Source organism: Neomonachus schauinslandi, chromosome 5 (assembly GCF_002201575.2).
Source record: "Neomonachus schauinslandi chromosome 5, ASM220157v2, whole genome shotgun sequence".
In the NCBI taxonomy this organism is placed as follows: domain Eukaryota; kingdom Metazoa; phylum Chordata; class Mammalia; order Carnivora; family Phocidae; genus Neomonachus; species Neomonachus schauinslandi.
In genome coordinates, this window is record NC_058407.1 from 147,293,919 (window position 1) to 147,438,097 (window position 144,179).

The window sequence follows — 144,179 nt, forward strand, 5'->3', positions numbered from 1 at the left end:
CCACAATATGGGGCCTGTCCCGCCAGAGCGGGCAGAACATAATCTCTCGTCCCACATCTCATGATCTTAGGTGGCACCGCCACGTGAGATGAGATAATATCCTCACTTACTGAGATAACTTCCTTCATCTCAGATTCTTTTTCAGTCCTTCTGCTCACACCCAGGTTGTGGTATGTCGTTAACCCCGAACACATGGGGGAGTAATCAGGACCAGTAAGACTAGCTGCTGTAACAACTCCAAAATCTTTCTGTCTTACATCCGGATGGCCAACAGACACGATACGATGCTCGGCATCGCTCATTGTCAGGGAAATGCAAATCAAAACCACCTGTCAGAGTGGCTAAAATCAACTTAGGAAACAACAGATGTTGATAAGGATGTGGCGAAAAAGGAACCCTCATGCACTGCTGGTGGGAAGGCAAGCTGGTGCAGCCGCTCTGGAGAACAGTATGGAGGTTCCTCTAAAAGTTGAAAATAGAATTACTTTAAGATCTAGCAACCAGACTACTGCGTATTTACCCCCTAAAATACAAAAACACTCATTCAAAGGGATACGTGAACCCCTATGTTTAAAGCAGCAACATAGCAGCAGGCTATGTTTACAATAGCCAAGTATGGAAACAGCCCAAGTGTGTCATGGCTAGATGAATGGATAAAGAAGAGGTGATGTATATATACAATGGAATATTAGTCATAAAAAATAATGAAATCTTTATGTTTGCAACAACATGGATGGAGCTAGAGGGTATAATGCTAAGTGAAATAGGTCAGAGAAAAGACAAATACCATATGATCTCACTCATATGTGGAATTTAAGAAACAACACAAACGAGCAAAGGGAAAAGAGAGAGAAAAACCAAGACAGAGACTCTGAACTGTAGAGAACACACTGAGGGTCACCAGAGCGGAGGTGGGTGGGGGATGGGGGGAAATAGGTGATGGGGATGAAGGAGTGCACCTGTTGTGATGAGGACCGGGTATCGTAAGCAAGTGAGGAATCACTATATTGCACACCTGAAACTAATATTACACTATATTAACTCTACTGGAATTTATATTAAAACTTGAAAAAGAAGAGAAAACAAAATCTTACTGTCTTAACACAATACGGGCTTATTTCTTGCTCCTTTTTCACTCCACCCAGTCATTCAGGAGCCAACCTCCATCCAAACTACTGGCGCCATCAAACCCCAGGCTTCTTACTTACACCTCTGCTTCCAGAGGTATCTTACTCCAGCTAGCAGGCGGAGGAAGAAAGGTAGCGTGAGCAGAGGATTGCTTGAGGGTTTCAGAGCTGCACCAGGAAATGGCAAGTGTTGCTTCTTCCCACTTTCTATTGGCCAAAACTGCCACAGGACCTCACTGAGAAGCAAGAGGACTAGGGGGGAGGGCCTAACAGTGAACACTGATACTGCTGAATCATTAGCAAGTCACTGCCATACTCGTCTTTAGGACCAGAGCATTCTGGAAGCAACAGTATCTCAGCACTATGAAGTTACATTGTTTGGCTTTCAGAGTGATTCTGTCTACTGTGAGCTTCTCTTTATGGTAAACAATGCTGGCTTTCCATTTCAGTTGGTAACATAAAATTTCCATATTAAATATCTTTTTATTATTTATTTATTTTAAAGACTTATTTATTTATTAGAGAGTGCAGGGTGCAGAGGCAGAGGGAGAGGAAGAGAGGAATCAGACTCCCTGCGTGAGTGCGGAACCCGCTGTAGGCGTCCATCTCATGACCCTGAGATCATGACTCGAGCTGAAACCAACAGTAGTTTGCTTAACTGACTATACCACCCAGGTACCCCTAAATAAATACCTTTTTAAAAAGTGAGTCAGTGTGGCAAAAAGTGTAAAGGTATGTGAATGCCTGTCACTTGGGAAACAGTGATCCAGGGCAGTGTTGTCCAATGGAACTTTCCGCAATGATTGAAATGTTGTATTCTGTGCTGTCCAGTATGGTAGCCACTAGCCACATGCAGCTATGGAGCACTTGACATGTGACTAGTGTGACTGAGAACTGTATTTTTAATTTAATTTTAAATTTTACCACATGAGACAATGCAGATCTAGGGTGACAACCAAGATTGACAATGAATGCCTGGAACATGTCTCAGGGGCGATTCAGAGGGCAAGAGTGCTGTGATTGATTATTGATGTCTGGTACAGGTGTGAGAGGAAGGTGATGGTGAGCATGCCGCTATACTTGATTTTCTTAGAGGGTCTTTCTAGCTCTAACATTCCAGAATTATATATTCTTCCCTAAACCTTCAGTAGAATTTAGTACCCGCTTAATGATCTGCCTAACCCAGGATGTAATGGAAATATTTCTCTCTGGTCTCTGTGTTCCTTTTAAAACCTCCTACCATCTGTTCCTTTCCCGATAAATGTAGAGACTATTGATTAGAGGGATTAACTTGAAAGTACTTACCCATATCTACATGCATTTGCCTCGAAATTAATGATTTCAGGCTTCTGAGATGTGAGTCACCTTCTCTTTTTCTCAAGAAAGACATCGAAAAGCCACCTCTTTAGAGGCAAGGGGTCATTACCAATGGAAAAGGGAAGGACCCCTTCTGCTTAATATGTGGCTAAAAGTGGGATGCTGGAAATAACCTTTTACCATGTGACCGCAGAGGTGGGACAGGCTGTCAACAGGCTTCGGTTGTCTTGGAGAGAAATCCACAGGTTCTGCTGCAGGGGAAGGAGGGAGGGGTGTGGAGCAGACGCTGAGTGTCGGGAAGACTGGCGGCTTTTCTAGAGCCCTCCCCAGCATCCCTGGCAGGCATGGAGGGATGGGTCACGGGGCTGACCCTGACGGGCATTTCAGACAGCTTTATAATTACACTATTCTTCAACTTACCAGTAACCTTTTGATCTTGTTGGAACACGTGTGTGTTTTAGATGTGTCTTTTGTCTTAGCCTGATATTCTAATCATCATTTTCTTTTCCTTTCCTCTCTTTTTTTTTAAATAAAGATTTTATTTATTTATTTTAGAGATGGGGCGAGAGAGAGAGTGCATGAACGAGGGGAGGAGCAGAGGGAGAGGGAGAGAGAGAACCTCAAGCAGACTCTCAAGTGGAGCCCGACGGGGGGCTTGATCTCACGACCCCAGGATCATGACCTGAGCTGATACCAAGAGTTGAATGCTTAACCAGCTGAGCCACCCAGGCGCCCCCTCTCTGGCCTTCTTTATCATTTAGACCACAACCCTGGGTTGTTAGGGGCAACTCGGTTCTCCTTCCTTCTGCTTTTCTCCTAGGATTGAATTACCTTGAACAAGGTTTCCCGTTTGTGAAATAAAATATTTTGATGGCATCCTAAGAACTGGTGACATACAGCTCTTGACCTGGCTTGCCACGGTTCTGTCACCTGCTGCTGTCAGTGCCTCAGTCCAAGCCCTCATCCTCTGTCAAAGTTAAGACCGTGGTCCTAACACAGTTCAGGGGCATCCCCACAGGCATTTGGGCTTCCCCCCAAGCCCCGCAAAGAAAACATTCTCCAACCTGAGCCGGAGTTATCTTTTCAACGTGTAAACTGGGAGGTATGAATGGGACAAGTGCCCTTATAAAGAGACAGGAGAAAGCTTGCTGCCTCTCTGTTCTCTGCCACGAGAGACACCAGAAGGCGGCCGACGGCAAACCAGGAACGGGACCCTCAGCAGACACCAGATCTGACAGTCCCTCGACCTCGGACCTCCTGGCCTCCAGAAATGTCAGAAATAAATCATTTGTTAAGTCCTCCAGCCTACGGTGACAGCAGCTCAAGCTGAGACAGCGGGGCACCCGGTACTCCACGGCGGGAGAGCAGAGTGGGGAGAAAACTGGACTTTGGGGTTTAAATTCTCACTCTGACATATGCCATCTGTGGACTCTGGACCCACTATCACCTAAAGCCTGTTTCTGCCCCTGTGCACGGAGTATAAAACAACGAGTGCATAGCATTCTAGGGAAAATGAAATAAGATCTGTATGTAAAGTTCAGAGAACAGAACCTGATGTTCCATACGTGTCTACTGATGGCTGATAAGTTTCTTAATTGGGGTGAAAGTGATTGTTAAATTCTGATAGCTTTCTCCTAATATTTTTATTTTTTAAAATTTATCTATTTATTTGAGAGTGAGAGAGAGAGAGAGCATGCACGAGTGAGGGAAAAGGGCAGAGGGAGAGGGAGAAACAGGCTCCCCACTGAGTAGAGGACCCTGGGATCATGACCTGAACTGAAGGCAGATGCTTAACCGACTGAGCCACCCAGGCACCCCTTCCTAATATTTGTAAATGACAAATTGCAAATATAATGAAAGGTTGTAAACATACCCACCACCTAGATTCTACCAGAACTTTTTGCTGTATTTGCTATCACCCTTCCGTCCACCCATCTGTTCCTTTATCCATTCATTGACACATCTTATCTTTGTTTTAATTCAAAGTAAATTTTGGGCATTACCTACTTCATATACTTGACCCCTAAATACTTTGGCATGCATATCATTAACTAGAGTCCAATGTCTGTCTTTATCTCTTTCGATGTATGATCTACATACAGTGAAATGCATAGATCTTGACTGTACCTTCACTGAGTTCTGACAAATGGCATACACCTGTGTGATCTAAACCCCTATCAAGACACGGAACATTATTATCCACAGAAATTCTCTCATGCCCCATCCCAGTCAATTCGTGGCCCCACCCCCAGAAACTACTGTTCTGATATTCTTCATTCTAGATTAGTTTTGCCTGTTCTCCAATTTCATACACATGGGATAATGCAGTATATGTAGAGCACATACTCCTTTGTGCAAGGCTTATTCTCTTGACATAATGTTTTTGGGATTCGAATCAATAAGTTTCTATCACAGCATCTATTGATCAGCTTGGGCTGCCTTACAAAATACCGTGGAGTGAGTGACTCAGACAACAAATTTAGTTCCTCAGAGTTCTGGAGGCTGGAAGTCTGAGATCAGGGTGCCGGTGTGGCTGGTTTGCTGGTGAGGGCTCTCTTCTTACTGACTCGGAGATGACTGTTCTCATTGTGTCCCGATCACCTACCAAAGGCCCCACCTCCTAATGCTACCACATTGGGCAATGGAGCGTCAACATGTGAATTTTGGGGAGATACGTTCAGTCTGTAGCACAATCGCTAAGGTTTTTCTTTCCATATCTAGACATCTCTTGAAACTCAGCTGCCAGGCTAATCCATCTGGCTCTCCTCAGATGGAAGATGTCAATAGCTATCAAATAGCTTATTATGAACCAGGGCAACAACAACTCATAAGCTGTAAATGGCGTAGATTTTGAGAAATACAAGAGTGCCTATTATATTTGGCAGAATAAAGACTACCCAAGGGGCAACCTCATGGCATAATTAAAGTACCTGGGGATTTTTATCTTTCTTTAATGCTTGAGTAGGGCAGGGAGGCTCTTTGGCAACTGTTACATGACATGAGGCTTTTGGTCCGACATACAAGCCAGTGGACTTGACTTAACAGACATTCAGGACAGGGATTCCACCTTACTTTTCCTCTGCTATGTCCTGGACCTGGAAGTGGGCCTGGAGAGTAGTGGGTGATCAATAAATATTTGCAGAATTAATTGAGCATCACAAATGTGCATCTATGAAGTGCTGGCTCATCCTCCCAAATAGGTTCATCCCGAATTTTTGGTAACTCTCCTATGAGTCTGTGCTGCCTTCTGACCGGTCAAGATGCATTACTCCCTTGCCATGCTTATAATCCCATCCTTCAGCCTCCAGCTCTGGTTTATGGGAATAAGCTACAGAGTTAGAATGGAGAACACAATGGGAGTTGAGGTCAATATGAGGAATGGTATCTTAGGTCTCTTTTGATTTGTAAACAACAGAAAACTGACTTAAGCAAAGAAGGGAGATGCTGGCTCATTTAATTGAGCAGCTAGGCATTGACTGGCACCAGGCATTGAGTGGCTTCAGGCATGGCTGGACCCAGGAGCTCATTTTGGTTTCTTAGGTCTTCTTTCTTGTTCTCTCTACCCTTCCCCCCCATTTCTGTGCCCTAGTTTCCATTATGATGTTTCGTTCCTGGTAGGTTCTGTTACAGGTGAAGCCTCCAGCAGAAAGAGAGCGCCTCCCCCAGTAATTCCAGCAACAGTCCTGGGATTATAGCTCCTTGATCTCCTTGATCTGATCTGGATCATGTGGCCTTGTCTAGCACCCTGGCACCAGAACCTCGTGGCACTCTGATTTGTCACAGGCACTCCTGCTTCCACCATGGGCAAAGTCCAGGAATGGGACCAACCCCACCTGATCAACACAAACTAAAGTGGGGGAGAGGAGGCTCCTGCAGAGTAAAATCAGAAGGGGCAGTGGATGCTGCACAGGGTAAGTGACAGATGCTAGTGGCATGTGGGTGGTTCACACGGCCACGAAGTCACCCTGGATGAAGGTTACACTTGGGGTGGACAGGAAGACCTGTTAAGAAGGTCCCAAAGCTTTCCATAAAAGAGGGATGAGTTACCAGAAGATTGGTAGATGATTTCAATGACAATGAGCCATGAGGTGTATCCCCAGCACAGAGCATGTAGCCAAGAATTCGTGCAATGAATACATAAAGGAGGGAAAGGCCATGTAGGAGAAGGGGTTTGGAATACAAAGTGGGTAACTGGGAGCACACCAGTCTTGCCTGTGGGAAATTGTGGCCTCTGGAACTGGAGAGGAGGGACAGCGTACCCTCAGAGAGATCTGCCGGCAAAGCAAGGTCCTGCTTGGTCAGCCACAGCCAAGGGGAGATGGGGGGTCCGAGCCCAGACTAGTGGTTGAAAATGTAGAGATTTATTTAAGAGAAATGGGAGCACCAGGGGCTTCGACGAAAAATGTTGACAGAGAGAGGGGGAGACAATGAGGGAGAGGGGGAGGAGGTACAGAGAATGACAGCAGGGATGGGCTAAGGAGTGGCAAAGACGAGAGTCAAAAAGGCAACAACATTACAGCAATTAAGAAAACTTGTAACGAGCCTCCTTGGTCCTCTGATGGTGCATGGCTTCTCTCTTACAGACTTCTGGAACTGGGTAATGTGCAGCAGGAAGACAGCATTGTTGCCAGACTGACGTTTTCAGACTGTAATTAATTTTGTTAAAAATCTTTACTTCTCCAAAGCTCAGTGGAATCCTGCCACTGGGGAGATCAAATTATTCTCCTACTCTTTTTCCTTTTGAAACAAAAGCACATGGTGAAATTTATCAGAATCAATTAATATTTGTAACTGCTCTAATCCTTTACGTATTGAACCGTTTTTCTTTCTGCTGGGTTTGATTTCATGACAGTAAATTGTGCCCAGGGGCATGATGATTGCACTAGCGATTTAATCAGAATTTCTGATCCTTGGCAAAATTCATCCCAATGCAAACAATTAGCCTTAGAGCCCATGAAGAACCCAACGGAAGCCAAGAATGGCAAGGTGTCCAGGACAGAGAGAAGCAGAGCTGAGTTCCAAATTTCTAGTTCCCTAGGATCTAGTGTTACCACCTTCAGAAATGCCCACCATGCACCAAAAGGGTGTTACAATTATCAGCCCTGTTGGGAAGATGTTGCTGAACTGTCCACACAACATCAGAAAGCTTGTTTTCTTGAATGATAATTAGAACATCTCCATGGGGGGGCTAGTTCATAAAGATGCTCCCTATGAAATGGCTCCATCCATATAAACAAGCCAGACGGGGGTACAGCGACCAGGAGGGCAGAGGCCGCCGCTAATTAGACATGACATCAGCATTTACACTCCACTGGCCAATTATGTCAGGAGAAGTAAATAAAGCTAATGAAACTTTCTTTTCATCTGTGACAGGAGCTAGAGTCTCTGTGGGTGAGGCTGGCCCAGAAACCCCTCTGCTGGAGATCTTGCAGGAGATGTGTGACTTTATTGCCAGAATTCCTTGGAGACAGAAAAACTTGATTGAATAATTAAATAGATAAACTGCATTCCATTTGTCCGAGGAGACGTAATTTGGGGATGGAGAGAATTTGCTTTCCAGTCTGTGACTCTGAGAGGAGAAGAGGGGCCTCCACGTTGGATGGAGGACAGGCTGGGGTCCTGTTTGGTGACACGGTCGACCCTGTGCAGCTGAGGGGCCACGCGTGTTGCTTTCAGCCCTTTCAGCACAGGGGGCTGGGGCCTGCCCCCGTGTCAGAGCCCTGGCAGGACACTTGGAGGCTGGGTACAGTGTAGGGGTTCTGGGCTCTGATCACACGGCTTGGGTTAGACTTAGCTCTGCCACTCTCCAGCTGTGTGATCCTGGGTGAGTTCCTTAATGTCTCTGGGCTTCAGTCTCCTCCTCTGTAAAATGGGGATAATAACAGTACTCACCTTGGGGGGGCTGTTGGCAGAGTTCAGTGAGCTCACGCACGAGGGGTGGCCGGCTGTGTAGCTGATGTCCCCCGTGCCTCAGCTACCTGCCCTCCACCCCCACAGCTGACCAGAGGGCAGTTTCTTGTTTCCTTTTGAGGATGAGTCATAAAAACATCAACTGCCACTCTGCTCTTCGTGACACCTGCCTTCCTTCTTCCCTGCTCCCACTGCCAGACCCGTTCTCACCACCTGTTGTAATTATCAGCAACCATGTTATCCCAGAAATTTGGGAATATAAATCTATTTCTTAAAATATTTTATTTATTTATTTGAGAGAGAGAGTGAGAGAGAGAGAGCATGAGCCGGGGGAGGGGAGAGGGAGAAGCAGGCTCCTCCCTGAGCAAAAGGACGTAAATCCACAAATTGGCCTGGAATACTTTTATATTTCAACAGGGGGCGGTGCACAGCTGGGTACTGATGCTTGCCAAGGACAGAAGGGAGTAGAGCAGGCTGTCTGGGACGCAAGGAACGTCAATGTTTAAATTGTCTCGCTGAAGTTGAAGGCTGCTTTCTGTTCAGGGGTGCTTGGCGCAGGGTGTGGTCCCTACTTGGCAAACGTCTTTGGGATGGATGAATAGTTGGAGGGAGGGTTCCTGGTACGGAGGGTTGCTGAGTGGAGTATGCCAACACATATGTACAACGGGTACCAGGCCCTGGGCCAGGTGATGAGAACACAGTGGCCAACGAGACACTGTTCGTGTCCTCAGGAGCTTGTGATCTTGTCTGACAAGCACTGGAGATCGGGAAAGTACAGGGCTGCATGATCAGTACAGTACAATTTCATTTAAATGGCTTTTCAAAATCTGTGACAGCTAAAATAGGTGCTTAAGGGACACAATGTTCCAGTTTGGTAGCTTTAAAAAAAAAAAGCAAATCCAGGGAGTCTTTCAAGATGTTATATGAGATGAAATCATCTAATTTCTTCGGGAAAGCTGGGAAAGAAGAGTCTCAAAACCCAAGGAGAGACTTTTCTCCAGCACGGTTGTAAGCCACACCCTGCATTGCTCTCCTTCGACGTCTAAAACCCATCCCATATGGCCCACCTGGAGGCAGAGAGTCAGGGATAGCCAGATGGCGACCAGATGGTGGCTCTCGCCTGACAAGACGAAGGTGCACTGTGCATTAGTCCAGAGAGTCTCCCTTGCTTCTCAGTGAAGCACAAACTGGGAGCCCCTCTGAGAAACGCATCGGCGGGAAGTGGGATATGCCTGCCCGTCAAGTCGCCCCATGGCTCCATCCACGCTCCCAGCCGTATCACCTGTTCCGTCCTCCCCATTCTTCTCTCGTGGCCAAGGCTATGCTCCCAAGCCCATTTCTTCCCCCCTCCAATGTCCTTTTCCGTGTCCACATGCAGCCCTGTTCTCGCTCCAGATGGCTCGACCCACACAACTTTCTCCACTTGTTCTCAGTCTACTCCCCTCCCGAGTTCCCTGGAAAGACGGGTCTCTGCTGATGCCCGTCTCCTTCTCACTACTCATTTCTTTAGCAGCTTGTAGAGTGGCTTTCACGTACACAGCGAGGTGCTCTTTCACAATTACTGGGGTGGGCCTGAACCCTCATCCTAGGGTCTTTTTTGGTGACTGCAGTGGCTGTTGGTTTGTATTGTTGGTATTTCTGGTTCTGGCCAATGGGACTTAGGATGGAGATCTGTTGGGGGCCTCTGGGTGATAATTTCCCTCTTGATAGAAAAAGTGACTCTGGAGGTAGAGACCCACTCCACCAGCCCTTTCTTCACATCGTGGAACACATTTCCATGTGGAGGTGATGCTTGGAGCTGGGCCGTCATCTTGTCAGTAGGTAGGAATCAAGGAGCTGTCGACACAGAGCTGACCCACTGAGCTGCTCGAACATCCCAGAACCACCAACATCAGGACTCAGGACTTACGTTGTATGGGAAAAATAACCCCCTTACTTATCAAGCCCTTTCTGATCTGATATTGTTACCACTGGCTAGAAGCGTTCCATCTGATGGAGCGTGTGCTTTTACTGATGAGGAAACTGAGATATAGGAGGTTAGCAAGTCTTGTGAGAGAACCCATGTTCACGGTAAAACCTGAGAGCCTGGATTCAAACCTGGGTCTGTCTTTAGAGGCACAGGAGCTCTGGAAACAAGCATCTCACACGACAAAATGCCTCAGCTTTATTGAGAAACAGTTTTTGTAAAATAAACTACTAAGCTGCACACATTTAAAATCTTCAATGAGCTTTGGCAGATTATACACCTGTGTCACAAAAACACAAAAGGATACAGAACACTTCCATCCCCCGCAAAACTTTCCTTTTGCCCCCTTTACCGGCCATCCCTTGCTCCGCCCCCGTTTCCAGGCAACCACTGATCTGCTTTCTGTCACTATAGGTTAGTCTGCATTTTCTAGACTTTGCTGTAGGTGGAACTGACTTAAATGTATGGAAAAAGTGCGACTTCTTCTACTCAGCATGGTAATTTTGAGATTCACCCCTGTTACTGCATCTATCGATAATTCCTTCCTTTTTGTGCTGGGTAGTATCCCATTGTATGAATGTACCACATTTTGCTTGTTCATTTGGTTACTGATGGGCATTTGGGTTGTTTCTAGTTTTGGGTTATTATTACGAGTAAGCTGTTAGGCTCAAGTTTCTATGTGGAAATATGTTTACATTTTCCTTGGGAAATCCCCAGGAGTGGAACGGCAGCATCACAGGTGAAACTGAATTTTTTAAGAAATTGCCAAACTATATTCTAACATGGTTGTACCATTTAATATTCTCAACAAGAATGTATATGAGCAGGTGCAGGAGACACTCTTCCTTTATTCACTACTCTCCTGACACTTCTGTTACCAAGTGTGTGGGTCCCCACCTCCCTCCTCTGCCCCCCCCCCAACTCGCCCATGACCAAGCAATTCCACCCCAGCTGGGTGTCCCACAAGTTACCTCAATTCTGACACTCTCTACCTGGAGATGGTGTCAGGTTCCACAGCCTAGGGCTCAGTCCCACAAGACTGTCCCCTTCCCCACTTCAGCTGCAAGTCCAGGTTGACCCCTGTGCTTCTGACTGGTCAGTTATAAACTAGAAGTTCGCACACCCCCTCGTCGGGTTTGGTTAATTTGCTAAAGTGGCTCATAGAACTCAGAGAAATATTTCACTTACTAGATTACCAGTTTATTAGAAGAGGATGTAACTCAGGAACAGGCAGGTGGGAGAGATGCATAGGGCAAGATACGTGGAAGGGGGAGTGGGCTGCCATGCCCTCTCTGGGTGCATCACCCTCTCAGCACCTCCATGTGTAATATCTGCAAGCGATCCGAACCCCATCTCTTCGGTTTTTTATGGAGGCTTCATTATATAAGCACAATGGATTAAATCATAGGCCATTTGGTGATTAATTCAAACTCCAGCCAATCTGCACTCCCCCGAGGGACACTCCAATCAAATGGTTCGTTCTCTGCACAACCAGCCCCCATCCTTAGGAGCTTTCCAAAAGTCACCTCATTAACATAAACTCAGGTGACATTGGGAGGGGCTTGTGAACAATAGCAAAAGGCACCTTCATCTTTCTTAACACTTAGGAGATTCCAAGAGTTTTAGGAACTCTCTGCCAGAGACAAGGATGAAAAAACCTAGTATGTACTTCTTATTGTAAATCCCGATATGGCAGTTGGAGTTGTACCCAATCCTTGCCATCACTGAGTATTGTTTGTCTTTGCCATTTCAGCTGTTCTAGTGAGAGCCAGATGGTGTCTCACTGCAGTTTTAATTTTCACTTCCATGCAGGCTGTGATGTTGAGCATTTGTCATGTGCTTATTGGCCATTCATCATATATTTTCTTTTGTTAAGTATCTGTGCAACTATTTTTCCCACTTTTTTTATTAACTATTTTTTAAATTGAATTGTGAGAGCTTTACACATTCTGGATACAAGTCTTTTATTTGATAAATGTGTTGCAAATATATTTTTCAGCCCGTGGCTTCCATTCCATTTTCTTAGTGGTGTCTTTTGAAAAGCGGAGTCTTTATAAAATCCAGTTGGGTGATATTTTGTTTTATGGCTCATGTTTTCTGTGTTTATTGAACAGCTGGAATTTTTGTCTTTTACCAAGTAAGGGAAGTGGTTGCCTTTAATTTCTTCAAATATTTTTCTGCTCCATTCTTTCTTTCCTTCCTGGGACACATATAACCTGTACATTAGACCTTCTGACATTGTCCCACAGGTCCCGAGTTTTTTTTTTTTCCCCCAACTCTATTTCTCTTTGCCTTTAAATTAGTTAATTTCTATTCATCTATCTTCATGTTTGCTCATCCCTGTTCTGATATTAAGCCCATCCAGGGAATTTTAAAGTTTCAGATACTGTATTTTTTCAGTTCTGAAATTTCCATTTGATTATTTTTATACGTTCTATTTTTCAGAAGAGATAGACTTCCTTGTCATTCAACATTTTTCCATTTGCTTTGGAAATGTCAGCATACGTTCCATTTCCAATTGAGCATTACCATAGCTGCTTCCTGTTCCGGTGCGGCAATTTCAGCATCTGGGGCATCGCGGGGTTGGTTGTCTTTTCCTTTGAGAGTAACTCATAGATTCTTGTTGTTTTTGTTTATTTTGCACAAGTGATTTTGGATTGCATTCTGGGCATCATGCATGTTATGTTGTAGAGAACTGGGATTCTTTTATATTCCTCTGAAGATTGTTGAGGTTTTATTTTTGCATCAGCAGGCAGTTAACTTGATTAGACTTCCGTGGTACGTTCTCTGCTCAGGGCAGCTGTCTAAATCACATTCAATTCTTTGGGCTTTTGCTGTCCTGTTTGTTCTGCTTGTGCATACTTAGGGGTAAACCAGAGATTTGTGTGAGCTCATATACAAAACTAGGAGGTTCCTAACCAGCTGTATCCCCTCTGGGATTCCTCCCTCTCCAGTGACCCGGGATTCTCTCCCTGGTTTCTCTGGTAAGTAGATGGTGGATTTTTCAGTAATGTTATCCATCCCTAATGTGATGCTCCACAAAGGCAAAGTGTGGGGTGGAGGAGAGAGGGGAAGGTTTGAGTTCTAGTTTTGTTCACTCTCCAAATTACCAGGTAGTTTTTTTAGAGACTGTACTTATGTGCAAGAACACTGGTCTGGGGAGGGGAGGGCACTTAAAGCATTAAACTGCAAGTGGAGCCAATTCCTTTCCCTGTTTGTTCAGTGTGCACCAGTCTGAACTTTTCAGCAAGGTTCCCCTTCACTCCTTGTTGGCTTCCATCTTTTGCTTTTTTTGCAGGAAACAAAAATGTTCCCTAAAAGTCTGCTTTAGGGTACTGTCCTTAGGTCTCCTCCTGTGCTGCCAAATTTTGTCAGGAACGTCATTCATAGAACATAACCTCTTCCGGCAGCACTTCCAAGATGCACTTTTCACTTCTGAGTCCCAGACTTATATTTCCGGCCATCTCTTTTACACATTCCCATATATCCTTTAAACTAGAATCAGACCCTTCTCTGGGCTGACTTGTTTTGATTACTGGCAGAGTATTCATTCAGTGAGCTGGGTTTAGAATTACTAAGAGTCAAGGACACTTGATCATTACCCCAATTCCTTCACCGTGAGTGGGGAACCAAAGAGAACAGTGATGCTGCCAGTTATTTGCTGGCCTGTTGACAATCCCTGATGTTGAGGACAATCCCAACAGAACTACCACAGGCTTAGGGATGTGGCCTCCTCTCCCTCCTTCCTCCCCTGTTGAGTGTTGATGTGGATAATTAAGTATTACTATATGTCCTTGCTTACCTTATTATTCCACATTCACGGCCAAGTATTCACTGAGCAGCCCCACCCCCACCCCGTGCCCCTGGTATGGTTCTAGGCATTGGGGGGAGAATGGCCAATGAGTCAGACCAGGTCCCTGCTGCTCTGAAGCTTGCATGCTGGTAGGGAATACACACGAGGATCAGGAAGCCAGCAAATCTCTTAATGGTGTGCTATGAAGAAAATAAACAGGGCCACACCTGAGGATGAGCAGCATAGCAACAGAGAAGGTGGTGAGAGGCCATTGTGGGGAGTGACCGTTGAGCTAAGGTCAAAATGTGATGGAGGCCAGTTCCCATCAGAGGAAACAGCAGTACAAAGGGTGGTGGTATATTCTACAAGGAGAGGACATACAGACAAGGCTGAGAGGAGGTCTGGGGCAGAGTGGATGGGCCCTGGGCAGTCCTAGGAGGGAGTCTGAACTTTATTCTACAGGAGGTGCAAAGTTCCTTTTGTGAAGAAAATGACTTCTTAAAGACAAATATCAGAACAGATAATGAAAGGTACCTTCTGATTATTCATGTTCAGTCAACTTTATTTATCTAGGGTTTTAAAAAAAATCTACACGGGTCCTTTAGGTTTTATTTAAAAGAAAAATCCAATGTGTATATATCTGTTTATGTGTAATGTCTAATAGTAAAGAAATAATGGCAATAAAAATCCATTGAAGGAAAAACAGAATTTAGTCAGTAAAATCTTTTCTAGAAAGGTGTTAGAAGTCATTATTATTATTATTATTCCAAGAATCCCTAAGAACTCTCCAATGACATAAGACAGTATTTTATGAAGTTATAAAAAAAAATCAATATTACCTGTCAAGTACTATCTCTTGCAGGTGCAACCAAAACTGCTAAGGTTATGTGAACAAGAAATCCCTGCTGTCTATTACAGAAAGCTTTTAATAGAACTTGCCTTGACAACTGATTCCTAAATCTTCCTTTTCCCCCCAGCTCAATACAATATTGCTACTTAATTTCACAACTGTGCAGAGCTGTTTTTAGGCACTACTTGGGGAATAAGTATTAAGAGTTCAAGTAAATGCAAATAATGTTTTTGGTACTTTTTCTCAAAAGATTTCAATGAGAATACAGACTATAATATTAAGCTGTATTATGTGTATATAGTTTCTACAGTTATCTGTAACTCGGTATCTTTTGCAGTACATAAGGGAAATGGTCCTAGTGTTATTCAGGCTTAAAACTAGGGTTTGCCTTGTAACTCTATCAGGGACTGACAACCTTGTAATGCTGGAAATCACAAGATACTATGAAACATTCTCTCTGTTTGCTCAGTTCCATAAAGTTTACTAAAGACTCTTCCCCCCTATTCTCCAACCTCAGGGGAAACATGACTGAATTCTAGAGATAAACTTACTTATTGTAAAAGGTGAATGCAATTAGGTGTCTCCCCACCTCTCTCCACAAACCTACTTGAGTCTTGACAACTCAATTTTAGATTTCCTTAAATAACCTTTTCCTTTTAGTAGCCCCCCTATTAACACCCCCAATTAAAATGATGAGTTAGATGGGGAGCACTGGGTGGCACTGCTTGCCTTGGGAGATGCAGGTGTCCTACCCCCAGGGAAGGGACCTGTAAGCAAGGAGTGAGCATCATGTGATGAAGCGTTTACTGATGTGGGCAAAGCTGTGTCCCGTGGTCCATTATGGGTCCACCTCAGTCATCCAGTCTCCTCTGGTGAACATTCTCTGACTCGAACAATCTGGACAGGCTTTGTCACCCTGGACCTGGGTGTGTCTGGGCTTTGCAAACCCTGGGATCAAGTCCCAGGGCTTCCAGCTCACATTGGGTTGCTGTCCAGTAAAGGTGGTTAATGGTGCTGAATACGGTAGTGTTGCCACTGAGCTGGTACAAAGCTCTCATCCATGAAAAATGTTTTCTAGGAAAGAGAGGATCGTGTTAAGGAGCCTGGGCTGGACAGTTGGACTGCCTGCATCTCAATCCTTGCTTCCCCACTGATGAGCGGTGTGATCTCAGCCAAGTGGCCCCACCTCTCTGAGCCAAAGCACTTAAAATGTACTTAGCACATAAGAAACATTCAACACCATAGCGCTTAGGATCATGGAGGATTTTATTGTTTTCTACAGCATAAGGCACTTATTTTTTAATGTGCTTTTTCTTTTTTAAAGAAAAGGCAATCATAGTGAATGCATTGGTAAATAGCTATTATCAGAACAATACACACTTATCTACAAAATCATTTCTTTCTGAACCAACCAGCATCAGGGAATACCGCTGGTTACCTAAAAAATGGTGAGAATTTCGTACGGTTCCCTATTCTTCGCGTATCTTTGCTGTGTTTTGAATCATTTCTTTTACATATTAGGTTTGTGGGGAAGGAGATTTAGAAATTTCATTTCCGTTACTTTGAATTATCTCCACTCCCCATCCCATTCCAGGTGCCCCAGCCTACTGAGCATCTTGCACACGTCATACAACAGAGAAGGCTCCGGCGGTCCATTAGGATTCCTGTTCCCTGTGCTCCCAGTAGCCCCACACCTGCATTTATGACCCTGCCATCTGATTCTGAAAGTCAGCACATAATAAGCGTTGCTTATTACTTTTTACTGACCTCCTGTTCCTGACCTCTTCAAGCCACACCTGTTGTTGAGAAAAATGAACACAGAGCAACTCTGCGGCAAAATGCTAAAACAGGAGCATTCTAATTTTGAAAGATTTTAATTTTCTTGTGCCACAACACAATGAGCTACAGTGCATCACCGATCTGTAGCATAATTAACTTCTCTTTTGTGCCTTATGAATTTACACACGCAATTATCCTTCTCTTTAATTTTTCACGGTTTTGCTACATTGACTAAAACTTTTTAACAAGAAAGTCTTTTGATTTAATAGACTTTGCAGTTCATTTGTAACTGCTGGTTTGGGTCTGACGGATGCCACCACCTGGTACCGTGAGGTTGTTCGGGCGGGACGGAGTGCCGGGGCTCCCCATCGGACGGGGCAACAGACATGATCTTGCGCAGTCGGCAGCCGCACGGAAGCAGCGGCAAAAGAGCTCACATAAAAACGGTGTTGATTTTAAACCACCCGCGCTCCTTTGCCAGTGGATCCTGCCCCCTGTTCATTTCATCCAAGTCAGCGCCGATTTAGATCACAGGGCTGAATGTACCGTTTTTGTGCCCGCCAGGGTTCCTGCTTTGTTTCTTTTCAGAACTCAGCATTGACTCCTGCTTGCTCTGTCCAAGGAGACACAGCGAAGAGGCTCATAAATGGAGGGCCATCCCCATCACACAAGAACACCAATCTGTGGAGCTCCTGTGCCCTCAGAGGGGACCGTGAAGAAACTCAAAACAGACAGAGAGGCGGCGCTTTGGGGCTTCAGTTCTAGTCCTGGGTGGGCGGGCGGGGGGGAGGGAGGTTTATAGAGATGGCCAATTTGTGTGCCAAGGAGGCTTTTCTCATCACCCAGAAGGCAAATTCAACTTTGACTAGCATCGAATGCATCGTCGACAATAGTAGGAGCCTCAAAATTTAATAGCAAGTGTTGTCTACTCAGTTCCGTGCAAAAAAAAAAAAAAAAAAAAAAAAAAAAAAAAAAGAAGCCCACGCAGCTCTGCTAATGGGATATAATGATTTGCCTTGTTAGGAAGGAAAGGCGATGACCTTTGTTTCTGCCTAGCATTTTGGGAGTCGTGAACACAATCTAAGACAATCAGATGCGGTTTGTTCACGGAATTATCAAAGACCGCACTTGGATATCAAGGTGGGATGGAGGGTGACAGGTAGACTTTTACCATCCGCTACTGGGAAGCAATCGATTTCACAGGCAGAGCTGAGAAACCTATCATTAGGAGAACTGACTCAAACACTGAGGCAGCAAGATTCTAATATCATTTATTCCTTTGTTTTCAGGCTTTCCCCACCCCCCTCTTTATTAAGGGGAGGGCAGCTCTCTATTTTGAATATAACTTAGGATAGGAGGATAGGACCCAGCTCTCTGATTTATGCAAAATGACATAAATCCACAAATCGGCCTGGAATACTTTTATATTTCAACAGGGGGCAGTGCACAGCTGCACTTTCTGGCAAAGTAAGAAACCAGTGGAAGTGAACCGTGGACTTGGAGCAATCTATGGGTCTAGGAATGAAGGACAGACACAGGCTCAAGGGGCAGTCACTTTTCCTCCATCAGGCCCATGAGATCGTCGTCTATCCCCTTCTCACTCAGCTCATCCAAACTGTAGTATCGATGAACGATTTTCTCGGCGGTGACCACCACGACTCGGAGCCCGTGGGTGTCTTCGCCCAACTGGCACCCGATGGCTGATGACACTACCATGTCCAGGTTCTGGTAGATGCCCCCGGCATTCCGGTGGTAGTGGCCTGAGAACACAGCTGTGACACCTGCAGGGGAGGGAACAAAACATTAGGGGGCCAAGGATCTTCATTTAGGGAACTGGGGGCTCCACGGCTTCCTTCTGGGAGCAATAGAGTATGTTATGAAATTAAAGCGCTAATATTACTCAGTGCATAATAAACGAGAAGACTGCATATGTGACATCCAGAATCCTTACAAGGATAATTCATCGATACAACATATTAACACATTTGTCATAAGTGGTACAAGAAAGTGCTAGGGAACAAGAAGAGAGAAGATGGAGTGACTGACTTTGGGAGAGATACAGGAAGCGGAAGGAAATATTTTGAGGCCTATATAAACAGCCATATGATAGAAGTTAAATGTCTAGAAAAAAGAATGTTTATGGAGTTTTATTCAAGACAGCACAGCATGCTCAACATTTAATGTACCTCCTCCACTCCACACTCAAGAGCCATGATGGATAAAATCTAAAAAAGAAAACCAAAGGACAGAAGTAGCTTCAAAATCAAAACAAATAGCTCCGTGGATGAGAAACAAGGCAGAAAGGCAGAGTAATGAGCGGGGTTACAGTGCTGCTGGGAGTGAAGCTCCTGGAGGGTGACAGAGACTGCAAGCAGTTTCTGTGATAGGAGGAAATAAAGCCCGGCCCCCATTTGAAAGAGGGTTGGCGTGGGAACCTCTGTTTATGGAAAGAGGATGCAAAAAACCATTGTAGCGTGCTGCCTGGGGCTAGGGTCGTGGTATGCAGGTGCTTCTAACAAGTCCTCCAGAAAATAAAAGAGAACCAATCTGTAATGTTTACTAATTTCCATGGGGTGAACACTCTGATGGTGGCTGATTTCACATTACCGACGACGTGACGTCACTGCCCAGACGTGGGAAGAGATGCCTGGTAGCATCGTTATATAGTGCTTCTACCACACAGGCACAGAAGCTGTGAGCTACCTTGCCAGCATGGTAATAGCAACATGTAGCAAGATAGTTAGAAAATAATCAGTTTTGAGTATTTATTACCTTTGCTTTTTATTATAATTTATTTAATGGCGAGTTTGTAGAATTTAATGTTTAGTAATGGTTGTTTAACAAGGAGCTCACAAAATTCCTTAAAATTTAATAACTGGTTTTCATGAACTCGGTAGGAGCTGACTGCAGCACAGCACTGGGCTAGGGCTTGTAGCAATCTATGGGTCTAGGAATAAAGGACAGACACAGGCTCAAGTCTAGGAAATGAGACATGTTTTCTCAGTGTGACTGTGGGCAAGGGCCCTCAAGCTCTACTATAAGACCTGACCCTGGGTAGGGGCTGGGGTGGAGGTGACCCAAACCACTAGACAAGGAGAAGCTATTCAAGAGAGAAAGTGAAGGAAAAACCAAAGCTGAAATTACCTCTTAATCAATTGAATCTGAAACAAATCCCACTGCCCGTGAAGAAATTTCATGCTAACTAAGACAGTCTACAGACTCCTCAATCAGGAATATGAATTCACTCCAGGTGAAATGAGTGATATAAAACTGCCTGAAAAATATTTAAAATGAGTATGTTTAGGGCATCAAAAAGTCCTTAATAAAGGAAAAGAACCAGATGTTATGAAACAAAACAGACATGAATTCAATGAGAATAACTGGTAATGAAAGCTTAGAAACATGGCCATTAAAGACAGCCATTAAAACAGAACACGAAGACAGCTCTCAATAAATGGGATAAATTCTAAACTGGACACTAATCAGAGAGGAAATCAGTGAATTAAGAGACAGAATGGAGGCACTGAACCAACCAAAAGACAACACAGAGACTCAGACACAAGCAATAAGAACATGTAGTTCAAAGAACCCAAAGAATGGATAAAGGGGTATCTATGGATGCTTAAGAGGAGGTGCAACAGGAGAAAGGAGGAAATAATAGTAAGAATAACTTGAAGAAACAATTGTTGGGGATTTTCCAAAATGAAGGAATATATGGGTCTTCATATATAAAGTACTAAGTAGGATAAATAAAAATCAATTTGTATCATGGGGATATTGTGGAGCATCCAACAAAAAAAAACCTAAAAATATATCATGGCAAAAATACTATAAAGGAATGACAATTAGATAGCAGGCACCCCAGCAATAACAGAACCAAAGAGTAATGCCTTCCAGAGCTGAGGGGAAGCAACTATGAACCTCAAATTTTATACCCAGCTAAACCATCATTCAAGTTAAAGGGCAAAAGAAATACATGCTGGGGCATACGAAGACGAAGAGTTTACCACTTACAAACCTTCACTGAAAGAATTATTAGGAGATATGTTTCAGCAAGGAAGGGATGAAATATTAAAAAACAATGATGAGCTAACACGGATAAAAGTATTTTGGTAAATTTAATTAACTACTGATTTTCTTTGAAAACCTCTTTTTTAAAATGTAAAAGTAAAACTAAAGCTCAAGAATGTCAAGACGGATAATTAAAGCTATTGTCATGTTTGGAAGGAAGAAGAAAATAATTATATTTTGCTAGAAAAAGTGCATAATTTTTTTTTTTTTAAGATTTTTGTTTATTTTTTAACAGCGAGAGAGGGAACACAAGCAGGGAGAATGGGAGAGGGAGAAGCAGGCTTCCCACCAAGCAGGGAGCCCGATGTGGGACTCGATCCCAGGACCCTGGGATCATGACCTGAGCCGAAGGCAGACGCTTAACGACTGAGCCACCTAGGCGCCCCGAAAAAATGCATAATTAACATGCTTCTTAAAAATGTTTGGGCACAAGCAACCAAATTAAAAATAGGCAAACTGTACTTCATCAAAATTTTAAACTTTTGTGCATCAAAGAACACCATCAACAATATGAAAAGATAACTCATGGAATGGGAGTGAATATTTGCAAATCATCTATCTGATAAAGGTCTAACATCCAGAAAATATAGAGATGGATATGAAAAATACGAAAAAATGTTCAATGTCACTAATCATCAGTGCAATGAAAATCAAAACCATAATGAGATTTCACTTCACATCCACTAGGATGGCTATCATCAAAAAGATGGAAAATAACAAGTGTTCACAGGGATCTGGAGACACTGGAACCCTTGCAGAGTGCTGGTGGAAATATAAAATGGTGCAGCCTTTCTGGAAAACACTTTGGCAGTTCCAGAAAATGTTAAACATACAGCCACCACGTGACCCAGCAGTTCCACTCCTAGGTATCTACTCAGGAGAAAGGAAAACACACAGCCATGTAAAAACTTGTTCATGAAGGTTCACAACAGCATTATTCATAGTAGCCAAAAGAGCAGAAACAACCTAAATGTCCATTTGAACTGATGAATAAACAAAATGTGGCACATCCATTTGATGGAAGATTGTCCGGCTGTCAAAAGGACTGAAGAGTACTGACACATGCTCCAACATGGACTGACCTTGAAAACACCATGCTCAGTCAGTGAAAGAAGTCAGATGCAAAAGGCCTCGCACTGTATGATTCCATGTATATGAAATGTCCAGAATAGGCAACTCCAGAGACAGAAAGAAGATTATTGTTTGTCGAGGGCTGGGGGTGGGGAGGGACAAGGGGAAGTGGGAGTGATTGCTAATGGGCACAGTGTTTCTTTGTGGAATGGTGACGGTATGGAATCAGACAGTGGTGATGGCTGCACAACCTCATGACTATATTAAAGCCACTGAATTTGGGGCGCCTGGGTGGCTTAGTCATTGAGAGTCTGCCTTCGGCTCAGGTCATGATCCCGGGGTCCTGGGATCGAGCCCCACATCAGGCTCCCTGCTCGGCGGGAAGCCTGCTTCTCCCTCTCCCACTCCCCCTGCTTGTGTTCCCTCTCTCGCTGTGTCTCTCTCTGTCAAGTAAATATATAAAACCTTTAAAAAAAAAAAAAAACCACTGAACTTTTTCATGTTAAAAGTGTGAATTTTATGGTATAGCTCAATAAAAAAAAAAAAATGCAAAAAAAATATAGGGGAAGGGAAGGAGGCCAGAATGACCCGTGTGGCAGTGATGGGAGGCGGAGACATCAGTATGAACTCATGTTTACCTTAATACCATGTTGAAAACAGAGAATGACACAGAGAGACATTGACAGATGTGTGCGGACACAGGTTAGTATAAAGACACGTATTTCCTTGCTCCGTTGGCTGTCAGTGCCTAGAAACAGGGGCACATACTGGCCATGAGCACACCTGGCGTCCAGATCTTGGTTTCTAATACCATTCTCGAATAAAAGGATCCTCGGAGGCTTGGCTGACTGTGGGGCTGGGGCAGGAAATATACAAGATGAGCCTGGAGCATCTTGTTGGGCCAGAAAGGAAGGAAGTGCTCAAAAGCTCGAGCTGATGGGGGGTGTGACAGAGGGACACAGGAATCAACAGAAAGAGCTCCCCACAGCCAAACCTTAACAACTTAAGCAACAAAATAAACTCGTGCCAAAGTATAAAAAATAAATCCACTAGTCCAAATTAATATAAATAAATGTGGGAAAAAGAGACAAAATCTCCCATACAGAAGAACAAATAATTTATGTCGATCTTCTGCCCTTAGGAAGGTGGAGCTCCCTATATGTGTGGACTATGCATACGGACTTCCTTCCCAGAGTCACTTAACAGTGGAGACATGGGCCAAACATCAACAGGGATGGGAAGTCAGGTTGTTAGTCTGCACCCCTGATGCACCTTGATGACTGTGATAAAAACGGCACACCTGTGTGGTCTTCCTCCTCCCAATCCAGGACTCCAGCATGAGAAAACCATCAGACCAATCCCCATAGAGAGACATTCTACAAACACCTGACCAGTACTTCTCGAGAAACTGTCAAGGTCATCAAAAACAAGGGCAGTCTGAGAAACTGTCACAGCACAGAGGAGACTAAGGAGGTGTGATGCCTAAGCGAGGTGTGCTATGCTAGATGGGATCCTGGAGCAGAAAGAGGACATTAGGTAAAAAAGTAAGGGGGGCACCTGGGTGGCTCAGTTGGTTAAGCGACTGCCTTCAGCTCAGGTCATGATCCTGGAGTCCCTGGATCGAGTCCCGCATCGGGCTCCCTGCTTGGCAGGGAGCCTGCTTCTGCCTCTGACCCTCCCCCCTCTCATGTGCTCTCTCTCTCTCTCATTCTTTCTGTCTCAAATAAATAAATTAAAAAAAAAAAAAAGTAAGGGAACCTGATTATGGGCTTTCATTAATAAAAGTGCATCAATATCACTTCATTAATTATAGCAAATGTACCGTATTAGTGTAAGATACTAATAACGGGAAACTAGAGGCAGGTGTACATGGGAAGTGTCTGTATTATCCCTGCGGTTTTTATGTGGATTTGAAATTGTTCTAAAATTAAAAAGTTTATTTAAAAAAAAAACTATCCGGATAATTTCCAAAAGAACCGAATGGAATATGCAGCTTTCAATCAGCAAAGAGGCAGGGGGAAAAAATCAGAATGACTACAAAAAACAAAACAAAAAAAGAATCAAACACGAAATTTTAAAATGTTCCTGACACCAAATGCTGGGTCTGGTGCAGAGAAACTGGATCGTGCCTGCAGTGCTGGTGGGAAGGTAAACAGTCTGGTTGGTAAACAGTCTGGTAATAGTTGAGATTGCATTTACTGTATGACCCAGCAACAGAACTCCTGGACATTTTTCCCAGTTTCCCAAAACTTATGTTCAAATATCTGTACATGGATGTATACAGTAGCTTTATTTGTAATAGCCAGGAATGGGAGGCAACGTAAATGTCCTTCCGCGGGGTCTATGGTTACACTGTACCACAGTGTTCCACGCTACGGAAGATCGATACGCACAACAACTGGAATAGATATCAAGGAAATTATACTCATTAAAAAAAGCCAAACCCGGGCGCCTGGGTGGCTCAGTCGTTAAGCGTCTGCCTTCGGCTCAGGTCATGATCCCAGGGTCCTGGGATCGAGTCCCACATCGGGCTCCCTGCTCGGCAGGAAGCCCGCTTCTCCCTCTCCCACTCCTCCTGCTTGTGTTCCTGCTCTCGCTATCTCTCTGTCAAATAAATAAATAAATAAAATCTTTAAAAAAAAAAAAGCGCCAAACCCCAAAGGTTCCATCCTGTATGATTCCATTTATGCAGCATTCCTGAAATGACAAAATTATAGATATGGCTGCTAGGAGTGAGGCGCAGAGGTGGAGGGAATCGGGGGCACATGCGGCTATAGGAGGACGGCAGGAGAGATCCTTGTGGTGATGGAACTGTTTGCATTTGACAAGGATTCAGAAAGGTCTGAAGGGAATGTGCTCAAAATGTTTACAGCAACTGCTTCTGCGAGACTCTGAACACAGCATTGTGACTACAGCTGTCAGGGCTCGAAGCGGGCACAGGGACACACCTGCGGGCAGGTGTGGCCATCTGCTGGCTGAGGTCCACACCCAGGGATGGGAAGGAAGGACACCCAGGTTTGTCTACGTGGAGCATCCAACGGTGGCGGGAAACAGCTATTTCCATTTACTGTTATTAGGATATAAACAGACACAACTCATTTCAGAGGGTAATCTGGTGCTATTCTCTCACGTTTCATTGCGCGTTCCCCTTGACCCAACACCACCACTTTGGTAGAAATTTATCCTTCAGAAATACCCAGTACAGTGTTCACCGAGGCACTGTGTGTGATGTTCATTTATGGGAGGACTGGATAAATTACAGTAGGTGTATTTTTAAAAAGAGGTAGATTTACATGTGCTGGCATTGAAAGATACCAAATACATTATTAAATATGAATAAGATGTTAAAATAAGTATTATGTGATCCTGGCTTTGTAAAACATAGACAGCGTATGCATAAGAGGGTGTGCACGTATGTTTGTAGCCCCCAACTGAGCTGGGATACATTCGCACTGCTCACACTGGTGATTTCATGGGGAGGCTGGGGGCTGGGATTTAGCGAGGGGACATCGTTTTCTACTCTTTCGTACCGTGGTATAATGTTATCAGTGATCATGAACACGAACATCAAGGTGCTGTGAAGAGCGTGGGGGTGATGTGCCAGACGGACCGAGTGGGGGGGGGAGGGGAGGAGAGATGGAATGGAGGTGCCCCCACACCAGGGACCGAGCTGTTCAGGTCAGACGCTTGCAGCTGAAGCCCCGGGCTTGGCGCCCAGAGGGTCCTCGCCACAGCTGGAGAATTGAACAGTCCTGACCACACTGACCGGAGGACCACAGAAGTGACTGCTTCCTTCATGGCCTCCCTGGGGTTTCAAAGCTTCATGGCCTGTGCCGTCGGAGGCCCACTGCAAGTCTGTGCCATCAGACTGGCCTCGGGGAGTTCCTCTTGGCCAGACAGAAGCCACTTAGTGTTGTTATTATTTTGTTGTGTACTAGATTATGGGCACTGAATTTGGCTCTTCATGCCTAATTCATAGTTGCAAACTAATATTCTGGAAGTAATGCTTGGCAATTTTGAAAATGGCTCGCATTAGCCGTAATTAGCCGTAAAAACTCATTTATGTTCAAGTTTCACGCCATATTTATTGGCATCCACAGAGACAGAAGCATTAATGGGGCTGTTCAAGTGACCTGCAGAACTTTCCGAGCAGATCTCAGCGGACCCTGGACAGCTGCGCTGGTTGGCCGTGTGCGTGCTATCCATCTTCCCACTGCAAACCCCTCAGGGCTCACCGTTTATTGTTAATGTCCCAAGTCACAGCAAGTGTGACCAAATGAGGAGTGTGGCATTAGCAAGGATACCTAAGAGGACTAACAATAAAGATGAAAGAGACTGTCAGTGAGCAGGGCCACGGTGTTGAGAATGGCCTCCCCTCTAGCAAGGAGAGCCCCCCCCCCCCCAGCAAGGAGAGCCCCCCACTGCCGCCACCCACGAGTACAATCAGGAACTTCACATCTTGGAGTCCTGAATAAGACACCGTGGAATGGCCATGAAATAAGTGCACAAAGGGTTGGTCAGGCAGGAGGCTGAAGTCTGTGTCAAATGGAGGAGGGTACGAGTAACTCTCCATTCTGCCGGGTTCTGGTGTGGAGTTCAGGGCTCTGGGCTATTCCTGGCTGGAATAGGGAGGAGGAGGCACGTGAGTCTCTTCCTGGGCTGGAACCAGGGCCAGAAGCAGCCTGGTGGATGATAGAGGGAACTTCTATCTCCCACCTCCTGGGAAGTCTAGCAGTTCTGAACCCGGTTATGTTCTCCAAGTCCTCCCATGAGTAAGGGCAGTATTGAGGCAAAGCGGAATGGGGATGGCTTGGAAGGAGGATAGCAGCAGGACCCTAAGGACTTTCCAAGTATCATCTCACTGAATCCTCCCAACGGAGACTTGAATCACCTCCGTTTTACAGATGAGAAAACCGAGGCCGGGAGAAAAAACAAAGTTATGCAGCTGGAAAACTCATGTTAGAGCCCAAGTGCTGAACCGGCCTTGCAGACTCTGGCTTTGTTCTTTGGGGACCCTGGGCAGGCCGCTGCCCTTTCCGGGCCTCCACTCCCTCCCTTGTGAGATGAATAATGATTAACACCTGTCTCACGGATGGCAGAGAGGTTTGAAGGAGAGCATGGAACCGGGCAGCAAGCACCTAGCACACGGCGGGTGCTTATCAGCCCTCGGGGCTCCCTCCCGAGCAGGGCCGGCAGCTCACTGCTGGAGTGGGACACAGACACCACGTGCTGGCCTGCGATGCACAGTCTCCTGCCCGAGTTACAATCCTGCCCTTTTATGCCGACAGGCTACGAGGACCCATCTCTGCTTTTTATTAGCTTCTGATGGGGACGCATCGATTCGCAACTCAGTGCAGGTAAGGAATGCATTAATAAATCGTGGTTTCCCGGACGGGGGATTGATTTTAGTGGTGTTTTCACGAGTCGTGCCAAATTTCCATTCTGGCTGTTCATTAGTCATCTGGGGCCGACATGCCTCTATGGTTCCTTAATTGAGTATTACGTATAGATTGTTTCTGAATTATGAACTGCTGTAAGGAGATGACAAACATCTTCTTAAATTACCGCCAGAAGAATTCCCCGGCACAAGACAGCCCCTGCGCATCAACAGAGGACAGCTTCTGTGGTGTGAGTTTCGTATTTATTTCTCCATGGTATCAAGTCATAAAGATGCTATAAAAGCTATTTTTAAGCTGTCTTGATTCAAATTCATTTCAAATCAATCAGAGGATGGGAATGCAATCTCCAGATAATTTGATATTCTAATACTGGAAGCTTGCCTCAAATCAATCAGGAAATCGGGATGTACCCCAGTGCAATTTTAATATTAAAAACTGGCTTCCTTAATGTGCTAGTGTTACTTAAGCCTGGAAAGTACAAACATGTTTGAATTGGGCTGCTTTTGTTTGTATCCTGAGTATACGTTTATGACAATGGTGTGCATCTTTACGTCGTCAGCTGTGACAGGGAAAACTGTGTTGTAAATCATTAGTCACTCACATTATTCTGCCTCAGTGGTAAGGAAAAAAACATGACTCACTGGGAAAAAAAAATTGGTGTGAATGGAGAGGAAACAGGTACAAATAACCTGTGCTGCAGGTAAAGAATTTCGTAGGCAGGTCGCTGAGAGGCGGGCCCTGAGATGGTGGTCCCTGCCAACAGCCAGCAGCTGCTAATCCAAAATCAGGGTACAGCCCACCTGACTCAATTAAGTAAGAGGTTCTTAACTATTGGGTTAGGGTTTTGAGTTGCCACAGAGAGGTTAAGGGACTTGCCTGGGGTCACCCAGCCAGGATTTGTACCTGGATCAGGCTGACTCAGAAGCAGATGCTCTCTGTCCATTACCTTAGAGGTACGAAGTGCCAAGGATCACACACTGCAGGCCCAGTAAGGCGTGCCCTGTAGGGGGCAGCTTTGACCTAAGTGACACCCTCCACTTCTGTCAGTTCTTTGTTCACATCTGCCCTGGGACTTGAAGTAGGATAGTGATTCTTGTGGTAATAATCATGATAGTAAGTGGTATTTACAGAGTGCTCACTATCAGACATTGTTCTGAAGAAGAGCACTTCACATGTTTTTAAATCGTGTGAGCCCCACAATTTCCCTGTGAAGGAGGCATAGTTATTACCCCAGTTTGGCAAATGAGGAAAACAGACGTAGACACATTCCATGTTTGCCCCGCTCGGCCTGTCTCTGGCAGGGCTGCGATCAGAGCCCAGGGGTCTGGCCCCCGAGTCGGTGCTCTTAACCAAACTCCTGCCAAGTGGAGGGAAACTGAAAGCACATGAGAGACGGGCCGCGTGAGTGAAGAAAGAAGAACAGGAGTCAGGGGTGTTGAGGAGGCAGGAGCTAAGTAACCACCATGGAGCTTCTGTGACCTACCACCACCCACGGGCACCCCCTAGTCCTTCTCTGTGCTTTTGTGTGACATGGGAAAAATTCCTATGTGAGTTTTCCAGGGGAGTGCCTGGTAGTACCAGGATTCCAGATCGGAGTCTGGCTGCGCTGGAGGGCAGGGCAGCTGGACGGACCACTGGCTGGAATGGAGACAAGTGAGGTGCCAGGCTCAAGTCTGCATCCTCCTCCTTCTCGTGGGGAGAGCATCAAAGCATCCCATCACTGCCAGTGTCAGCCTTTCACGAATTCAAACCTTCCCATCCCCAAATTCCCATTAACTTAAGTGGGGTCTTAAAGACATTTTCATGGAACTTCTTTCGAGGATTGCTCATAACTTAATTGACCTGGGGTCTACAAACATTTTCTGTAAGAGGTCAGAAAGTAATTATTTTAAGGCCATGCAATCTCTGTGGAACTACTCAACTCTGCTTTCCTTCACAGCATGGGAACAACCACCATTCACAGTTATGTAAACATGTGGGCATGGCTGCGATCCAATAAAACTCTATTAACAAAAATGAGAGGAGGGCCACCCCCAGTAAATGGAGGGAAAAAAAAAGCATATCATCTTTTAAAAAAATACATTTGGGTGATCCAAGTTCAGCCACAATTTCTCAATCCTTCAAAAATTAGGAAGTTTCTTTCTGTACTTCTCACAAATAAAGAAAACAACAAAGAAAACAGTAATTTGTAGTTTGTAAAACTATGAATGCCATCCTGACCAGGGGAGACAAGTGTATTTGCCCAACAGAGAACACTGCTTTAATGAACACAAAATTATTCTATAAACAATTATTCAATTATATAAAAATTCAGAGCATTTGTACTAATGGTCAGAATGAGACTTCTGTATTTACTTGAAATGAAGAGTGTCCACATCCTTCCATCTAAAAAAGTAACTCAGATCTAAAACATTAAAAAAAAATTGTGTGCTGACAATTTTTGCTTGAAATTAAATGTCTAATGGGCTTATAGTTTATAATCTCTCTTACAGTGTACCCATAAGAGAGATTATAAAAGTCAACCAGCTTGAAGTTTACACTCAATAAATATAAATCTATGCTGCTGAATTAACATTCTAGTTGTCCTTTATACAGACAATGTGAGGTGGAAAGGGCTCTGAAGTGGTCCTGCTCAAGAGAAACATAATGTGAGCCTCTTGTGTAATTTTATATTTTCTAATAGCTGCCTTTTAAAAAGTAAACAGTAACGGGTGAAATTAATTTTAGTTATGTGTTTTAACCCAATATTTAAAATACTATTTCAATATGTAATCAATAAATAAAATATTACCATTTTTACATTATTTTCATACCAAGTCTGGAAAATCCAGTGTGTATTTTATACTTAGATCCCACCTCCATTTGGACCAGCTACATGTGGCTACTATACTGAGCAGAGCCATTTTTTTTTTTTAAGATTTTATTTATTTATTTGACAGAGAGAGACACAGCGAGAGAGGGAACACAAGCGGGGGGAGTGGGAGAGGGAGAAGCAGGCTTCCCGCCGAGTAGGGAGCCTGATGCGGGCCTGAGCCAAAGGCAGACGCTTAACAACTGAGCCACCCAGGCGCCCCAGCAGCGCCATTTTGGACTGGGGCAGATGTGCAAATCCAATCCCAGCGTTGGCTCTTTTTTAACTGAATGGCCTTAGTTTCACTATCTGAAAAATGGAGATAATCACAGATAACCTTGCGAGGCTGCTGCTATGAGAAACAGCTATACTGTGCCTAGCACACAGTAGGCTCCTCATGAATGAAAGCCATTATAATATCAATTATTAAATCACTGAATATTTCTTTAACAGAAGCACTGAATTATCAATATCATACGACAAACACAAAGGCCCTTTGGCAGAGCAAAAATAACCATACCACATGTACAAATAGACAAAGAAGGTAGCTCTAGGATCAACATTTTCCACATTTTACAAGGAAGCTTAACTATTGGATCAAAGAATACCTCCACTTTTTTGGTACAGTGTCAAGTATAACTGAAGAACCATAAACTTCATATATTTTGATCAATTTTAACACATGTACACACCTGGAAACCATCACCAAGATCAAGATCATGAACACATCCCACCACTCCCAAAAGTTTCCTTGTGCTCCTTGGGAGTCACTCTCTCCCTCTATCCTGGCCCAGGCAACATCTGACCTGTTTGCTGTTTCTACAGATTGATAGGATTTCATATAATGGAATCATTTGGTATGCAATCTTTTTTGGTCTGGCTTCTTTCACGTAGCATGATTTTGAAATATTTCATGAAAGAATCATGCAGGCATGATTTTGAAAGATTCCTCCATATTACTGTATGTATCAAGAGTTCATCCTTTTTATTGCTAAGTAATATTTCATTGTATGGATATCCTATAATTTGTTTACCCATTCAACTGCTAATGGGCCCTGGGGTTATTTCCAGAATTGCCTCAGCATGTGTGATGAAAAGTGATTAACCATATATATTTGGGTTTATTTCTAAACTCAATTTTCTGTTCCATTAATCTGTTTATCTTTTAATACTAAATGCCAGCTTTGATCACTGTAGGTTAACAGTTCTGAAATCAGGTAGGGTAGGTCCTTCAACTTTGTTCTTCTTTTTCAAAATCATTTTGCTATTAGGTAACTTGCATTTCTTTTTTAAAAGATTTTTTTTTCATTTATTCATTTGACAGAGATACAGAGAGAGAGAGAGAGAGCATGAGCAGGGGGAGAGGCAGAGGGAGAGGGAGAAGCAGGCTCCCCGCCGAGCCAGGAGTCCGAAGTGGGCTTGATCCCAGGACCCCAGGATCATGACCCAAGCCGAAAGCAGATGCCCAACCGAGTCACCCAGGCGCCCTGGTAACTTGCATTTCCACAGAAATTTTAGAATCAGCTTGCAGATTCTACCCACAATAAAACTGCAGGAATTTTGATTGGGATTATGTTGAATCTACAGATCAATTTGGGGAAAATGCCATATTAACAACAGTCTTCCAATCCATGAACATGGTCTATCTTTCCATTTACTTAGGTCTTCTTTAATTAATGTCAGTAATGTTTTATAGTTTTTAGGGGAGAAGTCTTACATGTCCTTTGTGATTCCTGGGTATTTTATGGTTTTTGATGCTATTGCAAATTGAATTATTTTTACAGTTTCATTTGACAAGTGTTTGTTGGTGGTATATAAAAATACATTGTGTCTATCAACTTGATACCCTGAGACCTTGCTAAATTCATTTATTCCAGTAATTGTTTTGTAGATTCCTGGGATTCTCTAAGTAAATAATCATATCATCTGCAAATAGGGACAGTTTTATTTCTTCTTCTCTGATTGCTATGCTTTTTCTTGCTTTTTGTAATGATTGGAACCTCCAATATGCTGTTACATAGGAATGGTGAAAACAGGCAAGCTTTCCTTATTCCTAATCTCAGGGGAAAAATTTAGTCTTCCATATTCCCATACTTTAGACTTTGGATATGACTGTCAAATTATCCTTAAGGAAAGAAAGCAACTTAAATTCTAACCAAGGGTGTGAGAGTTTGGTCACTGAGATTTCATTCCTTGGTGATCTTACAAGACAGAGCCTTTCAAAGATTAAAAGGGAGACTTCCAGAACAACACACATTTATCCAGAAATTCTCAGTAAGTGCTATCCTCCCTGTTTTTTTTTTTTCTCTTGTCATGCTGGATAATCCCTGTCCTCTTACTCTTAACTAAGCCCTTCCACATGATTTATGCTGGTGGATGCTGTCGGTGTCCTCACCAGGCCCCTTTCCAGGTTGGTGCATCCAGCTGCTGCTGGGAGGGTTGGCTGCTAACTGCTCACAGCTGCCCTGCTCCTGAGACCTGAACAACCGAACTAACGCCGTGGTGGGGGGCACAGCCAATGAATGAATGACCCAAGAGTGCAAAAGGTCAGCCCCCAGACCATGTGGCATAGGACTCTTATTATACGAAATACCCAGAATAGAGAGGCACATCTATGGCGACCGAAAATAGATTTCTAGGGCAGGGAGGGAGGAAATGGGGAGTGGCTGCAAAAGGGTTCAGGGTTTCTTTTCTTTTCTTTCTTTTTTAAAGATTTTATTTATTTATTTATTTATTTATTTATTTATTTATTTATTTATTTTTTTTTTAAAGATTTTATTTATTTATTTGAGAGAGAGAATGAGATAGAGAGCATGAGAGGGGGGAGGGTCAGAGAGAGAGAGGCAGACTCCCTGCTGAGCAGGGAGCCCGATGTGGGACTCGATCCCGGGACTCCAGGATCATGACCTGAGCCGAAGGCAGTCGCTTAACCAACTGAGCCACCCAGGCGCCCCAGATTTTGTTTATTTTTGACAGAGAGACAGCCAGAGAGGGAACACAAGCAGGGGGAGTGGGAGAGGGAGAAGCAGGCTCCCCACTGAGCAGGGAGCCCGAAGCGGGGCTCGATCCCAGGACCCTGGGATCATGACCCGAGCCGAAGGCAGACGCGTAACGACTGAGCAACCCAGGCGCCTCACAGGGTTTCTTTATAGCGTCATGCAAATGTTGTAAAGTTGACCATGATGGTGAACGCACAACTCTCTGAGTAGACTGAGAACTGCCGAACTGTACACTTTAAGTAAGTGAATTGTATGGTATGTTAATGGTAATGATATGTCAATAACGCTGTTATGGTGCGGTGGGGGAGGGAAAGAAAGGGAATAATGACCATAATAGTAATAGCTATCATCTTTTGAAGATCTGCTATGGACCAGGCACTGTAAACAAGCCTCACTGTATTACTTTTAATTTTTCCACATCCCTAAAACGGATTATTGTATGTGGGGTTTGCAGGACGTGGCATCCCTGCCTCAAGGAGGGGGGAGGTGTTCACCGCTGTGGTGTGATTCATGCTCTGGAGCTCCAGCTGGATCTGGCTGAAATCCTGAGCACACATCCTTGCTTATTAGCTTTGTTCCTGGCTCGGTCCTGTGTCCTCACTTCCCTGCTCCAGGCAGCCTCCCTCAGACACTGACCTAAGGAGGTCAGCTGGACCTCTGGATGCCTCTGTCCCTCTCTTTGTGAGTCCAAGGGCTGCCCAAGGGTTCCTGGCTGCCGCTTTCTCCCACAGCTCCACCCACTTTACAAATAACAAAGACTTTCCATTAAGAGCTTCAGCTTGCTCTTTTTGGTGGTTTCAAAATTTCCTTTCCACTCTTTATCTTTATTGTGTTTCTGCCTTCAAAAGTAATGCCTGCCTTAGGACAGCAGCTGAATGAGCTATGGTACACACACAGTGCAGCTGTAAGGGAAAGTCAGGAAGATCTCCATGAACAGATATGGAATGACAGCCAAGAAAAATTATGTGAACAAAGCGCAAAAAGCATACACAGTAGCCTTCCTTTTGTGTAAGAAGCTATAATAAAACAAACACACATGATGCATGCAGCTTACCCCCAAATACATCAGAAAAATATATATGTATTTGCAATCTCTCTCACAAATAATAAAAAAAATAAAGCAACTGGGGTAAAACACTAGATAAATCTGGGTAAAACGAATATAGGTGTTCTTTTTACTTGCAACTTTGCTCTAGGCTTTAAAATATTTCTGAATAAAAAGTCAGAAGAAAAAAAAGCAATGCATGCTTGCTAAAATAAAATCAAATGTTGTAAAAATACAGACCATGAAAAAAAAAGGAGGGGCAGGAAAATCTCTTGAACTTTCTCTTCCCATTTCAGTTCAGTGTGTATTGTCCAGATATTTTAAATTGTCTATATTGATAACACAGGTATTAGATATAAGTCTATAGCAATACACGTATATACAAATACACACAATTTCACAAAAATGGGATATGCTATCTATGGATGTGCGACTTGCTTTTATTCACTCAACACTGTATCTTTTCATTGTTCCACTCAGGACATATAGCTCTATCTCAGAAGCACCCTATAGAATTCTGAAAACTCTATTTCCAGTATATAAAAATCTAGGCTGTCAGACGACCATTCTAAACTGGGAGGTCAGGTGGGTTCAGCACCTTTCAGCTCTGCATACTGCTCAGGTACAAGGAGAAACTCAGAGTTAGCAGAGCTTCTCAAAGAGCCCCGGGGACCTGGGAGCAAACCACTCCTGGGAGGAAGGAGTCTCATAGCCCAGCCACTCTGGCAGGTCTCAGGGGAGAAGCCCATCTGTACCTGTTTGGGGCAGGATCATTAGCACAGAAGAGACTCCCAGGTATACGGAGCACCTGAGCCAAGAGGCCCTGCCTCTGTGCAACCTGACCTGGGGCCAGGGCTGCATCGTCTCCTACAGGAGCTGGGACCCAGCCTGCTGATGGGGGTGAGCAGGCCCAGATGGCTGGTGAGGACTAAATTATCGCGGCACCAGGCGTTCCTGGGCGGGGCCGCTGCTGGAACCCTGGGTTTGTGCCTCGCCCTCTCCTGTGGGCACTACGGAGCTTGCAAACATAGGGTTACCTCAGGCATTTGCCTAGACGTCTGGTTCACGTGACGTGAAACATCTGGCTTGTCTTTAGGATCCACAGCCTCCTCTTGGGATTCTTTCTTTTCTTCTCTCTCTCTCTCTCTTTTTTTTGATTGGGTAGGAATTAATGGCCCAGTTGCTGAAATGACCTTCACTCAAGGCCAACTCATTCATACTCTATAACCACAAGATTTTTTTTCTTTCTTTTTAAAAAAATTTCCTCCCCTCAAGAAATTACACCTTTCTTGCCTCAACTCCATAATAATCCACAAAAATTATATTGTTCCTGGTTCAAGGCTCCTCTTAATTGAAACTACAAGAAGGTGAGAGAGGGGGATGGAACTGTAATTCTCGATGGCACAGAAGCGGCCCAGGGAGCACCAAGGGCTGTGCATTTTCAGCTTGATCAGGTTGTAAGTGGTTCTGCCACAAAAGCCCCAAAGAAGAGCAGATGGGGAGAGAGCGGCTGGTCAGAGTCATCACACCAACACCCAGCGGAGTCGAGAGGGGCCCAGGTCCTGTTTAGAACATGTTTACACTTCCATCCTCCGGACCCACTTACTTTTATAGGACACGAGCCTCCCTGCCTTTGGGACCACCTGAGCTTGGACAATCCAGGGCACAGAGCGGCGCTGCTGGGAAATCATTCCTCTCCGAGGCCTGCAGGTGCCTGGCTGCCCGCACAGCCAAAGCCCAGGGGGTATGGCTGCAGTGGAGCCCCACTCCCCGACTTGGACTCAAGAATTAATTATGCTCCTACAAAATTCAGACTCACTTCTTATTTATCTACAGGGGAAGCTATGCTCAACTTTGTAATTTAATTTTTCCCCTTCCTGATGACGCAGAGATTCAAAACGTGTGTGGAATGCAAGAGGAGGGCTGTGTTTTATTCATATAATATTTGGTTGCCAAAAAAGCAGTAGCAGTCTGGGGCAGGGGTCAGGGGAATGCAAGCTTGAACCTCAGTCTCTGTGCGGGTAGCATGTCCATCAAACTCCCTGAGCCTCAGTTTCCCCGGGTGGAAGGCAGGACTAATATCGACCACCCCCAGGGTTACTTCGAAGATCAAGGGACACTCAAGAGCCATGCCCAAGGTTGCGTGGCAGGAAGCTGCATGTGACGTACTCGGACGCCGCTCAATAATTAGACCTTTCTCTGAGCCTTCTCTAAGTATCTGATCAGAAGATCTTTTTTTTTTTCATTTGCACAAATTACATCTTTTTCACTATTCATAATTTCCTCTTTATTTTTAAAAGAAGATGGTGGGCTTGTGTGTGAGATGCAGAGCGGGGCACACATTAAGGTTTCAATCCAGAATGGACAATTTTCTAGATTTCCATTACCCGGCTTCCATGCCCTATCTTAAACACAGCTGTCAGGACAAGAGGCTCATTAAAAAGATTGTTTTGACTGACGGCATGTTCATGTATCAAACTGGAAATCTGTCCAAAAATACTCGAGGGAGGTAGACAGAGGTGGCAGCAAGCCGCAGAAGGGAGATGTTTTGCAGGGTGTCGAAGATGAAATGTGCTGGGGAAAGAGTGCTCTAGCTTGGACTCGAGCCAGGGAGGTCTGGGAGGGGAGCTGTTGCCACTGAAACGTGAGGACCTTAGAAAAGTCAGCTTCCATCTCAGGAACTGGAGAAAGAAAGATGGCAAGACTGCAGTATGGCACGTGCCAAATAGTGTGCTTTTCCATTCCACCCCTTACTTAAGACGGTGGTCGGCCCTGGCTCTGTCCACGCCCTTGTCTTCCCGCGGGATGACCACTGTCTCCACCTGACCTGAGCCATACCGCCCGTGACAACTCCACTTCCCAGAGCTCCTGGACTGCTTCAAGGCCCTCCCCTCCTGACTCACTCACTTCTTTCGTCCCCAGTGCCTCCTCCTCTTGTGGGCTTCCCTGGGCCAGCGCACCAGTCACCTGCTCCAGGGATGCAGGCCGTTCGTCCCACTGCTTTTCTGCTAGAGCCTGCTCACAGCCTTTTCAGCTCTCTGCCCTCAGGACAGTCTTTGTGACTGCCCGCCCTCCTTACCCTCCTGCCTTCCCAGCTGCCCTCCTTTCTGCCCCTAGATGTATCAGGACAACAGTCAGCTGTCAGTGGCTCGAACAAGTAAAAGGTGCATTTGTATTTATCCACCCCATATAAAGAAAGGAGGCAGGTGGACAGGGTGGGTACAGTTTTGCTCAAGGATTTCACTAAGAATGCTGGTTCCTTCTGTTTTTCTGCTCTGCCATCCTCAGTTTGTGGCTTTGTCCTCAGGACTCCAAGATGGCTGCAGGGCTTCCAGGCACTGTATCCAAGTTCCAAGCAGGAACAAGAGAAAAGGGCCAACAAAAAGCTTTGCAGCTGCCCCACTTGCTAAATCCCAGGACTGGGACCAGTAGCCACACCAGGTGTAAGGGGGGCTGGAAAGGAGTGTTGTTAGCCTGTCACACTGACATCCTGAACAAAACCTGGAAGGGAAAGAGAAAATGCATCCTGGGTAGACTGAGCAAGGTTGTTCTTTCTAAAATGCAAAACTTGATTGACGAGAAACCTTTACATGCTTCTTTAACACCTGAGGGTCCTGGATCTGGCTCCTCTTCCCTGCCATCTAACCACCAGAGTCCTGCTCTACCCACGAGTGGTTTCAAGGCCGGCTCTGGCACACGCCGGGCTCACGCTCTGCCCTGTGTCTTGAATGCTCCCTTCCTGCCCACATCTGCCTGGCACACTCTCCTTCACCCTTCAAGACACGGCCTGCTCCTCTCTTGGAGGAGATCATCCCTGACCCAGCTGAACCAAGCTGGGCCTCCTTCCTCCTGATTCTTGCACATTCCTCTACTTTTGTCCTGGGGCTGCCTGCTTCCCACCTTGGTGTCCCCTGCTGGTCTGTGAGGGCAGAGAGCAAATCTATTTAACTGGATATCCATCCTCAGAATGACAAGAACAGACCTGCTACTCTATAAATGACCGTTGGCAGACGGATGGACAGATGGATGGACAGGCAGATGGACAGATGGATAGTGAATGAATATATGAAACTTGAGGCAACTCATAAGCTCTATGTTAGTAGGTGCTGTGGGGGAGAAACTCCAATCTCCCCGTTTTGTCAAAGGAAAAGCAGAGCTCCAGTGTTGTCTTTTTTTTTTTTTTTTTAAGATTTTTACTTATTTATTTGAGAGAGAGAGAATGAGAGAGCACATGAGAGGGGGGAGGGTCAGAGGGAGAAGCAGGCTCCCCGCCGAGCGGGGAGCCCGATGTGGGACTCGATCCCGGGACTCCAGGATCATGACCTGAGCCGAAGGCAGTCGCTTAACCAACTGAGCCACCCAGGCGCCCCTCCAGTGTTTTCTGATACTGCAAAAGAACTACCACGCTCCTTGTTAATGAAGGCCTGGTTGTTACTAACAAGAGGGTGGAAGACAGAGACAGAGAAATGAGCACTGACTCTGAATCCTATCTGTTACTCAAATGCCACAAGACACTCTACTCCACCTCCCCGAACATCTGTTTCCTCGATTTTAAAGAAGGGATGATAATAGATCCCTCATGGAGTTGCTGTGACTTTCAGAGATGATGTGTGTAACCCCCCAGCACAGGCTCAGTGCGCAATGGGAACACAGTGCTTTTCGACACTGTTTCTGAAATAAGGCGTGAACGTGGGGTTCTTTCCTCCTGGCTGCGGCAGGCAATGCTGACTGCCTTCTAACACCCATGCTCTTCCTTTTTGTTTTTGCTGAAAAAAATCCCGATTTTGTTCTGGGAAATGTCCTGCTCTGGAAAGTCATGGGCTTTATCCCCAGAGCCAGGATCGAGGCAGCTGTGGCAATTTTCCTCGTAAGGCCACCAGCTAGGAACAGGTCTGGGTATGGAACTGTGGTAGGATAGCTGCCGGGATCCTGGGAAAGGTTTTATTTCTTTTAAAAAGCCCCCTGTCAATTCTGAGCATCAAATTCAGGACTATGGCAGCCATCTGAGAAGGTCCAGTCTGAGGAAAGGGCCACGTGGAGTGGCAGGTGTGGGGGCAGCGAGCAGATTCACAGCAAGATCCAGATCCTGGACTTGGCTGGCTGAGAGCCTGAACCAGGCCTAGCCTTCTATGAGATGAGATGATAAACCTCCTTATTCTCTGTGCTGGGCGAGTTGGCTAGAGTTTCCTGGTATAGCAAACAGGGACTAATACTACCCTATGCTTTTTACAACAGTAACTCTCCTTTTGGGGTGACTGATAATCCACTTTTAAACACTACATAAATTGGCTTTTGGAAGCTCTTACAAAAGAATGGACTTCACTTGCTCTCCAGCAGGTCCCAGGACAGTTCCTGGATAGGGTGGAACTCCATGAGAGCACTATTTTGTCAGTGACTTTCTCGACATCCCTTCTTGGGCTCGTGAAATCGCTTTTGGGGCGCCTGGATGGCTCAGTCGGTTAAGCGTCTGCCTTCGGCTCAGGTCATGATCCCAGGGTCCTGGGATCGAGCCCCGCATCGGGCTCCCTGCTCAGTGGGAAGCCTCCTGCTTCTCCCTCTCCCACTCCCCCTGCTTGTGTTCCCTCTCTCACTATGTCTCTGTCAAATAAATAAATAAAATAAAATAAGTGAAACTGCTTTCCCAAGCATCACACATTCAATGGGACCGAGGCGTGGACCCAAGGCAGTGCGGCAACACAGAAGAGGGGCAGGGGGGCTCGGTCGCCTCAGGCCACGTCTTTATGACAACTCAGAGGCAATTTGGAAGTGAGAAACAGACAACACACATCGGAGGCAGTGTGTCATTACAAGACCCAAAATGTGGTCAATCAAAAACAAAGAAGGGCAATCTTCTCCTCCCTCAGATTTCAAGCTTTGCACACTGAAGATTAAATGTGGAAAATGCTACATGGCATAATTTTTTGAAACAAACTGATGGCTCTGTAACTATTATCCTTAAATATAAGTGTCAGTGGTGACTGATCTTAAGTACCTGGACCACGGGCTGGGAAACTACAGTCCACTGTCTGTTTTCCTGTAAGATGTATGAATGAAGAATGCTTCTTAGCTTTTTAAATGCCTCCAGGTAGGTTTATATAAGCACCTATGTAATGCCCTTAATTTTGCCTCTTGGCCCACAAAGCCAAATAATATATGCTATTCGTCCATTTACAGAAACCGTCTGCCAACCCCAACCTAGATGTCATTGTAGGGACTCTTTTTTATTATTTTTTCATTTTTTTTTGGAAAAACTTAAAAGATTCAGATGAATACAAAAAATAACATTTATATTCCCACCACCCACAGATAACCTCTTGTAAGATCTGCTTTCACAGTTTTTAAGAATGAAAGAATTGTAATTATATAATTTTTATACAATTATAGCCCATGTCCCCTTTGATCTCCACCTGCTATACCAGAGGCACCTGGCTTTAGCTTTAAGGATGGGTACCTTTGGCCAGAGGGTCAGCGACCTTGACAAGGTTAAGAGAGCTGTTGATCGGAAGACAGGAAATGGGGACAGTGATCACAGTGCTTCTATGTACTGATGGGTGATTCATACAGAGAAGACTTCTTTCCCTTGAAAGCTGTCTCTGTCATGATATATGGGCTTGGCACAGAGTAGGCAACCCCCAACACCTACTGGGTTGAATGGGTGCCCCCATCAAAACAAACGTTTGGAGTGATTTCATAAAGACGCAGCCATCAAGTAAAGGTGGTTATGAACGAAAAGAAGGATAAAAAAAAAAAGGATACAGGAAGAAGGGAAGAAATGTCCCTGATATGTTGGCTATCCATCCAACAGGTATGCCACAATTCTCACATTCTTATGGGAAACCATGCCCCTATCAACTAGGTAGCAAGGCAAGTATTTGCATGGCTTCAAATGTGATTTCTGGAGAGAGGAATTTAAATATTAGAAACAAATGTCTCATGCATCATGAAGTCCCCTCTAAGACATCTACATTGACTGTAATTCTCTGGTTCCTTCCCTGACTTTTCCCCCTAGACTGAGCTTCTTGAGGGTAGGACCGATGCTTATAATTCAGTGTTCCTGTAGTTTCCAAATGCAGAGAATGTGTACACTAAGGGTTCAACATGTAAAGATGAATGTGACAATAGACAAAGCACCCGACCCCAGTGTCAAGAGTTCCAGTAACTCTTCCAATCAGAACACTGAATCTCTTCAGCAAAATATGACTGGAGGTCACATCTGGATTTAGCAAGACCAATTTTAGGCACGGGTTTCATAAATAAAAAATGGGAAAGCATTTTTAGTTTAAGATTTGGACCTGTTTGTGCACAAAGAAGTTCGAGACAGTAGTTGTTAACACAGAGAAAAAGTGAAAAGACTTAAGTGTCCAATAAGGGCAAAGGAGTTCAATGAACATGGTATGTCTCTGTGTAGTATAAAATATTGGTGGTCTGGGGAACGTTTTTAACGACACATGATAATGCTGTGTAAGACATCATCTTCTGCTTCTAAAATGCTCATAGGATAAGATCTCAGCTGTATGAAAAGAAGGAACTCCTTAATAACAAGAAAATGTTAATGAAGAAACTGTTTATAAATGAAGCCCCCCGGGGCGCCTGGGTGGCTCAGTCATTTAGCGTCTGCCTTCAGCTCAGGTCATGATCCCAGGGTCCTGGGATGGAGCCCCACATCGGGCTCCCCGGTCCGCGGGAGGCCTGCTTCTCCCCCTCCCACTCTTCCTGCTTGTGTTCCCTCTCTCACTGTGTCTCTCTCTGTCAAATAAACAAAATCTTAAAAAAAATAAAAATAAAAAAATAAATGAAGCCCCCTATGAAAGAAAAACAAAACAAAACAAAACCCACCTTGTACAACCCAGCAGAGGCACCTTTGTGTTGAATCACAAATCATGCTAAAGACATGGGATTTCAGAAAGCCAATGAAAAGACACTTGGAGAATGGCCAGAATTGGGAAAAGGGAAAGTCATCAACATGGAAGGCTCTGGCAGAAGAAACACACAGACGTATACACAGGAGAGTTCCCGAAAAGGGCAATAATCAAATTACTGATGGATTCAAAAAGAGACCCTTAGGAAAACTGATGATACCTCCAATTATTTTTCTCTCATGCAAAAATGGCCCTCGGTGATGCTGCTGTCAAATGCACAATGCTGTCAAACAATTACTTTAGCCTGTTTAGACCAAGGAAACCAAGTTAACGCTTGATTCATTCTTTATTCATTCTAAGAGTTGGTGCATGTTTGCAGTAACAACCAACGTTTTATCAAATACAAGTTGATATAAATGGATTGCCAGGATTTGTCTCTTTTTGCAAGGTAATATCTCAAACCAACCTTTTTTTTTTTTTTTAAAGATTTATTTATTTTAGAAAGAGAGAGCGAGAGCACGTGCTCGAGCACACCTGCACTCTGTAAGGGAAAGGGGCAGAGGGACAGAATCCTAAGCAGGCTCCACACCCAGAGTGGGCTCAATCCCACGACCCTGAGCTGAAATTGAGATTCGGATGCAACCGACCGAGCCACCCAGGTGCCCCAAGCCAACCTTTATTTTTATTTCATCACTCTTGGCTAAGAGCTACAGTTCCCATGTTTTAAGTAAGCTTTTTCTGGTGCCCATTATCCTTGGGTAAGAGCCGCCCTGGACTTGAGTCTACAGGGGTGGACAGATCCCTCCCTGCTTTCCAACAGCATCTGTCTGCAGAAGGTGTGATTTACACACTCAAGATCAAAGGACGAGTTGAGGAGCTCACTTTGAAAGAAAGGCTGCTGCGTGCTGAGGCCAGAGGGGCCTTCCTCATCCTGGGTGTGCTCCCTGCAGCCTCACTCCGCAGACCCCTCAGACGCGGTGGCTCTAAGCCTCCTTGGCAAGATGGACCAGCTCCTCGCCGAGGCGGCCCCTGCAGAAGGGCAGGTGCAGGGTGGACGGGGTGGATAAGCAGGTGGGACCCACCCCCACCCTAGCTGGCCTGGCAGCCTGCATCTTGCCGTCAGGTCCACGCGTGCGCCAGAGGCGCATTCTACTCATTACCCGGACAGCAGCGTGTCTAAGAGGTCAGAGCCCTAGAACGGGAGCCCGGCTCGGCCGCTTCCCAGCTGTGCGTCTCTCTTCCTTGTCTAAAAATCAGAGCAACAGTATCTGTCCTGTTTATTAGTCTAATAGTACTGTACTATAATATTTAATAGGTGGTCATTGTTATTACACGAGTGTAATGTTAATGGTGTTTTAAATGGCTAGGGAAGTAAAACTGATACTGGAGGAAGTCGGCGACCCTGTGGTTTTCAGCACAGGGCATATCGTGGGACTGACTCAGGGACATGGGACCCCAGCGTGGTGGGCACAGGAGTAGCAGAAACAACGTGGTCAGAAAGACGAGGGTCCCAACTCTGGCAAAACTCCAGCACCTAGCCATGGGTCAGAGGCGTGAACTTGCAGAAAGGAGAAACTATGTTCCTCACAGATCCATTTCTCTAACGTAAGTCACCATATTTTTAGGATAAAATATGGTATCCTCCTGACAGTGGCAGGAAGACGGTTACCACTAACAGCACTGTTCTTACTGAGCCCTCCCCAGGAACCAGACCCTGTGTCACGGTCCTGGCTTATCTTACCCGATCCCCCATGAAAACCGGAGATGCTACCACGCCTGATGCCTGCTTCCCAGCCCTGTGACCTCAACAAGTGACTCCAGGCAGCTCGTCGGGGGTTGCTTGTGCAGAGGCTGTGCTGACAAAGAGCATGGCCGCGGGCAGACCAAAAGCAATAGTAAAACTGAACATGAGTCGTTTCTCAAAAGCCTTGTTCATCTTTTCCCTTTCTCAGGAGAAAAGCTGCTCTTTTTGGTGCCTGTGACGTGGCTTCTGGGAGGGAGGGAGGCTACAGCCCCGAGGGAGACACAGGCGCAGACCATGAGGCCCCACCCAGGCAGGGTGGCCCCGTTGGAGGCTTGTGGGCAAGGCGGCATCGCACCTGCCCTTGGACGTGACCCCTTCCACCTGGGCAATGTTACTGCAGGGAGCTCCTCACCTGGCCGCTCACTGGTGCACGGAATAGTGCCCTGTGGAAAAGAAGCAGCTGCGAAAAGCTCTTTCCTTTCCTCTTATGTGTCTGTAAGTTAAATTTAGAATGGACTCAGAGCCAGAAAGCGTCTGTGTGCTGGGCTCCTCACCTGCATTGCACACAGGGTCATAGGCTCCTCGGCGCTGTGACGAGGGGCACGGAGCGCCATGCCTGCACTAGGAGGCTTGTCAAAGGGGGGCCATTCTTTCACTGCCAAATGAATCATCCATACGCAAACATTTTTGTTAAGTCAAATTAAAAAACAAAACAAAACAAAAAACAACTACAAAACTAAAGCGACTTCCGGCTTAAATGACAGTATTCTACGTTCTCACTTATATCGTTGGCCATAGTGGGGGCAGTTTTTTTTTTTTTTAATTTTATTTATTTATTCATGAGAGACAGAGAGAGAGGGAGAGAGAGGCAGAGGGAGAAGCAGGCTCCCCGCGGAGCAGGGAGCCCGATGCGGGACTCGATCCCAGGACCCTGGGATCATGACCTGAGCCGAAGGCAGACGCTCAACCATCTGAGCCACCCAGGCGCCCTGGGGGCAGATGCCTCTTAAATGCAAGCAAGTCCAGTACTAAAAATACTTGAACTACTACTGGAAGTAAGTAAGAGTGTTTAGCTAAGCGAGGGATATTTCAATTTTACAAAGGAATCCCAATGCTCATTTGAAAGTGACACTAATTGCTATTTTTAAGACATGACCTAAAAAGAGAGGCTATAATATTTTGATTCCGTACACTCAAACAGTCATTACGGTTTCCTCTTGCTGAGCCTCCTTTCTGAAATGTCGCAATGGGAGTTTTCAACAAGGCTGGTCATTTTCAGTTCGAGCAAGGTAGCGACGATACCAGAGGGGGGGACCTCTGTCTGCTCCACTTCTTCCTACCCTCAGTGCCTCGCCCAGGCCCGCGCTACGTGTTGAAAGAATAAATGTGGACTTAACTCTGGGAACCGGCAGCACAACGCTGACATGCACCAGATTCTCGGTTTATAAATATTTACAATCAGGACTTGATTTCGACGTTAATGAGCCCAACTGTTAAGGATACCTCCGAAGCGAGAAATGTAACCCATCACTTTCTGCTAGATGCAGCTTCGGCAGTTGGTCCTTTATCTGGGTTTGCAGGGAATGAGGCACAGACATCAAATGTCTAGAGCAGGATGTTTTACGGTGGACTGGTCAAAATGGAAAACAGACCCAACCTGGGAACATGAACTCGGGACCAAATCTGAATTTAAGAGGATAAAATTCCTCAAGCAGATAGGCTCCCAGAAACTCTGGAGTCCACGGATGCTTCAAAAAGGATAGTTTATGAGGTCTTGCTTGAGAGTTGGTTAAAAAAACAACCACTAAGATAGTTTTTTAAAATGCATTTTAAACAGAGGGCATCGTGGGGGTGTCTGGGGGGCTCAGTCATTGAGCATCTGACTCTTGATTTCGGCTCAGGTCGTGATCTAACAGTCATGAGATTGAGCCCCGAGTTGTGCTCCATGCTCAGCACAGAGTCTGCATGGGATTCTCTCTCTTTTCTCTCTCCCTCTGCCTCTCCCCGTGCTCGCAGGTGCTCTCTCTCTCTCTCTCAATAAATAAATAAAATCTTTAAAGAGAGGGCATCAAAAGGTGACCGCCACAGTCTTGTGGACACATTGGCTAGATTCAGAAAACCTGAGTATGAAATTATGCCCTCACAGGTGTGTTTACCAATACATTAACTGGTGTGCTATGTGCTTTAGAAAAAGTAATGAGGAGTCGAATTCTATCACCAAATTCCACAGGAATTTTCCATAGAGTGGAGCACTTCCCCCCTTTTAAACTAGTACCCCCTTTTCATAAAACTAAAAATAACATGTATTCCTCATCCGCCCTGAAAAATCTCAGACTCCTTGAGACACAGTCTGTCTTCCTGCACATCCCAGGAGCTAAGAGACGTTCTGTCTAGCTTCACTTCCTGCAGTTTGTATTATGAAAAGAGTTGCTAATTCCTTTTTTTTCTCAACTTACAAAGTCTCGTTAGCAAACATGCCTCTTCTTGCTTGGAGATTCTCAAGCACCCCCCTGCGAGAAGACCCTGCCCCTCCTGCCGGCGCCCCAGGGTGAGAAGTGCTTCGGGGAGGATAAAGCCAGACCTGCATAAAACAGATTTGCCTGCTGTGGGCACGCGATCTAACAACTGGGTCATCTAACAACCAACAACCCTGCATGGAGCACATACCCTGTCCCCGCCTCACTTTATCTGCTTCTCACACCAACCCTGTGAGGTTGGGACTAGAAGCCTCATTTAACAAGTGAGAAAACTAAGGCAGAAAGATGTTCAACAGCTTATGTGAGGCCACGTGGCTGGGCGAGTGGCAACAAAGGATTTGAATCCAGGTCTGTCTGAAGCCCAAGCTTGCCTGCTGCCCTGTGATGTGATAGGGCCTCATCCCTCCCGCCCGCCTGCACGTCACCCCTGCACCGCAAGTCACCCCTGCACCACAAGTTCTGCCTTACCCAGAGGCTACCTGTACTATCACTTACTGAATATTTTTCTTTAACTTGAAGAGCTAGTTATATTTTTTCTAACACATGTTGAAGTACTAGATTTTAAGTGCCCCATGTCACCTCCCACCCCGTACGCCCACTTCATGTCACGGGCCTCCAACAGAACGGGCCTCACCCAGGCGTGCCTGCCACTGAGGACCCCGAGGCTTGCTCTGGGCAGACCCTCCAGTGAGTCAGGCAGCTGCCACAGTGGGGTCACCAGAAGCACGCTGGAGCTAGACACATGCACAGCATGGACATGGTTTCAGGGGAGGGCATGGGCGCCTCATGGTAACATGACGATTTCTCTAAGCCAAGGGCAGGAAAGATACGGTCTGCAGGCCTGCTTTTGTAAACAGAGTTTTGCGGGAACACAGCCATGCCCGTTTGCTTACATATGTCCATAAGTGCTTCCACACTACAAAAGCAGAGCTCCGCACTGGGTCGCTACAGAGACCACAGCCCAGAGTGTTTACCGTGTGACCCTTTGCAGAAAACGTTTACTGACCGCCACTCTAGGTGATACATTTCCAATCCAAAAGTCAGCTGGCAAACACCAATCCATAGGTAATATGGACATTACCTACGATTCTGCTGGTAAGTATGTGAATCAAATTTCATTCCATTCCACTTAACCAATACTTATTTATCGACGGGGCCCTACACGACAGTCTTGGCGAGGGGCTAGGTTTACAGAGGCGAACAGAGGTGGAGGAATCAGGATATAAACAAATAATTTCCGTACAACTCAGTAAGACATTAGAGTAGGATCTGATGTTTTATTTTTTCCTATAAAGTGGATCCTGGAAACCTGACCTTTTTGTTCTTTGAAACTTTGAAATTCTGAAACTGTAACCATGGGCTAAGATTTCTTTCTCCCCAGTTTTTTTTTTTTTTTTTTTTTAAGCATAAATACTGGAGATGAAACTATTTCTGTGGAATTACTCATTAACTTTTTCAGGAAAGATCAACTTATTGGAAGTTTCCGTAATTGCCAGATTCGCTCTGGGCTCCTGGCTACACAGTTCTCATCTCTACGTTGAGAGTGGAAAAGGAAAAGGTATCGAGACATCAAGGGAGACGGGGTCAGTTAAAGAGCCAGACTTTTGTTTTTTAACATTGAATTTTTAAATTGGAATCCTTATTAATTGGGCCACATATTAACCTTTTGCTGAAAAAGGCATGAGGGACAGAGACAATGGCTGGGTCTAGCCATGATTTCATTATCTACTGTCTTTGCAACTCAACTAGCTATCAGGTGAATTAAGGGGAAAACCAATTTCTACCTCCTGTGGATGTGATGAAATTGATTATCCTTGGGCAGAGCAGAGGAAGACCGACAATAAGGGGTACTGCTGAGCATGCACCTGTCCCGCCCTGATAACTGTTTATGTGCACCGGCTATTGATGACGCCTTTGTAGCACACAAAGAAGGTTTTTCACTGAGCTTCACAAGTGGAAACAGAATGCATCCGTTTCTAGGGAAACCTGACCAGGGAAGCTCGCAGGCTTCGATTCATAGAATGCGTCCCCATGCACACAGTGGCCCATTTGTACGGTAACACCCCTCCTCCTCATTTACCTGATCCCATTTAAAAAATTAATGCAACAATGAGAGATGATTGTTGATGTTCGTTATTAAATCATTTATTCATCCCACACAATGATTCAGAATTATTCATTAAGCTTGCTGGAAGGAAGCTGGGTTTTACCTCCATGGTGGTTTGAGGAGGGATGTGCTCTTTAGAAGGATATTTTATAACAACACAATTATCATAATTAAAAGCTACCCTGATATTCTGATGAGCTTTTGACGTATTTTTGAGTGCTGGCATTTTAACACAAGGAGATAAATGAGACTGGAACAGTACTAGGGAATAATACTGCTCTGGGGGAAAAGCTGGGGGCAACATTAAACAGCACCATTACCCCCAGTTTTATCATGGTCCTTTATTAATGAATTTTACAAAATGTCACTTGAACTTCTGGCTTTCCCAAATGAGTCCAAGAATTACATTCTGTAACCTGAGCCATCTTCTGCATTACTGAGTCATGGGTGCATGCATTCCCCATGACAGCCTACCTACCCATGCTGCCAAACCAAGCAGGTCACTCAGCCCGCCGCCGAGCTGGTCCACATCTGGCCTCTGATCTCGTCCCAATACTGCCCCTGGTTTGTTGTGGGTCTGAGAGGCCATAGGGCAAAGGGCCTGGTTTGCTAAGCCACTAAAACTGACAGGTGACAGCAGGAAGGGCACCCATCTCTCTGCTTTTGCCTGGTTAAGCTGGCTTAGGTGAAGATCCTAAGGCCAAGGGCCAAGAGGATGCCTTCTCATACATGAAGGTGCGTGGCAGGTGTAGTGGGGGCCACGTGGGAAGAGAGAAATGGGCTGCTGTGTGGCCCTGGGAAGCCAGCAAGTGGATCATGGCAGAGGCACACAAGTGGCTTTACCCCAGAACGAGGGGCTTGGATGCTGTGGGATGTGTGCTCGGCACTTGGAAGGCACCTTGGAAAAGCCTGGCCTGGGAGCTCCGTGAGAGCATGGACCTGGGCTGCTCTGTGCCTGGCATACGGTGGGTGCTAAACAAATAAACGGGCCATGTCGGTTCTTCACTCACTCCACAGATACTAGTGAAGCGCTGACTATGAGCTAAGACTGGAGCCAGGTGTCCTGAATGCAGAGACGGCCACAGCTGCATCCCCACACTCAAGGAGCCAGGTCTACTGGGCGACTGAGATGAGTCAACACATACAAGTCTGCTGGGATCAAGGAAAGCTGAGGAAGAACTCAGGAGGGGCTGGGGGCACCTCATACAGAAGGTGCCGAAGTTGAGTAGCCGGCCAGGTGAAATGGGAGAGGCAGACCCCATGGGGAAGAGTGGGGAGCTGGCCGCATCCTGGGGGTGGGGGGACCCCAGGAGGGAGGGGCGCTGTGGAGCTGCTGCTATGACCCAGATGGTGGCCTCAAGAAGTGGACAGTCTGGAGAGATGCTAAAGGCACTAGGAATATCAAGAGTATTCTGGGCAAGGAGGCCCTACTGGAGATGGCTCTGTCAGCGTTCCAGAGCCTGAAGCCATTGAGAGCGGAACAAGACGACTAGCTCCTCTGCTCTGGCTCATGCTGAGCAAGCAAGCTCCTGATTATCACTTGGCTTCCCGTGTTGCCGGCCCACGGGAAGAGACTGCTGCTGGGGCTGAGGGGGAGGGTTTCAGTCTCGCTCTAAATCAATCACCTGGCATCCTGCAGGTAGCTATCCATCTGTGAGCTGGGGCAACCGGAGCCCACCTCCAAGACACAGACCAGCTCTGGGTGTGCTGACAAATCCTTCCTGAGCCTGCAGAGCTGCAGGCCTGAAGCGGAGGTGGCTGGCGCATCCTGAATACAACGCCAGGCTCCTGGTGGGTGGGCAGCAGGCGTCCCCCGAGGGGCTGCCTTGTTACAGCTGTGGCTCTCTCTTTCTAAGGGTCTACAGGTCTCCGTATCTGGGGGTGCGTGTGGGCTGCATGTGGTCCTCCAGCGATGGGAAACCCAGAACCACATGCCACTCAGGAATGTGGCTGACAGGAGCAGAGAACAAAGAGCAGTCACGGGGATGGCATTTGCATCATTTAACGTTTGATATGAAAAGAACCTTTTCACTGCCATTAAATGTTCTCTCTGGTATTATTCTCTGTTACAAAATAGTCTCCATGGTGGTGCTGATGCTATCGTGACACTTCATTTCCTTGTCATCAAAATGGTTTTCTGCACCAACTCAAGCATGGCACGAAATTTCAAAGACCTCAATACAAGTTTTCCAACTTCATCTCCATGGAACAGTTGGAAAATGTCTCCAATTATGCAAGCTTTTTGTAAAATGTCTCAAAAATACAGAAGGGCCTATTGTACGTTTCATAAGGAAATGCGAACACATTTAACGCTCAAAGATGAAGAGTGTCAAGACTTTTTTTTTTTAAACGAATGCTTGCTACCAGGTCAGGCCACCACCTCCCTCTCCCTACCTCCTAACAAATAAACGGATGTATTTAAATGTTAGAAGCGTTTGATGAAGTACACTCTGGCAGGATCTGAAAGGAGGCATTAAAACCAAAACAAGAGACACAACAGTTGTCAGAACCGGAATCCTGCCAAGTCAGTGGCCACGCAGGGAAGCGGCTTAGAACGACCCATTTCTCGTGAGAGCAACACTGCAGGTGCTGCCAGGAGGGGAGAGGGAGGGTGTGCGGACCAGTACACCATCATGTGCATGTGTGTGCACATGTGTGTGCACACGCGTGTCAAATACGTCATCAGCTGATAAGTGACAGTGGGTGAAACCAGACTAAATACATTTCTCTCTCCTGGTTCTGGAGGAGAATTCAGTCCTCATCCTAGGAAAATTGATGAGGAGGCTCCAGGACCTGCCATGTCCCAGGACTTCCCAGGGTTACATCTAACACCGGCGGAAAGCTGGGCTCTTAAAGATCACCTGCCGTTGAGCAAGTTCCTGCTCAACAGAGATATGAGAAAAGATGCCTCTGGCATCATCCCTTCTCCTGCAGTCAGTACAGCCGCAGTCAGACCCCCTCTGCCCCCAATGACTGCCTCCCTGCAGGACCCCCATCCTCAGCAGCTGCCACAACTTTACTACCTGTAGGCCCGGGGCTACTGTAATGATTTACAGGCCCCCTGTCCTTTAATCCTAACGGCCACCCTATGACAGAGCTCCTTCTGCTACTCCCACTTTACAGATGAGTACACTGAGGCTGGAAGGGCTGGTCTGAGGCCACACTGTCAGTGGGGGGTGGAGGTGGGGACAGAACCTAGTTCTGGCCAAAGCCCCATCCTCTCCACCCTTCGCCAGGCTGCAGGAGGTGGAAGAAGGATCTGGAAGCCTCCTCCCTAGCCAGCCCTCCCCGCCAGCCCCTAGGGCCCCGGGGTCACTACCTGCTCTGATGAGCTTCTCGGCCACCTCCTTCCGCACGGACTTGGTGAGGTTGAAGTAGTCGCTGTCCTCGTCGATGCTGTGGAGGAACAGCGGGATGTGCTGGAAGACAATGGCGTGCTGGCACTTGCGCTGGCCCGCGATACTCAGCTGCTGGTGCAGCCACTGGTCCTGTGCCTGCTTCAGGGCGGGGCACTGGGAGGCATCGTACCAGAACTGGGAGTTGAGGACGAGGAACAGGACGCCCCCGACCCAGAAGCTGAAGTAGTCGTCCCCCCAGGTCCGCTGGAACTCCGCCACCGTCTCGGGCGTGGGGGTGTTGCCCACGTCGTGGTTGCCGCTGACCAGCACCAGCGGGATGTCGCTGTCCACACGCGCGAGCACCCGCTGCAGGTCCGCGGTCTGCTCCTTCCGCCAGGGCATCCCTGCAAGAGTGAGGGTCACGTCTGAGGCAGCCGCGGCTGTCCATGCATTTATGAACATGAGGTAAGAGAGCACGGTCTGGAAACACACTCGACCCGCACGTGGAAACTGCAAACAGCAGCTGTGTGTTAAAAGCAAATCAGTAACTTAGGTGGGAGCCTCCGTCTGCCCCCATTCTCTCAGGATGCCTTGGGAATTCAGTGGCCAAGCAGTCATGTGACCAAACACTGCTGACTGACTGATGATATGGAGTTATTCTAATATTAAATGTTAGTAAGGCTTCATTTCTTTTATTCAGATGAAAAATATAAATAGTTGTAGCTTTTCTGTCCCATCTCAGTGGGTCATCATGTGTGTGGACTCAGCTTTGAACACTAGTCCCAAACCAACTGCTATTTATAGTTATTCTTACCATACCTGTGGCCTTGCAGACTGCACGAGCACCCTTACGGGGAGAATTATTAGAATCCGAACGGCCAGATCAGCTGGCAAATGCATCTTGCCAAATCCCACTCCCTTCGCCCATAAGGGGAAGAGGTACTTTATATTCCACTAACGGTGTGTAAAAATGCAAGGGCTCAATGTCTTAAGTGTGTCTCCCCACCCCACTCCCCCACCCCGGACACACAGGATTCAGTATGGAGATAATGTATTAAAACTTTAATGAATGGGATTTGAAATGACCACTTCAATTCCAGATCTTTTTTTTTTTTTTTAAGATTTTATTTATTTATTTGACACAGAGAGAGAGAGACACAGTGAGAGAGGGAACACAAGCAGGGGAGTGGGAGAGGGAGAACAGGCTTCCTGCTGAGCAGGGAGCCCGATGTGGGACTCAATCCCAGGACCCTGGGATCATGACCCGAGCCGAAGGCAGATGCTTAACGACTGAGCCACCCGGGCGTCCTTGGGATCTGTCTTCTTTTTTGTCTTTGTTTTGTTTTTTGAGCTCCTCTGTGCTAATTTATTCAACAAATATTTATTGAGTACTGACTATGTCTAAGGCACTGATTTCGTTACTGGGGCAAGCTGTGAGCCAGAGACACAAATCCTTCCCTCCTAACTGGAGAGTCAGATAGCTGGCCCAGCAAATGATGGATGCACACTCTCCGTATCAGATGCTAATGAAGCATTATTGAGAAAAACAAGGTGGGGAAACAACAGGATTCCTGCACCACATTAGTCCTGAGGAACATGTTCAACATTATGCACAGACAGCATAAGGAAAAGGATGACAGAGAAGAGCAGCCCAACTTCCCTAGAGATGATGAAAACTCACCTGAAAAACCTTGCCATGAGCAGATGAAAATTATACCCAATAGTCCGTGTCCATCATGAATTTAAAAGAAAGCAAATAGGGTCCTTACAAAGCAATTGCAGTTAAGAAGGAAAACCTAACACAGAGAGGAATTCAGTCTAGATGGTCATAAAATAGGTGGACGTGAAGCAGGAATGGGTAGAACTTACTCAGGAAAGAAACAGAGGCAAGAGACAAAACTGTTTCAGAACTTACAACTATAAAAAGTTAACAGTGGCAAGATCTCCTTTATAGCCAAGTATATGCCCATTTTTCTAAATGTCCTGTGTGAGCTTGTAGACAATGTACATTCTCTAAATGTTGAATACAGAGCTCCTCGTATCTCCCCTCAATCAAACCTGTTTATGGTGTGATTCAAGTCTCCTGTGTCATTTGTTACTCCTTGCTTTTGGCCTACTGATCCATGTCAGTTTCAGGGAATCTTGGTTGAGTCTCCGCTGTAACTGTGAACTGATCCATTTCTCCTTGTAATTATGCCAAGTTTGGTGCGCATTTTACTTGTAGCTATGGTATTGTGTAAGAGGTTAGAATTTCCATATCTCACTGAAATAGCTTTATAATTCATTCTAATAAAATAAATAAGTAAAAATAAAATAGAGGTAGATCTACATTGATACACTCGAAAAATCATTAATATATTAAGTTAAAAAGGTAAGACATGGAGGAAAAAAACACATGTAAATTTTTAAAAGGCTCACACATATTCATATACTATGGATAAAACTTCTCCAAAGACATAAAGAGAACTATAACTCTGGTTAAATCTGGGACAAAGGAGGGAGGGGGACTTCCACATTCGGTTCAAAACCCTTAATACTACATTTTAAAAGTTCCTTCCTTCCTTTTTCCAAGCTTATGTAATATTTCCATTTTGTTTTAAAGTGTTTTCTTGGTTTGTTAGTTTGTTTTTTTAAAAAGGGGCTTTTAGCCCCAGGATCCCAAGGTTTAAAGAAGATTCAGGAGAGGCCAGTCAGGCAGTTGCATTTCCAAGCAATCCCAATTTCTAGGATCAGTGGAATTTGCTTGGAGAAGGTGTCAGCCAGCTGGCCCGCACAGGGAGAGCTCCTGAGGGGAGAAGCAGGTCCTGCCTGGCACCAGGGACTAGGAGGCCCCTCCCTCGGTGGTGCTGGGCATTTGCCCACCTCCAGCGTCTGCCTCCTCGCTGGTCTGGGCTGGCCCTGGGGCTCCTGGTTTGAAGGGGTGATGGACCGATGCTGCTTCTTTAGCTGAACCCAGACTGTGGGCATCTGTGTTGACTTACGTAATCCCCTCTAAGACCCCACTGGTCAGTTCTTTTCCCATGTCAACAAACAGGGAGGATGAATCCTTTATGGCCTTGAACATGATAAACCATTTCAAAGGGACTCCATAAACCAAAGCTAATTCATCACTACTTTCCTTAACCAGCGTTCTAGAAACCCCAAAGCTGCCACTAATGTTCCCTTCTTTCCATTCATACTTACTTGGGGTTACTGTGATACTCAAGAGCAGCCAATACTAACCTGGCACTTACTATGCGCCAGGCACTGTTCTAAGAGCTGTACTCATACTACCTCGGTTTCACAGCCAGTGGGGGCGTCTGCATTTGAACTCACTGTTCCAGCTCACTGTAATGCCTCTCATTACAGGGTCCTGGTCACAAATTAAGGTCCTAGTTCCCTGGGTGACTTCTCCCAGCTGTCCTGATCCACAGTACATGGATTTACAACACACTGGGGTGCACAGTGTCTCCCATTCCTGAATTTCAAAGGGCATTTCATCACGATGCTTCATATACTGATTGAGTCAGACACAAAGAATGTTCAATTAGCTAATGACCATATAGAAAAAAGCACCTTAAAGGAAAGGCTTACTCAAAACTTGGAAAGGAGACCTTATCTACAAGCAATCTACAGGGAAGAGCTGTGAATTACACATAGTAATAGGATGTTTGTTTCCAAACTTCAGAGGGATCCTGCTTTAGGGGAAATCACAAATATCCCCCAATAACCTGTTAAAAAAAGATGAAACCCACCTTCTCTGGATCCCCTTGGTCGAATATGAGCCTCTCTAGTGAGGCTTTTCCAGAACTTTCTGTACCCCTCACATGAGGCATGGTTTGGAGGTGGAGTCTAGGAAACCTGGGTTTGGTCCTTGGCTCTTGCCCCTTACAAGCCATGTGGCCTTGGTGAGTGGTGAGTCACTTGGTTCCTCTGAGCCTTGGGTCTCATCATGTGTGAGATGAGGATGACAGGCTCCATACCTCAGAGGGCAACTGTCAGGATTCATACCAAGATAATGATTTCCAGAGTTCAGTATGAACAGGGATGCAAAAATGTTAGCTGTCTTCCTTCCACCCCCACACCCAAATGTACTGAATTCTCCCTTTTTGACCGGTGACTCACAGTGTGCACATAGCAATCAATAAATCATTTCTGAAGGAAAGAAAACATTCCCCAGGGATATAAATAATTTTTAGGTAAGAATTTAAAAGTGAAGGAGTAACTTCTCGATTACAAAAAGCCAAGTTTAAGGAAAACATTTGCATTATTTTCAACACACTTTCATTTGTGTATATCAGAATTTCTTTAGGTCAGAGTATCAATAATCCCTTAGTATTTATTAGCATAGCTGATAGTACATCTTAGTACAGCTTCCTAAAGAAGTCATAATACTATAGCGAAGGCCAAAACCAAATCTAAGTAGCATCAGGAATAGAAAAAAAACGTTAACTTGGCCAAGGACATAGAGTTTCCATGAGTTTCTTATGGATCAAGTGGGGCTCTGCACTTCACAGCAAGGACAGAAAGAGAGGCAGGGAAAGAAGAGACTTTCGTGAAGGAAGAAAAACTGCAAGAAATGACTCAGAAAAGGTGATTCCGTTAACATTTTAGGATTATATATAATGTCCTAGTTCTGTGAAAAATGTTGGTATTTTGATAGGGATTGCTTTGAGTAGTGTGGATGTTTTAACAATACTGGTTCTTCCAAACCATGAGTGTGGAATATCTTTCCATTTGTTTGTGTGAACTTCACAGAACTAAGACAAATAATCCTAAACTTCATATAGATCCACAAAAGACCCTGAATAGCCAAAGCAATTTTGAGAAATAAGAACAAAGCTGGAGGCATCACAATCCCAGACTTCAAGCTATATTACAGAGTTGTAGTAATCAAAACAGTATGGAATTGGCCCCAAAACACACACATAGATTAATGGAACAGAATAGGAAACCCAGAAATAAACACAAACTTCTATGGTCAGTTAATCTATGACAAAGGAGAAAAGAATATCCAATGGGAAAAAGACAGTCTTTTCAACAAATGGTGTTGGGGAAAATGGACAGCTACATGCAAGAGAATGAAACTGGACCCCCTTCTTACACCATACACAAAAATAAACCCAAAATGGATTAAAGATCTAAGTGTGAGACCTAAAACCATAAAAATCTTAGAAGAGAGCACAAGTAGTAATTTTTTTGACATTGGCCATAGAAATATTTTTCTGGATATGTCTCCTGAGGCAAGGGACATAGAAAGCAAAATTAAACTATTGGGACCATGTCAAAATAAAGACCTTTTGCACAGTGAAGGAAACCATCAACAAAACAAAAAGATGATCTACTGAATGGGAGAAGATATTTGCAAATTATACATCTGATAAGGGGTTAAGATCCAAATTATATAAGAACTTATACAACACCAAAAAACCTCCCAAATAATCCAATTCAAAATGGGCAGAGAGAAGCTCCAGTGGCGTAATTGGTTAGCATGCGGTACTTATACAAAATGGGCAGAGGACCTGCTCACTGATGAGAAGAACCCTGGATGGGTCTGATGGGGGCAGTGTGGAAAGCTGTGACGTGTTCAAAATATTTATTTAAAAAAATTTTTAAATGCGAGGAGTTTAAAATAAAACCAGGAGGTAAAAATCATTATAAAGATAATTACAAAATAGTTATTTATATCATTAATTAGCCTTGAATTTTCAATAAGATGGGGTAACATGGAATGTGTAACCTATTACTGTCAATATTCATTAAGGCAGAGATGATTATCTTCTTGTTTTGAGAAAAGCCTTAAAATACATTGTCTGATAAAATCTCTTGGCAAACTTGGAAGAGAAGTAAACACCCTTAACTAGATAAAGTACATTCACAAAAACCTTGTAGCTAATGTCATGCTTAGTGGTAAAAGACTGAATGCTTTCTCCCACCAGGACTGAGGACAAAGCCAAGATGTCTGCTCTTACCATTTCCATTCAGCATCACACTAGAAGTTGTGGCCAGTGCAGTAAGGCAAGAAAAAAGAGATAAGAAGCATACAGATTGGAAAAGAGAAAATAAAACTGCTTGTTCTCAGAAGACACAACTGTCTTCATAGAAAACCCTGAAAAATCTATTTTTTAAATAAAGTTTCTAGACTAATAACGGGGATTGGCTTGGTTGCTGGACGCAAGGTCAATATATAAAAATTAATTGTATTTCTATAGACTGGCAATGGAGAATTAGAGGTATAAAGAGAAATATTTGAAAGATACTCAGGGGATAGAAACAATGGGAGTCCTCGTATTCGTTACAAGGAGAGGAAGGACTCGAAAATCATTCTCCATGTCTCAGCAGCTGGGAGGTTAGTCATGTCATTTACTGACGTGGAAAAGACTGGGGGAGAAATAGATTAGAAGTAAAAATCGAAAGCTCTGTTTCAATATAAAATTTGCCAGACTGATATAGATACAGGCAACAAAAGGAAAAAGCAGACAAAATGGACTTTGTGATAGTTAAAAATTTTGTGCATAGTAAGACGCGAGTATCAACCACAGAATGGGAGAAAATATTTGCAAATCATACATCAGGTAAGGCATTAATATCCATAATACCTAGAGAACTCCTAAAGTTCAACAACAGATTAGGGCTCCATCTTCTGAAGGGAAAACAATAAGGTGCTTCACTTCGAGTACATCTCAGCGAGAAGTGCAGGCAGATACCATAAAACCTGAGTGCTTACCTGCCAAGCACAAAACACCATAATAAACATATTTTGTTTTCCCTTTTGGGGATTAAGGAGAACAGAAGCTGCCGCCAAGCCTCAGAGAGTACAACCTGGCTACAGAAGAAAACAGAACAAGAAACGAACAGTGAACCCAAGTGCTTCCAATCCCCTTCAACCATCCCCATCCTGGCAAGCAAAATGCAGTGAGGGCAGAATTCCACCCGGAAACTACTAATGAAAACCATCCACCTCTGAGACCTTCCCAACATTTTCTCTTCTCTGTGGAGGCTGTCCAAATAACAGATGCTGCGAATAGATTTCAACAGTGCTATGAATCTATTTACTAGCTCAGGAAGATTTTTCTTTTTTTTTTTTTTTTTTTTTCCAATAAGCAAACCAATGTTCTCTGTAGCAAACTGACAAGGAAGGATGTTGCTTACAGAAAATAAGACTTCTATATTCCCTAATCCCTGTAGGCACGAGAACTCAAATGAGAGCCAATGATACTCCTACTCAACCACCGTCAGGAAAATTTAAAGTAAATAGCGGGGCAACCTTAGCAGGCACGTCTGGTGATGTAACAGGCTGTTCATTCAGGGGCACCTAGAGCAGACTTCCGGGCTCGACCCAGGCCGCAGTGAAAAGAACAAAATCAATATGGCCCTCGAGTAAGCACACTCTGAGCAATCACTCGCAAACCAAATGATTCCTCCAGCCAAGGGCAGGGCAGGAGACGAGGACGAACCAGTGTGTGATGGGGAAGGATTTCCTGTGTGGAAGATGGTCAGATCCCTTGACACGTGCACAGTCTTCTTGGCCTGGCCCGGCTCCTTGGGGCTTGCTTCTGCCTGGGATTTCACACGGCCCGAAGGCCCGGCCGTGTGGTGAGCAGCGGTCTCCAGGAGCATTTTCTTTGCACTGTGAAGATACTTGATAGATATGTATGAATTTGGTCTAATTTGGGATGGGCTGAGTGCAGAAATTGCCGGGAAGACACTGGGATAGGCACAGAACACCCCCCTCTTGTCCCTCCTCTCCCTAATGTGAGCAGTGGGTTTTCTGCTGGGCAACCTCAGAACTCTTCTTCCTCAGTCCAGGCTTTCTGAGAAGAAAAGAAGGTTCAGCAGCTTCTCCATCCAGTTGCAATCCAACTACTACTACTACTACTACTACTACTACTAACTACTACTAGTAGTAGTAGTACTACTACTTACTACTACTACTACTACTCACACACACATACACATCCCCCATTCCTCTGTGTCTAAAGTCTCTTCTCCTAACAGAGCTGTAGCCAAACTTGAGGTAAGTAAAAGCACAGCTTACTGCTTACTCTGTGAAGCTGCAATGGGTCGCCGCATCTGCCTGTTATGGGCTGAAATGCTTCCTCCCAAATTCGTATGTTGAAATCCTAACACCTGATAACTGCATATGGTATACGGGCCCTTCCCGGGACAGCTGACCCTCTGTCTTCTTGAATTCCCCTTTACCTATCCTTCCTGCGTCACAGCAAAGGCAGGACCACGGTTCTTCTCCCCTGGTTGTAGCTCACTGCCTACAATGGCCTCCAGCCCGGCCCCTCGCTCCCACGGGTGCCCCTCTGCAATCCGTCCTCGCAGCTAGGTCTCCAGTCTGTCTAACTGCCCACCTCGCCCAATCACAAACTACTCCAAGGTTCAGATTCCTAGCCCTCATCCCATCTCATCCTCCCATAATCCCTGTGATGGTGCAACAGATGGATGACCGTGTGGCATCTTGTGCAACAGACGCATTCTGAGAGCCCTGCCCAATATAACACTTGCCTGGTCCGCAGAATGGTGTAATTGGCTTAGCAGCTGAAGTGTCCCTGACGTTTTGCAAGAGTGTGAAAAGTTTTGTATTTACTCGTCACCAGCTTCACCAGCTCTAAAATGACATGATTCTTGACACACGTTTAATTTGAAGGGATCTGTATTACTTCAAAGCTAAAGCATAGAGAGGCTTTTCTTTCTTTCCTTTTTTTTTTGGTATCATGCTATTTTGGATTCACATAGCATCAATTCATTGTTCTATTACCATGGTTTACAGATGAGCAAATCAGGGCTTACTGCAGTCAAAGGGAAGGCAATGGGGAATGGGGACCCAGAGCTGAGCTGCATGGAGCCCAGGGCCAAGCCATGGAGGGCTGGCCTGGGAACTGGGAACTCATCTGGGGGGTGTTCACAGTGAGCATCTGGGGAGTGGGGAGACAGGTGCCTTAAATCTCTGTGACCAACCAGACATGCTCTTTTTGGCAACAGTCAGTTATGAGCATGCCCCTTGCTATCATTAGTGAGTTTCTATCCGCCAGGGCACACTTCTTACTTAACGGTCCAGGTATAAAGCAGAAGTAGAAACTTGCTGTATCTATTTTCAATGAATGGAAAACTAAAACAACGACGTCACATGGGCCCGGGGTAGTGTGCTGAAGGGGACAAACGTGGTCCCTTCTTCACAGAGCTTTGAATGAGTACACAAGGCTTCTGCTGGTGCTGGGAAAGGGAGGACACTTCCACTCGATGCTAAGGACCGTCCTCACAGGCCCCGTCAGGGAACCACTGACTGATGGCAAAGAGCAAATAACTCTCACAGCCTTTCAACAACAAACAACTTGACCCCTGGGTTTACGAGGTACGGTTAGGACATCCAGAAGTGTGTCAGATATCGGGGAGTTCTCGACTTGTTGAAATGTATCCAGGGGAATCATGCAGACAGGCATCCCAGCCACTGGTAACAGGGAGTACAGAGCAGCTAATTCTCTGACCAAATCATCAGAGCTGCCAAAGGCTTCAGGGAGGCCACTGGAATTGTAGGGGAGACTCTGGATATCAAAGCCACTTTTATTCAAGGCTTCCACTCAGGCAGAGTAACGTCAGTTCCTTGATAAAGAGGACACTCTACACTTTCTGAGTTCATCACAATTCTGTACTTAGAAACATTATAACACAGATGTATTAACCTGCAAAGGTTTGTTTGGCAAATTGTCCCCCTTGAGGCATCCAGCAGTATTTTTTTTTAAAGGGGGTAAAGACACTAGAGTTGTAAAATTTTTAAACCTCTTAGAACGGTTTTCACTTTGCAAATGTATTGTGTGCGAAAGTTTGCTCATAAACTGGCTGCTTGGAATTCAACTAGGATCTGTCACAGATAATAACATTGTAACTGATGATGAGATCTCAGGCTCACTGACAATAACCCAGTTAATCCCCAACACAGATGAATGTACTCACTGAACTACATAAAAGTTACAATTATGCTTCTCTTCCCAGCTGCAATGTTTACCTTTCCAGCAAAATATTTGAGATTTCTGTTAGTATTGCCAGTTTCTGCATCTTTCCTTCTTTTCAAAAATGCTCTTACCAGTTAGCATAAGAACCTAACCATTATTTATACCCATAGGTAACAATGATTACAAGGGAATTTAATATACTAGAAGAGAGAAATGTATTACGTGAAGTAATGAATACACTAAATGCATCTGATTAGAGGTTCGGTAGAGGTATAATTATGTGGTTATCTATACTTAGAAATATTATTTGTTACATTAATAGAAGGAAAATGTACTAAATTAATGGTTTTAAGGTAACATATCTCTGATATATGAAGGAGCAGAGGAAATAAAGATGGGGGGTCTTCAGGTTGAATATATTCTTGGGACCCCAAAGAAAGAGTAAGGTGAGCCAAGGTCACAGTTTGAGTTTGACCAAGCAAAGCAAATAACTCTCCTAGGAGACTCAGAAGCTCGCTCTGTGAGAAGAAGTAATAAATACGATGTCAGCTATCACGAAATTCTTACCATGTGCTAAGCACTGGCATTACTGCATCCTGACACACCTGCTTCTGCCTGGCCAGGTGATTGGGGCCCCTCCTCATGCTAACACTCTTCTAGTGAGTAAAACCACATCAAATGAAGTGTACTATGGTCTTGCTGGTTCTGTGATGCAAGAAGGATGGGTAAAGGGGGTAAGGAGAAGATAAAGGGTCAGCTCTCCCGGGGAAGGGCCTGAGTGGTAAATGGATAGGACATTCTAGGTCTGGGAGCTCAGTAGCATCTTGTCTGCCATCTTGTCTGCTGGCTATGGTCACCACCACTGTGAGCAAAGAGGGTGTCTGGGACTCCTCATCGTCATCCCCACCCAGCCTATTGTCATCTCTGCACTGGAAGGAGGTCCTAGAAGGAGGCCAGGGGGTGGGTGGGGGCCAACATGCATCCTCAGTTCTTTGGGGGAAACAGTCTAATTTCCAACTCAAGGTTCCACTGTGCCTCCTAGGCCAAACTGCTTTAGAAGTCCCAGTGGCGTGGGGAACACCTGGAACACAGGCTTGGGAAACTACAAGGTTAAATGTTAGGGTACTCAGATTTGCCTGGACTTGAACACAGCAAGCTCAGGAAACAAAAAATTAAGGGAAAGAACCCCACAAAGTATACGTTCAGTCTGTGTTCTTTATTGATTTTTATGTCTAATAAAGCCATGGAATCAGAATCATCTTGTCATTTTGCTGGAAATGAGGAATGCAGAAAATAATGTCTGGGGTAGCTATGAGAGGCTGAGAGCAATGAAACCTTGTTTTTCTCAAACCTTTAAGCAGAAAGGACTCAGAGAAAACCTGAGACTGATCATGTTTGGTGGGACTGAAAGCTAAAAGCCATCTTCAGGTCCTAAGAGTTAAAGATGGCAGACTGGAAACACACTTAGCTCTGTTCCTTCCACACAACATACTGCAAAGACAGTAAACTCTCCAGGACAAAGATAAGAGTTGAGGACAGAAGAGCCACATGGAACCCGGAGAGCAGGTGGACAACTGGGCTTAGCTCCCTCAGAAAGTTAAATAACCAACTGAGAGTGGAAAAGTTAAGAAAGCAACTGGCTTGGTGCAACCCTATGGAAAACCCTCTGGAGAGATTTACCAAAACTCAGCCTCCATTTTCCTGACGACCCAGCAACTCCACTCCTAGGACCGTCCCCGAAGAAGGGAGTGCACAGGTCTAATAAAAGATGTAAGAATGTTCATAGCAGCATTATTCATAGGAGTCCACAAAGAGAAATGACCCGGATATCCATCACTAGTGGAATGGGTGGGTATATTGTGATACAGTCATTAGACGGATACTGTGTTGCAGTAACAAAGACAGTAAGGTGGAAGAATCGCAGATATTATATACAGTACAAGAAGCCAGAAGAGTACATACTGTATGATCTAGTTAACGAATTTCAAGAACAGGCAAAACCAACTGAGAGAGAGAAAGGTTACTGATGAAGAAGAAGGATGAGGGAGCTTTCTGGCAGGTGGCAAATGTTCTCCATCCTGATGTGAGTGGTGGTTAAGGGTAGATTTGCCTGTTCAAGCACTTCACCTCAGATTAACTGCACTTTGGGGTTTTTTTATATTGAACCTCAATTTTAAAAAGAAGTAAAGAAAATGAATGAAAGGGGAAAAGAATCCGATTTGTTTTACAGATACTCCAAAGGCTGAAGAATGTGCAGTGACAGGTGTCCAAGTAAAAGACAGCCAGAATGGAAAGATGCCCTGAAATCCCCCAGAGCTGGGCCACTGACCTTCATACTTTGGTAGATGGGGGGTTTCAGTTTTATAAAGAGTAAACATGGATTCTGAGGGCCAGCAGGTACAGCTGGGGGTAGGGGTACCATAGTGAAGGCAAGAACATTAAGATAAAAGATTTGACCCTAATTTTGTGAGCACAGCTTTTTTCCTCCATGTGCTCTAAGAATGAGAACAGCCAGGTGGGGCCCCCCCAGCAAGAGGCAGGAAGAATCTACCATGGGGCATCTGAGAGCCCAAGAGAAAAGACCTATAGACACTGGTTTTGGGGAAGTAGTGGGGGGGGCTCTACCACCCTATGGTGAAAATGATAGACACAAGCCCACCTCCAAAGGGTCCAATCAGCTTTTCAGGGCTGCATTGTCATGCATGTGTGATGTACTCAAACAGGCACGGGTAGCCAGGGATTGTTATACACAACCAATATGAAAGACACCTCTAACAATCAAAACAATCTTATCTCAGGGTTGTAAGTCTGAGCCCCACGTTGGGTGTAGAGATTACTTTGAAAAAAAAAAAAATCTTTAAAATAAAAATTAAGACAGTTTATTTTAAAAATAGAAAAAGAATCTGCAGGGAAAATAATCATGGCATACAAACATGGCTCAGCTGTGAATAATGTTTAAGGTAATGTCTACATAGATGAACTATTATAAATACCAAATACTGATATAACTAAAATTAAAATTTAATGAAGATGCAGATTCAATAAATAACAATGAGCAGATCCAGAAGTGGTAACATAAGCGGGTTATTTAGAACTACAGAAGTGATTATCAACATCATTAGCCAAAATCACTGATGGGGGCTGCTGCTGGGAAGGGAGCCTCGGCAGGTGAAGAGTTGTGATCTGCCCCTTCTCGTAACAGTCTGTGTATGATGATTTGACTCATTAATCTGGGTGCCTATATAATGTTGACAAAGATGAAAAACCGAATCAAAGAAGCAAGACTTTAAATCATAATACTGTTTTTGGTTACTGTAAAATAGCAATTCCATAACCTATATAAACTATTACACAATAATTTTTGTAATTAAGAAAATCACTTTCCTGTCCCCAAAGTATTTAAATGTCTAGAATGTAGTTCATCTCCTCTGAGTGGCTACAGGGTTCTCACGAGACCCCTCATCGAGCAGATGAGGTAGTGGGGCTGAACACAGGGGATCACAAACCATGGTGTGTGCCCACGCAGACCACTAAGCAAGTGACAGCCTCGAAGCAGAGATCGGCCAGGGCCAGAGACTAAAGGGCTCCTCTCTCCTACTTCATGCTCAACTGCTCTCCCATGCCCGCCACCAGACTTCAGACACCAGGCAAGGCAGGAAGATGCAGGATAGGAAATGGGGTGAGCCCTGCCAACAGGCAGAGAAGTGGGGAATGTTGTCTGGAGGGTCAGCTGGGGAGACGTCAGTTACTGCCATTGCAAATATACAGATGTCTGGGGGACCCTGGGTGTACCTCCTTTTCAAGGGCCTGAAAATCTGCCCCTCTGGCACATTCCACTGAACAATTACTATTTTTCCCTGTCCATCCCTTGGGCAAAGAGATACAATGAGCAGGCATGACTGTAAAGCAATTTGCAGCAAGATCCAGGTGCCCCTTCCCCAAAAATGAATTACACATGGTGTAACAATATGTATAATTATACTGCCCTGCTTTATAGGGTCATTATGAAGATAGAGTGACTTCATCTTTGCAAAGCACTTAGAACAATGCCCGGCACACAGCAAGCCCTATATAAATATTAGTTATATTAATAAAATAAGGGAAGAGAACATGGTGTGTTTGCAAAGGGGCAGTGGGAAGTCTCTCTCTGTCCAGAAGTTGTGCTCATGTGCTGAGGAAGGGGTCCTACAACAGATTTAAAAGGGGCCTGCCCCCCCCCCTCCCCGGTGCCCCAGTGAGGAAAGGAAGTTGCATTTAGATGAAACTGCCCCCAATGGTGGGGGAGACATAGGCCTGGATATCATTACGGGCCAGTGTTTTGATCCTAGGGGACATGTAAATGGACCAGAGCACCTGCCACCTGAGACACAAGATGCCCTGGGCCCTTGGAGTACAACTGAGCCTGCTGCCAGTGTTCTGACTTTGTTGCAGTGAGCTGGGCATACGGGGCATGGGGGTGGGTCCCTGCTAAGTCTAAGGTGGCCTGCACCTTCAGAAAACCAACTCTGAGGCCAGCAATGGTCTGAAAACTGAGTGCAGCACAACCAAATATTGCTTAGCACTCTCCACATATGAGGAGAAGGTTCAAGACCTTTAGATTTTGGCTCTTGGTGTCTGGAAACTTCCAGCTATTGTATTCAAAGAAAGTGAATTCTAACCCAGAGAGAAGACTACAAACAGGGGAGTGACTCAGACTTAGTATTCTTCCCATTGGCTTAACAAACATCTGCTAAACACCCACTCTGGGCACTAAGAGAACAGATGAACACAAAACAAACCCAGCTTCTTGCCCTCATGGAATTCACCCACTAGGGGAGAAAGACTCTCAGTGCAGTTAGGACATAACAGTGTGTTGGATGTTACGTGGCACTGTTATGGAGAAAAATACAGCAGGGTAGGTGTTAGGGAGAGCAGGTGGGGATGGGAATTGCAATTTTACAATCAGGGATAATCTCAGTGAAAGTGGACGTGCAGGCAAAGGCCTAAGGCTAAGATTACAAGTACCTGGAGGGTAGGAGAGGAGGTAGCGGGAACAGTTTCCAGGAAGAGGAACAGTATGCATGAGAACAGAAAGGGGGCACAGCCCACTGAGGAACTGAAAAGCAATGAGGATGGCCGGGAGCCGGAGAACTCTGAGGAAACTGACAGGAGAGGTGGCAGGCAGGGCCAGATGAGGCAGAGCCTTGTGGCCCACTGTACGACCTGTCTGGATTCTAAGAGCAATGGGAAACCCCTGAAGGGTTTTGAGCAGGGATGGGCATGGTCAGGACAGAGGTTTCAACCCATCCCACTGGCTGCAAGGCTTGTATTGGCCACAACTCTTTTGAAGAATGAAAGGGAAACAGCAGGAGTCTGCAGAGTTTCCCCCTGCCTTACTCAAGATTTCTATGAACCATGGTGGACTGTAGAGGCCGGTCGGCTGGCTAGCCATGCAGGCTATGAGAAGAAAAGGGACACTGGAGCTGGGCAGCAAAGGGGCTCGAGGCTATCAGCGTGGTGGCCAGATATGGAGCAGCGGAAGGGGAAGGCTGGAGGGAACACCTGAGTAATGTTATCTCTGCCTTCCTGGTATTCATCCTCTCAGTGTCAGGGGGCATCTGCCGCAGGACTGAAGGATCTGGTCATATTTTAAAATATAAACACTGCTGGCATCTCGTTCTACCAAGGAAAAGTCATCGTGACAGTAAGGATGACTGATGGTCATCAACGATAGACTGTTAACATGGACTTTGAGACAGGTAGAGGGCCTGTTAGCAGATGCGTCAGGTTTTGAATGATTCTTCCTTTAGACAATGTTAGCAATCCAAGGCTCACATCATGATATCCATGAGGTAATCCAAACATACATCAATAAAGGATGCAGCTGGTGGGAGGTGGGTCTTTAAACCATGGATATGGAATGGCATCCTTCTATTACAAATAATTTTCTAGAAAGAGCCAGATGTAGAGGGAAAAGCAGGAATGAAGGAATGTGTAAGTCAAAGACTGTGCTCACTTTCACTAAGAAGAGCCTCAGACTATGCGCCCCATCATATCACCCGCCGTAGCCCCAGTGCCCCTAGACCTGCAACCTCCTCCTCACCACAAGAGAGGGATACAAGGCTGGTTGGTAGTCACATTATTCTCTAAGAGACCAGCCTCCTGGAGCAGTGTGGACATCCTCACACCACACGACAGAGCAAAACAGGGAGGGATCTGCCAGTGCTTTGTTAGTCGTGGGCCTGCATATTGGACTCCAGTGCACCGCACCGTTCTAAGACCAACAGGCTTCCTGTGCACAGACAAGCCAGTTAATAATCTGCAGAGAAATTGTCAGACTGAAGTCTTGTGAGGTAGCAATGATTTCTGTGTTGGGAACAGCCTAGAAGCATTTTAGTCTTTTTTGAAAATCACAGTGCAATCACATGCAGGTTCATATACATATAGAGAAAGAAAATGAAAGGTCACAGGTGAGGGCTTGGAACTGGAAGGAGAATACAGGGTATCAGTTCTCTACTCTTCTTATAATACAGAGTTGGAATATGCCCTGCAGACCTGATGCTAAATAAATAAATAAATAAATAAATAAAAATCACTCCTTGAATTATGCATTTGACTTAAGAGGAAATGATGTCTTCTGAAAAAAAGAGAAATATATTTTTCTAAAAATTAAAAAATCCCAGGGTGCCTGGGTGGCTCAGTCAGTTAAACATCTGCCTTCGGCTCAGGTCATGATCTCAGGGTCCTGGGAATGAGTCCCACATTGGGGGCTGGCAGGGAGTCTGCGTCTCCCTCTCCCTCTGCCCCCCAACCTCCTTCCCTCTCAAATAAATAAATAAAATCTTTAAAAGAAAAAAAACCAAACTTCTGTTCTGATGGGTTCTCATATTTGTAGCATATGTTACTTGAGGGATAGAATAAATTATTTTCCAGGCCTTGAAATGCAAAACCAAAACAAACACGACAAAAAATACTGTCTCCATATAAACTTGAGCATTAGACCTGGCCACAGAAGAAATGACAGTCATACCTCCTCAAACATGTGTTGCAGTTGCTCAGACTTCAGATGACAGCCTGGCACTCTGCATCTCTTGGGGAGAAAGAAGGAATGGGGGCGGCTGAATAGAACACATACTTTCACACTGTTGTCTTGATAAATCTGGATTTGAGGTCAGCACCCTAGTGCTTGCTGGGCAGGAAGAAATCAAGACATATAAGACGGGCCCGGGAAACAGGAACCATTCGCGGGAGCCATAAAATGAGGAAGACACTGGACATTTGGAAAGAGAACAAACATTGCCGCAGTAAAGAGGAGATCAGCAAAATGGGGAATATACTTGGGCATGTGACACCACAAAACACATTTACAATATCTTAAAATTAAGAGACCAATGCTGAAGCATATCTATCAAGAAAATGTTTGTCCTAAGGCATATAAAATAATATTCAAAGTATTTTTTCTTAAGGGGCTCTATTTTATTTACTTATTAATTATTACTTAAGGGGCTCTGTTTTATTTTAGTGCACATTTAAAAAATATGAAAGATGGTGTGTTCTTAATGAAAGGACATTATGCAGCCATTCACAATGATGCTTGTATTAACAAAGAGGCTTATTTACATTACATGAAAAATCACAGTGCAGAAAACTGCAAATAATGTATGAACTCAGCTATGCAAAAAAAAATTTTTTTTAAAGATTAGAAAGGAAATATGCCAAAAATGTTAATAGTTATTGCCTCTGGGTGGTATAGAATTATGAGTAATTTTTCTCATTATTCTTCTTCCCTAATTTCTCTCAATTGAGCATTTATTACTTTTACAATCACACACACAAAACATACACACACACACACACACACTACTAAAAAGCATGTTGCAGGGATGAAATGTCTCTGAGTATTTTAGTTCATAAATGCACAGCTGTAAGCTGAGGGCATGAATATAGATGATCACGGTTTCATTTACTCTGAAACAAGAATGCTGGGATTTTCAGGAATAATGAAGGGCAAAATCTCCTGGCAAAGTGTCTCACCTACTTAAACAGCAAAAGATTATACAAATGATTTAGAATCTAAGACTATGGACTAACTGCTGGGTAAACGCTTATTAAGTAGGCTACCATCCCAGGCCCCATGCTAAAAATTACAACCCTGCTCAGGGAATGAAAGTCACCTTATTAGACCCCAAAGATACAATCACCCCAAATTACTGTTGCAATATTATTAACAAACTGTTTCTACCAAAACGTGTTTAATGTAGAAGCTAAACTCTGGCAGGCCACAGTCGGTGCCCCCAGCAGGAAAAGGTCAAGTGCAGGAGATCCACTGTAATCACTCCAGCAAGCAGGGTGTCACTGTGGAAGGCAAGAGGGCTCTGCAGGGAGGAGGTCTGGCTTTGAGTCTTGGTTCTGCCCCTTACTGAGCTGCACAACCTTAGGCAAGTCATTTATTCTTCCTGGGATTCCATTTCTAACTGCAAAATAAGGCTAATAATGTCTACTTGCTAGAGCTGCCCTGAGAATAAGAAAATGTAGTGTAGGGTACGAGTACAGAGACCGGCTCACACCCCAGACGATGGATGAATGAATGTACAAATAATCAAAGCAAGTGAGTTCTTCCTACTTGTCCACTAACACCAAAGTACTTGTCCAGGTGAATGCTGGACAAACGGGGGTGGGCGGACCATCACTGGTAGGCTGGCCTAACTCCCACGTCTTCCCTTTTTCTCTCTTGTTCACCTCCAGTACGGAGGCTGGAAAAAGCTATGCACCTGGTTTCTGGGGTCCTTTCTGGCTAGAAGTGGCAAAGTAACAAAGTGACACAAGAAGAAAGTGCATGGGGGGATTCCAGGGAAACTTTTGCTTTCTCGATGACAGGGTCACAGGTCAGTGGTAATGCCTCTCTCCCTTCCTTCTCTTAAACATGGAGGGGATGCCTGGGCCACAGCAGCCTTCTTGCAGTCATGAGGAGAGTCACAAGTACACAGCAAAGCCACTGATCGTGACAGTGTTAAGCAACGTAATACCGGCAAGTGCTGACTTTCAGACTTGTTATTATGTGAGAAAAATAAGCCCTATTTTATTTAAGCCACTTTTTCTTTTTTTTTTTTTTAAAGATTTTATTTATTTATTTGACAGAGAAAGACACAGCGAGAGAGGGAACACAAACGGGGAGTGGGAGAGGGAGAAGCAGACTCCCTGCCGAGCAGGGAGCCCGATGCGGGACTCGATCCTGGGACTCCAGGATCGTGACCTGAGCCGAAGGCAGTCGCTTAACCAACTGAGCCACCCAGGTGCCCCAAGCCACTTTTTCTTAAAACCCATAGCCAAAAGCATTCTAAAAGAATATAAATCATGTGTATAATTCTGTCTGGTCCTTGCTCTTATGGAGCTTATTGTCTACTGATGATAAGGACAATAAAGGGGGCTCACGTATACTTGTAAAATCAGAATGTATTATTAGTGTTACAAAGAAGGGGGGTACTTGAAATTCTGTCCTTTGTATATAAGGGGTTTTGAGCCAGTGGAGAAGGTCAGGAGTGAAGGGGATGAAGGAGAGAATGCTCAGCAGAGTGAACAGCAGGTGCACGGCCCCACAGTAGGAAAAGAGTACAAAGCAAGAGGATGCTGAACAGGACTGTGAGCTGGTGCAGAGGGTGCAGAGAGCGCAGACAGCACAATGGAAGATCAGGCCGTGGGCGGTGGGGAGGGCCAGACCTCTCTGGACCTTTTTTTTTTTAATAAGTAGATAGGGTTTTTCCCCCTAAGAGCAAGGGGAAGCTATGTGAGTGAGTTTGGCAAAGGGGGAGCATGTTCATATTGAATCCTGGTGGCTATTGGATATCTACCTTTGGGTGTGGTGTGGTATACGAGAGAAAGACAAAGACTGAAAATTCCTACCTGTGGCGTACTGTGTACACAGGACCCCTTCTCCCTTCTCCCTTGCCAACAGAAACCTAATCTTGTTCAGGGCAGCACTGTGCCGTGCCCTAGTGACGGACTCTGATGGGACCGTGCCAATGAGCACTTTCTTCCCTGTTTTCTAAGATTCCCTGGAGTCCAGGAATAGTCCACGTGGCCCTGATCTGACCAAGGGAACCTCAGCAGGAGTCCACCTGCTGGTGGGGTAGGGGTGGGGGGTGGAGGTGTGTGCAGAGGGCATAATCCTAGGGACTCATTCGCCTTCCTGATAAGAGGGGAACCCTATGTTGCGACCACAAGGTAACAAGCAGGAACATGAAAGCCAGCATGCTAAGGGTGATGGGGCTTACAGTCAGAAAGACCCTGGGACCCTGAGGGCCCTGCTGGGCTGCTGGACTGCAGAGTTACTTGTTTAAGCCTCCAACACTTGAGTGGCCGTTCCCTGTAGTCGAACACTCTCCTAAGTGATGTGCCTGCTATCTATACAGAAAAGGTGAAGGGCCCACACCCATTTAACATGCTTGGTAAATAATCTGCTTCATCGGTCTGAAGAGCCAGCACTGTATTAGGGACATTCCCGCTTCCAAACCGGGAGAACTGCCTGACATGGGAAGATAATGGGACCGATTATGACAAAACACGACAGTAACTTCAGGCCAGGTGGCTGGATGAGACTTAATAAGTGGGTAGGACAGCAGACAGCAAACCATGGATGGCAGCAGAGACCTTCTGAATAGTTTGAGATCAGACTTCAAAACATGAGCAGAAAAATTAAATCTTCTTTGGATGCTTTTTTTAGAGTAAGTGAATCGAGACAGACCTGTTTACGGAGAGCTGTGGAGAATTACGTGAATGGAGAGAGACGGTAATCATCACGAGCGATGAAGGGATATCCGCTCACTGTGGGTATGGTAAAGACATTATGCTTAATTTAGAGCAGTTTTTGAAATGGGCATGATTATCTGCTTCCCTTCATTAGGGGAAAAAGCTAGTTGGACACTATTGATCTATTCACACGAACCACGAGAAAAACTCACTATGGAAAAGCTGGTCTGATATGTGAATTTCTATGGGACAAAAGACACTGACCAGACAAATCAGACAACGGGTTGAGTTTTAGGGGAGGATTTGCAGTTAACTGTGCTATAGCTCACAACTTCTAGCACACAAGGCCAACCGTTCCGTGTGTGCTTACCTTGGTCTATGGTTAACAAAAGTCAACAGGATTTAAGACAAGACAAAATAGAGACATTCTTAGAAACATGTGAACAGAGAAATATATAGAAATGATACTTGCAGAAAAATTATTTTAAATTACTGTGGACATGTCTTTCAAAACATGACAAAGCATGGAATCACTTGTGATTTAAGCGATTAACCAATAATGAACTGCTCCCTAAAGAAACATAGTATGAATGCAAGAAACTGGTTGAATAGTTGGCTTGCTATGTTAGAAATCACATAGTGACATGTCTCAGTTCGGGCTGCTATAACACAGTGTCAGAGACTGGGTGACTTACACACAACAGAAACTTCTTTCTCACAGTTCTGGAGACTGGAAGTCCAAGATCAGGGTGCCGGTATGGCCAGGTTCTGGTGAGGCCCTCCTCCGGGCTGCAGGTGGCCGATGTCTTGCTGTGTCCTCGCATGGTGGTTAAGAGGGGCCGGGGAGCTCTTAGGGGTCCCTTTTATGAAGCACTTATCCCACTCACTTCCCAAATGGGATCTAATCACCTCTCAAAGGCCCCACCTCCTAATACCATCCCATCGGGGGCTAGGACTTCAAAATGGAATTCTGCGGGAGACACAAACATTCAGACCAGAGCATGACACGGAGGTGGGAATGCCAAGCATGTTAAATGACCTTGGGATTTTAAATTCTCAGACATGAATGAGGGAGGTAGAAAATTCTTACCTGAAGATATTAGAGGAATTATAAATATTCCAAGATGATAAAAAAAAAAGCTTTTTTCCCATATCTATTTATGGTTGGCAATCATAATTTATTTCACTAATTGCAAAAACATAAAATATACCCACCTGAAAGATTTACTGCTGAATATTTAACACCTTCCTCCAAACTACCATAGCGCTTTACCTGCTCCTTTCTTAGGGTTATTAATTACCATTTATTGAGTGGCACAGGGTATGTGCCAGGAATTGTAGAAACCACCTGAAAGGGAATGGGCCTTAGGTGCTCCAGTGAAGAAACTAGTGTTCAAGAGTTGTTACGAACACTGCCCAGTATCTACTTCTGAGAAGTCCACAAGACCTCTCCCAGGTCTGATGACTCTAGGAGGGCTCACAGGACAGAACTCTGCACACAGTCCTGCTCATGGCTGTGATTTATCACAGCAGAGGATACACAGCAAAGCATGCAGGAAATCAGCCACCAGCTTCCCAGAGTCCTCTCCCAGGGAGGCACAGAGGACATGCTTAACTCCTCCGGCAGTGAGCTGTGACAACACGTGTGACATGTTGTCTATCAAGAAAACACCTTAGAGACCCCGTGTCAGGCCTTTTATTGGGGGCTGGTCATGCAGACAGCCTCTGCCGGGCACATAGAACATTCCAGACTCACAGAATGGAACTCATGGGTTCCATGTAAGCCACATGGTCTACACAGCTGAGGCACACTGAGGTCTCGTCAGTTCTGGGAACCCCCCGAAATGCCGGTTCCCAGATGCCAGCCAGCCGTGTGGACAGGCCCTCCTATGGGCACGTCTCAGGCCTGCCATGCTAACTCTTGTCTGCACAGATAGACTCATCATTACATGGGGCTGGGGCAACTGGCGATCACAACTAGAAAACAATAAGATAAAACCAGATCCTACTCCCACCACACAATAAAATCAATTCCAAATAAATTAAAGTCCAAAATATAAGAACCTTGTTAAGATTTTAGAAGAAAATATAGTAGGATAGCTTAATGACTTCAGGGTAAAGAATGATTTCTTAGAATAAAAAGTGCACTGACCATAAAAGAAATTGACAAACTGGACTATATTAAAGCTTAAAACTTCGGTTCATCAAAAATAATTTTTAAAATGAAAAGACAGGGCGCCTGGGTGGCTCAGTTGGTTAGGCGACTGCCTTCGGCTCAGGTCATGATCCTGGAGTCCCTGGATCGAGTCCCGCATCGGGCTCCCTGCTCGTCAGGGAGTCTGCTTCTCCCTCTGACCCTCCCCCCTCTCATGTGCTTGCTCTCTCTCATTCTCTCTCTCTCAAACAAATAAATGAAATCTTTAAAAAAAATAAATAAATAAAATGAAAAGACAATTCAATCTAAGAAAAGACAGCACAACTGAGATATGCTGACAAAAGATTAATCTGTGAAATACATGAAGAGCTATTCCAAGTTACTAAGAAAAAGATATATATCTCTCAGTGGAAAAAAAAACAGGCAGACAAGAACAGACAATTCAGAGGGGAAGACGCGCGATCCAAAAACACCTCTCCAGCAATTACAAAAAGGAAATTAACAAGCACACAGGGACTTACTTCTGCTTCCAGGCAAGGAGAAGGAACACACACGGGGTTTACCCTCCTGCCTGGAACAAGTGAACACTGGAAAACTCGACAAACCACTGGTGCTCAGGACACTGACCTGGAGGCCCTGGCAGCCGGGGAGTATGGGAGGCAGGAGCAAGTGAGGTGGGCCCTGCCACAGCCCAGACGCTGTGTGCAGAGTCTCCCGCGGGGCTGGAGGAAGAGCAGACCCAGGCAGAGAGCCCGCCGTCTCTGAGCTAAGAGTCCGGGCAACGGGGGTCCAGAGTTTGAGGGCAGAGAATAAGCCAGGACAGAGCTGTTTGGACAGAGAACTCCAGGGTCCCCCTTGACGGCTGAGAACAGATCAGCACAGGTGAGGGAACCATCCCAGGCCAAGGAAGGAAATATCTGAAAGACGCACAGAGAACAGTCCTCAGTGTCCACACAGGGCCGGGAACGATTCCCATCCCCACCAGCCAGAGGGGAAAGCCTCCTAATTCAGGGGCCGTTGGGAAAAATACTCGAAGGGGTTTGCTTCAGTAGTGGGGAAAAATTAGCCCCAAACCAAACGTGGCTCGGGCCCTGCCCATAAACTTAAAAGCAAGACTGAAAAGGATGAACTGTTCCAAACAGCTGTGCCCCAGAACGGCTCAAAAATACTATCAGGGGGCACCTGGGTGGCTCAGTCGTTAAGCGTCTGCCTTCGGCTCATGTCATGATCCCAGGGTCCTGGGATCGGGTCCCACATCGGGCTCCCTGCTCAGCGGGAAGCCTGCTTCTCCCTCTCCCACTCCCCCTGCTTGTGTTCCTGCTCTCGCTCTCTCTCTGTCAAATAAATAAAATCTTTAAAAAAAAAAAAATACTAACAGGAAGACAGAAATATCCATCATCCAACAAGGTAAAATTCACTATGTCTGGTGTCCAACCAAAAATAACCAGAAATGCAAAGAAGGAAAATAACACCCACAATGGGGAGAAAAATTGATGGACTGACTAATGGAATGGGAGAGAGTAAATGTAGTAGCAAAAAACCGCAAACACCTTATCTGTCGGACAACAACACAGCGATTGAGGAGGTAAGTAAGCTGTGGGGTGCTCGTCCATGGGAATACTCTCCAACAGTGGAGAGAAACGAGCCAGCATGCTTCATGTCAATCTAGAGGACTCCCACATACAGCTCGTTGGGTCAGAACACACACAGGTCATGCTATCATTTACACGAAAACATGTAAAATAAGCCTAGGTCTTCCTGGGGTGGGGGATCATACACATAGAGTAAAAACATAAAGAGATCCCGTTTTAAAACCCTTTGAACTCAGGACAACATTTGCCTCAAGGGGAGAAGCTGCTAGCTGCCCCCCTAATCACCCTTCTCCTTCCTTACTAGCAGCACCTGCTAAAGACTGTATTTTCCAGTGCAAGTCCAGTCTCTGCAGTGGAAGTCGTTAGGGGGCCCTTCCTGAAAAGCACTTCCGCACTGGCCTTACCTCCTTCCCAGGCATCCGACGTGAGGGTTGCTGGAGCCGGGAACAAGGGCTGTATCCTGATGATGGAGGAGCACGGAGCTAGAGAAGCCTGGGTCCCGGGAACGCTCACCCCCAAACTTCTCGTTGCCGGAGACAGAACATGCCACACTTACTTGGGATTTTCTGTCACATGCCCTTAATCCCTAACAAAAGTGGCACACAGGCGGCTTCAAGAGCAGTGTTCACGTTTTACTTCAGAAGCTCGCCGGTAGACACATCATACTCATTACATTCATCTTTAGACTATTTTTGGCATTCTTTATGCTTTTCAGTTTTTTTTTTTTAAACACTGAAACGTCTAAAACATTAAAAATATGGAGCCCAATACCTAATCCTCAGAAAGAGTTGAAGACTCGGTGATAATGAGAAATGTCTTTTGAGGCAACTCAACAAAGAACACTGAATCAGAAACAAAGAGGAGGCTTCCTAGAGTCACTAAGCCCGTAGACAGTAGGGCCAGAGTCCAAGGTCCGAGCGCTTCCCCCTCCACGGCTTTGCCTTGAAGATGAAGGTTTCTCCTAATAAACTGGTTCTGGTTCATGAAATCAAACGCAACAGTAGAGCAGAGGTAAAGTGCTATTATGAAAAGGCTCTCTCTTTAAGAAAACCCTACTAGAAGAAGGTCACGGGTTGGAACTGGATTTTTGGTGAGAAGCACTCTGTAGGTCTTAAAAGGTGTACTTGATGTTCGTTTATAACACAGACGTGCACCTGAATCGCTTGCTGCTCAGGTGTGAAGGGGCTGCTGTGTTGGGTGAGAGACTCTCACGTTACCTATTACTCTAACACACACACGGCGAAGCTTTGTTCGATCCTGACAGCCCTCACTTAATTCTCCCTAACTGCCTTCTGGTCAACCACAGTGGTCTTCGGATAGGTGGGAATAAATCAGTTTCATCACTTTCAAGTACATCAAATCTATTAAACTCTGAAAATCGGTTACTCTGAAAATTAGACTATCCTGGCAGGTAAACAAATGAACAAACAGAGAGAGAGTGTTTGTAATAGTTTGAAAAACTATGTATGTAATTCTGCTGGCGTGGCAGTACCAACTCCAACCTCTTTCGCCCTCCAGATTTACAAGCGAGCTTGCTTCCTCTGTCCGCTCTCTCCGCGTGAGGACACAGTGAGAAGGTGGTCATCCGCAACCCAGGAAGAGCCCCTCGCCAGACACCAGATCTGCCGGGACCTTGATCTCGGACTTCCCGTGAGAAAGAAACGCATGTTGTTGAAGCTGCCCTGTCTGTGGCAATCTGTTACAGCAGCCTGAGCAGACTTATACAGAAATGCAGCGCTTTCAAAACTTCCACTAGACTTAAGCACCAACAAAGAAAAACATCTGGATCTGGTGAGAATCACCTACTGAAATCTATCTCTGCAGGACAGCTTTTATTTCTGTTTTGTTTGGGGTTTTCCCCACTCGATGCTTACCACCAATCCACTTAGTCAGACCAGAAGGACTGCTGCTCCCCACCCCATGTGTGCACAAGGGCCCCAGGCCGGCAGCCACGGGAGTGCTGGTGCCTGGCACAGGGTGAGCTCGGTAGGCGAGAGGGGGGGGGTGGGAGTGGGCGCAAGCAGAACTGCAAGACAAGGAGTCTTGAGACCAGCCAGCACACAGCCATGGCTTCCGAGCATCTTCCCTAAGCTGCCGGATTCCCTGCCTTCACTCTGGGTGGTGGGGAAACCGGTTCCAGGAGGCAGAGGTGTGTCACAGCCTGGGAAAGGCGGATGATGTTCATGCACCGTCTCCCCCTCCCTTCCAACCCATCCAAGCAGGTCTCCGCATGTCCCCTGACTAACCTCAGGGCTGTCCTGCCCCTGCGTCTTGTTTCACAACGGCCCTCTCTCTGGTGGACTCTGTCGGTTTTACCCGCCCTGCATTTGGTCTTTCCTTCTTCTGACAACTGCGCCACACTGTGATTTGCAGGACTACCTTAGCCAGTTGTTCATAGACTCTGCTGGGATGGCCATTTAGGACGACATGCTCTCCCCGCCAGAGGCGTGGGTGTGCACGTCAGCTGGGCCGCTCCGACTCCCCCTCCCTGGCACCAATTCTCGAGTGGAGCGACAAGAGCATGGAGCATGGTGGCTGCAGATGCTCGGCTTCGCAAGCCCCCAGGGCTGGTCAGGGCCCTCTGCTCTCCAGATGCCTGTTTTTCAGCTTCTCCTTCAATCCTTGAACCACCTCTAATCTTTTCAATGAATCCATTTTTCACCTTCAATCAGCCACTGATTTCTGTTGCTTGCATCTAAAAGACCCTCCTCTCCCCTCTGGGAGAGATCCATCTAGAAGATTCCTGCCCCCCACCGGCACACACAGAGAGGGACGAGCGCCAGCAGCCATGTTTGTACAGTGTGACCCCAGCCTCTGGTGATGGCAGGTTGGTCTCAGGAGACATCCGATCCCACCTGAGCCCATCACACGCTCTCTTTTGGGCATTGGAAATTGGACCTTTTGGTATCTATGCACCTCACTGAGGAGAGGAGCTATGAGACGACATGAAGGCAGGGTGGGGATCATCCTGTATGTATGCCCAAATCGAGAAAGCTGGTCTTCAGACAGGGGAACAACGAAGCGGAGAAGGCCATGGGGACCCAGGCAAGGCAGAAGTCAGCGGCCACTGCCTTTCCCAGCTCTGTGCCCACACGTCTCCCCCCTCCTCAGCTCTCAGGGGACTCCTCTCTCCCATTCACTGAAATCCTCCTGACCACCCCCCACCCCGACACACTTTTTTTCCCCCTTAAGTTTGAGTAGATTTCTGTTTCTTAGAAGAGAATCGCCTTTCTTCAAGATCCTCATAAATCCCCCTTTCCTCTAGAATCCCCCTCCCCTACTGCACGGGGTGATTTGAACACACTTTCTATTTTTCACAAGAAGTCTGTGCTTCCTTCCTTTTCCCTGGACCATGCTCCCGGTGGGAGCCCCACACCCACCTGTGGTTACTCCTGCAGAGCCTAGCCTTCTGGAAATCCAACCCAGGAAGAGGAAGTGCAGCTGTTCCTCCCGTGTGAGCTGTGAAGAAGCTGGACAAGGATGAACCAAGACGGCCACCAACGAGGCTCTGGGTTACTGAAAAGTTCATCAGGCTACTTCCCTACAACGCATGCGACCTCCCCGGGGTCCTTTCCGTTTTTCCTCCCTTACTGCCCGTCAGTCCCGGCTCTGACCTTCTACTTCCTTGGTGGCAGTTCTGTCAGGTTGAAGACAGAGAGGTATCTGGTCTTCAAAGTGCATCCGGAGCAAAGAGCCACACCCAGGTGCACTGAGGCCTTTGAATCCACTCACGGTCTCGAGGAGGACAAATGAACTAATAAAGATTGGTTTCAAAACTGGCTCTGTCCCTCCATCATTTTGATGGGATGTTTTCAAGCCAAACCCAAACCAGAGGAAGCCCTTGTAGTTCAAGGCCACTTTCACAGGCACCTGCTTATTGGTTTTGGATCTGCTGTGCACGCACACACCAGGGCCACTCCTCCTCCCAAGAAAAGGGCCCCACACACTAACAGCCCCTGTTCTCGATTCACTACGGGGGTTGGGGGGGGGGGGCGGCACGCAATTTCTCAATCTGATCCACAGGCATCTGATTAAACAAACTGAGGGGATGAGTGCGCATACACACAGATTCCACGCCCTACAAAAGGAGAAACTGTAGAGACCTCCAAGATCCTCTGCCGCATGCAGTCTATTTATAAAAATCTAATTTGCACAGGACCTTCTCTATTGCTGGGAGGAAGAGGCCAACAGGGAGAATGCCAGCTTTTCTTGGACCTTACAGCAGACCAAATTAGAGAAAATGTTAACGTACAGCAGGAAGGGCGGGGGGCGGGGGGTAAGACTCACGATGAAAGTCCTGTGCCCAGGAAGCTGCAGGGCAAGTGACCGTGTTCTCTCTCTTGGGTGCGAGGGAACAAACAATGGGGTCAAACGTCTCTGAGGGGTGTCTCTGGGCAAAGGAACTGCATAATTTCTAGGACTGTCACAGTGACCCTCGTGGGTTAACCACTGAAATTCTCTCAGGGTGACCCTTTTGCAAGCATTTCAATCTATCTCTTTATGTATCTACTAGCTCGGATGTTAAATCATTCTTACAATAGACATCAATACGTTTGAGAAGGCTCATATCCATATAATATTAATTCATTCTCTGTTGCCTCGTCATATGAAAATAGCTAGACACATTCAGAAAATTTGGTAGATATGTTTGAGGCAGTGTGACATAAAATCCAGGCTAAGTGACATATTTAAACTTCATTGCAGGTTCTGCAGGGTGCCTCAAAGAAGCAGAAGTTGGTTCAGCTGCAGAGCCTCTGAAATAGGTACGATGCTACGTCCACAGGACTGGGAGAGCGTGCTGTCCATCCTGACAGTCCGCAGACACAGATGGCTGTGGTTTTAAACAGGAGCCCCCGGATGGGAAGTCACAAGGGCAGAGACCACAATAGGGGTGATCTGTGACAGAGTGGGGTCATCTGCAAGCTGCTCCACAGGAAGGAGCCACAGAGACGTATGTATTTAGCAACAGTGATTCTCCTGAGTGATACCAGGAAAGCCAGGCAGCAAAATAATAAATCAGAGAAAAGTAAGCAATTAAAGGGCGCTTAGCCAAGTTTGGGGTGCAATTTTAACCCCTAAGACCAAAGTTGTAGACCTTGACTATAACGCTCTCCCAAAATACGTTCCCGATGGGTTGTTTCTTCCTATAGAGTGGTGAGCATTTATATGAAATGCATGTATCAATAATTTTCCATGTTTCACTTCTATAATTTTTAGTTACAATGCCCTGAAAGTGTTTATCTTCACAAATGACAAGCTGGGTATAGGAAGACTGTATGATAGCACGTTGAGGGTGACCCACCATCTCGGTTTGCCCAGAACTAAGGGGTTTCCCAGGACGTGAGACATGTTAGTGCTGTAACCAGGACAGTCCCTGGCAAAGCAGGCTGGGCGGCCGCCCTAATCTAGAGTAACAAGGAACTCCAAAGTCTAGCTACAAACATTAGCAGATGCGAAGGGTCCCATGCAACGCAGTCTGCCTGAAGGGAGTGCATACCCGAACTGTACAGAAGGGCCTTAACACACTTGCAAGTAAAATCCACAAAACTGAATGCCTTGACTGGTTTCCCTTGGAGCATTTGGTATTTTATAGACAGGACCTCAGACCCTAGGCATTGATAATCCACACGGGAGTCTTAGAAGCAGAGGTACTGTGAGTAGATAACAGTTTGCATCCATGACGGGCTTCACTCCTTCCAGATGATCTACCAAACCCAAGCCTAATGGTAACCTTTTAAGAAAGGATAAAAGGTCTTCCCAGCATGCTCTCAAATGATACCAGATTAAAACATTGCGTAATTATTTACAGGAAATGGAGGTGTGTCAGAGCATTTGGCCGAAAATACCATATTTCCAAATAAACTTGGTAGAAAGCTAGGGTTGCTCTGAAACAGAGCAAAATATATGGCAACGAAAGGCAGAGGAGGATCTCATCACTTCAGTCCACCATGGTGTCAAGTGAGGGTAAAGGAAAAGCAGCAAGGACATTACTCCATCACTGCCACCACCAAGGTCCGTCACAGGCCCTGTGATTTATGATCTCATTTAATCCTCCAGACAACCCAAGAACATAGATGTCACAACCCTTGGCTTCCAGATAAGGAAGCAGAGGCTCAGCAAGGTCTAGGAACAGCTCCTAAAGGACTCAGTTTTAAACTCAGGTCTGTCTGCCTCCAAAGAGCATATATGCTTTGAACACCTACTATGTGTCCAATACCGTGGTAGGTGCTGGGATGCAACACAAGCAGCCACACCGTAGCAGGTGGGGACACTTACTGAGTGCTCATCAGGTGCCAGAGATTGTGCGAAATGTTCCCCAGTCACTACCTCACCCAGTCCTGATACACCTATTGCTTTCCATTTCTATTATTTTCCACAGTTGTCCAGAGTCTGAGGCTTACAGACGGTAAGTAACTAGACCAAAGCCACAGGGTTAATTAGTCATGTCCTCTGACTCCAAAATCCAGACTCTTAACTAGACCACGTGTGTTGGACAAACGCAGCAGATGACAGGCTGAACTCGACACCGCATTAATGAAACAGACAGACTATTGGGTTTAGAAGTAGAAGGAATCACTAGAAACTGCTCCTTCTGGAGAAGTCTTCAAGAAGACTGGAACTGGAGCAGAACTGCAAAGGAAGACGTGCTGCTGCTGATGAGGGCAAGGACAATGACAACAGCAACAAGATGGAAAAGGTTGGTGGAGGAGGGATGGTTCAGCCACCATTTATTCAATGCGTATTTCATGCCAGGTTCTTTATCTTGCCTCTTCCCCACAACAAGCCTCTGAAAGTAGGTACCATTATTAGCTTTGTTTTCCAGAGGAGGCGGCCCAAGGTCACATGGCCATGACAGGACACAGCTGGGGCTGGTACCCAGGCAGGAAAGACGGATGCTGTGGCCTGTGCTCTTAGTCACTGCATCAGACTGCCCTGCTGCAACCAGAGGTGAAAGGAACACAAGAAACACACTCCATTGCCTAATGGGAAGAGCTGCAAAGTCACACTGCAGGATGGGATGCACAGAAGGGTACAGAATGGAGGCCATTTGTAATAAGTACACCACACGGGTGATGGCCTGAGCACATGACACAGTGGAGGTAGGCCAGGTGGCCAGTGGAAGGGACAATTTGATGAGGGGCCACACTGTTGGTAGAGAGTTCAATCAGGCAGCTGCAAAAGTCCTGGCCTGGGCATCTGGGGCTAATACAACAGAGGTGAGTCAAGGCTATAGGGAGAATGAGCCACACTGGGTAGGGGGCTGGGTGGGGAGGAAAGATGGTTCAAGAATGAATCCAAAAAGTTCACATCCTTATGACTGAAGGAACAATGAGATACTACCAAATGGAAAGGAAGTTCTAAGAAGAGTGAGTTTGGTTTTCCCATGATGAAAGTGAGTGGAACAACCAGGCAGATACCCAGGGAGAAGCACAGAGTGAAATCTGGCCTGGGGGCGGGTGAGTAATAGGGAAGCACAGAAGTGATGTGTAAGCTTCCATTGGTCAGGCTCTTTGTTAAAAACAAGTAATTCTGGCTAGTTTAAGCAGAGAACAATTGACTAAAGGGTATCAGGTAGCTGCAAATCAAAGAAAGCTGGAGAACCAGGTTTCAAGGCTAAGAGGGGAGAGACAGCACCTAAAATCACATGCAAAAATGCTTCCAGGAGAAACACTGGGTGCACCCCCCAACCCTGGCCTACCTGGTGACAATGCCAATGGCCATGCTGGATGCTAACATTAGGACCCTGCCCACTGTTGCCCCTGGAAAGTGGGTGTAGCTGCCAACCCCTCACCAGGTCAGATCCTGCCTCTTTTCTGTCTACAGCTGAAGATTCAAAATCCACTCCAGGTGAGTCTGAGTGGTTGAAACCCGGTCACATGCCTGAGTCCTAGCTGCAAGGGAAGCAGGAAACAGCATCAGGGCTTCTGGGCATCTGGCTTCAATCACAGCAGGTGGTTTCTGCCTCCCTCAAAGGTACTGGGAGGCCAAGCATAAACATCCACTGAAAGCATCTGGTTCTGTCTTTTCTAAATAACCGATTGTTAAGTTTGCCCTTCACAGATTTAAAAAACCTTTACATGTCTCAGAACAGAGAGTTTAACATGGTGATGATGCTAAGATTTTGAAGAAGATGGTCGCATTCATCTTTGGTGAGTCTAGGGGCTGCTATAATGATATGGTCAATTTTTTTCTGCTGCTGGGTGCCCAGTGGTCCTGGGGCAGGCAGTCAGCAGGCCCCGTCACTGGGAATAAGGAAGATGTCTTCTGTTCGGAATTACTGCAAATCTCCCACAGCACGTGCCAAGGGTTTTTGAGGTCCCTGGGTTATGGACTCTGGGGACCATTTTTAATTTACCGATAAGTGGAATTTTAAAACGTGACATCTTTGAGTACCGCTGCCCTGGTCTATTAAACAAAGAAAAGCAACTCCCATGACAATATCATCCTATTAACCTAAAGCTGATAATGTCGATGTGGCCCAGGGCTGGCAGGCTGGCCTAAATTGGAACTAGACCACACCTGTTTCTGCCTGCACACACCAGCATGGCCTTGCCCTTATATGGACACAGAGACAGATCCTTTTGTATTTTGCAGCTTTAGATAAAAAAGAGCCCCTAGGGGTGGCTGTCATCATCAAACTCAAGTCAGGCACACCTGTCCCCCACCTGCCTTCACCCTTTTCCCTGAGTTTTCATGCAGCCTTGGCCCATCGGAGGGTGCCAGATAGAAGGCCTGACTCTAGGACGTCTGTGCCCTGCGAGGGTCCAGTAAAAGGAGCCTGCCCTCTAAGTTTGAGAGCTGGGCTCAGCCACAGCATCCCACACCGGCTGGGCAAAGCTGGGAAAGCTCTCAGACCTGACAGCTGGCTCATCTGGAAGAAGGGATAAGAACACCATGATCTCAGAATAACACAGCTACCGTGGCGGCTCCCCACTACCATAAGTAACGACTATTTACAGTAACAAGCTCTTCCCAATTTCTGTGGCCACTTTGGTTTGCCTAATGATACGGAATGAGTCAGGAAAGACCATTTTTGAAGCGATTACTTTAAAAAAAAAAAAAAAAAGAAAGAAAGCTACAGATACCAGGAACTCAACTCAACTTAGTGAACTTGGTATTTAGTTTCTAAAAGTTGGGGTTTCATTTCCAGACAAAAAATTCCTTAACGAGGGCGCCTGCGTAGCTCAGTTGGTTAAGTGACTGCCTTCGGCTCAGGTCATGATCCCGGGGTCCTGGGATCAAGTCCTACATCGGGCTTCCTTTGCTCTGCGGGGAGCCTGCTTCTCCCTCTCCCTCTGCCTGACACTCTCCCTGCTCTCTGTCTGTCAAATAAATAAATAAAATTTTTAAAAAAAAATTCCTTAATGAAAACTGTGGAGAAGAGTTAAGAGTCTTATAATAAATAGATTGATTCTTATCTACTGGAGATGGCAAACTGGGCTTGACCTGAGTCAGAGAGCTGGGCCACTCTCTACCCCCTCCCTTGTGTTGAGTGCCCTGGACCTTCATTTCCACATTACAAACACCCTCTCTTTTATTTTTATTTTTTTGGGGGGGTGGGGTGGGGCTCAGACACAGAAGACAATAAACTTGATCTTTCGGGCCACTAGGGATATTATTTAGTAAGAGGATAAAAAATACCAAAATGAACTAGTTATACCATATATTAGGACAAAGGCCTAATTTCCACTTTTCTTAGTATTACCATTTGATTCAACAGTCTACTTCTAGGAGTTTATCTCACAGACGAACAACAAAAGGTGGATAAATAAAATGTGGTAGATCCACACTGTGGAATATTAAACGGATGTGAACAGGAGCGGAGCGCTGACATCCGCTATGACGGGGAGGAACCTTGAAAGCACAACGCTCAGTGAAAGCCGCCATTCATAGGAAACGTCCAGAACAGGCAAACCCACAAAGTGGCTGGTGGTTGCGTAGGGCTGGGGGTGAGGAGGGGTTGGAGGGAAACAGGAAATGACTGCTAATGGGTGCACAGCTTCTTTGGGGGGTGACAGGAATGGTCTGAAATAGATGTGGTGATGGCTGCACAACTCTGTGGATATAATGAAACCACCCACCTGTCCACTTTAAACGGTGAGTTATATGGCATGGGAATTATATCTCAATAAAAAGCTCTCATTTCAAAAACCCAACTAGTAGAAGTAATTGTGGTTATTGTACAGTACTAAATTCCATACAGCATTCTAAGGACTTTTTAAAGTTTGATGAGAAGTGCCATGATTATCTGCACTTCACGGATAAGGACACTCGGCCACGCAGAGAGCTAAGTCGCCCGAGGCTATCCGGCCGGTAGACAAGGGATCCGGGACTCGCGTTTCAGCAAGCCGACCCACAGCCGTATTCCTAACGGTGGCACACATGCACAGAGGTGCAGGTTCCAGCAGGGGCCCTGGGTCCTGGTCACGACACAACGGGACACAAAAGTATGTCCACCAGCGGGGGACAGAGGACAAACGACGCGCACTCTGGTAACTCGGGTGCCTGTACATGCTGCTGTGGAAAACAACAGAAATGACACAAACAAATGCTGTCTTTTTGGCTCCCGTTCTGCTTTTTTACAAGCCGCTGCACGTGCACGCGTACATAAGCTTGACGACGTTCTATCATTTTTCATGAAAAACTACTGACTGGTTTTCTCTGGAGGGAAGTACATGAGTGGGGGCAGGAAGGCAGACTTTTTCCTGTATACCTTCTGGCACTGTTGGATTTGATCTGACGGTTGAAGCCATGCGCGTGGTGGGTCACCCAGGACCACTCCAGCTTCGTGGAAGCTGCTCTGACCCAGCACGTCAGACCAGGGCTGCGCACCGGCCTCCCTCACAGAACAGCCTCTCTCTACAGCCACCAGATTAGTCCTTTTGTGCGGCTTCTCTCCTTGACCAGCCTGGATGCCTCCTGAGGCCAGGCACTGGGCCTGGTCCTTGCTGAGCTGCACTGCACACATACGCAGGCCCTCCATACCTCTCTGCTGTGATGGGTCGGACGAGTGAGTAAATGAACTACAGTCGAATGACCTGACTTCGACAGCCGATGGTCAAGGCCGGAGCCAACCGGCGGAACAGGAGGACGCTGCTCTGGGACGCACCAGGACTGGTCCCCAGTCCCCTTGAGTGCGACTTAAGAAAATGATTTATTCCTTCAGTTAAAAACATTTAGTTTCATCTAGTGCCAGAGAATTTATAGAGCCATAATCCTTTCCATCTCGAATCTTTTCCATTATCTTCTCCTGATTAATTGAGGTATGTATATTCATTGATCTCAAACTTTGCAAGCCTAGGCATTACTCATGTAGGGATCTACTGCCACATTGCCAACAGATCAAGCTTAATCAGGTTCTACCGCTTTTTAAATTATACATGTTATTAGACAAAACTCATTTAATTCTGCATCTAACAGCTACAGCTTATTACACTGGCTGCTCCCAGACATTTACTGCAACTCACTGTTGAATATGTACTATCAGCCAACTTAGGATGCAATTAATAAAACGTCTGACATAATTGGCGGCTTTGGTATGATATAGAATATGCCTTAATGTGTTTTTAAAAAAAAAAAAAAAGATGAAGGAAGGTATACTATCTGAGTGAAATTTCTGAAGTTGCTACCTTACAGATCAATACAAAATTTCTTCACAAGAATATTTATGGATGATGGCAGCAATATTTCACCCAAATAATACATAAAGGAAGGAAGGAAGGAAAGAATAGTAAATTTTTTATACAACCCAAATAATATGTATTGAAAAGAACTTACCATGGTTTTCCAATAAACTATTCAGGAACTAGTGGTGAATATAAATATTCAACAATCTAGAATTGCAAACGTGCAGGTGAGTTTCTAAATTCTGAAGGTTACAAAACAGGTGCCCCTCAGTGGTTCTGGCACTTAAACATGCCATGTTTCCAGTCTCTCATTATTTTTTTCATTTCACATTCTAATCACTTGACCAATTACCTGATAATTGAACTCCTTTGGGATCATGTTCCTTTTTAGTATTTCATTTAGTCGCAGAAAATAGGCCCATCAAAGAGGTGAAATGTCCCAATTCCAGGAAATGAGTGTTTAGAGCAAAAAACAATGAAAGGGAAGATATAAATGTTCCAATCAGCTAGGCACGAGCTAAAAGACACTGGTTTGGTCTCTACAATATCAGTTTGCCAGGGAACTCTGCACGTTTCTGCATCATCCCTCTGCCATCCCCAGAAAGCCCCTAGCGTGGGGCAGAGGGTGGAAGAGGGTTCCAGAGCAGACTGCCACAGGTTCTTGGCCTGATGGCATCTCTGATCTCGGCTGACTACGAGGGAACGTGTCCTCAGATGGAAGTCGAGGGCAGGAGCACTCAGCTCCTAGGTTCTTTATCCTTCTTTTGAGTCATGGAGCCCTTGAAGGATTTGATGAAAGCTACAGACCTTCGCCCTACTCCACTCCCCAAGGCATCCATGCAAGTACATTGGCTCTTGCCCAGTTTGATGCGACTCACCCTTTGACAACTGTCATTTTTTTCTCTCTGGCTAATCTACCATCTTACCAACCACAGTGGCCCTTAAGACCTGCTGATTTGTTTCAGCCCCTCCCTTGGGTCTTGACTTCATAAATGAACTTATATTTTCTTTGGCCCTGATTGGTCATTCCTTACTTTTATTTTTTTATTGTGCGCTTCTGTTTATTTTCATCCTTCTCAAACGCTTCATGGAATAAATGAACCAATACAAGGCTCTCAATTTTCAGTTTTTGATCCAAACACTGGAAACCAGAGAGAAAGAATACAGAAGGGTTTTTCTTTCCCTTAATCAAAAGGCAATTGTTCGCTACCTCCTGCTATTCAGTTCCAGCCATTTCTTTTCACTAAATAATCAAACACCCACATTTTCCTAGCCACAATTAAGCAGCCTTTTCAGCCTCTAACTAAAGGTAGAGTTTATACTTTGGTCAGTTATAATATCCACATGTTTTGTGTGGACAGGACATCTCCAAAGGACAAAGAGTATGTCGTCCATACGTGTGCACAGAGACGGCTTCTTCATCTGGGGTCCACGGGGACCTGGGAACCTACATGGGGAAACACTATAATTTCACTCACCTCTGTTATTTAGCATTTCCTCCTATTATTAAGCGGAAAATCACAGAGGTATTATTAAGCCTCCTGTGACTGTGTCACCAACAGAAACCACAAGGACTTTTCATATCCCATAAGATTTGTTGTAGACCCTCCCGATACTGTGGAAGCTCAGTAACACTTTGAAATGACGGTAGCGATTAGCCCTGCTGTTAGACTGTGTTGTATAAAAGATCAACAAAGAAGTATGTACGTTACTCTATCAAATAATTTAAAAATATTTTGATAAGTGTATTTCAATATGCTTGGTTTCCTTTGAAATCCTATGCATTTTATTTTCTGCATTTAAAAACATTATTCTGAGAGGTGGTCCAGAGGTGGTTTGCCAACCTGCCAAAGGGGTCCAAGGCACAAAACAGGTTAAGGTGCCCTGACTGGGGACAAAGAGCTGACACGGCCAGCAGTGAGCACAGCCCCTCTGCCAAGACACCATGTGGCCAAGTGCTGGGGGGATGGGGGGCTGGGGGCGGGGGCGGCGGGCATGATCACGGCTGCCAACAACGCTGCTTCTGATCACACAGCTAATCAGAAACAACTTCTCAAGTAATGCTCCAAGCTCCCCAATTAGTAATATTAGGTAAATTAGTTCAAACCACTTTCAATCAGCCTCAGCAGAAGGAAGGTATTGTCGCTGATTGCCTGGAAGCTTTAACAGGCTTCTAATGGATGTGAAGGATCTAAGGAGCCACGGGGCTGGCTGATTGCCGTGCGTTACCACTGCTCAGCATTCAGCCACACAACCCCCTGGAAGGACTGAGGCTGACAGCCCCGCCCACCCCAGGGCCTGCTGATATCTGAACCCAGGCACGTCACTTCCCAGCACTCATGTCACCCCTTTTTATGTTTCTGTATGTTAAGCTGTATGGGAAAATGTCTTCAAATCTTGGCATTTCTTGGAGCCTGAAGTAAGCACTTAAAATAAAAAACTCAAGGCTAATGAATCACACAGGTGAGGAAATGAACGTGTTAACTGAGCTTTAAAAAAAAAAATGAACAGCAACAAATCCTACTGCGATAGGGACAAGAGGGTTTTTGTTCAGTGGAAACTTTCTGAGTAGCTACGGTGTGGTGAGCAGTGCAGACACTTACCACTTGTATGACAGGGACTGAGACGCTGGTGGCACCAAAGAGGGAATATGGAAGTGTGGGTCAATCCCCAAGAGATGTCCACTGGGGAACCACACAACAAACTGACTAGAGCAGATCCCAAACCCAGACAACCCATCTGACTTCCAGAAAAACTGACCCGTGTACACAAGAATGTCTGATAGCAGCGTTGTTTAGATTAGCTCCAAGATGAGATTTCGGTATGGCCAGGGGAGAGGATTAACCAATTACGAGATCTAATCCATGGAATGCAATGCACTTATTAAAAGCCTGACATAAACCTCCATGTATCAACATATAAGGATTTCCCAGGTACATGGAAGGAAAAAGTAAGTCACAGAACAACACGCACAGAATAATGACATTTATATAAGACATGGATGCTCACATATGGGGTGACCCCAAGGGAAGGACTTGGGTGAGGTCACACAGTTTATTCTAGATGTAGATTCTAAATCTTTACAAAGGGAAATACTGACATATATGTAATTTAAAAATCTAATAAAATAATAATAAAATCAATCCCTATCTACCACGAGGTTTGACTACTACAAAAGATCAGAATCACACACACACACACAAAGAATGTCGCGTGTCCATGTTTCTTTTTTCTAGGTCAAGCAAGGACTTTTGTCTGTTTTTTTCACTGATGTAGCAGAAGCACCCAAAACATGGCCTGGCACACAGTAAGCACTCAGCAGAGCTCTGTAAATAAACGAACCGACTGTTCATTTAATCCAGAAATGTGTGCTGGTGCCTGCCCTATGCCGGCCACTTGCTACGCATCATGGGAAACACAGAGTGATTCATCTGACCTGCATTCAGGGAATGCCTTCCCCTGACCAACAGCGTCAGGCACTGGATGAAAAGACACACCAATACAAGCACACCCCCCACCGCCCTGTAGGAACTTGAATTAAGCTCGGAGGAAGGTGAACTTGTAGAGGTTGCAGGGATGAGATAAGGTCTTTTCTTGGCCAGAGCCTTAATCCTGGCTTTGTTATTCAATGCCTCTGAGGCTTTGCTTCTCATAGTCTGTCTTGTACCAGAATTATGGTCATGTGTTTGGTGCCTACCCAGCCGCGGGAAAATGAACACCAGCCCTCGCGGATAATGTGAACGCTGGTAGGACAAATGGCTTATTCTTTGCCTGAAGCCCAGCGCACTAAACCACTCCATCTTTGCTCGATATGGTTTCATTTCCCAATTCTATCCATTCATCCTAGAATGAGAAATCTCGAAGTGGGGAAGGCGTCTTGATGGTCACTTGGCCGTGGCTACTCCTATCTGGACCTCGGCCCAGCCATTCACATCAATTTAAGGCAAAGGGCTACCAAACTAGATGAAATAGGATTCTTCTGGTTTCACTGGATCTTTTCAAAAAGCCACAATCCCCATTTACTAGTAATTCTACTTTAAGTTCCCACAGCAGCTCCCAATTCCTAACCACCATGCTGCTGATCCCTTTACTTTCCAGCCCTTGACAGCTGTTATCTGCAGACACCCAGCCCTTTTCTGCCTAAATTAAGACTTTTCCACCTAAGTGGATTATTCTGCACTTATCCATAGCAAACATCACCTTGGTGCATATATCCTCTCCTTCGATTTGTCAGAGTCACTTCTGAATTCAAGTCCATTTTCATATTCAGTCCTTTTGGTCCCAACAAGAATGGTGCCCAAAATTCAAATATAAGATGCCTGGAATCATTTTAACTTTGAAACTAAAATGCAGTTCCTGTGCAATGGTGTGCATATGTTACCTCAGGAGAAAGTTACATCAGAGGAAGGAAAAAGCCTTCTGCTTCTAGTGATGAAGGGCTTCTTCGTCCATAAATCCAAAATTACTAATATTGCAGATCCATATGTTCTTATCCCAATGAGGGGCCAGGCCTGCTTTGAAACTGGGAGTTTTTCAAACTTGAAAACAGCAGTATTGGGCATGGGGCACATATTAAATGACACCCAGAGCTAGGTCTCCGGCAACATCCCATTATGGAACACCATAGTATTTCACTTGCAAAACAGATGAATATTCTCACTAAGTAGGAATAAAGGGAGACTATAAATAGCCTCTTGTCAGTTCAGGTCAGTTTTGCTGCCAACTGAGTTAGTGTTCAAACTTGAGAAAAACTCTTGGCTTTCAGAGCTTTCTGGATTTTGGAATAGCAGATAAGGGATTATGCACATGGACATGACCCAAATCAAAGAACCAGTTCTAGCTCTCCTGACCATTCCACATAAAAGCATGCATGTGGGATTGTTTTCCTGAAGATTCTGGACAAGTTCTGTTTTGACTGTGCATGGCAGAGGTCACTCCACTTTAGTTGTTCCAACTGTTGTTTAGAAAGCAAAATAAGGGGCACCTAGGTGGCTCTGATGGTTAAATGTCTGTCTTCGGCTCGGGTCATAATCTCTAGGCCCTGGGATTGAGCCCCGAGCTGGGCTCCCAGCTTGGCCGGGAGACTGCTTCTCCCTCTGCCTCTCCTCCCTGCTGGTGCCCCTTCTCTCTCAAATTCTCTCTCTCTCTCAAATGAATTAAAAAAAAAAAAAATCTTAAAAACAAAAAACCAAAATAAAAGCCACAAACTTAAAACATTTCCCTTTGAGAGCTGAGCATGGTAAATCTAAAGTAATAATAGTTCCCTTGTTAAGCACCATTATCGTTAACAGTTGAAGGGAATGTCCACAAACTACTAGTGTACACATAAAAATTGTACCTAATGCAAAAAACACAGGGCCTGGTACATTTTTGTCTAGCAAGTGCTTCTCAAACTTGATTGTTCATAAGTTCACCTGGGGATCTCATTAAAATGCTGATTCCGTCTCATCAGATCTGGGTGTTACGGGAATTCTACATGTGGAACAGGCTCTTGATGGCTGCTCTGGGGCCCACCCTTTGAGTAGGGAGGCCGCAATGTGAAGTATGTGAGGTTTGAAAACAGCTGGACCCGAGTGAGATCCTGACTCCACCACTTACAAGCCGAGTGACCCCTGGAAAAGTACTGAACTGCTCTGAGCCAGATTCCACCATTGGTTAAAAGGGAAATAACAAGGACACCCTCTTCTCATGACTCTAGTGAGTAGGTGAGCTAGCAGCCCCAGGCGGATGCACACCCTGAACTGCATCCCATGCCATCTGCATGGTAGGCTGAAAATGGCCCCCAGACATGTCCTCACCCCAAATCTGTGAATGTGTTATCTTACACGGTAAAAGGGGCATTTGCAGATGTGATAAAGTTAAAGATCTTGAGATGGAGACGTTATCCTGGGTTATCTGCGTGGGCCAATAATTGTAAGGGTGTTCACAAGAAAGAAGCAGGAGGGTAAGTTTACAAGAGAGAATATGAGAAGATGAATCAAAGGTGAGAGGACAGAGAAGATGCTGTGCTGTTGGCTTTGAAGATGGGAGGAAGAGGCCACGGCCCAAGAAACGTGGGCAGCATCCAGAAGCTGGAACTTCTAGAAAGACGGCAACCCTGCACACCCACTCTAGACTTCTGACCTCCAGGACCATAGGAGAATATATCTGTGTTTGTTTGAAGCCACGAGGTTTGTAGTAGTTTGTTACAGCAGCCGTGGGATACTCATACGCCAGCCACTGGAATAATGTTAACGCGGGCTTGCCTCGCTTCACATAACAGAGGACTTCCGGAGCTGAATCATGAACTACGATGAAATCACGTAACAGTTGCCCAAGCGGAGGTCAACAAACAAAGGCTCTTCAAAGGAGCCTTTATCTCTAGGGAAGACTGTGTTCTGTACGCTCTGTTTTGTTTGGTTGTAGCAATTTTTAATCAACGGGCCAGACATGCACATTAATAACGAACCATTCTATGGCCTGAAAGGAACTCTTGTACTCGAACTGCATCACCACATTCCTATCTGTCAAGTCCTCACGTGACCTGCTGAAAACTCAGAAGGTTCCTGGGGACAGTACCAGTGGGTCAATGCCTCCACGTCAGGGCGACCCAACAGTCACCCTGGGCTTCAGCCTGAAGGACTGAAAATCAATGGTCTCAATATTTGTACAAATCTCCACTTGCTATTTATAATGTGGCTTATCCCATAGAGAAGCTTTATAAAATAAGAAAAAAAATAAGGTAACCAAAAAGACATCTGCAGAATGAAAACACGTGATTCAAAACTAACTAGACTTTGTCTTGCATTTCTGGAGCTTTCCCTAAAGGCCGTGGTACCAGGAGGGCCCCTCACCATCCCTGGTTTCACACTTCCCTTACCTGACTCTAAGCTCCACGGAAGAGCTGCCCTTTCATTTCCAACCATCGTATCCACAGTACCTAGGGCTTTAACTGGCACTCAGTGGGCACACAGTAAGTATTTGTAGATGAACAAATATTGTGATGAATATGTATAATGGAAAAGTGCCATTATGACTTTCATTAGAAAGAGCATTATTCATAAAGTTCTTTTTTCTCCAGTTTGAACTTAAAACTACTTGGCCCAGGATATTATTTATGGTAGAATTAAAAGTATGCTTTCTGATTTTATTTGCTTATTAATACATGCATCTGATAATTAACAATGTGCTAAGCAGTCTAAGCAAATAATTACTTTTCTAGTGTCTGCCCCTGCATATGAGCTAAATAAGGAGGAAGCCACTAATTGCATATTAAAAAATGGTAACTAGCTTTAAAACATTCTGTTTAATCTCAGACCACAATATTCAAAACAGTTACAGTCCTTCCACTGGCTCAGTTACAACCCCACAAAATAGTCCAACTCTTCAGAACAGATGTGAATTCTGCTCGGGTCACACTGAATATAAAATTATGTGTTCAAAAGATTGCCGGTTCACATTTATAAGGTCTTCTGACCAACTGAAAAAGTTGATCATAAAAACCATATTTTTTAATTTACTATGCTCAGTATATTTTATTCAGGAAGCAATGAAATTGCACAGAGAGCTTTCATTTTAAATCTTATTTTGAAATATGACTGAATACATTAACATAATTCAGAATGAGTCGGTAAACATCTACAAAAACATGTTATATAATTTTAGTGAGCCTATAACATTTCTTTCTTTTTTCTTTTTTTAAGATTTTATCTATTTATTTGGCAGAGAGAGAGTGCACAAGCAGGGGAAGTGGAAGAGGGAGAAGGAGGCTCCCCTCTGAGCAGGGAGCCCGGTGAGGGGCTCAATTCCAGGACCCTGGGATCATGACCTGAGCCGAAGGCAGACGCTTAACCGACTGAGCCACCCAGGTGCCCCTACATTTCTGTTTTCAAAGAAAAGAAGCCACGGGACATAAAATTTGTAAAATTGGAATCTGACCTTCAAGTGTCCAATAAAAGCAGAAGTTTGATTACTGGATGGTCCAGAGTGAGAGATCTAGCTGATGCTACAATGCATATTGGGCGAAATTATTCCAAAGAACCTAGCTAACAGCAAATCAAACCATTTGGAAGCAGTATTAATCTGGTCAACTATGGTATTACCTTGGCTTTACCTGGTAAACCAAGACTCCGAGTCCTGCTATGATTTCTAACTCCTTTAGAAACCGGGGCACTCTGTGGTCACTTCAGCAATGTACAATATCAGCACCAGGAAACCCTCAGTCGAGGGTCACCAAGGATGGCCCAGTTCACAAGCAGCTAAGATTTTACCTCTCTACAAAACAAAACTCAGCACCATCCTGTGAATGTGCTTCTGTACCAAGCTGCTGAGACGTCCACCACCTGCACAGAGAGACAGAGTTGTCTAACCCTTCATTGTGAAGCCCCAGGCCACTGAGGTTTTGAATGCTTACTGCATCAATGGGCTCTTGGTTCAGAAATGGAGGCTCTGAGAAGGAAAGGGGTCAGTCCAAGTTTACCCAGCACATCAGTGGCAGGTGTGGAGCTGGGTCTCTGTCCACTGCCTTATTTTCCTTCTTCCCCACCTTGCCGCTTTTGCATAAGCCCAACAGCAGGACAGGTTCTCCGGGGATGACCACCCTGGGTTCTCCCCAGTGGGACCCAATGAATGACACGGGCATGTCCACATCCATGACTTTGTGTTAAATACCTATAAAAAGAGAACGAGGGCAGGCCTGAGGGTTCCTCTTGCTCATGATACTCACTGGACCTTGGGGACAGTGACTTTGGGCAGCCCCTTTCCCATTCTCACATCTTCATTTTGGGATTCTTCTGGAGAGGTAGGCTGCCAGACAAGTGAATCTTGAGGGGGGAAGAATGAATGCACACCAGCTTACCACAGAGTGCCTCAGCTTCTAAAGGCCCTGGAAATCACAAGACTCAGAGCCCAGGTTTACAAGACAGTATTAGCCAAAGCAAACATGCATGGCCACCACGGTGTTTTCTGCAATGGTCTTCAGGCCCACCGCTGCTCCAAAGGCAGAGACCACTGTTCCACTAAGGGTGACCATGGCGGTCTACTCTACCTCTCTGATCGGCAGGCGCAGTTCCATCTGCTTATACTTGCTCACTGGGCTTTACTCTTGCCTGGGGGAGAAGGTATGAGAGGAGGAAACAAAAATGCAAGAGAGTTCTAGAAGGCATCTCTTATTTTTACATTCTATCTCTCTTGTCTTGAGGGGAATCATTCTGCTTCAGACCACATTGCTGCAGCAGAGATGACCCCACACCCTGGCTTCAAGGGGCCATGTGAGCCGGACAGCTGTCAGTCTGGGACTTTGATTGGACCACCAAGAATAAGGCTCTTTCTTTCTGTTGTGGGTTCTATGAGAAGGATGTAAAGCTGGAGCTCCCAGGAGCCACGACCTAGAGAGAGTGCCTACGTAAGAATGAAGTCAACCCAGAGGAAAGCAGGGCTGAGTGAGAGAGACCAAGTCCTGATAACAACCTCTGAGCCTCTGGATCCAGCCATACCTGAAGCCCAGATTTGCCCCTGGATGTTACAGTCCCGTAAAGGAACATGCACCTTTAATTTAAAACAAAAATTCAGTTTAAGTTAGATTTCTGTCACTTGCAAATGAAAAAGCACAAAGACAGGAGAAATTAAAGTGTAAGAAGAGAGGAAATAAGAGAAGATTACACTTATGGATATGGTATCTGGAAGCAGTTCAAGCTTGTCCCCTGGAAATAAAGGTGACATGTGGGAGTCTGTTCCATTTTTCAGAGTAAGTTCAGATCATCAGAACTGTAGCTCGCCTAATTACTGTGATTAATCTCGCCAAATTCTAAATATAAAATGAGGGTGCATTTCCTGACATTCAAGGATACTCCCAACAGCCATGGAGAGAAGGAATAGGCCATTACCGAATAAAGACATCTCTTAAGAGAAATCTTTTTTTTTTCCCCTGCTCAAATGCAGTCATGACTGGGAGGAGAGAGGTCACATCAACAGCGCAAGTCTTACCTGGCATGGCATGGATGAGGTCCCCGCAAAGAACAAAGAACCTGGGTTTGGGCTTCAACTTGTTGATGGCCTCAACAGCTTGCTCAGTTAGACGGATCTCCTGCCCCCACTCGTCACCACCACTGTCACTGTCCCCAGTGGACCAGGCCTTCATTAGTCCAAACTGTGGGTCTGCACCTTGGATGAAGTAGAACGGGCCTTTCCATTCCCTTTCCTTTTCTTGTAAAAACAAAGAGGGGAAAAAAAAAGGAGAGGGAAGAAATATTATAAAATCTGTCAGGGAAAGCATCCAGGTTATCGTGCAAGTGGATACAATATTTTTCTTAAATTAAGTAGGTCATTTTAATAAGCTGCTGTTCAAACATACCATTTTCCTGTCATAGTCTAGAGGATTTTGATTTATACTAATTATGCCTGGGACCTGGTGATTCCCAAAGGCTAGGAAAGACCACGTGGGCCGCAAAAGCCAGGCAGCCAAGCTGTTTGTTTAGAACTAGCCGGCCAAAATGGAGCGCAGAGGCACACCAGCCACGCTGTATAGAGGGTATTAATGTTTAATAATAGTTTTTAAATTAGAATTAAAAATACCAGAAATTGAAAGCTGCCAGAAGTATTATATTTAAATTACTAGGTGAAGTGCTTTCGAATCTTTTATGCCAGGCTTAATGGCACAATTTGCACTGTTTCGGGGGATGTGACAGAATTTTAATTATAAAACTTGGAGCCTGGAAGCGCTGGCTATCTGGTAGGAAATGCAGTGCCAGAAATGAAATCTTGAAATGAGTTAGTCAACGAGGAAAAAAAAAAATCGATGCTAACATTTCAAAGGCTGCATGATGTGGGCTTAAGCGAGGTGTGAGGCTAGGGAGTGGGGGGAAGCGGGGGGGGGGGGAGGAAGGGAGAGGGGATTCTTTATGTTCTTGGGAAGGGCACTAGATCACTTGCACCAAAATTATTAGGTTTGCCCTTCCTATTGGTTCCGCTGAACCTAAGCTCTGTGGGCCACAGGTCTCTACCCTTGTTAGCCAAAAGGACTGCAACCAGTAACTGTTTTGCAGAGTTGGAATGGCCATTGGTGGGCATGGAAGCCCTGTGGGTGTCAAACCTCACCCCCCGCCCCTGGTGACAGCATCCTTTCTTCAAACAAAATCTTAAATCTTACATGGTAGACCAATGCTGAAAAACAGAGCCGCCTCTGCCTGAGCTGGATCTGAGGACAGAGCAGTCTGAAGACCCCCAATCTATAGCCCCTGCATTTATCCACTAAGAAAACGGAGGCCCAGAGAGGGGACATGACTGAACTAACGGCCACCAGCCATCAGTGGCAGGAACAAAACCACAACTGTGAGGCTGTTTTCTTCTTTTTAACAAATTAGTATATTTTGCATGTTAACTGAATAAGTGGCATTTCCTTTGGAAGTCATGAAGATATTACGATTTCCAAAAAGCTCCTTGGAGTCATTTCACATCTGTGTGCTCAATTCATTCATCGATTCGACAAGTATTTACTGAGAGCCTACTGTCGGCCATACATGGTGCTGACGATACATGGCTGGACCTAGACAGAGGAGGCCCCTGATCTCCTGGGCCTTAGTCCGCCCGGGGCGGGGGACAGACTGTGAACAAGGAAATGAGCAGGGAATGGAGCCGGAGCACCAGGTCTAGGAGCAGGAAGGCAGAAGTGATGGCTAATTTCAACTGGATGCACAGGGAAGGCCTCTCTCTGAAGCATGTCATCTACACTGAGATCTCACCGGCAAGGAGCCAGTCTAACCTTTCTAAATTTTGTCGCCACCCGCCCACCCACCGTGCCTTGCTTACTGTCATCTTAGAGTGGATCTCTGACTTTAGGCCTCCCTTCCTTCTCAATTCCTTTTTCAGAACCTAAAAATGCAAACGTGCGAACTACCTGCACATACTGTATAGAACAAATTGTATATGCAAGTTAATCCGCCAGTTCTGGACCCACAGCTCAGACTGTTAGCTGCTTAATCAAATCACAACCAACCTGAACTCAATCTGAACAAGGAGTGCATAAAACCCTGGAGTATGCATCTTGTTGCTAAGTACGGGGATCGAGCACGATGATGGATGTGAACTCGTATTTATGGAGCCCTTACTACATGTGGCAGAAGGACTCCAAGAAGGTCCCAAAGATCCCTGCATTGTGATATTCACATCCTTGTGCAATCCCCTCCCCTTGAGTGTGGCCTGCACCTAGAGACTTTGTTCTTATAAGCAGAATACAGCGATGGGATGTCCCTTCAGGGATTAGGCTACACCATGATATGGAAACAATCTAAATGTACCTTGATGGATGCATGGATAAAGAAAATGTGGTATATATGTACAATGTAATATTACTGAATCTTAAAAAGAAGGAAACCCTGCCATTTGAAATAACATGCATAGACCTAGAAGGCACTCTGCTAAGTGATATAAGCCAGCCACAGAAAGACAAATACTACCTGATCTCACTTCCATGTGGGTTCTAAAATAGTCACACTCATAGAAGCAGAGTAGAATGGTGGTTTCCAGGGGCTGGGAGGAGGGGGAAATGGGAGAGGTGATGGTCAAAGGGTACGAAGTTTTAGTTCTACAAGACAGAGAAGTTCTGGAGACTTACTGTACAGCATAACGTCCACAGCTAACAATACTGTACTGTATACATGAAATTTGCTAAGAAGGTAGAATCTATGTTAAGTGCTCTTACCAAACACACAAATAATAATAATAATAATAATAATAATAATAATAATAATAATAAAGAGGTTGCAGGAAACTTTGGGAAACGATGATACGTATGTTTACGACCTTGATGGCAGTGATGGTTTCACAGGTGTTTACTTATCCCCAAACTCATGGGGTTGTACGCATTAAATATATACAGCTTTTTACATGTCAATCATGCCTCAATAAAATGGTTAAAAAGAGAGAGAGGAGAGAGAGATTAGGCTAGAAAAAGACCATGACTTTTATCTTGCTCGCTCTCTCTCAGGGCCCTTCTCTGGAGGTAAAAGGCTGCCATGCTGGGACTCACCTACTGGAGAGGCCAACACGGTAAGGAACAGAGGAAATAGCCTGTGAAGACAGAGACACTCCATGCAACAACCCACAAGGAGCGGAATCCTGCCAACAACCACGTGAGCAGACTTGGAAAAGGACTCTCCCTTAGTCGGGCCATCAGATGAGACCACAGCCCCAGCTGACACGGTGCCTGAACCCAGTGGGAGACCCTGCAGCCAAAGGATCCTGCCAGGCAGCACTCAGATCCACACAGAAACTGTGAGATAGCTCTTTCAAGCTGCCAAGTTTCATGGTACTCTGCTACAAAGTAATAACAGATACTGAGCATTAAAGATACAGAGTCGGCAAGACTTCTTCAGGAGTTGAAGGCTGGTGTCATAAAAAAAAAACGAGACTCCAATTTGTGTTTTAAAATTAATTGTTAGCATTATTCATTTATTTTAAATAATAAACTTTTTATACTGAATGCTTTTAGCGACATTCCTGTTTCTGAGGCAGTTTGCAGAGCTGTTTAAACTGGGTAAATTAATCAGAACCAGATCAGGGAGGTGATTGTCACCCCAAGGTTGGTGCATAAATCAATCTTCTATAACAGAGAGAATTTATAAACAGTTTTCTACAGCAAACATTTTAACGAATATAGTTTCCTACAACAAATAGTCATCGTCTCGAAAAGTCAATAATCCTTGGAGGTATTAAAATAAATCTTTCATTATTATTTGTTTACTTAGTAAAATCTTGGATAGAAGCTCAATTTTATGATGTCAAGGTACAAAATAAATAGACTTGACCTGAAATAAATGACAGCTCACATATCACTATTCCACCTGCCTTATCTATGTAATAAGAGCAATCTGACTTGGCGCTCTGCCTTCTCAAAAGCACCTGGGTCCTCTTAAAGTTCTACTACAGAAGCTTGTGGTCTTCAGTCTCATCTTAATATTAATGAAGGCTGCATTACGGGTATTTGAGACTTAATAATGCTTAGTTGCAGAGGGAGGAATCTTTTGTAAATGTCTACCTTCCCCAACCCTCAAAACGTTATGAAAGTGAATGCTTAACAACACTTGCCTTAAACTATTTTGCCAAAGTCCAGAGTCACACCCAGGGCAGGGCACAGGTATGTGCAGGCAGCTGACATCTACATCTTGCTATGCCATCTCCTGCAGGGCAGAGCACGTGTCTGACCCTGGCACAGTCCAGCCGCTTTCTTTAGACTCCCTGAAAACACTGTTCCGGCCATTCAAGCCATAGAAGTTCAGAATGTTGAAGTCTATTCCCGAAGCACCCCAATACACAATCAGAGCATTTTTTAAAACAAAGATTCTATTTATTTATTTGACACAGAGAGAGAGAGAAAGTGCACAAGCAAGGGGACAGGCAGAGGTAGAGGGAGAAGCAGGCTCCCCGCTGAGCAAGGAGCCCAATGTGGGGCTTGATCCAGGACCCTGGGATCATGACCTGAGCCAAAGGCAGACACTTAACCGACTGAGCCACTCAGGCACCCCAATCAGAGCATTTTTAATTACTGAAAAAAAGAAAGACACTTAGGCATCCAGCAAACTTTTTTTTTTTTATTTTCCTAGTCAAAGAACTTAATTATGGGACTGCTTGGGTAAGTGGTAAAGGCCTGATAACCCCCCAAAAAGGAGAACTGCTGAAGTGGAGGCTGAGGGAGAAGGTGGGTATGACAGGAGGGCACCAATGAAGCATGCTGCACTGGGCGCGAGGAGCAGGGCTGGGTCTACACCTCAGGCCTCAAGGTGTGGCCCCTGCACCAGCATCAGCATCAGCATCAGCACCTGTGAGCTTGCTCAAGAGGCAGCATCTCAAGCCCAGCCCAGACCTACGGAGGCACATTCTGCATTTTAACAGATCCCCCACGTGATCTGTATGCAAATCCAGGTTTGAAAAGCACTGACCTGTAACTAATCAAGGAACTGCTTAAACGTGTTTGATCAGAAACAGGTGCAAAGTGATTTTTGTTTCCCTAAATTGAAATGGCTTGGAGGATTGGTTGTTGTTTTGCATATTTTCCTATTGATGGGTTTTTTTTGTTTCATTTTATTTTTGTTTTGCATATGTTCTTGTTCATTTTTAGGTCCCTATCTGTGTCCAGCCTAGGTAATTTCCAAAATTGATAAAAGAATGCAGTCAGGGACCCTAACTGGTGACTATGATAAGGCCAAGGTCAAATTTTGAGATAAACTAAGTACTTGTAGAATGAATGCATTAAAGAATAAAGTGAGGTTGATTAAATTGAGACCTCATTTCTGATCTACATGGTACCAAAACAAGACTACAATCTTTTGAAACATTTGACACAAACTTCTGGTAATGTCTATAGGGTACTTACTAATACATCATAAAGCATGCAGGTATTTAAAACACCTAAGTCTTCCATAAATAAGGATGTCCGCAGTGAACTAAATGTTTTTCAGTGTTAATTTTTGTAACAAATTCACAGAGATGGTGTATTAGCAATCTACTGCTATTTTAACAGATGAACACAAATGTAGCTTGAAACAGTACACATTTTACTATCTCAGTTTCTGTGGGTTGGGGATCTGGGCATGGCTTAGCCGGGTTCTCTGCTCATGGTCTCTCACAAGCTGCAATCAAAGTGTCAGCCAGCGCTGAGGTCTCCCATGAAAACTCACGTGGGGAAGGATCTGCTTCCAAGATCACTTACGGGGTTGTTGATAGGTTCCTTGCTGGCTGTGGACCAGAAGCTACCCTCAGTTCCTTGCCATGTGGGCCTCTCCAACATGGCAGCTCGTAACATGGAAACTTGCTTCACCAAAGCCAGCAAGGGAGAGTGCTAGCAAACAGAAGTTATCATCTTATGTAACATGGTGATGGAAGTGATATCCCATCACTCTGCTGTGTTCTATTCATTATAATCAAGTTGCTAGGCCAGCCCACACTCAAGAGCAGAAGATCACACACGCCATGAATACTAGTTACTAGTTGGCGATCACTGGGACCATCTGAGAGTCTGTCTGCCACAGAGGGTACTATTAAACAAGGCCTAGCCTCACATACTTAACCACACCACTTAACACCTGACCCTCCTGTACAGAGCTGAGTGAGCCCATTTATTGCAGCCTATCCTAGGGAGGCTGAAGGCTTACCTTACAGAAGCCAACCTTTTCCCACTACAGCATTGGAAATTTTCAGTGTGGTAGGGATTTGCAGAATTACTAACCCCCTTATTTAACCAAAAGGGGATACTGAGGCCTGGCTCGGGATCTTAGTTATGCTCAAGTTCAAGATCACACAATTAATGAGCAGTGGCTTCTACTGTTCAGAATCTCAGTGCTGCTGAGCTGGCCTGGAGGGCAGAGAGCCATAAAGGAGATGGAATGTGCCTTAGGCTGCCTGCAAGTTGTCCACCTCCATAAAGACATTTTTATCTCCAAAAAGTTTCCTTCAAATGGAACATCTTGGTAAATAAGAAGATTGTACACAAAGATAATGCTGGCAGGCCCAGAGCTTTTCCCCAGAAGGCTGTGATGCTCACAGTCCCTGCCAACAGCACAGGGCTGATTCAGGGTACAGGCTAGAGCCCAGAACATCCATCTTCTATGGGATGCTAAGTGGTGATCTTCTCCAGAAATTACAAACTCCAGGTCTCTGGTTGCGGTCTGGCTAGCAGGTGTGTTTTGTTTGGCCCACATAATAGTTATAAAATTCTGAATTTGTTGCCAACATTTTAAATTCATGAGTTTCATATAGATCCCTGGTTTTCAAGATTCTCTTGGAAAATCTAGCCAAACCAGGCCCACATGGAGTATGCTGATTGGCTGGGCTGGGCAGTGGCTGCTCCTCGAAGGGGGCATGTGGTGTCACATTCACCATGGTCTACAACTGGCCCCATTCACCATCTGGCCCCTGTGGATGTGTGCAGTGACAAGCCCATATCTATGGTAACTCTTCCGCTGTGCTTAGAGGTGCAGAAGAAAAAACTCAGCAAGGTCAAGGTTAAATACTTTGCTTGAGGTCTAACAAAGGCTGAGAGGCAGAACCAGGACTATTATTCCACAGAGCCCTGACTTCAGGGCAGGTGGTCACACAGGGGAAACTGTAGAGAAGACCTATCTAGCTGGGATTGCCAAAGTCTGTCCACAGGATAAGTGAGAAATATATTATATTATATGTATAATATATATAATATACATATCCTATATATATTTATTATATATATTATTTATTATATTATATATATGAAATTATGGTAATTTATTATGGTACCATAGCCTGAATCAAATTTTAAAATTTAGCTTTTAAAAATTTAAATCAGGGGCGCCTGGGTGGCTCAGTTGATTAAGCGTCTGCCTTCGGCTCAGGTCATGATCCCAGCGTCCTGGGATGGAGCCCCGTGTCGAGCCCCGCTGAGCCCCACGTCTCCCTTCTCAGTGGGGAGTCTGCTTCTCCCACCCCCTGCTCTTGTGCTCTTGCTCGTGCTCTCTCTCTCCCGATCTCAAATAAATAAAATCTTTAAAAATTTTTTTAAAGTAAAAATTTAAATCAATTTAAAAATATTTTTATAAAAGAAAAATTGGCCTCAGATAGAAATCTGATTCAGCCCTTATATAGAGAGTATCAGAATTTGGCCTCTTCCAGATTTCAGCTAACTGATAGAGACTGTCATAGAAACCATCTTTCAAAGCTGAGAAATAAAAAGACAATGGATTTGGGTGGTATTAAACCATAGACAGTAAAGGCCTGTGAGTCTTCTTTAAGCATTACTGGGTACAAAGCAACTGTACGCAGAGAAGAACCTTAAAAACCTTTAAAACTCACACAATGCCTTACCACTAATCCTTCCTATGAGACTGTTTACGTGCCAATATCCTGCCCAAAAGACAGATACTCAGGCTGCAACTGCTCTTTGCAATTAATATCAGGAACTACATGTTTTCTTAAATCTGTGTTGGTCAATACATTTCCTCTCCCTCATTTTTATTATACCTTTCAGGCATATTTGTCCACTCTTAATGAAAGCTGACTTTTTAACATATACCAAGAATTAGAAATTTCATTGATCCTTTCGCTATTACCAGTTAATCAGTGACTGATTATAATAAATGCACCCTCAAAAGCAAATGAGTCACTATTTTCATCACGCAACTAGGAAAAGGCCTACCCGAATCAGTCATGCCACTAATTAACACCTAATACTGTAACAATTTGTGCTCTCCTGATGTGCCAAACCTGTTACTTTACAGGAAACCTCAAATGGTTCAAGGTGGAATACAGTGATAAATAGCTCTCAGTTTAATTCTTATAAAGCAAAGTCTCATTTCCTAACTCTCGTCTGCTTTTTGGAAGACACTGGTTAAGAAGGCTGATGAGCAGGCAGTCTAATGAACCAGGCCCCTATCATTACAACAGCACATCACCAAACTGTAACAATATTTAAAAGTTCCATGTTTGGGCTCCTGTTAACTTTTCTGATTCAAAATCATACATGAATTGGGACCAGAGGGTCAACATGTCTCCATCTGACTAGAAAGCCACAGAATTAACTAAAAAAGGGAGTAGAGAGTACTGTGTTTGCTTTTCTGGGTATGTCCAAGCTCCCAGCTTGTCCCATCAGCACCTTACAACGCTTTCTTTCAAGACTGGCCTCTTTTCCTGATGGCCCTGAGTCTGCCACCCATGGTCCCCAGCCCACCCATCTACAGATGACAGGACTGTGTGTCAGTGGGTCCATTTGGCCTGCCAGGTGGATGCACCCACATCTCCAGTGCTCCGCAGGACCTCCTTCCCCTCCGTAGCCCCATCACCTGGGTCAGGGCTCCACCACTTCCCCCACGGCCACCAGGCCAGCTCCATGCCAGGCTCCCCACCCACTCTGATCCACCGCAGGCAATCACTGTTGCTGTGACTTCCTAAGACCCTGGTACTGATCATCAAATTCCCTTGCTGAAGGGACACTGTGCTCTAATCTTCACGAGGAAAGGCCCGAGCTCACTCTCCCTTTCCAGTTTGTTGTCAGCAGGTATCACGGGGTCACTGGCATGTCAGAGGCATTCAGTAAACATCTGATGAGGGGATAAAGGAAGATGTCGAGGGATCCTCGTTCATTCTGGCACCCGGGTCTAAAATGGAGTGCAAGACTTTTCCAACTGTACTGATGACTGTTCCCATCAGACTGGTGGCTCTCGACCAGGGATGATTTTGACTCCCAGAGGATATCTGATGTCTGGAGACTTTTTGGATGTCACGCTGGGAGGGCGATGGTGCTTCTGGCATTCAGTGGATAGAAGCTAGGGATACTGCTCAACATCCCATATTACACAGGGCAGCCCTACAACAAACAGTTCAGCCCATAATGTCAATACGGAGATTTGAGAAACCCTACGCAAAACATGCCACAGGATCCCTCCAAAGGGACCCTTATCTGCTCCTCAAACACACGCCATGCTTTCCCACTCCTTCCTCCAGGGGATGCTCCCCATTCTACCAACTCTTCCTGCTAAAACTCCACCTACCCTTCCCAGCCCAGTGCCTCCCTCCCTCCCCCACAAGCAGATGCAGCTCTTCCTTCTTCCCTCATTCAGCACATTTGTTCTGAGTACCCACCATATGACAGGTGCCACACCAGTCGGTGGACATTCAACAGTGAGCAGAGCCACAGGTCCCATTCCTTGAGACCTTACACAGTGGTGGGGAGATGGATGACAAACAGGTCAACAACTAAGCTGACCGCATGTTGTGCTCATTACTACCACAGAAGGAACCACAGCGATCATGGACAGAGTGAGTGGTGGGTGGGAGCAGGCGCTGGACAGAACCGTGAGGCGACACGAGAGCCAGGCACAAAGTGGCTGTGGGGACGCACCCCAGGCAGAGGGCACGGCAAGGACCGGACCCTGACACCAGAGGCAACTGTGAATGGAGGGCAGGGGATAAATCATGCCAGGACATGTGGGCTTGAGGAAGACTTAAAGTCTCCATCTCCCAAAGCTCTCACCCAGTCCCAGGGTGGCCTAGATTCTGAAGCTTGTGAGCCAGGCTCAAATCCCACTTCCACCTTTTACCAATCACGTGACAAGACCAGGTTAAGAGCCAGGTTCTTAACGTCTCGGGGTCTCAGTGTCCTCATCCATTAAGTAAGAGTAACACAGCTACCTCAAGAAGGGTTGTTGTGAACAATGACTCAGTGAATACATGTAAAGCATTTGCCCTTGGCACAGAGTAAGCAGTCAAGTGTGAGCTTCTGTGATCATGACTGTTACTCACGGTAACTCCTACCCTTGTCTTAGCAGAGACAAAGGCACCAAAACCTTACCCATTTCTCTATTCCCCATAGCACATGGGGGTGCAGAAAATACTCGATGATATAGATACACGCACATGCACACGCACACATACAGTTACACGCTTTGATCTTAACGTCCTCCGTTCACCTACTGGGGATATTGCTTCAGTTATAAAACGGCAAGGATGGGGAGCTTTACAGCCGTCTGGAGGCTTTCTGGCTAAAGAGCAAATGCCAATGAAATGCAATTTTTGCAGTTTCTCCCAGTAGCCATCTGCACAGTGAATCACGATCTAAATGTCTTCAGCAATACCCCTCATCTCCTCCGGGGACTAATGTTATTTTAGGGGTTAAAAACAACAACAACAACAACAAAACCACAACAGTAGCAAAACAATCTTCACCACTTTGGGACTCTTTCTAGTTTAACGATCCAAATGTCCCAACTGTAAAAATGCCCGATCTTATGCCCCATTTAATAGTGCCATTCGTTAGCAGCTGACCAGGGCTGCAGTGGCGGGTGGGGTGACAGCTAAGGGGTGCCGGGTTTCTTTCTGGGGGATTGAAAATGTCCTAAAAGCGACTGTGGTGATGGTTGCACAACTTGGTGAATAGGCTAAGTGGCACTGAATCGTACACTGTAAAAGGGTGAATTGTTTGGTATGTGAAGCTGTTTAAAAAAAAAAAATAGTGCCCTTCGGGGCCCCTTCCTCCCCCAAAATAATTACCTGTGACAGCAATATCCTCAGTCTCCATATGACTTCCTAAGTAGCAGAGTGAATTTATCCAACCTCTCTTTTCTTTGCCTAAATGCATCCAAAGGTGGTTTTTGAGACACACAAAAAAGCTTATGAGTCATAGCTTGGCAGCCACACTTGCCATTCCGGATAAAGGACCTGCCAAAATCTTTATCTACAATCCTTCAGAGAAGTCAAAAGGCCAACAGGCCAGGGCTTCTTGGCCAAGTGGCTTTCAGCATCATTGGCTTTGCCCGATGCTATTCTAGACAACAGCTACAGGGGGAAAAAGACATTTCCTGAACCTCTCTTGCTTTTCCAAAGCAGAACTCCATTTGGGGTTTGCCTTTTTGGGGTGGATGTTTGCTATGACTTGTTTCCCACCATCACCCAGGCTCCCCTGCCAAGAGAGCAGGCGGCTGCTGACCCAGATGGTGCTTTGGGAAAAAGTGGAAGAAGGTGCTGTCTCTGGGCAGAGGTGCCCTGCAGGTACAAGGCTGGGCAAAAACAGAGGCCCTGGATGTGAGGAGAAGGCACCCCCTTCCTCAGGGCAGATGCAGCCCAGAGAGGGCACATACCTGGTAACAAGAACCTCCTTTAAGAGACACCTTTGAGCAGTGCACGAATCTCAGGGCCACCCAGGTGGTTTGCAAGGGGTCCTACTGACTGATTCAATACCTTGGTTTCTGCTTTGTTTTGTCCAGAGGATACATGGTGTAAGCAACAGGTTAGGCAGATACCGAAATGTGATCACATTTACTCGTTTCTTTCTATAACAATTGGCCACTGAGTGACCACCACTGCCACTGTCCTGCCCTCCAGGAATTTATAGTCTAGAGGCATGAAAAGACATGAAAGACACAGAAATAAATACACAACTATAAGCTGTAATAAGTGCCATAAAGGAAAAGAATGAGCAAATGGGAATAACAGGGCCCTAACTGCAAATGGGAGAATGAGCAGGAGTTTCTTCTAAAATGCTACCTGAATAAAAGGCATCCGAATCAGCAAAGAAGTGAAACTCTCACTTTTTGCAGATGATATGATACCTTATGTGGAAAACCCAAAAGACTCCACCCCAAAACTGCTAGAACTCATACAGGAATTCAGTGAAGTGGCAGGATAGAAAATCAATGCACAGAAATCAGTGGCATTCCTATACACCACCAACGACACAGAAGAAAGAGAAATTAAGGAGTCAATCCCATTTACAATTGCACCCAAAACCATAAGATACCTAGGAATAAATCTAACCAAAGAGGCAAAGAATCTGTACTCAGAAAACTATAGAATACTCATGAAAGAAACTGAGGAAGACACAAAGAAATGGAAAAACGTTCCACGCTCATGGATTGGAAGAACAAATATTGTGAAGATGTCAATGCTACCTAGAGCAATCTACACATTCAATGCAATCCCTATCAAAATATCATCAACTTCGGGCGCCTGGGTGGCTCAGTTGGTTAAGCGACTGCCTTCGGCTCAGGTCATGATCCCGGAGTCCTGGGATCGAGTCCCGCATCGGGCTCCCTGCTCAGCGGGGAGTCTGCTTCTCCCTCTGCCCCTCCCCCCTCTCATGCTCTCTCTATCTCATTCTCTCTCTCAAATAAATAAATAAAATCTTAAAAAAAAAATATCATTAACTTCTTTCAAAGAAATGGAATAAATAAGCCTAAAATTTGTATGGAACCAGAAAAGACCCCGAATAGCCAGAGGAATGTTGAAAAAAGAAAAGCAAAGCTGGTGCCATCACAATTCTGGACTTCAAGCTCTATTACAAAGCTGTCATCATCAAGACAGTATGGTACTGGCACAAAAACAGACACATAGATCAATGGAACAGAATAGAGAGCCCAGAAATGGACCCTCAACTCTATGGTCAACTAATCTTCGACAAAGCAGGAAAGAATGTCCAAAGGAAAAAAGACAGTCTCTTCAACAAATGGTGTTGGGAAAATTGGACAGCCACATGCAGAAGAATGGAACTGGACCATTTTCTTACACCACACACAAAAATAGACTCAAAATGGATGAAAGACCTCAATGTGAGACAGGAATCCATCAAAATCCTAAAAGAGAACACAGGTAGCAACCTCTTCAACCTCAGCCACAGCAACTTCTTCCTAGAAACATCGCCAAAGGCAAGGGAAGCAAGGGCAAAAATGAACTATTGGAAATTCATCAAGATAAAAAGCTTTTGCACAGCAAAGGAAACAGTCAACAAAACCAAAAGACAACCGACAGAATGGGAGAAGATATTTGCAAATGACATATCAGATAAAGGGCTAGTATCCAAAATCTATGAAGAACTCATCAAACTCAACACCCAAAGAACAAAGAATCCAATCAACAAATAGGCAGAAGACATGAACAGACATTTCTGCAAAGAAGACATCCAAATGGCCAACAGACATGAAAAAGTGCTCAACATTGCTCGGCATCAGGGAAATACCAAATCAAAACCTCAATGAGATACCACCTCACACCAGTCAGAATGGCTACAATTAACAAGTCAGGAAACGACAGATGTTGGTGAGGATGCAAAGAAAGGGGAACCCTCCTACACTGTTGGTGGGGATGCAAGCTGGTGCAGCCACTCTGGAAAACAGTATGGAGGTTCCTCAAAAAGTTGAAAATAGAGCTACCCTACGACCCAGCAATTGCACTACTGGGTATTTACCCCAAGATACAAATGTAGTGATCCAAAGGGGCACCTGCACCCCAATGTTTAGAGCAGCAATGTCCACAACAGCCAAACTATGGAAAGAGCTGAGATGTCCATCAACAGATGAATGGATAAAGAAGATGTGACATATATATACAATGGAATATTACGCAGCCATCAAAAAGAATGAAATCTTGCCATTTGCAACATGGTTGGAACTAGAGGGTATTATGCTAAGCGAAATAAGTCCATCAGAGAAAGACAAGTATCATATGGTCTCACTGATATGAGGAATTTCAGAAACAAGACAGAGGATCATAAGGGAAGGGAGGGAAAAATGAAACAAGACCAAACGAGAGAGGGAGACAAACCGTAAGAGGCTCTTAATCTCAGGAAACAAACTGAGGGGTGCTAGAGTGGAGGGGGGTGGGGGGGTGGGGGGGATGGGTGACGGACACTGGGGAGGGTATGTGCTATGGTGAGCGCTGTGAATTGTGTAAGACTGATGAATCACAGACCTGTACGCCTGAAACAAATAATACATTATGTTAATAAAAAAATAAAATGCTACCTAAAGAATGAGACCATAGAGAGAGAATGAGAGGGGCCAAGAAAAGCCACCTCAAGGGATGACGGCCCAATTTTTGTCTCAGAGAGAAGGCTCTGAATGCTGTACAGGGAATGGGCAGGCGGGGCAAGAGTGGGTGCAGAAGGCTGCTGGAATTGTCCAGGTGAGAGATGCGGGTGGCTGGGGTCACAGTGGTGGGAGCTGGGAAGGGGGCAGTGGACAAAACCAAGGTGAGCTCTGGAGGTTGAAGGGACAGGGCTGTGGAAAGAGGGGGAGGAGGAGAAGTCAGGGTTGACTCTTTGGTTTCTGACTGAACAGGAGTTGAGGTAAGACAGGAGAAGGAGCAGACTGGGTAGGAGATGAGGAGTTCTGTCCTATTCCAGTATGTTCTGGTGGCGAGGCCAAAGGGACAGGAGCCAGAACAGCTGCGCTCCCTTCTTGGCCCCGCTACCTCCTAGTTTAGGACCTGAGATCACCCAAGTGTCTCAGCGCCCTCATGGAAGCGAAGCCAACGCATCCATCACCACGGATGCATCTTAGACAGGGGGAGCCAACACTCTGCCTTCATTTTACAAATGAGCAAGGACCTCCAGCATTAGCGTGACTAGGTTTTTTCTTTTTCTTTTAAACAAGGGTACATGGAGACTTTGGGCATTCTTTCACTTAACAAAAATTTCCTGTCTGGCTACATATCAGATCTGGTCCTAAGAGTGGCTGATAGTGGTTCTCAGGCTCCCGGAGGCTCCAGCTGCCAGGGCCCCATGCTATCGCCTGTAACTAGTTGGGAGGGTTTGGCAAAGTTAAAAATCCTATGTTTCACAAATATAAAAAGCTGCCACTTAGTCCTCTCTGTGAAAGAGACACTCTCTTCACAAACCTCCAGGTTTACCAACACTCTCCATGCCCTCTACAAAGGCATGGACTGTCACCCGAGGTCCCTCAAGGGTTCTGCTCTGTGCATCCATCAGGAATTGTCCCTGAAACTGTTCATGCTAGCGCTTATTTTTAAATCAGTCAATTAAACATGTAAACCAGAGAAATATGAATTGTAAAAAAGGGCTGCTTCTAATAAAACTAAGACAGATGTTTCGGGAACACTCAATAAAAGGCAAGTTGATGAAAATAAAGTACTATTGAATTAGGTGTTGTGGAGACTGGCGTAAAAGATTAGAGGAAAAAGAAAGTATAAAGCTAGAATTCTTTACTCGGGGTGCTTTCCAAATGATTTTTAATGGACTATTCCACTGGAAAAAACCCAAACTGGAAAAAATTCATTATGGGTGTTGTTTATGCAAGAAAGGCTCCACGGCAGGCCCATCTGTAAACCCAACACTCCAAGACAAGTCCTTGGCGCGACCTCAAAAGAATGGTAAATGAATGTAATGAATGTACATTTATAGTTTACATTAAAAGGAAATATCAAAAGAATGGGTGATTTTTTTAAAGTCCCCTCTTTGGCTAATTTTTTTTCTCTTCATTGACCAACTACTAGGTTTCTACTGTAGAAAAAAAAATTTTTTTTCTAATAATTAGACGCTTACCCCACACCATACATAAAAATTAATTCAATATGGGCGCCTGGGTGGCTCAGTTGGTTAAGCGATTGCCTTCGGCTCAGGTCATGATCCTGGAGTCCCGGGATTGAGTCTCACATCGGGCTCCCTGCTCAGCAGGGGGTCTGCTTCTCCCTCTGACCCTCTTCCCTCTCGTGCTCTCTGTCTCTCATTCTCTCTCTCAAATAAATAAATAAAATCTTAAAAAAAAAATTAATTCAATATGGACCTAGACCTAAATGTATGAGCTTAAACTAGAATACTGTTAGAAGAAACCCAGAAGTCAATCTTCACAATTTGGGGTTAGGTAAAGGTTTCTTAGATAGGACATCAAAAGTACAAGTGATAAAAGAAAAAGGTGATAATTTGGACTTCATCAAAATTAAAAATTCTGGTGCTGCATAGGATATTATCAAGCAAGGGAAAGGAGAATCCACAGAATAGAGGAGAAAATATTTGCAAACCATGGATTTGATAAGGGATCTGTAGCCCGTATATATAAAGAACTCTAACAACTCAATAAAAACACAGCCCAATTAAAAATGGGGCAAAAGATCTGAAAAGATATTTCTTCAAAGATATACAAATGGCCAGTCGGCACATGAAAAGATGTTCAACTTCATTAGCCTTTAAGAAAATGCAAATCAATACCACAATGAGACACCAATTCACACCCATATGGTTGGTTATAATCAAAAAGACAGATGATGACAAGTGCTAAGTGTTGGCGGGGATATAGAGAAATGGGGATCCATATACCTTAGTGGTGGGAATGTAAAATGGTGCAGCTGCTCTGGAAAACAGTTTGGAAGTTCCTCAAAATGTCAAACGTAGTTACTTATATGACCCAGCAATTCCAATCTTAGGTATCTACCCAAGAGAAATGAAACACATGTCCATACAAAGACCTGTATGTGGATGTTCTTATCAGCTTCATTCCTAACAGCCAGTGTCCAAATTGGGGAACGTCTGCCAACGTCCAAATGTGCATCAATGGGTGAATGGATAAACAAGATGTGGTTTCCCATACAATGGAATACCATTCAGTGAAAAGGAAGAGAGTGCGGCTATCTGCTACAACATGAGAGAATCTTGAAAAGATGATGCTAAGGGAAAGAAGTCAGTCACAAAAGACCCACAGATTATATGATTCCATTTATATGAAATGTCCAGAAAAGACAAAGCTATGGACGTAGAAGTTCCCTACGTAGGCAGTGGAAACAGGAACTGACTGCAAATGGGCACAAAGTTTCTTTTTTGGGGGGGAGACAGAAAGGTTCTAAAATCTTGACACTGTACCCCTCTGCAAATTTATTAAAAATCATTGAACTGTGAACCTAAAATGAGTGACTGTTATGGTACCTCGATAAAGTTATAGAATACAGAAAGGCAAAAAAAAATAAAAGTTCCTTTGTCTCTTAGAAATGTTACCACAGGAACATTTTTACACACTAATTTTGCCTGATGATGATATTCATGAGGTGGGGATAAATAATCAAAATTCTTGTTTTAGTCACAGGAGCCCTTCTCAAATAAGAGATAACTGGTTTGGCCTAAATGTACAGCATAATTAAAAGCATTTATTTCATTTTCATTTTCTTCATTGATCTGTCAGAATTTTTCAAACTACAGTATTTTCAACTTCGTGCAGACCTGGATACACATTTCCAGATCTACTGTTTCTAGAAGAGTTCTGAGGTGAGACCTGGAAGAGGAGGGGCAAGTTATTTATTTATTTTGGAGACTCCCATTTATTTTCTGCCACATGAGAGGGTTTCCAGAGGGGACCGAGAAACATTCAGGATTGGTGAATATGGTCAGCTCCTCTCAAACAGCTGCAGAGATTTGAAACGTCCAAGGAAATCATCTTTTTAAGAAAACCACCAAAGAGCCCTATTCTTTAAGGGGGAAAATATTCTGGTGGGAAAATGAAACTGGAAAAGAGAACAGTTTAGGACCTGAAAACAAATAAATACAGGAAATTTCTGAAACCTATTTTACCTTAATATTTCTTTTTTAGAATTTCTTCAAAACAGATGTTGTAAACTTTTCAGAAAAACAATTATTTGCTAGGAGAAAGTAGTCTTGATTAGGGTATGTGTCAAGGAAATATAATTATCAATTTGCCTAATTAAAATGACTATCTGAACACGCCTGAGGAATGTGAATCTTCTCAAATGAGACACGTACAATGCACTTTTTATAAACATCTGCTGACGGAGCCTCTTGGATGATGTTAACAGGGAATGGATGACTGAAGCCAAGCTTCATCGATGAAACTACTCGAAGAAGTGCATGCAGTCCTGCCACTCCCATAGATCACCAGGGGGGAAAGGGTCTTAAAGTGCTTACCACACACTGGATGTTTGTGTGCCCCCCAAATTCTTACGTTGAAACCTAAACCCCAATGTGAAGCGATGTGGAGGCGGTGAGGTCAAGAGGGCTTGGTGATGAGATTAATACCTTCTAAAAGAGACCCTAGAGTGCGCATTCCCCGCTCCCACCGTGTGAGGGCAGGGCAAGAAGATGGTCGTCTGTGAACTGGGAAGGCATGCACCACACCCGCATTCCGCGGGCGCCTTGATCTTGGACGTCCAGCCTCCAGCACTGAGAAGCGTCTGTTTTTTCTAAGCCACCCAGCGTGTGGTGCTCGGTTATGACAGCCTGAACGGACTAAGACAGCGCTCTTCCCTTCACCTGCCAGGCTTCGCTTGAGTAACAAACTTTGGCTAATTCAGGAAGGGGCTTCGAGGAGCGAGTGTATGAGGGTTATCAGGGCTGTGATTTGGGACAGTGTTGCTTGAGTTAACCAAGCCTCTGACAGGCAGGGTGTATTTTAGCAAGAGATGGGGAAACGCCAGTTGCTTCCCTTTCTCTTCGGGGCCGGCCTTTAGAGCCACCCTCCCCTCCCAGCTCCAGCGGCTTCACCTTCCCACGAGGCCGGGCCTGGCCTCTCCAAGCAGCTCTCAACGGCGCCAGCAATGCCCGCAGGTAACTAGGTGAGAGCAATGGAGGTACGTTGGCAGTGGACTAGGGCTTCAGCTCCCCGTGACGTGAACCCACAAGATGAGGTGTTCTAAGCCGGAGCCACCAAGGCCGGGCCTCTAAAAGCCCTGCGCTAAATGGCCCCCACTGAGCATGCCCACTGGGGATGCTCAGCCCACACAGGAGACTGGGCGTAGGCCCCACCACTGAGGGAAGCTCAGGGTCTTCCCTCTTCCTATCTCAGCAGGGGCAGTGTCCTGTCCTTTTATCTTCTCAGTCTCTCTGCCCACCTCCCCGTTCTTGTCGGGGTGAATGACTCTCTTGTTCTCTGGAGCTCCTTGCAACCTGTGGCAACTCCAGTGGGTTAAGAAGTTTTGACACCTCCATATCGTTCCCCCATAATCTCCATCGGAAGCCCTCCCCGCAACCACAAGCACCTCCAACTACCACGAATAAATAAACCCAAAGTGAAAAACGCGGGTGCTATGGAAATGTTGCTTCAAGCCAAGTTCTTGGGCTCCAGCTTGTAATCAGATTGCACCCCAAGTTCCTCAGGCCTAGAAATTCTTTTGCTCTCACTACCGCAGCTAGACCATTCTTTCCAAAACGGAAATCTGATCAGTGTCCTTGTTTCCTCACACATGCAGCTTAAAACTCTTTGATGCTATTAGGTACAGACAAAACTCAATTACTCCCCCCCACCCCCTACCATCCTCCATTCTCTTAGAACACCACACCCTATCCTTTCCTTCCCCATCCCGCCATGCCACAGACGTTTACACCTGTTCCATCCACAGTCCACAATGCTCTTTCCTCCCTTCAGGGCCCTGTTAACCCACACTCAACCTTCTCGATCAGATAACACACCCCTTGCTAGGGGAAAATACTCTGCATATCCAGCAACAGAAGGTATACGATAGAATACTGCCCAGGAGGGAAGTGAGTCAACTACAGCTACTTATATCAATACAGATAAATCTCAAAAACCTCACGTTGGGCAAAAAAAAAAAAAGTCCTATTAAGGTATTTTTAAAATGGGCACTATTGCAGACTGTATTTTCCAAAACCCGCCACAGCTATATTTCTGGCCCCCACATGCTCTTCCAGAACCTTGTCACTCCCCCACCAAGAGCTGCAAAAAGAGAAAAGAACAAGGTTTTAGGACAGAGACCTTGAGGAGGAACCTTTTTAAATAGGTTAGCCAGGGAAAAGCTGACCCCGGAAGTGACTTAACTTTAACTAGAGTTAGAGGGTTGAGAAAGAGCCAGGCCCTAACAGCCCGGCTATTAGCTATGGGAGCAGAGGAAAAGAAAGGCCTTCGAGAAAAACCTGTGCTGCAGGAGAACCGGGCAAAGGGCTGGATGACAAGCATGAAGCAAGAAAGGCTGAGCACAAGCCAGATCATGCAGGGCACTGGGGTGATGGCACTGGGGTGATGTCCCCGGGGGTTTACAAAACCGGTGAGGGCGTGGGAGGGAATCTTGACTCCAGGCAGAGAAAAGCCAGAGAGGACCAGGAAATCAGCTATTCACGCTTCCCGCAGGAGGCATTTAAAAAACAAAACAACAACAACAACAAAACCCACATTTTTACAACGAGACAGGCTAAATCCAAACCCCAAGCACTTAACTTTGACCCGACCCTGGCCTGCCCTCCCGCCCTGCTGTCCGATGGGCACAGTGCACATATCGCGGGAAGTAAGCGGGACTGTGGAGTATAAAAGACATCCTGGTGAACCACCACCATAAGAATAACCGCATCTAACGCGCACCTAGCGCCTACGAGCGCCACACACAAGATCACGGTTGTTATTCCCGGTTTGCAGGTGGGGAAACTGAGACCGAGTCCTGCTGAGTAACGTGTCCAAGGCAGGGCTGAAAGCAAGTCTAACTGCACAGCCCACGCTCCCGGGAAGCACCTTTGCCGCCTTACTCTATCTTCTCCTCTATTAGGCAAGTTAGGTCAAGGCCAGCAAGGCCCCACTGCCGGGACACCCGTCTCTAAAACAGCGCCCCTCGAAGCCCTAAGAGCGGGCGGTGCGGCCGCTATTGCGGTCCCCACCCCACCCCCCCCCCCCCCCCCGGAGTGCAGCCCCCGAATTGGTCCGGCTGGAGGCGCGCAACTGTTCCCCCGACGGAAGGTTCCGCAGCCCTGAAGTCATTCCCACCCCCCCCCCCCCCCCCCCGGGCGAAAGGCCGGTAGTACCTGAGGGAAACGCGTCTAGGGTCCTGCCCCTGGCTCGGCGGAAAATACCCCCCGCCTCCGCAGCCGACATGGCGAGCGAGTTTCTGGCTTCCCCTGAGTACACAGTGTGGGAGGGAACGGCAGGACACCAAACAGCCCAACCGCGGGACCTGTCCTGCCGGACTCCGGGCGGCGCCCTCTGCTCAGGGCGGGGCGGCTGGGCCAGCGCGCGGGGCTCGGCCGCTCGGGGCGCCGCTAGTGCTGCCTGAGCGGGTCGGAAGCGTGAGCGGCCCCTCTGGGATCGACTGGGGCGCCTGGCCAGTGGAGGCGCCTGGACTGGGGCCCGCGTGCGTGCGCAGGGCGGGTGCTCTCGGGCTCAGGCTGGGGGTTGGGGATTTCCTTTCCCCTAAGGTGGCGTTGCCAGGTCCCACAAATAAAAATACAAGACGCTCAGTTAGGTTGGAATTTCAGATAAACAGTGGATGACTGTTCAGTGTAAGTATAACCCATGCAATATTTGGGAGATACTTACACTAAAATTTTGCATCGTTTATCTGAAATTCCAGTGTAACTGGGCTCCTGTATTCCAAACGACAACCCTAGCTTGAGGTCAGAAGAACTGGGCCCTGTCTCAGGACAGTCCTCCGAGCCACCAACTGTGATCTAGGACACCTGATCTTGAAGCATCTTCATCATCATCCAGTCACTGTCATCATCGATCACTAGGAATCATAGCTCACCTAATCTGCACATCAGCGTCAGGAGATGGTGCTGTCATTAGCCGCATTTGTCAGAAGGGGAAACTGATGATGCTCAGACTTGGAGCAGTTTGTACAAGGTGACTGCAAAAGCAGTGAAGTTGCCACCCACTCAAACTGGGATCTGTCCAGAAGAAAAAGAAAAAAAGGGGGGGGGGGATCCATTGCGCTACACTGCTTTAGGCCTGTGTTTGTTAAAGTTGTTAAAAACACAAATTCCAGGAGGAGTTGCACCTACTGAATCCAAATCTCCAGGAGAAGGGTCTGTTTTTAACTCCTTAAGGAGTTCTTTTGATCCGCCAAGTTTGGGAAATTCTCAACTAGCTGCCTACATCCAGGAGACTGCTTCCAATCTTGGACAAGAGTTCTAATAGCAAATGGTAAGTCCTCAAAGAATATTAGGCATTATAATCATCATCACTATTGATCACCATATCCCTATTCCCTGCATATGGTCTGGCCCAGGGGAGGATTCTCAGGAAACATTCAAGAGGGAATGACAAAATGAGAATTAAAAGTCCCAGTGGGGGACTCAAGACCTTGCAAGTCCCAGCCCCCGTCTACCTCTCATCCAGTAACTGTCCTCTTTCAGTTCCTTAAATATACAAATCCAGTTCCTTTTTTGCACAAGTGGATCCATCTGCTTAGAATGCATGTGCCCATTTAAACAGGAAGGCCTCTGCTTAATCACGCTTCCAAGGAGAGGCTTTACCCCCAACTCTTGCACACACCCTTCCTATCTAAACCAGGTCTCCTCGTTCTTTTTATAACACTCTGTTCTTGTCTCTTATAGGTGGCCCTTTGCACAGTTGGAGCTATCACCACACATAGTCATTATTTACAGATGTATTTATTTGTTTCAGGTGTCATTTTTTATTCCCTGATGTCTTTCCCAGCTCGGCTGTTAAGGTCCACGAGGGTGGTTACCTCGACTGTCGTGCTCACCAGGCAGGATGCTTGAGGCATAAACACTCCAGTAGCTGCTGCATGAATAAATGGATTATGAATATCCTGACAATATAACCCTGATCTGAACCTGGGCAGTGGTTGGGCATAGCTCTATTGCTAGTGATGATGAGTAACCTCAGAACTACATAGGAACCACTGAATGATAATAATGGCTGGAACCAAACCTGTCCACCACTGGGTCCCAGCAGCATGTCCCATCTTCCCCTCATCACTACAGGTCGGTGGTTCCACTCTCCTCTGACCGAGCTCTTCCAGCTCATACCCTCTTCTGTGCAGCTGTCTGCCTGGCAGCATGAGAAGAGCATATTCCTGGGCAGCAGGACCTGCTCTGCTGGACCTGTTCAGTCCATTTCCTTTCTGTGCAACCTTGAGCAAGTCACGTCATCCTTCTGAGCTTTAGCATCTTTGTTTAAAATGAGATAATCATAGCACCAATGTCATTTGCTATTGTGAGAAGTCAGTGAAGCTCTGGGCAGTTTCTCGAACATATGAGGTGCTTGATACATTTTTTTCTGAGTTGATATTGTTATCGACTATCTCTTCAACTCATTCTTTTCTAGTCAAAATTCTCTTTTTTCAAGATTAGGTGTTTTATCAGTCAGGTATCATGTCCTAGCAAATAACCAAAAATCAGTTCAAATTGGCTCAATCAAAAAAGGAATCCATTGGCATATATAAATTAAAAACCCTAAGAAGCAAGCACCTGGGTGGCTCAGTTGGTTAAGCGACTGCCTATGCTCAGGTCATGATCCTGGAGTCCTGGGATCGAGTCCCGCATCGGGCTTCTCCCTCTGACCCTCCCCCCTCTCATGCTCTCTCTATCTCATTCTCTCTCTCAAATAAATAAATAAAATCTTTTTAAAAAAAAACCCTAAGAAGCTTCAGGCGACATTTGATCAAGCTGCTCATAGGATGTTATAAGAATCCAACTTTCTCCATTTATCCTCTCTGCCTTTGGTAATTTTGGCTTTATCTTCAGTCTCCATGTAGGGAACTCCTTCCCATCACTTGAAAGTTCCAGGCTCCCCCTTCACAGGAGCAGAATGGCTACAACAGTTCTAGACCATACCCTCATGAGATACCATCTAGGGAGGAGAAGGAAAAAAAAAGTCTCTTTTTCTCAACCCCCCCCCCCAACAAACATCCATTTGTATCACTGCAATCCCAATTTGAATATGTGCTCCTTTCTGAAGCAAGGTCAGAAGATAAATGGCATGTTTAGACTGGCTTAAGCTAGAAAGGCCACCCCTGTAGAAGGAGTGCTATCAATATCACTCAAACCACCTGCCTGAGGATGAAGAGCATAGTTCTCTTAAAATGAGATCCAGATGCCCTGATTGCCCCAAGAAAGGGGGAATGACTAATTTTTTAAAAGAGCCAATAGAGAATCCACTGTATTCCCCAAGCACAGGTGAGGGTTGGGGGTGAGAGGAGGAGAGCATATCAGCCAGTGACTACCATGCCTCCTCCCCACCCTTTAAAAACTGCCCTTTTCCTTCCATCCTACCCCTTGTAACAGCTAATCCAAATGTGTTGTTACTTAGAGACCCAGGTATATGATGAAGAACACCAGTTGCTGTACTGGACTCTATTACAGCCTCACTCCATGAAGCAAGCAGAACAATTTGTGTTAACACTCAAAGGCCCGATGCTGCTGAGCTTTTATCGTTCTTCCATCTACTTTTTAGAGATCTTCCATCTCCTCCTCACTGTCAGGCTGTGAGCTGTCACTTCTCACTGCTTCTGGAATCTGCCTGTAGCAAGTCCTCACTCTACCTCCTTCTCTCATTTCTTGTCTGCCCAGGTTTGGGAAACCAGACGACAAAGGTTGTTAGGATTATGAGCCAGGTTGGTTTACAGATTTGAGCCAGTAGGCTTGGCATAAGAGCTCAATGCCTCATTTAGAGGAAAGTGCCTGGGCTTGACTTTAATGGATATAGTCATTCCTGGTGGACTATGTGATGATAAGTTTTATGTCAAATTAGCTGGCCTCCAGTGCCGGATATTTGGTCAAGCATTATTCTGGGTGTTTCTGTGAGAGTATTCTTTAGATGAGATTTATATTTAAATTGGTAGACTTGGAGGAGAGCACATCGGCCTCCATAATGTGGGTGGGCCTCATCAAAGCAGTTGAAGATCTGAATAGAACAGAGTGATTCCTCAAGTGTGAGGATTTTCAGCCAGCAGATGGCCTTTGGATTTCAACTGCAGCATTGGCTCTTCCTGGTTCTCCAGCCTGCTGGCTCACCTTCCAAATTTTGGACTTGCCAGCCCCCATAACTGTGTGAGCCAATTCCTTAAAATAAATCTCCTTCTCTGTATCTACACATTTTTGCTTCTGTTCCTCTGGAGAACCCTGACTCACACAGATTGTCAGAGGTCTTTTTTGGAAGTGTTAAAGTCCCAGAGTGAGGCTTTAATTCAGGTTGGTATCATCATTCTGGAAGGAAGGAGATTATCCTGGTGCAGCACATTTGAGATACGTGAACATGTGAGACACAATATAATGACTCGGCAATGTGGGCGCCAGGTGCCCCTCACCTTTACCCACTCCTGACCTGCACTTCTTCAGGTGGGACTAAGGAATGATGGACTAGGGAATGGGATGGGGTCAAGGTGAAGGGCAGTCCATGAGGATGTCAATTTTACACACTTGATCGTTTTTTAAAAACTGAAAATAAATACCTTGGACCTGGTCGACATGCCATGTGTCCTTCAGACCCCCCAAGTCGGTGTGCTGTTGTTGTTTTTTTAGTTTATTGACTTCACTGATATTGTCACAGGCTTGGTATTAACAGGACTTGCACACTTTCCCCCTTTCCAAGGTGTTAGAGAATTTCCAAAATGTTTCAGGTGTACCTGTGTTCTCCAGCATAAAAGGTAAATCATGTCCTTGAGACCTTTTAGATATCATTGCAACTCTCTTGGGTGAGCCGCATAGCTTGTAGATTGTGTTTTTATTATCAGAAAGAAAATATAACTTATGTATGCTACCATGTATAATGATCATTTATGAGTGTCTTCCAGGTCTTTACACATAGTTTCTCCTGTTATCCCTCAAATAAAATAAAGTTTCACCTCATTTTAAAAATGAAACGATGGAGCCTCAAGAAAGCCAAGTAAGTGCCTGGAGTCATCCTACCATTTACCAAAATAGCAAAGCCCTGCACCCCTCTCTTCACCCTCTTTCTGCTGATCATGGTCAATTTCCATGTCAATTTGGTGCCAATCCTCTTTGCTGCTTACCATTTGGCTTGAAGAGTTTCTTCAGTCTTTGAAAACTTGTCCCCTTGGGATGCAATTTTTTACCCTGTTCAGTCCCATGACCTGAATGTAAGCTAACTCTACTTACCAGCTCTGTGACCTTAGGCAAGTCACTTAACCTCTCTGAGCTACGTGTTCCTCACCTGTGCAGTGAACGTAATCATGTTTACCTGCAGAGTTGTTGGCAGAAATCAGGGACATAGCATATTTAAAGTACGTCTCATGGCCCATAATAATTGCTCAACAAACAGCTTGTTCTTCTTGTGGTCATTACTCTCTCAGATACGCTCCTGAAGACTTCCCAGCATGGCAGGGCACTCGGGGTTTCTTACGCATGGAGGCAGGGCTTCCTGACGTGTGGAACCCCGAATGAAGAATGTGAGTTCGAACACCATCCCCAGGGAAATCTCACGCTGGCAGAGGTCCTCCCACGTACCCTATTTCTTCGGATCGACTGACCGTTACGGTAACTGCTAGCCACACGCGACTACTTCCACTAATCAAAATTAAATAACATTTCCACGACAGTTCTTCAGGTACACAAGACATATTTCAAGTGCTCCGTAGCCACATGCGGCTAGGATGACCTGAGTTAGGGGGAAAAGATCCAGGACATTCCAGTTCAATCTGAATTTCTGATAAAGTATGGCCCAGCATACTTACAAGAAAAAAAGTCATATGTTGTTTATCTGAATTCACATTTAACTGGGCATCATATCTGATTAGGGCTACCATGCTGGAGAGCACAGATGTGGAGCGTTCCCATCATCGTAGAAATTTCTAATGGACAGCTCTGCTTTAGAACCTTCATGAGCAACTCAAAGCTAATGAACCCTACCCCATTCCTGGTGTTTTTCTGTCCACTGGCACATGATGGGCATGCAGATCATGAACAGCCAGAAGTGTCCAGAACTACTATGATAAAGTTCTTGGCCTCTGAAGCAGTTAATACTAATTACTCCAGTTTTTTTTTTTTTCATCTGAACACTTGAATTTAATTTCCTCATTTAAGCTTTTGTTCCTCCATTTTCTTTTCTTTTATTTTTCATCTCCCCTACATTGCTTAACACCCCTTGTAAATAATATTCTGGCAATAAATAATCTTCTGTAAATAATCTTGTAGGGGCTTGCTCTTCCTTTCCAATCTTAATTTTATTCAACTATATCATGAACTCAGCCTCCTGAACTATTTAAATATTTTACAATTACTCGGTGCCATGAAAAACCCTATTTTCCCTTTCTCAACAAGTATTAGTGTTTGCCTGGGTGGCTCAGTGGGTTAAGTGTCTGCCTTCGGCTCACGTCATGATCCAAGGTCCTGGGATCGAGTCCTGCGTTGGGCTCCGTGCTCTGCAGGGACTCTGCTTTTCCCTCTGCCCCTCCTCCCACTCATTATCTCAATTTCTTTCTCTTTCAAATAGATAAATAAAATCTAAAAAAAAAAAAGAATTAGTGTTCTCCTGAAAGCTCCAATCCTTATGACTCAATGATATATTGAGTGTACGATCTGATCTCCTTAAAGTGTTGGGGGATGTCATCAAAACATCGTGACTGCCAGTTGACCCATGAACTAGACCCGGGCTCTTGGAGCTCCTCACCTGCTCCCCTGTCCTTAGAATGTGGGTTCTGCTTGCCTTTCCTGCTGAGTGGGGAGTCTGCTTCTCCCTCTCCATCTGCCTGCTGCTCCCCCCTGCTTGTGCTCTCTCTCTCTGTCAAATAAATAAAATCTTTAAAAAAAAAGAAAAAAAGAAATAGGGTCTTTGCAGATGCAATCAAGTTAAGGTGAGATCCCGCTGGAGTAGGACAAGCTTGGTCTGAGGACTGGTGTCTTTATAAGAAGAGGAGAGGATGCCCATAGACCCCCAGAGAAGAAGGCCATGTGATGAGAGATGCAGACATTGGAGTGACACATCAACAAGCCAAGGAACACCAAGGATTGTAGCCAACCACCTGCAGCTTGAAGAACAGCAAGGAAGGATTCTCCCCTAGAGCCTTCTGAGGGAGCACAGTCCTGCTGACACCTTGATTTTGGACTTCTAGACTCCAGAGCTGAGAGAGATTCTATTTCTGTAGTTGTCATTGTTTAAGATTTTATTTATTTTAGAGATAGAGACAGAGCATGAGCAGGGCGGGGAGCAAAGGGAGAAGGACAAGCAGACTCCCTGCTGAGGGCAGAGCCCGATGCAGGGCTCGAGCCCAGGACCCTGAGATCATGACCTGGGCTGAAATCAAGAGTCAGGTGCTCAACCGACTGAGCCACCCAGGCGCCCCTCTCTTTCTGTTGTTTTAAGCCACCCAGTTGGTGGCAATTTGTTATGGCAGCCCTAGAAAACTAATACAGATTTGTATTATTGCCATCTGGCTGATGAGAAAACAGAGGCTGTTTGAAGGACACAGAGAAGTTAGACGTGGACCCTGTCATCATAATCTATCCCGGGGGCTGTAGGAAAGCATTGTGTGCAGATTGAGAGCTTGGGCTCTGGAGGAGACAGACCTGGGTAGCATCTCAGCTCCATCACTTACTTGCCATCTGACCTCAGGCAAGTCCCCTAGGGTCCACGGAGCCACAGTGTCCTCATTTTCAAAGTGGAATACTTCATAGAGTTTGGGGGGAGGATTAAATGAGAAACTGGAGGAAAAACACCTCGACTGGTATGTGATCGGCTCTCCAAAAAATGGTACCTGTCACGATTGTCCATATTGTCAGTATTAATAGTAGATGAAACCGGCCAGGATGCTTCTAAGAGGAGGAATCAGAATTTAATTCTGATTTTGTGCTAAAGCTTCCCCCTTTAATGTAGCCTTACTGGCTTTGGGCAACAAAATCAATCGGAGGTGAGGGAGGAGGGTCTTGAGCTCCCCCTAGAGGTGAGCGTGGGTTACAAACCATGGGAGGAGAGGAAAGGAAGGGAGGAAACAGATCTGTGGGAAGAACAGTATGGAGGAAGACTGATTAGGTAGAAGCAAATTGGGGAAAACCTTGAACACTAGGCAGACGAGTTGCTTTAAGACAGACAGACGGACAGACTATGGTTTTGGTTGGAAGGAACTGGATGTGAAGAGAGCAATATAAATCTGAAACGGCTAGGTGGAAAGTTCTGGCAGTCAGAACGGAAAATTTAAAAAAAAAATGTAGTACAGAGATGCTATGAAACAAAGAACCCGGTGACAGGATGAATACAGGGACTCTAACGCAGGAATCAAAGGTTTGGGTTTCTAGCCCGAGAAAATAGAAGAAAAAATGATTCTGCTCTCAGAAACAGGTTAGTTGGAGGCGAGAGCCAATTTTGGGGGTAGTGGGGAAATGGTGAATTCGTTTTTGAACAAGCGGCAATGGAGGGAATTTTTTCTCCTTTTATGACCCTTTTTTGCTGGTGTTCTATTCATACGTTTTTGTCTGCCACCCAGGTAGTCCAGTGTTACGGAAAGACGGAGATGGTAAGCTGTGAGATTTAAGGCCCCTCTTTAATTTCCCAAATTTCCCAGGAAAAGTCCAACTACCTGATACAGCTATGGTCTTTGCAAAATGGTAAAGCACTGAAGAGAAGATGAGAATTTCCGTAATCCTATCCTTCCCAGACATCCCTACAGCAAACAGTTTTAGATATACAGATACTGATACCCATTATAGATATAGCTTGACTTCATAATGCTTATAGGAATGTGTGTGTATTAGGGATTTAGGGGGGTGTCCAAGAAATATCTTCTTTATTAGCTATGTAAGGATATTTTATTGGATATTTAAGGAGATCAATCTATCTCTTATCACTGATAAAAGCAAATTTGGAGGACATAGCTGATGTAGGTAACCAAGTGGGCTTTCTAATGCTTTCTGCCTCTGAATGAGATGGACTTACTCGCCCAGTCATTGCTCAGCTGGATAATGATCCGCATCTCCCAGCAGGGGCAGAGCTGGCTCCTCTAAACTTGCCTGGTTTAGTGGGGAGCAGATAACAGGAGGCCCGCTCTGGAACCAGGCTGACCCAGTAAGAGGAAGTGCTCATGCCCAGTTCATCCTTGACAAGTGACCAATCAGGGAAGCCCTCCCTCCTCCCCTGGCATGTTATAAAGGGGTGGGATGGAGAAGAGTCAGGAAAACCCCTCCACTGGGAAACACGATGGAGTGGGGAGCAATGGCACAAAATATTAGAATTTGTATGTTTATTTCTGAGCCTTTTTCACTACCCTCAGAGCTCCACGAAAATGCTCAGGGGGATATAGGGGGGGATCTGCTCTTTTTTTTTGTTTTTGTTTTTTAAAGATTTTATTTATTTATTTGCCAGAGAGAGAGATAGCAAGAGCAGGAACACAAGCAGGGGGAGTGGGAGAGGGAGAAGCAGGCTCCCCGCCAAGCAGGGAGCCCGATGCGGGGCTTGATCCCAGGACCCTGGGATCATGACCTGAGCCGAAGGCAGATGCTTAACGACTGAGCCACCCAGGTGCCCCGGATCTGCTGTTTTGTAAGCTGCTTTCTTCACTTAATATGTTGACACCATTTATACACAGAGAGTGTGTGTTTGTGTGTGTGTAAAACTCTGAATTGTTCCAAATTCCATTTGGGTTCTATTCTGGGGTTGTTTCAAATTCTCTTCTTCCCAATAGAACTATGTGAAATTGCTGTTTCATACATCAAAATGGTCAAATATCAGCAGTTCGTGTTTCAACCTAATATTTATAAGCAATGCTGCAATGAACAGTTTCAACATATTGGTACACGTTTCTGATAATTTCTTCAGGATAAATTCCTAGAAACGGAGCCATTAGACTAAAGAGTATACACATGTGAAATGTTGATGGGGTTTCTCAGAGTGCCTTCTGTTCCACCAACATGTATGAAACTCCCCAGCTCCCCTGACAATTGCCAAACAAAGCCATGGGTAGATCATTCACTCATATCAAGTATGTATGCACTCCTCTTTGTTAGATTTTTCTGTGGAACTTTTGTTTCCAGTTGCCTTCCTTTGGGGTCTTTTTTCCTCTGGCATACGGATACCCAACTGCCTCCCCCACCCCTCACTGCCCAAGAATCAGGAGGAAGAAATCTGAACTATGCTTTCTTCCATGTCAACTGTAACAGAATTTCTTGAAGTGTGATTTCTATGAAAAAAATGGCTTATCTATTTTAATCTCCTATACATTGCATTAATTAACTTCTGAGATTGGTGTGCATGGTGAATAGAAAATGTTGTCAATAGGGGCGCCTGGGTGGCTCAGTCGGTTGAGTGTCCGACTCTTGACTTCAGCCAGGTCATGATCTCAGGGTCATGAGATCGAGCCCCCTGTCGGGCTCCACGCTCAGTGCGGAGCCGCTTGAGCTTCTCTCTCTCCCTCTCCTTCTGCTCCTCCCCCCATTTGTACTCTGTCTCTCTCTAAATAAATAAATAAATAAAATCTTAAGAAAAAAAAAATGTTGTCAATAAAATAAAAGTAAATTTTAAAGTAAGCTCACAAGGCACCAGCTATAATAGTAAGCATTTAGCTTATGGAATCTTCACAGCCAACCTGAGAAATAGGTATAGGCATCCCCAATTTACAGTTGAGGAACTTGGGCTCAGAGAGGTTTAGTAGCTCACCCAAGGTGGCACAGCCCCCGTATTAATTATCTATTGCTCATACCAAATTACCACATGCTTAGCAGCTTAAAACAACAACTATTTATTATTTTACATTTGCTGAGGGTCAGAAGTCTGGGCATAGCTTGGCTAGGAACGCTGCATGTAGGCTGTCACAGACTGCCACCAGGTGCCAGCAAGACTGGGGTCTCGTCTGAAGACTTGACCGGGGAAGATCTGCTGCCAAGCTCTTACATGGTTGCTTGTTGGTCTGAGGGCCTTAGTTCCTGCTGGCACTTGGCTGGAGGCTGCCCTCAGTCCTTTGGCACATGTCCTTTCCAACATAGCAGCTCACAATATCAAAGCCAGGAAAGGAGAAAATCTTCTAGTGAGACAGAACTCATTGTGCATAGCTTCATCACAGAAGTAGCATCCTGTCACTCTTGCTATAGTCTTTTGGTTAGCAGCAAGTCACCAGACCAGTACACACCCAAAGGAAGAGGGTTGCGTAGTGACATGAATACCAGGTGGTAAGACTCTTTGTAGGACATTATATACCCTGCCTGTCAAAGCAATTAAATAGCAGAACTAACATCTGAAGTCGGTTTTTTCAAATACTGAAGGTCCCCATAGTTAACCACTATGTTTACTGCCTTCCCAAATTAACCCAGTTACATCTCAGAAAGATTAATCTGGTTATTCTAACATGGACCCTAGCAGTTTTTTTGTTTGTTTGTTTGTTCGTTTTAGGTATTATCCTTTTAAATTTAATCTCCCAAGTGGGAAGCAGAAAGATACATCCAGGGTGGGCGAATTAACCAGTTCCATGGATTTTACTTAGGGGTAACTTTAGAAAGTAGGACTAATGACCACAAGACTTCCAGTGTTAAATCCTGACCCCTAGATATTAGACTTAGCCTTCTCATATGACTTTTAGATCATTTAACCAATTTACTAAGGATAAAATAAATTTGGAGCAGACAATTAGATTCAGATCTAGCAGAGAGAGCAGATAGAGCACAGCTTCCTTGGGAGAAATAACTTATATTATTTGTCCAATCCTTTCTCCCCTCCCATTTGGTATCTTGAATCTGTAGCTAAATTCAGAATTGAAATGACTAGGTTTAATAAACATCTTCAGACATAACCATACATCTGTGTGTAATTTGGTTTGGGGAAGAACAGGAGAACTGGTTCATGGGGGCATCTATGTGGGCAGAGAAATATCTTCATTTATTGAAATGTTCCTAGCAACAGAAGTTTGTTTTCTTTTTCGCCCCCAAATTCTCAAACTAGAAACAGGCAAAATGATGATAAGAAATTTAGAAAATTATAGACTTATTTTAGTTTCTTTAGAGTGTTATAAGGATATCTTGTTGCATTTGCTAACAGAAAGTTAAAATCTTTTTTTTTTTTTAATTTTAATGCCAATCTTGGGTTAATGTGGATTTTTTTTTTTTTCCAAAAGCTAACTTATACAACAGCAGGTAAATGCTATTATATTAGATTGCTTCAGGACTGCTTTGGCATTTCAAATGCCTTTCCCTCACGTGACAATTTTTCTTTAGCTATTTTCATATTATTCAACCCTGCATGCATTTAGAACTTAGCCAGTTCAATCCCTTCTGGGAAGTAACAACAACAATAATAACGTTTATTAAAAAATTATATCCATCAATTACAGTGTTTCATACCATGCTCTGCATTTTCCACACATTGCTTCATTCTCTCTCCATAATAATCCTAAAAAGTAGGTACTTATCCTAATTTTACAGATGAAGAAAATGAGGTTTGCAGCTCAGAGAACTTTAGCAAAATGCTCGAGGCCACAGAGTTAGGAATTGGTGGAGCAGGATTTGAGACCCTGCTCTTTAGAACTTATGTTATGCGGCCACCCCAGGGTTTGGGCATATACAATGAATGAATGAATGAATGAATGAATGACCAATGAGCTTAATTGCAGCAAGCCTTACTTTAAAAATCATATTTTCTCAGGGCGCCTGGGTGGCTCAGTCAGTTAAGCATCCCACTCTTGGTTTTGGCTCAGGTCATGGTCTCAGGGTCGTGATATGGAGCCCCCCTTGGGGCTCCACGCTCAGTGGGGAGTCTGCCTGAGACACTCTCCCTCTTCCTCTGCCCCTCCCCCTGTTCTCGCTCTCTAAAATAAATAAATAAATCTTAAAAAAACATTTTAAATCGTATTTTCTCAACTCCCCCACCCTACCTTGGCAATACGTGTTCTATAATAGAAGCTCCCGCAGGAGGTAAAGAGTATGCACTGTGACGTCAAGCAGTGCTTTATTCCAGTTCAGACTTGCAGCTTTTTAGCTAAGTGATCTTGGCCAAATTGTATAAACTTGCCGAGCCTAGTTCGCTCCTATGACAAAACAGGAATCCTACGTGCATCCACTCCTTAGAGTCAATATCTGTATCTACAAGGATGTATAGATCTTCTTCAACTTATGATGGGGTGACACCTGGATAAACCCATCATAAGCTGAACATATCATTAAGTCGAAAATGCACTTGATGCACCTAACCCACTCTACAGCGTAGCTTAGCCTCGCCCCCACCTTACACGTACTCAGAACATATATATTAGCCTACAGTTGGGCAAAATCATCTAGCACAAAGCCTATTTTATAACCAGGTGTTAAATATCATGCACAGTTTATTGAATATAGTACCGAAAGTGAGAAACAGAATGGTCATATGGGTACAGACAGAATGGGTGTCAGCTTATTGGTTGTTTACCCTCCTGATCGTGTGCCTGGGGGCTGCAGCTGCCGCCACTGCCCAGGATCACAAGAGAGGATCCTACAGCATGTCCCTACCCTGGGCAAAGATCCAAATTCAAAACTCCAAGTACAGTTTCTACTGAATGCATCTCACTTTCACACCATTGCAGAGTCAAAAAATTGTTAAGTCGAACCATGCTAAGTCGGGGACTATTTGTACAAGTAAAGAGCTTCACGCCATGCCTGACATGGGTAAATGTTTACTCGTGGGCAGTTACTACCACATGGAGTTGTGGGAATCTGGATTTAAACCCTGGTTCTGGCACTTACTTGCTCTGCATCTAGAAGCACGTACTTAACCTCTCTAAAATGGGCATCATAACATCTCCATTGTTGTCAGGGATTTTTTAAAGGGTTGGATGGCAGTGGTTCTCAAATGTCATCAAGCAGGCATTTGGCCATGTCTGGAGACATTTTGGTTGTCATGACTGAGCGGGGATACCACGGGCATCTAGTGGGTAGAAGCCAGGGATGCTACCAAACACTCTATTGTGCAGAGGACAGCCCCCCCCCCCAAAAGAACCATCTGGACTCCAATATCAATAGTTCCAAGGGTGATACATCCTGTTGTGTGGGCATGTCATGAAGAGCAAGTGCCCGATCAATGCTAGCTAGTATAATTTCCTATCTCTTTGAGCTTCCATTTCAATCAAAGCGTTGTTTCTGGGAGCCCTGTCAGTTTTAAAATTCTCTGATTCAACATATGTGAAGTAGCTGCACCCACACATGTGAAACAAGTAGGACACGAACACTGTTGCTGAGTGTTCTCGTGAAGACCAGTTGAAAACAATGATCTATGTTGGCAAAATGGAAAATTTGCTTTTTTGTTATTCAAAGTTTTGTAGAAATCTTACTTTAGAACAAAAGTTGAAAGCAGTTCTTATAAAAACTCATTTTTTCTCCCCATTTTATATTAAAAGAACAGCGCTGGGGAGAAACTATTTGTGCTATAATCCCATGCCTATTTGCAAGGCTTTTATAAAACTCAAGGTTTTCTGGGACAGGAAATGTCCACTTATTACTAATTTTTTTTCCTGAAAAGTTATGGTTATGGGCATATTTGTCCATTTATGTTTTGGGAGTTAAAGTTGACATATTAGGTCATTCTTTCCCTAGAGATCAGCCTTTTTTTAATGCATGCTCTTTTCTTTTTATAATAGCAACACTTAATCATAGTGGCGAATTTGCAGAATCTAAAGAAGTATTATAGAGAAGGAGGAGAAGAAGAAAACAGGCATAATCTCATCACCCAAATATACCCAAGCGAAGTACTACTAATATTTTGGCATATTTCTTCCTAGAGTTCTTTCTCTAAGCATTTCTTTAGACAATTGAAATGAAACCACATAAAAAGTTTTACATTACCTTCCTCACTTAACATCAGAGCATAAAAATTCCGGCATGTTATAAAAATACATCCTAAACATTTCTAGAGCTGTAGCATATTTCATCATATTAATGTATACTTTAAAATTTTATTACTCGTTTGTAAAAATATTTCATTATATAATGAATTAGTTGCAAAATGTCAAAAAACAGAGTATACCAAATGAAAATTAAAAATTAACCCCTCGATCCTCCTCAAACTTTCTTCAGTTGTAACTATTTTTAACGATTCCATGGGTATTTCCGCGATGCTGTTTGTGGTATCTGCCGAAGAGTTCCAGCCATTTTCCCAGGCACCTAGTATGAGCGCACCTGCTGGCTAGTGTAGGGTTTGGTTAGACCACGTGACTAGTTCTGGCCAATGAGTTGTGAGTTTTTGTGTTTTTTTTTTTCTTTTTGACACAGAGGGAACACGAGCAGGGGGAGTGGGAGGGAGAAGCAGGCTTCCAGCGTAGCAGGGAGCCGGATGCGGGGCTCGATCCCAGAATGCTGGGATCATGACCCGAGCCGAAGACAGACGCCTAACGACTGAGCCACCCAGGCGCCCCAAGTTGTGATATTTAATTACTGCTGGTAAGATCCTCCAGGGCCTTCCCTCTGCCGTCTCAACTACCGATGTTTCAGTTAGTAGCTGCTTTCTCAGCCAAGTACCAGAGAGAAGGTGACACAGAGCAGAATTCCCAGACAACTCATAGCGGGCAGGTATAGTAACTGAGTAATAACACAAATTGTTTCATTGAGGGGTTGTCTGTTACAATAGTATAACAGCATAGAGCTGTAGAGCCACCCTATTGTCACTAATAGAGCGGTGGTGTTTATACATATACAGTTTGTTTCTCATACACACATGCGCGCGCGCGCGCACACACACACACACACACAAATTGACTGTAATGTATGCATTCTTTTGTAGTCTGCTCTTCTTTTTTGCTAAGAAATAGATTTATTATTCCAAGTTGTACACTGAACATCTACTATGCCTTGGTACTATGCTAGATGTTGATGCTGTATCATTGAACAAAACAACCAAAAAAGGAAAAAAAAAAACCTACCCTCCATGGCATTTACGTACATGGATAGCTTCCCATGTTTGTACATGTATACTGACCTTCTTCTTCTTCTTTTCTTAAAAAGATTTTATTTATTTATTTCAGACAGAGACAGCGAGAGAGGGAACACAAGCAGGGGGAGAGGGAGAGGGAGAAGCAGGCTTCCTGCTGAGCAGGGAGCCCCATGCGGGGCTCGATCCCAGGATCCTGAGATCATGACCCGAGCTGAAGGCAGATGCTTAATGACTGAGCCACCCAGGCGCCCCTGACCTTATTATTCTTAACAGTTACCTATTATTCTATTGTAGGGATGTACCAGATTCATTTGCCATACTCCTACTTCCAAATATTGAGGTTCTTCCCGATTTGTCTATTCTTGGAAAGCAAGGGTACTGTAAATATCCATGTACATGGGTATCACACACACACACCTGTGTGTGACAACTGCCCTTGTGAATCCACCTTAGTTCACTTCACTGTTCTTTCACAACTGGGCATGGGGACCATTTTCAATTTTTGGTTATTGTCCATGTAGTGGTTTTAGAGTTAACACCTGTTCGTTTGAAGATTTTGGGGCAGTAGGACTGGATCAGAGAGTCTGGGCACTCTTCAGGCATGATTCTCTTCTACAGACTTCCTACTTCAGCAGGAATTGTCCAGGCATCTGGGGTTGTTCTATGTAGGAAGTAAGAGGATGTGCAACGCCCCTCACTAGCCCTTCCTTCTCAAGACCATTTGAGACACCAAGAAAAATCAAGCCAGGAAATGAAAAACTCAGTTGATACGGGTGGACAGACTATTTTTATTAAGACTGTTTTTTAAGCCATAAGCATTTTACTTGATTTTCTTTTCTAGGCATTAATGTCTTTCTTTGCTTTTTAAACAAAGTTGCTCTAATGGACACTTTACACAGATGACTTCACACCTGCATCGACCTTGAGCCCCGTAGGGCACACCTCTTGGGCTTCACAGTGAGCTCACTTCTCTGCTCTCCAAGATGATGACTCATATCTTTTCACTTTATCTTCCCACTATCACACCTACCCCCTGTCTGTGGCTATACCATGTACCCACCTCCCTGCTTCCAATGATCATGTAGGGACAGACTGTGATACCCACAAAAGACACCCCTTATATTGTGCATAGCATCTTATTCCCTCTTACCAGCCCAAGAGATAGTAATGCTTCCTTTTGCTACTTTATCATTCACTTTAACACGGAATGGTGCATAGATTTTTTTCTTTTTTTTTGAAATATTATTATGGTTTATTATAATTTTCTTTCTTCCTTCCTCTCTTTCTTTCTTTCTTTTCTTTCCTTCCTTCCTTCCTTCCTTCCTTCCTTCCTTCCTTCCTTCCTTCCTTCCTTTCTTTTCTTTCTTTCTTTGATGTAATGTTCCATGATTCATTATTTGTGTATAACACCCAGTGCTCCATTCAATACGTGCCCTCTTTAATACCCATCACCAGGCTAACCCATCCCCCCACCCCCCTCCCATCTAGAACCCTCAGTTTGTTTCTCAGAGTCCATAGTCTCTCATGGTTCATCTCCCCCTCCGATTCCCCCCCTTCATTTTTCCCTTCCTACTATCTTCTTCTTCTTCTTCTTCTTTTTTTTTTTTAACATATAATGCTTTATTTGTTTCAGAGGTACAGGTCTGTGGTTCATCAGTCTTAGACAATTCACAGCGCTCCCCATAGCACATACCCTCCCCAATGTCCATCACCCAGCCACCCCATCCCTCCCACCCCCCACCACTCCAGCAACCCTCAGTTTGTTTCCTGAGATTAAGAATTCTTCATATCAGTGAGATCATATGATATATGTCTTTCTCTGATTGACTTACTTTGCTTAGCATAATACCCTCTAGTTCCAACCGTGTCGTTGTAAATGGCAAGATTTCATTTTTTGATGGCTGCATAATATTCCATTGTGTGTGTGTGTGTGTGTGTGTATATATATATATATATCCATTGTATGTATATGTATATATATATACTTTATGCATTCATCTATCAAAGGACATCTTGGCTCTTTCCATAGTTTGGCTATTGCGGACATTACTGCTATGAACATTGGGGTGCAGGTGCCCCTTCGGATCCCTACATTTGTATCTTTGGGGTGAATACCCAGTAGGGTGCATAGATTCTTGTTATAGGACAAGGTTAGCCATGAAAGTGTCTGCTCTTCCTTTCTGGAAAGGGAATAAAAACAAGATGCAAAGGGCAACATCTTATCAGGTTTTCTAACCACATCAGAAGTCCTCTGAAAATGATGTGGGCTGCAACTGTGCTATCCGGAAGGATTTGCCTATGGGACAACCCAGCCGCTGCCCACATTGCAGATTGTCCCAGACATGCCGTGAATTTTTAACTGCTCCGGGCTACTGTATTTCCAGCCCCCAGAGTTGTTGGTGGCATGACATTCAGGGTCCCTAGCATGCATGCAATCATCAGAGCGGACTAACTGGAAAAAATGAAATCCTATTGTCTTGCTCTTTATCCAGTATGGTTACAGGCTTTCCCAGTTAAACAAATAAATAGGCAGAACTCGGAGCTAGGATGATGGGCAGGGGGAGTGGCCCATCTTTGAGACTTGCATTCATTTGTTCTGCAAATATGTATTGCATGTCTCCTTGGTACCAGGCACTGCTTTGGGGGCTTGGGATTCAGGAGTAAGTAAAACAAAGATATCACTCCTCATGAAGCTTACATTCTAGGAGGGGAGTTCAGATGATATATATAATAGATGATAGAATGTGATGGAAGATGATATTCATGCTATGAAAAAAAAAAAAAAAGGACAAAGTCGAACAGAGCAAAGAAGTCTGAGCATGCCAAGGGGGGAGAGAAGGCAGTTTGCATCATCATGTAGAGCGGTCAGCCCTCTCGGAGAAGATAAAATTTCAGCAAAGATCAAAGGTGGTAAGGGAGTTAACCAAGCAGGTATCTGGGGGAAGAGTGTCCCAGTTGAGAAAAAAGCTAGAGCAAATTCTCGAGGAGGTGGGAGGGGGGTGCCTGGAACAACAAGGAGCAGCAAAGACACCATTGTACAGGAGTCAATGAACAAGAGGACTGGAGTAGGAGAAGCAGCCTGGGAGGGGATGGGAACACATCACATCAAGTCCTTTTATACCACCGTAAGAGCTTTGAGTGAAATGGGAGCCAGTGCAAGATTTTGAGCAGAGGCGTGATGTGATCTGACTTAGGTTTTTAAAGGATCACTCTGTCTCCTATGTTGAGAATTGAGCAGAGGGAAAGAGAGAAGCCAGGGGTCCTATCCAGGCCAGGGTCGACATCAGGACCAGATGCCAGAGGAGCAGACAGAGAGCAGTGGTTAGACTCTGAATGCATTTTGAGGATAAAGTCAGCCTGATTTTCTGAGGGCTTGGATGAGTAGAGAAGGCTTGGATTTCATCCCGAAGGATGCAATTGTTAAGACATAGTCTGGGAGCATTGGTGGGAGAAACAGATTGCAGGGGGGTGAGGGAATCAGGAGTTCATTTGGGGGCATGTCGGGTTTGTGATGCCTGCTAGATATCCAAGTGTAGATGTTAGTAGGCAGTTGGATAGATGCATCTAGAATAGAGGAGAGAAGTCTGGGTTTGATATTGGCAAGTGCTTAAACTTTTTTTTCTTTTTTTTTTCAAGTAGGCACCATGCCCAACACGGGGCTTGAACCCACAACTGTGAGATCAAGACCTGAGCTGAGATCGAGTCGGACGCTCCACCAACTGAGCCACCCAGCACCCCAAGTGCTCACCTTTTTTTGGTCTATTTTTTAGGAGTCAAAAGTTCTGTAATGCAAAATTGTTATTAACCACGTTTTTGTTTTGGTTTGTCAGCATTTCCACAAATCTATCATCGATAACGTTTGATGTTCTGAATGCTGAACCCAAGACCCGTAAGACCCTCTGATACCTTCCAGTTCATCAGTGGAATAATAAAATCAAGGTAAAAGGACCTTTTGGTTTAGTTTATAGTTGACAGTTGATATCTCTTTGCAGCATGCGTGCTTGCACACCACCAAGACTATTCTTTCATGGGTCCCTTCTCCAATTCTGGCTGTACAGAAGGGAATGGGGCATGAGGGAAACACCTTTAGAACCAAGTATCTGAGTTAGATCTTAGAGCTGGAACTTTTCTGCTGTGAAGAGTAATTAAAATTTTCAGAATCCCCGAATCTTCACTGCATCATGGGGGTAACACCCGTCTTGGAGGGCTGTCGGGGGAAATGCTGTGCCTGATCCCCAATAATCATGATTTTTGTCATTTATACCTTGCCCATCAGGTGGGTGCCCAGTAAACCTTTCTATGCCCTCTATTCGTCCCACAACCACCCACGAAATACCTAGCACATAGTAGGTGGTCAATAAACATGAACTGATTCACCACTCAGGCTATCCTCATTTCTCTCCCTGTTCTTCCAAAATACATTCGTTTGTTTCTGTCCATCGTGCCTATCACTTTGTGGCATGCAGTAATGTATTTATTTGTTGACTCTCTGCCTCTCCCAGGAAACATAAGCTCCAAGAAGGCAAGAACTTGCATTCATTCATTCCCTATAGCTCTAGAGCCTAGAACTGTGTCTGGTGCACTGTAGGGGCCCAATAAATACTCGTGGAATAAATTAGGAGATGAACGAATGATGTCAACAAACAAACCAACTCTACTATTTCATATACAAGGTGAAACTTCAAGGACCATAAACCCAAATCACCTTGAAAAATCTGCAGCCTGGAAAAGGACGGACCTGAGATTATTTCCAGCAGTAAGGTTTTACAAATTAATTGATTTTTCTGACTCACTTAGTGTGGGTTTAAACCATTTATCCGAAAGTGCCATAATATATTCTTTGAATTAGTCTAACAGTAAGAGACAAAAGCTGAACTAATGAGTTAGACACTTAGCTGAGCTATCTTTATTAGCTCCTTACATTCACTGGTCTCCACATCACCTCTGCTGTGCTCGCTTCAAAGCCCATTTGGTTCTTCGGCGGACAGACTCAGCGAGTCTTCCCTTCCAGCTCGTTGCAGAAAAGTGCAGACCTGCCCTTTGGTGACATCGCCTCCTTTCAGATCAGGAGCCTTTGTCAGGGGGTGTCCCAGGCCCTCTGAATAAAGCCACTTCCTCTGTCTTAGCCCTGGTAGGCCACCCACCCCCACGGGAGCAATATTTAATAACATGAGGACTACAAAGCCCGGCTGGATGAGTCACTGTTATGAGTGACCGGCTAAACTGAAATCTCCTTTGACAAAAAGGCCTTGAAATGCAGGAATAAAATGCATTCCTTTAATTTCCACTTTTAATGGGCATATTACGCATGCCCAGGGACAACACCTGCATTTTCTTCCTCCCGTTGGCTATCATAAAACCCCTCTGAATCTAAGTGAGGTTCAAAGTTCTTCCTTAACGCAGTGTTCTCTAAATGTCAAGCATTTCTCCCACTGTTCCTCTTTCTTTGCCCTGTCTGCAGACCACCTCCTGGTTTTCTTGACTGTAACTCGCCTCTGCTACTTAAATAGCTTTGCTCAAAAGAAACATTTTTTTTTTTTTTTAAATCTCATGCCTCATGCTTCTGGTAAGCTAGTTTCTCCTGCCACAAACAGACATGTATAAAATTAGAGGGGAAAATAAAATAATAGTAATACAAGGAAGACAGCCTAGGCTGTCTGCTGACGACTCTGAGGCTGGGACCTGTGAGGTGTCCGATGAAGAGGGAGAGGAGAAAGGGTTTGGTGTTAAAGACACGGAGACTGCAGATGGGGACTGTTCTCCTTGAAGTCGTGAAGTGATGCAAAAGAGAACCCGGATGGAGGAGCTCCTTTGTGGGGATCTGTTTGGTACCAGCATGATGGCGGTGGTTGCCGTTAAGCTCTACACTGAATCCAATTGCATAGACACACACACACACACACACACACACACACACACACACAAGCAAAAACGGGTGAAATCTGCATCGGGTCTGTAGTCTGGATGACAACACTGTATCAGTGTCAATGTCCAATATCAGTGTCAATGTACATGCGTGACATGTCACCACTGGGGGAAACCAAGGGAAGAGTCCAGGGGGCTCTGATGTAGTATGTCTACAGCCACTTCCTGTGAGCCCACAATTATTTCAAAATAATTTTTTTTTTAAAAATGGAGTACCGCCCCCCTCATGCAGCCTGCATGTGTGTTGCCTAAATCCACAGGTGCGTCACCAGCTGCCCCATGCCCCAATCTGGGCAAAAATTGGCTTATCAGTTTGTGGAGGTGAAATCTAAGAAGAAGACGCATTTATCAGACTTCGAAGCCCTCGAGAGATCTAGGCATGTAGTAAAGCACTTAGCATACTGCATGGCACTTAATAAGGGCTCGATAATTATTGTCCTATCATCTTCTTTCTCTTATTCTTGCTCTTCTTCCTATCATCATCATCATCATCGTAGTGGATTGAATTGTAACATCCCCCCCCCCCCACAATGATGTGTTCAAGTCCTAACCTCTGGTACATATGAATGTGACCTGATTTGGAAATGGGGTCTTTGCAAAAGATGAGTTCATGCTGGAGTGGGATGGGCCCTGACCCAGTGACTTGTGTCTTTATGAGAGAAAGAGGGAGATGTGGAAATAGAGACGCTGGAGTCACATGGGGAAAAAGGCCATCTGAAGATGGAGACAGAGATTGGGAATTATGTTGACACAAGTGAAGGAATAGAGAGGGTCACCAGCAACCATGCTGGTTCCTTGCAGAGGCAAGGAAGAATTCTTCCCTAGGGCGTTCAGACAGAGCATAGCCCTCCTGACATCTTGATTTCAGGCCTCTTGTGTCTAGGATTCTAAGATGACAAACGTCTGTGTCTTTAAGCCACCTAGTTTGTGGTAATTTGTCATGGTGCCCTAGGAAACAAATATGTCATCATCCCTGGTCAACTGTTTTATGCCCAGTATCTATCATATTCCCATTTAAAAGGCTCTGTGAAGTTCCACAGAAAGAAGCCCATTCAACTTTCTTTGCCCTGTATTTCCAAACTGTTTGACCAGAAACTAGAATCTGCACATAGACAGAGGAACGAGCATTTGGAAAATCATCTCATCTCACAATGAAGAAAACTAAGAACCAGTGAGAGGAGTTGACTTGCTCTAAGTCACAGAGTGAAAGCAATGGAATTATAACTCAGTCCTCCTCCCTCCTTTCCATCCTAAGCACAACCAAAATAATCATTATCGAGCCCCAGAATTCTAACGGTTAGGATCTCAAAACTCATCTAGTCCAAAGCCTTGTTGAAGAACCTGAGGCCCAATAGGAAATGGTTTCCCTGGGCTCCTGGGTGGCTCGGTCGTTAAGCGTCTGCCTTCGGCTCAGGTCATGATCCCAGGGTCCTGGGATCGAGTCCCGCATCAGCCTCCCCGCTCAGTGGGAAGCCTGCTTCTCCCTCTCCCACTCCCCCTGCGTGTTTTACCTCTCTCGCTGTGTCTCTCTCTGTCAAATAAATAAATAAAATCTTTTAAAAAAGTAAATGGTTTCCCAACGTCACAAAGCAAGTTACAGTACTTCTTCTGCACACAGAAAATGTACACCCCAAATTACCCAGTGATCAACCTAAAATAATAGTGATGCTGCCCCTAGTGGCAGAGCCCTGCAATGACAACTATCGCCACACATTTGGCTCCTGGGTGGCTCAGTCCGTTGAGCGTCCAACTTTTGGTTTCGGCTCAGGTCCTGATCTCATGGGTCGTGAGATCGAGCCCCACATCGGGCTCCATGCTCAGCGGGAGTCTGCTTGGATATTCTCTGTCCCTCTGCCCCTTCTCCAGTGCACGCTCTCTCTCAAATAAACAAATAAAATCTTAAAAAAGAAAAAAAAAAGTAGATTCCTTAACAAAGATAATCAACCACAGACCACATAGCTTCTCAGAGGTAAAGTAAGGTTAATTCCTTAACATATTAGATTTCAGTTTATGATTACACTGAGTTTGCTATGGAACATTGATCATTGATTCCAAAATATTTCTCTTAGATGATTTTATATCTTTGTTTTCTTTTTTCTAGGTTAGGACAATATCTGGAGCATATCTGGAGCTAATAATTTTCTACTGAATTTTAATACATAGTAAAATGTGCTTAAAGCAACCAAAAAGCAATGTGTTCCCTCCAACAAAAAGTACTTTAAAATCACTTTCAATACATGTACGATGAGAAAACAATATTTATAATTTGTTCCCCCAAAAATGTAATGTAGAATTGGGGTATATTTTATATATCCACACAGGTTATGTGCCAGAAAAAAATGGTAGTAACACAGAAAAACTGCGTTTTTTATATTTATGTCTCAGTGGGAAATCTTTTATTTTTTTCTTCTAAATCATCTTACCCTTCACTTCTGAGTCAGCATTTACATGAATTTCAGGAAAAAGTTGACTGGTTGGGGTGTCTGGGTGGCTCAGTGGGTTAAGCATCTGCCTTTGGCTCAGGTCATGATCTCAGGGTCCTAGGATCGAGACCTGCGTCGGGCTCCCTGCTCAGAGGGAATCTGCTTCTCCCTCTGCCACTCCTCTTGTTTCTGCTCTCTCTCTCTCTCTCTCTCCCACTCACTCTTCTCTCAAATAAATAAATAAAATCTTTAAAAAAATTTAAAAAAAAGTTGACTGGTAAACATGCTACTTAACCTATCAGCCCCCACTTAGATGAGGAGTCATTCTAGACATACAGGTATGTGATCTATTTTTTGAAGACTGCATTAAGAGAACAGGTCTGAGGAGGTGCTTTTCTGGAAAGATCAGAAAGTGCTCATTGGCTCTGCTTCCTCAACTGTAGACAGACAGGGTTAACCACGATTAGTTGGCCGGGTCTTTGGCAAATAGCTTCAGAAATGAGCACAGCCCTCCCTCAGGTCTCGCCATATTCTCAGAAATAGAACATGATGATGCCAGGCCACAGAGAAGAAAAGAACCAATTCATGTTGATGCTACCTCGCCTATCTTTCTCTGAGGAAAGCTGAAGGAAACCAAAATTTTTGTGCTAAACAAGCACTTGAAATGCTTCATCTTTTTTTTTTTTTAAAGATTTTATTTATTTATTTGAGAGAGAGAGAATGAGAGAGAGCACATGAGAGGGGGGAGGGTCAGAGGGAGAAGCAGACTCCTGCCGAGCAGGGAGCCCGATGCGGGACTCGATCCCGGGACTCCAGGATCATGACCTGAGCCAAAGGCAGTTGCTTAACCAACTGAGCCACCGAGGCGCCCAAAATGCTTCATCTTTTTAAATCCTAACTGTTCATGTGAGTAAGATGCCAACCCCGTTTTATGAATGAGGAACCTGAATTTCAAAGAGGCTCATTTGCCCTTGGTTTTCCATTGTCAACTAGCATTTACTGAGTACTCCTTTTGTGCCAGGATCTGTAGAATTTGCTTACTTTCATTTAATCTTCAAAATTGTTGTGGCTTCAACCATATTTCTCAGAGAAAGAAACTGAGACTAGAAACTGTTCAAACTTTTACAGTCTCAAGAAAGCCATCGATGAGGTTCCTTGGAACAAACTGAGCAACAAGAGACAGGAGTCAGAAACACAAAGATCAAAACACTGTGTGGAAGACCAGAGGCCAAGTGAATGAAGATCCCTCCCCAAAATGTCACATATCCAAACTCACACAGCTTGTAAGCAGAGGAGGTGGGATTTGAACTCTATTCTGCGTGGCTCCAAAGCCCGGAATCTTATCCACC

General features: G+C 45.0%; 1 protein-coding gene across 2 annotated transcripts; it reads right to left on the reverse strand.

Annotated features, from left to right (window-relative positions):
• Positions 1-17,702: 17,702 nt before the first annotated feature.
• CPPED1 (calcineurin like phosphoesterase domain containing 1) lies at positions 17,703-118,871 on the reverse strand. 2 transcript variants are annotated; one of them, XM_021698175.1, is made up of 4 exons: positions 118,714-118,871; positions 97,704-97,922; positions 51,685-52,107; positions 17,703-18,523 (listed from the first exon to the last, which is right to left on the reverse strand). In XM_021698175.1, the coding sequence occupies exons 1-4, from the start codon at positions 118,781-118,783 to the stop codon at positions 18,294-18,296; spliced, it is 942 nt and encodes a 313-aa protein (XP_021553850.1). In that variant the 5' UTR covers positions 118,784-118,871; the 3' UTR covers positions 17,703-18,293. The 2 variants fall into 2 exon arrangements, with proteins under 2 accessions (XP_021553850.1, XP_044771007.1); XM_044915072.1 differs by lacking the exon at positions 51,685-52,107 and having other exon boundaries at positions 118,714-118,822.
• Between the last annotated feature and the right edge of the window lie 25,308 nt (positions 118,872-144,179).

What these genes read in the sequence shown, in the direction of transcription:
- CPPED1 (XM_021698175.1), bottom strand. Translation starts at nt 118,783, where the DNA reads ATGTCGGCTGCGGAGGCGGGGGGTATTTTCCGCCGAGCCAGGGGCAGG. An exon ending in CCTAGACGCGTTTCCCTCAG is followed by an intron (nt 97,923 to 118,713) that starts GTACTACCGGCC and finishes TGTTTTTACAAG; the next exon opens with AAAAGGAAAGGGAATGGAAA. An exon ending in CCTCATCCATGCCATGCCAG is followed by an intron (nt 52,108 to 97,703) that starts GTAAGACTTGCG and finishes TCACTCTTGCAG; the next exon opens with GGATGCCCTGGCGGAAGGAG.